Source organism: Schistocerca gregaria, chromosome X, assembly GCF_023897955.1.
Source record: "Schistocerca gregaria isolate iqSchGreg1 chromosome X, iqSchGreg1.2, whole genome shotgun sequence".
In the NCBI taxonomy this organism is placed as follows: domain Eukaryota; kingdom Metazoa; phylum Arthropoda; class Insecta; order Orthoptera; family Acrididae; genus Schistocerca; species Schistocerca gregaria.
Genome location: NC_064931.1, coordinates 643,582,721 through 643,704,616, shown reverse-complemented (window position 1 = coordinate 643,704,616; position 121,896 = coordinate 643,582,721). Strand labels below are relative to the sequence as shown.

The 121,896-nt window shown below is 39.7% G+C and overlaps 2 protein-coding genes and 1 long non-coding RNA gene across 10 annotated transcripts; 2 read left to right on the top strand and 1 right to left on the bottom strand.

The window, feature by feature from the left end:
- The first annotated feature begins 11,239 nt into the window (after positions 1–11,239).
- LOC126299068 (uncharacterized) lies at positions 11,240–12,633 on the top strand. Its single transcript, XR_007552717.1, has 3 exons — positions 11,240–11,458; positions 11,616–11,726; positions 11,905–12,633. It is a non-coding gene; the product is annotated as an uncharacterized LOC126299068 (long non-coding RNA).
- A 6,955-nt stretch (positions 12,634–19,588) lies between these two features.
- On the bottom strand, positions 19,589–28,702 carry LOC126299376 (uncharacterized). 8 transcript variants are annotated; one of them, XR_007552791.1, is made up of 7 exons: positions 28,615–28,702; positions 25,941–26,127; positions 25,435–25,544; positions 25,249–25,347; positions 25,042–25,135; positions 24,826–24,925; positions 19,589–20,115 (listed from the first exon to the last, which is right to left on the bottom strand). XR_007552791.1 is itself a non-coding variant. In XM_049991238.1 (5 exons), the coding sequence occupies exons 1-5, from the start codon at positions 28,074–28,076 to the stop codon at positions 19,996–19,998; spliced, it is 534 nt and encodes a 177-aa protein (XP_049847195.1). In that variant the 5' UTR covers positions 28,077–28,432; the 3' UTR covers positions 19,589–19,995. The 8 variants fall into 8 exon arrangements, 3 of the variants coding, with proteins under 3 accessions (XP_049847195.1, XP_049847196.1, XP_049847197.1); XR_007552792.1 differs by lacking the exon at positions 28,615–28,702 and adding an exon at positions 27,997–28,444 and having other exon boundaries at positions 19,593–23,931; positions 25,249–25,544; XR_007552790.1 differs by lacking the exon at positions 28,615–28,702 and having other exon boundaries at positions 19,593–23,931; positions 25,941–28,436.
- Positions 28,703–28,988: 286 nt separating this feature from the next.
- Positions 28,989–84,526, top strand: LOC126299377 (tRNA-dihydrouridine(20a/20b) synthase [NAD(P)+]-like). The gene is made up of 6 exons (XM_049991241.1): positions 28,989–29,072; positions 29,703–29,824; positions 29,899–29,974; positions 30,343–30,522; positions 32,815–33,023; positions 67,635–84,526. Exons 1-6 carry the CDS (start codon positions 28,996–28,998, stop codon positions 68,036–68,038), a joined length of 1,068 nt encoding a protein of 355 aa, XP_049847198.1. The 5' UTR covers positions 28,989–28,995; the 3' UTR covers positions 68,039–84,526.
- The last annotated feature ends 37,370 nt before the right edge of the window (positions 84,527–121,896 follow it).

Here is a 121,896-nt window from a genome sequence, read left to right as displayed (position 1 = left end):
AAAAGAAAGAGGTGGTGTTTCTTATTGGCATAAATGTAGAAGACATCACAACATATGCAAACTGGAAGAGTTTGCAGCATTGTGTGATGTTTCCAAACAGCTGTCCAAAAGTGATGACCTACATATCTAATCTCATCTTCTACACTGATGGGGTATCAGATACCTCATTCCACTTCCAAAGTGATCATGAGTATTAATTCCTCATACTGGCAGTGCATATTGCATCCACATATGTAATCACTGTTTCAGTGAATCTAGATGGTGGTCAGCCTGACCTCCAAATCTACAGACACTACGACTTGTCATTTTTATGGGTTACAATGCATAACCACATATGGAACCAGGGGGTATTCTGCAGGACTTCAATTCTTAGAGCACAAGTACTATGAACCAACAGTTGTCAATCCCACCGGTTTTCATACACTCAGCCGAGCATTTAAGTACACTCATTCCTCCATATTTTTGTCATATTTTCATCATTTGTAAGTATTTTTCATCAATTTTCGCAAGTTTGCCAGGTTTTCCGTATTTCAACGCATTTTACCCTATTAATCAAGTTCCAAACCACATATTTCGACGACCTGTCACGTCAACAAAACGTTTCATTGCGCCGATCTCTTGATGCCAGTGACATGCTAACACAGTTCTCAATTTCCGTATCATTGCTAAACCACCCACTCCGTTACTTTCTGAGTGCAGTATACATGTGGACATATCATGAACTGCCTACATCACGACACAAATATTGTTTTGTAGTGTAGGAAATAACCAGCAGCAGAGAGCAGGCGTAAAAACTAGGTGAAATACTTTATAAATTCCGTAAGAAGGATTGACCTTCTCTCCCTATATGGATGGGAGTCATGTAGTATTCTCACATTCATAGGATAAAGTTGGGGATTGAAAGATCTCATCAAAACCAATGAACATATTAGTGTATAGTAGATACGAACATGATACATTTGAGGGTATTGCAGTGATATAACAGAATGTTAAGAAAAAGAAGAAGCATATGGTTTATGCATGATGCAGCTCCAGATGGAACATATGGAAGGAGTTTGAAACACTTTACATAGAACACTTGTGCTATCAATTATGCAGAATTGTTGTGGTGTTTGGATTCCATACCAAGAAGGTATTGCAAAGAGAGAAATGATCATAGAACATAAACACACATTCCTCAGGCTACACAGTTCTGCACTTAGATATGCTATAACATTAAAGTAGTGCCGTTTCCGATATATTAGTTGCATGAAATATAACACTGTTAATACTCCAATTCGGAAACTATCTCCAACACCTGTCATGCATTCACCCTTACAAGGTTTCTATCCCATTCACTACAGTGAGAAACTTTAAGAAGATAAAACTGCTACCTACTAAACCAAAGAAAAAAAACATAAATTCTTTGTGATACATTCACTATATAACTTTTCAGAGGTTTAGAGCGCCCACTGTTCATGTCTGATTCTGGTTCAGAAATTATGCTTGCTGACATCAGTTCTATAAGATGATCGACAGCAACGGAAAGTGCATGAAACTACGACATATTATGAGGAAACAGACAAAGGTATAGCAGCGGTGTATGACATGTGAAATAACACGCCATGCAGCACTAATTTCATAAACAGAATACAGTCTCTTCCACACACAACAAGCCTCAAGCAAACGTATACACAGGGATTGCAGTTTCTCTCATCTAGAGGAGGATGCTGAAATAGGTTTTCCATCAGTTTGGTGGACATGACTCATCACACATGCATTGGAAATCCTCTCTTGATTGTGGAATAGGGAGGTTTTTTGTTCTTCTCCAGAGTTTTCCAAGATTTTCGACAACGTTTTTAGGGTGTTTTATCCAACTCTGCTCCAAGTTCCGTTCTTGCAAAAGTGCTTCGTTACTGTGACTCAGAAGCAGTTCTTGAAGCAGCAATTTTGGATCCTGTATTTTATGAACTATAAGATGCTGCAGATTGTAAGATGCACCATAATTTTTAGCAGTTTTTAAAAATAATAACATTTTTATAATTTTTATTACTATATTGCAAAGCCAGACTAAAAAAAGTTCTTAGTTTGCAAAACAGAACTGACCTTTAAAATCCCTGAAAATCATCATCTGAACTTTCTTCTTCTCCTTCTTCCTCTTTGTCGTCATCATTGCCTTTTCATATATGAGGTAGTCTTCACTGTGATCGATAGCATTACTTACGTCACACTTCTTGAAAGATTTAACAATAATGTCTTCTCTCAGTCCAGACCATGACCGTTTTATTGAGTGACACACTTGTTTGATTATAGGTCGTTTGAAAGTTTCCTCCGGCCTAAATTGATTTGGGTTTCATCCATCACCCATTTGTTCCATTCCTCTCTCATGCACACATTAAATAGTTCATTTATCGAGACATAGATGGGTTGCAGTTATGAAGTAAGTCCTCCCAGATTAACAGCAAGCTCTGTATTTCCCTGTCTTAGTTTTTCTTTCACAGAATTTTTCAAATGGTTACTAAACTGATCTAGCGCAAGAAGAGAACTCTTCTACAATGAAGCACCTTTCTTTCTCTCCCACATTCTGTTAATCCACAATTCCATACCAGCCTCGTCCAGCCAGCCCTTGTCTTGTACATGAGCGACAACATTTGGCGGTATTTCAAAAGGCTTTGGCATTGTTTAGAGCTTGAAAATGATAATTAGATTAAGTTTAGTACCGTCACAACAAAATGAAAGGATAACAGTGTAGTGCATTTTTTCATGTACATTTGTCTTTATAATTACAGTTTTAGCACCTTCCATGACAACAGTTCTGTTACTCGGCAGATGAAATATCAGTGGAGTTTCGTCCATATTCGCTATTTGGTTTAGCTCCACATTGGCTTTCTTCCGATGTTGTTGAATAATAAAGCGATGGAAAGATAATGTTTTCTCTTCATACTCTTGTGGCATTTTCTGAGATGTTTTTCTGTTGGTGGAGGCCCACAATGCGGCTCAGCTGCTCTGTTTCCATGTTCGTCTGCAAATGCTATTGCCTTAAATTTGTAGCCCACATTACATGAATACCTTCTTTTATGATCATACTGACCAGCTAGCATCACCTTAACAACTTTAGTTTCTCTTCTCCCTTTGTTGTTGTTTCCTATTTTTCCAGTATTCCTTCATTTTCTCCTGATTAAGTCTCTTCCTTTCTTCTGATCTTTTTTATTTCTTCTTCCTTGAAAGCATTCAAAATTTAGCACTTTATTTTTAAAACGGTTATTTCTTCTTCCTTGAAAGCATTCAAAATTTAGCACTTTATTTTTAAAACGGTTTCTTTCTGTTATTTCTGATTCTTTGACGTTGTTTCTTTCTAGTTCTTCCCTTGCTTCTGTAATCCATGCTATAGTCGATTTCTTCTTACAGAAATATGGGAGCAATTGTTTTGTTAGCCTATTTCCATCCATTCGGTAGAGTGGTCTGGGAAAGGCTAATCTTCATTTGGCCATTACTTCAGATATTTGCTCTATATTTTTGTAGATCTCCACAATAATTCTTATTTTCCAACCATCTGCAGTTTTTATTGCACCCATTATTTTTCTAATACTCCTTCTTTCCAGTACCTCTAGTTTGTCCATCTTATAGTTCATTGTTAGGCATTCAGATCCACATGAACATGCTGGTTGTACCACTGTGGTGTAGTGTTTTAGTTTTGTTTTTCTAGATATACTTTTCTTGTTGTAAATGTTTTTGGTCAAACCATTTGCTCTTTCCATTTTGTTAATTCTTACATCCATTGCAGACTTTTCTAGTCCATTTTGTTGTATAGTATCTCCAATATATTTAAATTTATTTACTCACTCTATTTTACCTATTTGTGCTTCTATGAATTTTGTTGCATTTTTAACATTTGTCACGAATTTCATTTTTTCAGCTGAAATTTTGAGACCAATTCTGTTTGCTATTCTTTCCAGAAGGTTTATTTGTATAACTGCTTCCGTCAGGTTTTCTGAAAGTATTGCAAAATCATCCACAAAAGTCAAGCAGTTTACCTTAATTCCATTTGTTTTCCTTCCCAGAGTTATTGTTTCAATTTTGTAATTTCTTGCTGTGAATTCCAGGTCCTTACAATTTCTTCTAGAACACAATTAAACAGTAAAGGTGATAAACCATCGCCTTGTCTAACGGCAGTTTTTATTTCAATTGGCTGAGATACTTCTTCCATCAATTTGACTTTAGATATTGTACCTGTTAGTGTTTCACAAATTATATATGCTAATTTTGATTTAACACCAAATTCTCTAATGACCTTATCTATTGTTTCTCTGTCTATACAATCAAATACTTTCTTGAAATCAATATACGACACTATTGTTGGTTTGCTGGTTAACATTTTGTGGCGAATTATTTCTTTTAAGTTAAAATTTCTTCTGCACAGGATCTTCCCTTTCGAAAACCACCCTGATATTCTCCCTGTTGTTGGTCTAAAGTATCTACCACTCTGTTCAGGAGAGATTTTGTTAATATTTTGTATGCCACTGGAAGAAGTGACAGTTCTCTCTAGTTATTAACACTTTTGTTTGTCTCCCTTTTTGTGTAGTGGGTGGATTAATATCTTTTATTTTTTCCAGTATTAAATTAGTTACTAACAAAAATATTGTACTGTTACCAATAACACAAATCACTTTCAGTTCAAGTTCATTGATACTGTAGTCTGCAATGGCGCGTTGTAGGCTAGAGAGTGTTCAGGGTTTGTGATGGTGGGGTGGGAGGGAGACAGCATTAGGGAGCTTGTTAATCCCTTCGACTCACGTTTGTTGCTTCAGTCCACCATTGGTGCCAATTGAATCCAATGTTGCCAGATAGAGATACGTTTCTGCAGCATCGAATATACGCCCTTTCTTAAGACTGATGGGAATTTTAAATCAAATGCTGGATATTTTTATATTAATTTCAAGTATAAGAGACATTTGAATTTTTAGGCAATTTTTCGAAGAAAAACGTACATCTTCTAATCTGTAAAACATTGTAATGGTATTCAAAGGTGATACTACCTCGTTGGTAGATGGTTTGAAGTAGACTTGTAAAGTTGGTTGTACTCCAATATGCATGGTTCTAATGTATGTGTAGATATTTGTGTATTGTATTTGCAGTCTGCTATACTATTATCTTAAATAATTAAACAAAATCCTTTGAAGCTCCGACTGGAAGTAGAATGAGAAAAACTTTGAATATTGCAATAAGAAGTGCAGTAAACGATGTACTATCTAATTAAAGCCAAATGAAATTAGATGCCAACAGAATGAAACAGAATGGTGTGCGACAACACTGTACAAAATTCTCGTGTTACCAAAAGATAGTATATCAATGCAATGTCACTTTGCTTAGTTCAATACCAAAAGAGAAGTTAGAGGTTCTAGTTATGAAACAAAAAGTCAGAATATAGAATAGCAGTGATAAAGCTCGTTAATGGTCAAAGCAAACTTCGTAATGGACGTTCTTGACAAACTTTATATGATACATTTTTGGGAAGTTGAACAATAGGAAAGTTGTCATCCAAACATTTAAAAACATTGTCAATTATTTGCAAAAGAAAATATATAGATACAAACACATTAAACAATATTTAGAAAGCAATATTTTTTTACCTTTTCCATTGTGTTGCTATCTTTCTTAGTACTAAATGGAGTGAAAAACAATTCTATTTTGATTCTGCAATAGTGAGACTTTTTCACTGTTAAGGAAAGTTATTTAATGGCTATTGTTTCGTCATTTTATGTTCTTATTTGTCCACAGAGTAGGCTTTTTTTATTTTGGTATTGCAAAATTTGAATCAGTTTTCTTACAGATATTAGGCCTCTTTCAAGGAAGAGCACTCATGGAGGAAAACGAATTAAAATATCACAGAAAGACTAATAAGACACAAAATCATGAAATCCAGCAAGGAATAATAACGTGAGAAAGTGTGGCAAGAAGAGCTTAACTTCTGACATTAGCAATCGATGCCACCATCCCTCGCCAGCTCAAGGGAGGTGTTCATTTTTCGGGAACACACCTTTTCAATAACTTGCTGGCAGGCATAGAATGTCTGATGACTAATAAAGTTCAGTTTAAGAGAAGCTTTTTCAACAGTGTCTAAAGTGATTGGACACAGTAGTATTTCTTCATCTCTTATATGTGCCCTTATTGTGAACAATTTTCTTTATATGTCATATGAAAAATTCTAAACAGCTCATTCATATATACATAATTTTGATGCAGTCTGTCCAGTTACGGCTGACAAATGACACAGGGCTACTAATAAAGTGATGTGTTACAATAATATCAAACATTTTAGTATTATTGCAATTCTGTTCTGAACAAATTCAGTGCATTTATGTGATCATTCTAAATACATATTATAAAATGACCTTTCTATTTAACGATGTGTGACTACCTATGACCTTAGAATTATCATATGCACCTCAGGGTAGTGAACGTTTATAATGTTGGTAATCCTTACCAGCCACTAGTGGGCATTCCAAGTTTCATAGTAAGTGGTGTTTTAAAAACATTTTCATTAGGTATTCATAAAATGCTGATATAAAGTATTTTGCAACTAATTACTATTATGTACTTAAACTTGCTGTAACTCTGCTTTATAAATTTACTTCCCTTCTTTCAGCATTACTCTAGAACTGGTGGGCAGTTAGAAAATTTGAAAACTGACAGAGATACAAAAGCAGTCAGTAGGTAAAAAGTTTGACTACCACTTATTTCCATGTTTTGTGACAAAACATTTATTACTTTTTAAATGAAAATAACATATGCCATGTCAATGAGAACCACTTCACTTGAGATTTGTGGAAAATGCATATATTTGTTTTTCTTTGTAAATATTAAATGTTTATTGTATATTCATGCCTTTCTTACACATTCTACAGCCTAGAGGGTCTACTCGCTATGGACAAATCTAATCTAATCTAATTAATGTCGATGTCAGTACTTTCTTCCTGAGAACCCTTGATCTTGAGCCCTCGTTCTGTTTTTATGACAGACTGTATAAATGCTGAAGTTTCAATGGCATTTTCCTGTGTTCTTTTCTGACACATTCCTTTCTACCAAGTCTGAATCAATCTTAATCAATGATCTTTATAGAGATCACTGACATTAAATCCAGCTTATGGCTTTCTGTAGTGGCACCATGAGCTACCATTCACACATGGCACTGCAAATTCTATGTAGTTGCTCAACTTTCAACATGGCATCAACTGAAATCGAATGGGATGGTGTCAGTGTCATAGTATGGGTTAGCACTGTAACAAGGAGCACAAAACCCAAATGTGGGATCCGAAAATAGTTTTTGTCCAGGGTTAAAAAGCTACAAAGACATTTATTAGAAAAATAATACTTGGAGGCGAAAATGCTGTCTGCTTTGACAAACTAGCCGACATCTGGCATGTAGAAATCATCTGTAGATATACTAGTCTCCTAAAGAGTTTAAAATCTTATTGTATTCGTTGATGCAGGCATTATGAATCACTAATTTTTAAAAAACTTCCTGGCAGATTAAAACTGTGTGCTGGACGGAGACTCGAACTTGGGACCTTTGCCTTTCGCGGGCAAGTGCTCTACCAACTGAGCTACCCAAGCACGACTCACGCCCCCTCCTCACAGCTCCACTTCTGCCAGTACCTCGAGTCCTGCCTTCCAAATTTTACAGAAGCTCTCCTTAGAACCTTGCAGAACTAGCACTTCTGAAAGCAAGGATATTGCGGAGACATAGCAGATCCTGGCAGATTAAAACTGTGTGCCGGACCGAGACTCGAACTCGGGTCATTTGCCTTTCGCGGGCAAGTGCTCTACCAACTGCAGGAAGTTTCATATCAGCGCACACTCCGCAGCAGAGTGAAAATCCCATTCTGGAAACATGCCCCAGGCTGTGACTAAGCCATGTCTCCGCAATATCCTTAGGTCCCGAGTTCGAGTCTTGGTCCGGCACACAGTTTTAATCTGCCAGGAAGTTTCATATCAGCGCACACTCTGCTGCAGAGTGAAAATCTCATTCTGGCACTAATTTTTAGTTTAACAGCTGTCACATCACACTCGCAAGCTATTTCCTGCATATAATCCACAGTTTATACAATGCTTGGTCTCACAAATCATGTCGTTTCTACGACTCATTTTTTTGTACTTATAAAATTTGTTTATTTATCACTGATTTGCAAATATTGCTCGAACACACACACACACACACACACACACACACACACACACACACACACACACACACACAGTGCGATAGATATTCAAACTTAGTTCGTTGTTCTTGTAGTTCCAAATGCTTTCTTCAGTAATAAAATGAAAACACACTAAAATGGGACGGAGTACAGCAGCAGTTACTCCACAATGAATGTGACAGAATGCTTGTGTTTTGAGATACAGCCACCAGAGATCAGTGGCGGAGTGAAAGTGGCCTTCGAAGTACAACCAGATCGAACTTTTTGTGGCATGACATATCTAGAGTTATGCCACAAAAAAATGGGAGTTCACACATGCAGTTGCAGTATGCCACTAGCTGTAACGACCCTTTTGTTGCGTGTGTGAACCCGGCTTTTTAACCATGAAGGTAGAATACCTCCATTTTTTAGCTCACAGCGCACAGATATAAAATCTTCGATGAAACTCCTGAATCCCCTTTATGTGTAATGCATATCGATTTGCGTGTGTCTAGGGACAGCAAATCTTGGTGCCGATCGGGTGTGCTGATTGGTTGTGCTTTGCTGGCCTGGCCTCAAGTCTGCAGCTCTTAGCGCTTCCTGAGCAGACAGTGAATGCCTACATTCGCCTTTAGCTCGGCCTATAGGACAAGGAGGTGTTTCATTCACTCCGCGCGAAATTCAAAATTCTACATTCATTGTCTAGGATGTTACATTAGATTAGTACTTGTTCCATAGATCATGAATGCTACATTTCGTAATGATTTGGAACATGTCAGGTTAATAAAAGGTGTCTAGACAAGATATTACATTAGACAAAATATTACATGACACTCAATATTTTTAATTTTTTTATGCAGCTTATAGCCCCTACAGTTTACGGTAATGACAGTCTTTACAAAACTTCCTCCAAAATATATCCCACAACTAAAAACATATTTAACTTCTCCCTAAACTACGAGTAATTTTTCATGACAAAAGTGTTCTGGTTCTTATTACGGTAGCTTGACTTATATATACTATACGTTTCTGACTGCAGATGACTCAATCCTGTGTTTACTACTGGAGACTGCACAAATGTCATGGTCACAGGTTTCCTTCATTAATCTGTACCTGATTTTGATCTTTAAGTAGCGGAGCTTTATGTACTTTCCTCAAGAAGTTTATATCCAATACGGAAGTTTACAAGTAGATTTGTGGTTTTATGTAACATTTCTTTGAGTAGACTGAATCTGCCAATAACATGAAGGCTGCTGTAATTATATTTCACAATCCTGGAGATGCAGAAGCATTTAGTAATGTATTGCACGTGAGTGGAGAATCAGAAACAGGCTTTGTGATATATACTAGTTAGTTTAATGAGTCTGTTATTACAGCAAGAGCTATATTATATTAGTTTTTATGTAGTTTCTGTCTCCGTATGGTATGTTTTGAAAAAAAAATAGGGCAAGATGTTTCTATAGTGCATAGTCTCAGTAGCAGTGAGACAGGAAATTTTCTCACTAAACATGGTTTGGATGGAGAAATCGCCAGTAAGGTGCGAACTATGTTAGAAAGAATCAGGATAGTTGACTATTAAGACTTCTTTAGCACCATACAACAGTGTGGGTTTAAAATGAAAACTGTCTGTGCTGTCTGGTTGCCATTTGTGTTTTTGCTGATAAATAAAAAGAAAATGGAAATTACCACTGCTAATGAGTTAAGAAAGTAAAGGAAATTGTCGAAGAACTTTTTTTGTGGTGAGATCCATAACAAATTAGATGACAGTATGTTTCTTTGACTTGTAAACTTGTAAATGTCTCAGAAATGAGATATTTAAATTGCACATCCAGCAAATATATATATATATATATATATATATATATATATATATATATATATATATATATATATATAATTTAATCAATTTCGATTTTGATGAAATTTGCTGTACATTCCAGATATGAAAATCCTGATATTTGGCATGAGAATAGAAGAACTTTGTGGCAACATTGTTCTTTCCAGTAGTTTCTGGGGTAGTAAAGTTTGAGGCATTCAAGATTAGAAGTCAGGGAGACTGATTTTGATATGTAATCTGAAGTAAGGATTTGCGGGTTAAATAGAAAGCTGTATTCTTTGCCTTCTCGACTGATTTTAATCCTCCTAAAGAAAAGAAAGAAAGTTACTGCCATTTGTAAATAATGTTAATTTTTACGCAAATTCTGATTATCATACCTGTGTATTGGCTAATTTGGCGTTTTTATTATTACCATATGTTGCAGTGCAGAAATTGCAATCATGTTTTTCCATTTGCAAAGGAGAGCTGTATTAACATAAGCAAACTTGTAATAATCAAATGCAAATATTCAAAATTCCCGAAATTTGGGAAGAAAAATTTTCTGATTTCCCGCATAATATGCCATTTTTTTATACTCGTATTCAATAAATTATTGATTATGTCATTTCATGCTCATAATGTGCTGTTAATCTTGATAAATTTAAATATTTACTGGGAGAAACAGAAATTCAGATAACTCGAAAGGCCACAGAAATGTTTCTTGTTTGGCGTGATGCTTTGCTCTACTTGCCGTTGGGGACAGCTCGGCTCGAAACGAGACCACGCAATAGAATTTCAAGGTAGCTAGAGCCAGTTGGATTGCTTCGCTTTGGATGAACCTGGCGTGGACAACTTTATCTTTGTGATGTTTAAAACTTTCCCAGCGTACTGATTGTTCCATAATAACACGGGAGAACTGCCGTAAGTCAGTAACGTCCTGCCACGATATTTCGGCACAAAGTCTTTTGGCCATCTTCAGGTGAGCACCGCTGTAGTAGTACTGGCGAGTTCAGCACGTACTCGCCAGTACTACTACAGCGGTGCTCACCTGAAGATGGCCAAAAGACTTTGTGCCGAAATATCGTGGCAGGACGTTACTGACTTACGGCAGTTCTCCAGTGTTATTATGGAACAACTTTATCTTTGGTGTTTAAATGTCAATAGTGATTAGCTAAACTGCGATTTTCCGATATCAGTGATTTCTGTAAATGCTACTTTTCAGTATCTGTTATTCTTAACTGTGATTTGTCGTAGTTAAGGAAAGTTAGTCGTGTATCCTTCCGCCACTGCTATTTCTGCGATTTCTGCTACTTCCGCGATTTCTGTGACCTGCTACTTCTGCGATTTCTGTGACTTCTGCTACTTCTGCGATTTCTGCTACTTCTGCGATTTCTGTGACTCCTGCGATTTCTGCGACTTACCACCGTATGAAAAAGTTACATCTGCCCACACAGAAAATTGCATCTCAACAAACTTGTCATTGGTAAGTAAGTTTTACGTTTGTTCTTCCGTTGGCTTTAATTATGTTTTAAAGAAACAACTGTGAAAATATTAATAGTGTAATTATATGTAAGTAGCCAAACAGTAGCGTAATAGTTCGTGTTTAGAAAATGAATTCTAACATATTGTTATGTTCACAGGTACCTGAACTACATTTCAGTCACTCAGTAAATTGATAACTCAAAATATCATTGTCAACAGATCTGGAGAAATTGCCACTCCGTCTTTAGACCGTTTTCGTCAGACGAGAGGTTACTTTCTAAGTGTTTCGATGGACTTTATTATTTCAGTGAGATCGTTCTTTCAAATGTGAAATATGTCCCATTGAGTGGCTTTCATTACAGCAAATATTAGCAATCTACTCTGTCAATTATATTGCTTGTAATTAGTGACAGCAAAAATTGTTTAATAATCCTTGTGATTTTGCAGACACACTTCTCACTCTTGATTACTGGTTGCTGTACGTACCTATCCACATCAAGGCTGTTGAGAGAGACTCGTGAAGATTCAAGACAGCTCTTAGAGGATTTGCAGTTTAAAAGTGACATAATTGTGAAATAAGTGTGCAGATGAGTGATTAAACTGTGTTTTATTGAAGTTGTTATGCGATTTTAAAGGAATGATAAATGTTGAATACAGTGAGTGAATAATGAAAATCTCATTTTCCTCATGTTTAAGCCGTCCTATACCTGTAATTTTCCGCCATTTATTTACTGATAAGCACTAGTTGGAGAGTGACACGCCGCCGCCGCCCCTCCCCCTTCTTCACAATCTTGGTGTGACACTGACCTTTAACACAGCCCAAAGTCTACAATATGCATTTTGAGGTTGTTGATATGAAAGTGGGAAGTACAGATCTTCCAGTTAAATCAGGAATAGCTTAAGTGCAGTACTTGAAAGTAACACAGGAAAAGCTTACTTATGTAGGTGGTAGTAGTGTCGGCAAAAAGTTCGTGTGTGTGAAGTTGCCATGTAGAACACCAGGTGTAAAACTTTTACCGCGAGCCTTGAACTGTGTCGGAATAAAAGTGAGGCATTCATATGACCCAATAATGCTGTTTTCATTTCACTGCACTTATACAGATGTCTGAGTTCTGCTGTGTTAACATTGCAAAGTTCTGTAGGCATGTGAAGTATTAACCAAAACTGTCATATTGGAAGCAGAATCACATTTGTTACGTTACTTGATATTTTCAGGAGAAAAAGGCAATGTTGCTTCTTATTAATATAATACACTCCTGGAAATTGAAATAAGAACACCGTGAATTCATTGTCCCACGAAGGGGAAACTTTATTGACACATTCCTGGGGTCAGATACATCACATGATCACACTGACAGAACCACAGGCACATAGACACAGGCAACAGAGCATGCACAATGTCGCCACTAGTACAGTGTATATCCACCTTTCGCAGCAATGCAGGCTGCTATTCTCCCATGGAGATGATCGTAGAGATGATGGATGTAGTCCTGTGGAACGGCTTGCCATGCCATTTCCACCTGGCGCCTCAGTTGGACCAGCGTTCGTGCTGACCGCATGAGACGACGCTTCATCCAGTCCCAAACATGCTCAATGGGGGACAGATCCAGAGATCTTGCTGGCCAGGGTAGTTGACTTACACCTTCTAGAGCACGTTGGGTGGCATGGGATACATGCGGATGTGCATTGTCCTGTTGGAACAGCAAGTTCCCTTGCCAGTCTAGGAATGGTAGAACGATGGGTTCGATGACGGTTTGGACGTACCGTGCACTATTCAGTGTCCCCTCGACGATCACCAGAGGTGTACGGCCAGTGTAGGAGATCGCTCCCCACACCATGATGCCGGGTGTCGGCCCTGTGTGCCTCGGTCGTATGCAGTCCTGATTGTGGCGCTCACCTGCACGGCGCCAAACACGTATACGACCATCATTGGCACCAAGGCGGAAGCGACTCTCATCGCTGAAGACGACACGTCTCCATTCGTCCTTCCATTCACGCCTGTCGCGACACTACTGGAGGCGGGCTGCACGATGTTGGGGCGTGAGCGGAAGACGGCCTAACGGTGTGCGGGACCGTAGCCCAGCTTCATGGAGACGGTTGCGAATGGTCCTCGCCGATACCCCAGGAGAAACAGTGTCCCTAATTTGCTGGGAAGTGGCGGTGAGGCCCCCTACGGCACTGCGTAGGATCCTACGGTCTTGGCGTGCATCCGTGCGTCGCTGCGGTCCGGTCCCAGGTCGACGGGCACGTGCACCTTCCGCCGGCCACTGGCGACAACATCGATGTACTGTGGAGACCTCACGCCCCACGTGTTGAGCAATTCGGCGGTACGTCCATCCGGCCTCCCGCATGCCCACTATACGCCCTCGCTCAAAGTCCGTCAACTGCACATACGGTTCACGTCGACGCTGTCGCGGCATGCTAACAGTGTTAAAGACTGCGATGGAACTCCGTATGCCACGGCAAACTGGCTGACACTGACGGCGGCGGTGCACAAATGCTGCGCAGCTAGCGCCATTCGACAGCCAACGCCGCGGTTCCTGGTGTGTCCGCTGTGCCGTGCGTGTGATCATTGCTTGTACAGCCCTCTCGCAGTGTCCGGAGCAAGTATGGTGGGTCTGACACACCGGTGTCAATGTGTTCTTTTTTCCATTTCCAGGAGTGTACATTCAGAGTCACAGCTGTGTTTGACCAACGATGCTGAATGTGCATGTCGTCATATAATGTGAAGGCCTTATTTCAATAGTGGTACAAGTCCATTACCGCCACTCTTCTGTCGATAATGCTTCTGAAATTAATGATCCAAACAAACATTAATAAAGGTTCATTTCTAGCAAGAAGCCATATGCTTGAATATTTCTGGTATCTCAACTGCTGATTTTTCAGCCCTCATTTAACTTTACGACTCCGTATCTCAAAATGAACAAAAATGGACTTGTACCACTAATGAAATAAGTCCTTCATATGCACACACAGCACACCGATCTCGTGAGGCACAAGGCTCCCATAACGAAGTACGTACGTCGTTCAACCAATGGCACTAGGAAAAGAATGTTAACTGCGCTTTTTAGTTGCTACTTGCGACTCTTAATTGCGATTTGTAACGGAAATCGCAGTTTGACTCAGTAGCGAATAGCATAGTATGAGCTTTGCTCAACAGATGGCACTGCTAACTGCGCATTTTAGTTGCTACTTGCGACTCTTAGTTGCGACTTGTCACGGAAATCGCAGTTAGACTCAATAGCATGTCGCAGAGATAAGCGTAGTACGAACTTTGGCCATTCTTGGTATCAAGTTAATTATACCCTTGTTAATTAATAATCTTCGTCTACCTAAACGTTCATCAATAATATTAGATAAACAAAATAACCCAGTACAACATAAACCATGACCAACCATTAAAGAAAGAGAACCTACACAACCTCATCAATTTATAGTTATCAATCCACCAATCACCATTCTTATATGAGCAACAGAAGAATATGCAATTAAAGACTTTAAATCAACCTGACGAAAACAAATAAATCTTACAATAACCCCACCAGACAAGCCTAAAGATAATCAAAAATAATTAAACTTGCGACTTCTAGCCGCGACTTGTCACTGAAATCGCAGAAACCAGTACGGAATTCGGCCAACAGATGGCTGACGCCGTTGAATGTGAAATGCTATTTGCGACTGCTAACTGTGACTGAAATCGCAGTTAGATTTTGTAAAGTTGTTATTGTGATATCTGTGACTTCTCAATCACTGTGATTTCTAACAGATACGCGATTTCCTGCCCACCACTACATGTCATCTTCAATAACGTGTACTGCATACGCGCCAATCTTTTGAGATAGTTATTGTTTTTCTCATTTATAACTGAAATTAGGCATTAATTTTAACAATAAATAGTCTTGTCATGTTGCCTTTTCACATGTAGATATACAGTTAACGTAGTTACTGCGAAATCCTTATGTTAGTACGATAGTTATCGTTTTTACATGCGGCCATGTGAAACGTGTTGACAACTCTTTTCCACGACCAACAAAATTACGCATCGTCAGTAAATACCTGTTTTCCTTGCACCGACAGTCTTTTCGTGGTACGATTACTCAGTAGAGGAAGATAAAATACCTGTTTGGCAACAGCTTTTTGACGGTTTCTCAACTATGCTAGTGAAATGTTTCGTTACTTTTTTATAAGAAGTGCTATGGTGTATTTTGTCACTGCTGTTATTTTTGTGAAAAAAAAGGAGGTAAACATAACGTGGTTCATATTGTCAATACGCGTGTGCTTATTGTGCTGGAACATCCACGTATTGTTTAGATCCACTGATATTTTTGTAATCTGTAGCACTTAGTTTAATGAATATCTGTCTTGACGAACTTTGTTGCTTGCTACAATTATGTGTTTATTTTGTCGTTAAATGATCATTCATCTCATAACAAAAAAATGGCAGTGTATATGCCGCGAAAAAATCACGTAAAGCTGGTAGAAAAATAATTTGTAGCATTGCAATGTAAAATTCCTTTGAACGTTTCAGTTTAGTTTCTTGTGTATATATTCAAAGCCATTCACTTCTGTAACTTTTTCGATATCCCTCCAGATTGGTAATAGAGTTATTCCTGTGACAAACTTAACCCATTATGTTGTATGCAGTGTCAGTACTATCACAAGAAACAATGTTGTACACAACAGAGACTGGACTTTGAGATTAATGTATTCGACTCTGGTTTGTTCCGTAATTTTCGCACTTAATACATGTTTTAATTCTCATTATATTTGGGCCTAGTGAAAGTGGTTAAGATTTTACACATAAAGGGTGTAAAGCAAAGTTGTCACGTTCCCTAACTGTAGCTTCACACACGTCCTTCATGTAATATTTAGTGGCTTTTGTTCTGTAAGTGTTACAAATAGTGCAGCAAACTGACTGGGATATGGCATGTCCATGGTACCATAACATAAGTAGGGTCGAGGCACCACTGACGGCCCAATCAAGGCAATTGCTATACAAAATTAGTTTACAGATTACTTCAATAATTCTATAGTTTCAAATTCTGTGGGGAGCAAGTGTTTTAAATTATATAACACAAGCAAATGAAAATATTGAAAATGAAATGGCACATTTCCCCGATTTTTTCCATGTTAAACCTCACTATGGCTAGACATTTCCTTGCTTTTGGCTGCTACCTATTACAATGAAACTGAAGCTTTACATAATTTCAGAATCTATTTGCAGAAAAGCAATTTATTCTTTGTACAAACATCAGGGTGCCTACCAAATTTGAATTTTCAAATTCATTGTTGTCATGTATTATATTTACTGTATGGGGTTAGGCACACATACTACACTGGAAAGAACAAATTGCTTGTTTTAAAAATATATGATGTCCGATATGAACCATGTCAACATGTACACCACATACAGCATGACTGACCAAGTGGAGTGATCATCTGAAGGGTAGTGCACATCAAAATGTCACATGGTTGCATTTATGCAACACTGTTTGTTTAAGCCAGACATATTGGGGTCAACTGGAGGGTTAAATGGCCAGCACATGAAAAAAAGTGACACAGAACAGACAGATTAAAATCCAGTCTTATCTCATGGGTTAATGATGGTAGAATGTTACAGTTAATCTTGAAAGAAAACTTGAAGTTTCTCGTTGAATTTTGTTAAGGTATTCATAATCTTACATTGATTTGTTTACAAAAAAATTCCTTTTGCAGCAAATTGTCATTATGCCTACACTATGCAATATGAAGTTACAGAACTGTGTATTAGCTATATTTGAATAAACTGTGGTGACTCGTCAGTGATTACTTGGTGATGTGACAGTTTGAATGTTTTTCAAGAAAGCTGATTTTTCATCCCATCCAAGTCTGTGGAGACAAGTGATCAAGTGTGTGTAACAGGTACAACATACACCCTGCATATCCCTGCCCATCTGCATTAGCTACCCTGCATGTTTAACTTTGACCGACCATTCTGTAAAACACTTACCAATGTATACTTTCTCAAACATCAATTTCTGACATAATTTCAGGTGCTTCAGCTGACTATTTTGTTTTCAGGGATTGTAACACATTAATTTCAGAATTCATCCCTTTTCTGGATAATTTTTGTTCTTGTTGTTTTCAAGTTTCACTTAGTTGCCTTTTTTGTCATCTATGTACAAGCAACTTGGCATTACACATAGAATTTAACTTCTGTTGATTTTAAAATTTTCAACACTATGCAAGCATTATGATCAAGAATACTTTTCACTCTAACTCTCAACAATAGGCTCGAACTTGGGCAGGTGCTCTGTTATCTGAACTACCTGTGTACAACTCAAATCCCAACCTCATATCTTTCAGTATGTCACCGCCTACTCAAGTTTGAGTCTAGCTCTGGCACACATTCTCAATCTGACAGGAAGTTTTATATCAGCACACATGCTGCTACAGAGTGAGCATAAATTCTGGAAATACATTCAGAGTTTGTTGAAAAACCTCTTTCTACAACAGCATTTCCAGGCAAAAGTACTGACATTTCAAGAAAATCTACAAAATTACAACATTCTTTTGTGGCAATGTAATGAGGTTCATCCAAACAAGTTTCACTTATTTTGAAAAATGCCAATTTTTTCTTTTTCAATATGAGCATCGTTACAAATATTGACAAATTGTTGTTTGACACAAACAACACAAATTTTCACCAGAAAGAGAATTTAAAGTCATAATGTCAATCTTTATACAGATGTTTCTTGATTTAATGCTGCTGATGGGTCCAAACATGAAATGGCATGTGTAGGTTTACATTTCTGTGGTTCACCTTCAAGTAGCTTTTGTATTATGTCAATAATACAAGAATGCATTTCTTCTTTTAGCCTCAAAATGTCACTCAGTCAAGTCCTTAACTTTCTTCTGGTACCTTTGCAGTGAAATCCAAAATACACGAAGCATTGCGCAGTGATCAGATTCTTAATATTCTTCATGTCAGCCTACACGAGGGATTTTCCGATTATGCAAAATGTCTGAACTGACAACTTTCTGCATTAATGAGGTGGTAAAAGTGAACAACTCACTACACAAAAATAAGCCATAGGTACATCACTTAGAAATTCACATCAAATTTTCTGAAAGGATGTGCTGTCTGAAAAAAGCCAATTTTTGACCTAAGAATTTGTTTCCAACTGTTAAGATAGAGTTTTCAAACACTGAATCAGGTAAGAGTTTAATTTTAAGCCAATTGAGAAACATAAGTTCTTAGATGTGGGAGAATTTTAAAGGTAGTTTGGCCACATTTTCAATCCATTTTATGCCACAGAATTGCAAAGGAAACCCTGAAGACACTATATACTCTATATTGACACCTTCTTGTAGGCAAATCGTGAAAACACAATACAAGGCTCTGAAAATGGTGGTCTTTCCCAATTTGTTTGTGACACTAGTTAGCAAAAGCACACATCTGCAGGGAACCAGCAACTGTTTGATATTGAAATTGTAGACCAGCCACAAGTTACATGTGATTTTTCTTTATTTTGAGTAGTTTCACTCAACAATCTAATATGCAGGTTACAACCACCTAACTGCAGGTTTCGTGTTACCAGAAATTTATTTTACTTCATTATTCAAAAATTTTAGGAACATTCTGCAAATTAAAAGGTCCTTTCAAAGCATAGGCTCTTCAGCATTGAATAAAGGCAGAACAAAGTGTCAGGTCGAGATCTGTGACTTATTTCAAGTCCCAAAAACTAACATGGATGTCCATTCCTTCATTGTATTCTTTTATTTTTGTACGACGTCGGTGCTGTATACAGTCTGACATAAGTAATGTGTGGCCGTTGGCCACATAATTTTATGAAGCTGCTCACATTTGTTGAGTGAAACTACTCAACATAAAGAAAAATTACATGTAACTTGTGGCTGGTCTACAATTTCAATGTCCAACAGTCGCTGGTTCGCTGCAAATGATGTGTGCTTTTGCTAACATGAAATTGCGTTCATAACTTACACTGCCAATGCAGAGTCACTCTTACGAATTGTCTCATTATTACCTGTTACTTGGCACACTTAAACATTGCAACATGTAAGATACACCTGGGTCATCAGGACACATTTACATTTTGAGTATGTTATAGGAAAAAATTTAACAGTTGATTGGAATTTAAATATTAAATTTTTAATTAGGATTTATTACTACAATTTTAAGACTATATTCATAATTTGTCATATCTTATAGACTTTATGAAGTAATACAGTGACATACAAAACATACAGAATGTGAAAAAACAGTTTTCAAAAATTCTACACATCAGCTACAAATATTAAGATATACAATTGAAACTTCATATTTAAACAGAAAATATGATTTTACATCAAAATTATAAACCAAAAGAAAAGATTAAATTCAGTACGAAAGTTTCTGCAGGCATAACTTACAAGAAAATTTTACTTTAACTTTTAGCTGAATGTACAGCAATTATAAAAATATTTCACAGTATCATGAATTGCAATAAAATCTTAATTTTTGATAATTAAGTTTCTTTCCAGTCAGTTTCAGAAACTTTATTCATCTAAACTTCCAAAACCGTTTGCACACAGAACAATGGAACTTCCAAACACAATGGTGCTCAACATCTGGCACATGATATAGTTTATTTGTGAGTTTCCTGGCATCACAGGTTGCTGAAACATCAAATCGAAGGCAAAATAATAGACATTGCAAGGGTATAGTTGCTCCAAAATTCAGTCTTCCAGTGCTGTTTATAGCATACAACCAATCCAGTTCTTCACACTCTTATCAAAGCCCCCCAAAGAATAACAAAAACCAACAATTATCTTGATTTACGTATTGTTAGTTACTTTTGAGACAATTTTGCTTTACTCATCTGGCAATTATGTAGTCTTTCAATGGTTCTGAGTACTATCTCTGAAATAATTTCATTGTTGAAAAGCAGTTCCCAAATGAAAGCATCCTTTTGTTTAGCTCTACGCAATGTCAGAAGGCTACATAGTGTTAAGAACTTGAACAAGGTGAAACAGGTCAATATAGAGAATCTGCCCTCTTAGCATTTTGTAGTACAAAAATAGTATCTAGAAATAACTGTGTGCAAATATTTTATCTGTTGCTAATTTGACATGTCCTGACCTCTTCTATATAGCTTTTAAGTATACCAACATTTCCATTCAGACAATGGATCCAAATCACACCATATCTATTCTGCCACATATTATTTCCAATCCACAGCAGCACAAAGAGGTAAAATAAAGATTAGCATAGTGCAGAATACATTGTTTGTGTCGTTCTATTTCTTTCTCAGTGAATACAAACAAACTGTGCTTAATTTTGAATGATACATCCTTAAATAATATGCTTGAACATGTTGCTGAATGTAATTTATTTAGTATGTGCTTAACATTACTACTATTAATTATTGTACTTCTATGGGACACAGCAGGTGACAATTTTTGTCAAGTCATACAATGTAGGCTTTCATGGCCAGCATTTTCTTGAGTCAAAATTTCCAGGTTAAAAGGCCATGGTTGATGTATAAAATTACTTTTTCCTGACGTTTCATGTCTAACTTCCGAGGTAGAATGAAAGTTACCATTGTACCTCTGAAGATGTCTCCTGCACTTGGAGTAGTAGTTTTATGCAGTGACCACAGCCTTTCAACCCATAAATTACAGCCCAAGAATTCTTTGTAAGGTTAGTATTATCTGATGAAAACTATAAATAAGTTGTGTTACCACGAACAGTGCAGTGAACTTTTTCAGTTTCAATAAGTTACCTGTCTACGAGAAATCAGCATAAGACATCAACAAGGCATGGAAAATGAGAGTCATTGCACCTCAAATGTACAGAAAACGAGAATTTAAATACTGATTATCCTGATCTGGAAATGTAACACTGTCAAGTGAAACCTTTGGCTGTTTGTTACTTTGCAGGTGAGACTAACACAGGGGATGGGTTGTTTTACACTATATGTTGTGAAGGAAAAAGACGCCATTTTATCCAACTGTCAACATCCCACAGCAATCAGTCAAGCAATGGAAGTTTGTCAGTTACAGATGGGTTAACCTCAGTTTTTACTTTGGCGATTTATTTGTATTTACAGATCACATTTATTGACATATTTTTGGCAGTAAATAAAATACTTAAAAGTCACTGCCCAGTTTGGTGCTCTCCTGACATGCACTGGGATCAGACAATGGTAGCACTAGTACGTTATGTGTATTGAAAGTGTAATCAAGTATATTTCACAAGCCAGTGGTGAAAACTGCAAACAGTTTGGAAGTAGTAAAGGAATGTTGGCCTAAGACTTTATTAATTTTAGACAATTAATGATTAGTGAAGATTATTGTGGCACAATGTAACGTCACACTGCAGTTACAAGCCAAATTTAAGTAAGCCTATTATAAAACAGTAGTTATGCTTCAATACGGAACAGTCAGTGGGCAGTGGATAATGTGTGTTCAAAACAATGAAAAATCCGAGTTCCTTCTCAAGTACTGGAAATACCATAAGAAATTGTGTGAAAGATAATCCAAGACTACAGGATTCAAGAACAACCACATTAATGGAACTTTGGATTAGAACTTTAGGTAATACAGTTGCTCTGAAAATCACGGTAGAGATGATATGCACAGCAGCCTCAACATAACCAATACTAAGAACAAAAAGTTAGGCCCAAATAGAATCAAGTGTGCACACTATCAAATGATTATTTGTACGACGTACTGAGAATCTGTCAACTTGACACATTCATCCTCACAAATACTACAGTGTCTATTGGTGGCCACTGTCATACCAGGAAGCTTGGTGCAATCTTATGACACTTTAATTCTCCAACTCGTCACAGGACAAGTAACTTATTAACTTATTGCTGCGCATTAGCTGGCACACTCATGCTCCTTGTGACATGACAATGAGGAAACAAGAAATCACATTTATATGGGTTAAACTTTACTTACAGCTTAGGTGCCCTCGTGTGGTGATGTTGGCAACAACTGTGTAGTGCTCGAAATTATTCTCTAATATTTCATTTCTTGTAAGCACTTTTTCTAAATGTTCACTTTACTAGGTAAAATTAATTTACTGAGCAGATGCGGGTACATGCAAGAACATGTCAACCATAGAGTAGGAACAGGATTAATTATTTCAAGGTTGGTCACTGATGACATCAGCACAGCATGCCACTTGAACCGCAAGTTAAATTTTACCATTATATGGTAACTGACAGGGTGAAACGGCTAACAATGAAACAGGCATCCAAAGTTAGGAAGAAAAAACCCTAAATTCTCAAAAGAAGCATTCTGGCTATTAGTCTGGAGGGAGCTTCAAAAATAATGAAAAAACCAATCTGTGTTGTTAGATTAGGAATTGACTGTCACAACAACAAATGGAAGTCTAGTATGTTAAGAACTGCACAACACTCATTGGAAAACTTTTAGTCTCATCACACACAGTACAAGCCTGTTACACTCCTGAACACAGAACAAAGAGATAATCAATGCATAAGGTAACTACCATATCCCCAACAATCAATCCTCGTGTACAGTCTACTAATAGCATTTAAAAAGTTCACTGCATACCATTGCAGCTAGCAGAATTAAACTGATTATTTTGGCTAAAAATATCTTGGCTAACTGTGTTGAAATAAAATTTTTTAAAACCTTTCCAAACAGCAAAAATGTTGCATGCACATATCAGGTGCTGAAAAGTGGTGTGAAGGGGGTAATAAAAAACTAGTGTTTATAATTTGTGAGGACAGTAGGAAGCCATTAAACTAGCATTATCTCATTTAGCTACTCACAAGATTCAAATATTAGCAATTAACACTTTCGCTGTTGGCTTATGCATGTGCTATTAACTTGTAATAAGTGTCAATTGCAGAATATGTTAAGCATTGAATCAAGAGTAAACAGAATATTGTGTTGCTGGTCACTGCTTCGACTTACAGAGACAGTCTTCACAAAGAACACATTTTTTAGACATCTGAGCAGCAGGGGAGATAATTAAGGAGAAAAACAATCATACAAAGTGAGTTCACAATCTTGCCTATATACTGTATGGCACATTCTGAGAAAATAAAAGGAACAATGTTGTTCCAAGCTGAAAATAATTCAAAGATCTTAGCACACAGCCTAACTAAAAAAGTGGTCTGCACTTGACCAGAGTTGACCAACATGTCAAGTTCACTCACACTGACTGACAGCAAATTACTAATCTACTGAAGCACGATCTGTCCAATATGAAGTGCAGCACCTTCAACCTTCACTCTGAGAATCTTTCCCTGCAGCTGCACTTTATGTTGGTATTGTGAACACTAGGAAGTAAATCTCCACACAGCTGAACTCTGTACCTAGCAGTTTGGCTAGGTGTCATGGTCAATGATACATGCTTCATCCTGTACCATCTCCACATTCTGCTTGTGCTTCTCAGAGGCATAGGCGATGCTGTCGTTCCATCTATCACATCCATGCTGTCACAGAACCAACCTGTGTTTTAAAAATCTATTTATAGTGAGGCATAACTTGAATGAAAATTTATAAAAATGTTGGGTATTTTCTATGTTGACAACTTCATTTTCTTCAAGCTAAAAAGATTGTTCAACTAATCAAACTTTTGAAATTATGCACTAAAGGCTGAAGATGTCAGTATCTAGTGGTGGTTATATCATACTGAGAGCTGACTACCACATTGCGTTGTCTTATTTAGCCTTTTCATTTGGTGTTTACTGCATCTGACACTTTCCCCTCAGGGAACAAGGTAAGATTCCCTGAATTCAAGTTTAGTGAGGAGTAAAATAAAAAGGTGTATGACATTAGTATAAGGAAGACTATGGGGTAAAATTTAGCCTTATTTAAAAACTATTGCTAAATATAATTCTTGGTGTAACTTGCATGTAATGTCCATTAAGGATGTAAACTGTAGTGTTTCTTATGGATTAGGGCAAAAGAGTTTATGTCCTATCTGCAGTGATTCAAAAGTTACAGCATTTTTTAATTTTCATAGTGAAGTGTACTTAATGTGCGAGGTTTATCTGGAAACGTGAACAAATCGCCAGTGCAGACATGTTTCACAACAAGGATGTATGTGATCCTGATACAGTTTAATTTGTAACCAAGACAATTGCCTGTACCTGTAATGTGAAATATTGGCCATAATATCATCAACACAGAAAGAATGTATCACACTATCATATAGCTATATTTGTACTAATATATTTTGAACAAAAACCAGTCTGACAAGTGGTAAAAAAATTTCAATTAAACAAAAGGACACTCTTCTTTGGTATAAATGAGAAATGAGATTTCATAAGGAAGGTTTTAGCTGACAAGCAAAATTTCAGATCAGAAAGAATTCACAAATACTGCCTGAATTTATAGTACCATTCCATAGCCGTGTTGCAGCACATGCACTGTAGTAAGGGAAGGCACTGATGCCATCTTATCCTGGCCTGGCACTGGTTTAAATGTGGGAGAACAGCACCTGCAATCAGCATTTAAAACCAGATTGCTATAAATAACTTATGAGAGACTATGGCATAAAGCTGGAACATTTTATAATAAATAGACGCACTAATGCCTTGATTAATAGAAAATCACCATTTGTTGTGTAGCAACACACGCACTGTACCGATGGATGAATGTGGTACCACTGCAGCCTGTTTTGGTATGGGTTGAATTGTGGAAGTTGAGTCTGCAGGCAGAAATGCAAACTAAGTTACAGTAAGTAATTTGTAAGGAGCTGTGACAAAAATAAACAATGGCATAACACAGAGGTGCACTAATATCTTGATTCATAGTACTCACTATTACTCGGGCTGTGTTTCAGCACATACAATGTAGCGAGAGATGGACCAGATACCACCTCAGCCCGTTTTGCTATTGGCTGAATCATGGGAGTTGAGCCTGCAAGCAGAATTGCAAACCGGATTGCTGTAACTTACAAGGAACTATGGCATAAAACTAGAATGATATTTTATAACAAAAATGTACATTAACGCCTGGATTTATAATACAATTCGTCGGGCTGTGCTGTAGGGCACATGCTGTAATGGGGGATGGACCTGCTACACCCTCTGTTGGTTGCTTTTGGACAGCTGAACCTGCAAACAGTATATTAGACTGCCGACATTAACAGATAATAGAGCACTGGTTAAATTTTACTTATAGCCCAGGCGGCGTGGTGCTGTGATGCTGGCAATGACCGTTTATTCTGTATATTTCATTTCTTGTAATTACTTGTTCTCAATGTTTGCTTTACAAGGATAATTAAATAATTAAATTAGTGAGCAAACAAGGGTACATACGAGAACTTGACAACTAGAGAACAGGAACAGCAATAATTATTTACTTCATGGTTGATCATTGCCATCAGCAGCACACTATGCCACTTGAGTCACATGTAGAATTTTACCAGACTGATTAATTACAAGCATTTTTTGCTGCAGGGATGTATGTTGTTGGGAGGGGAGGGGGGGGGGGGGGCACTAGTAACATACCTTTTTCCACAAGTGCATCTTCTTTGTCTGCCAGTAGAGAGAATTTGATCAAACTGGATTCTTCTGAATTTAGTAGAACCAGGGATGCACTATTATTCCTTTTGTTTTTCTTTGTAGAGTACAGTCAACATTGAGGTAAAATCTTTTGTGCTCGTTTCCTTTCTATTTGCAGCGGTGCCTGTTTTTGCTGCAACATTCCGACAGCTACAGTTGCCTTTAGTGATAACATTTTTTTTTTTTTAGCAGTATCCCAGCCATTTGAGGTCAGTTCAGATACAATACCAGAAAACTCTGCGATAAGTTCCCTTCTTTGGACTGACAAAGGTACAGAATAATTAACCCTTTTTGTGTTACCTCCGCTAGTATCTGTTTTCTCATTTACAACAGAAATATCTTCACTCTAAATAAGTGTAACTTCACTATTTCCTGGGTGTTCAGAAGGTTGCTGCTTCAACTTAATCTGGCAAACACTATGTATGTACTTGCACATATTCCATTTGATGGTGTAGTCAATACATGTACAAGAATACCTATGAATACAAGCCCTACATTTGATGCACATCAATCTGCAGTTGCACTGAAAGTCATTATCATACAAAATAATCTGTTGACCTTCTTGAAGAAGAAGGTACTTTCCAACCAGAAACCTCCATAGTAATGAAGTCCTTAATATTATTCCCCGATTTATGCCGAAGGCGAATGTCCTTAAGTTTACTCGTCAGTTTACCCTTATTTAGCACATTAAACCTGTCAAACAGCTTGTGCTACACAAATGACATCAATGGAAAAATAGCTTTGTCTAAACGCTTGACACATTTACTACATACTGACACGTTCCACATCATTACGAAGTGTCTTATTCATGATCTGTGGAACAAGTATTAATCTAAACATTGATGGTCTGCTGAAACGTCCGAGTTCGGCTAAGTACGCTATTAGGGTTATTGCAAATTTTGGTGATAAGAATCTCAGTAAATTAGCTTACTATGCCTACTTTCATTCACTGCTTTCGTGTGGTATCATATTCTGGGGTAATTTATCGTTGAGGAGAAAAGTATTCATTGCTCAAAAACGTGTAATCAGAATAATTGCTAGAGTCCACCTACGGTTATTCTGCAGACATCTATTTAAGGATCTAGGGATCCTCACAGTATATATATTCACTTATGAAATTTGTTGCTAATAATCCAGCCCAGTTCAAGAGTAATAACAGTGTGCATAGCTATTGCACCAGGAGAAAGGATGATCTTTACTATGCAGGATTAAATCTGACTGGCACAGAAGGGGGTACATTTTTCTGCCGCAAAAGTCTTTGGTCACCTACCAAACAGCATCAAAAGCCTGACAAATAGTCAACCAACATTTAAAAATAAATTAAAAGAATTTCTAGATGACAACTTCTACTCATTGGCTGAATTTTTGATATAAATTAAGGGAGGAAAAAGAAACTAACTTAAGCATTAGTGTCATGCAATATTTTGTGTAATGTAATATCTTGTACAGACATCTTTCTTTAACCTGACACGTTCCACATCATTACGAAGTGTCGTTTTCATGATCTATGGAACAAGTATTAATCTAATCTATAGAAAAGCACACAAGGACTGTCTCCACCATTTACTTCATTTACCCATGCTTCAACATTTATTGCATCATTATGGTGTCTTTATGACTTTAAGGACAAATTATAAGACTGATCTGTATTATGTAGATCCTGTCTCGTAACCAAATATATCGTTTCCAAGTTCGAATCTACAACTGCATCTCGAAGTTTGGCTAATATGACAGAATGGTATGCCACTTGCTATATCTGCAGCAATACTTTCCCATTCTCTTTTTGTTAGTTGCAAATGACATAACTCGGATTTGTGGCCAACATGGGTTGAAACATATTTCACACAGCAGGTTCCATTCTTTTATATATCTACTCATCTTAGCAGGGCACAGTGCATCAATCTTACTACTACCTTGCAATTTAAGACATCACACGTTTTTTCGTCTAGACACAAACTTACCAGACAGGTGACAAATATAAGAAACAACTTCTGAATCAAACCTTAGCATGGGAAACACGACGTTTGACGAACTTTGAGAGCGTTGTCTGCTCAGTTTGCTCCTTCCACTTCTGAAATTCATCAGCGGTACTAAAATGTAATATTTCACATCTACTTCATGTTCAGACTGTAAATGTTCAAACAGGCACTTTTCAGAAGTACTTCTTTCATTACCCAGGGCGCACACAATTTTTTCTGCTCTATTTGCAGTCCATGAACCTCTAACAGATGTCTATTCAAATTTCCTTTTTTAGGATAGACCTTATTGCACACATGACACTGAAAAATCATGTTGGACACAACAAAAATTTCACTGCTTACACGGAAAACTCCGCAACACAGAGTAACAGTAAGGGCAAAATACACTCATTCCACATGTATCTACTGACAAAACCGCACGTGTGTCTAACTTTCGAATTCGAAAGATAAAAAATATCTGCGCCACCCGCCACGGCGCCGAAACGAAGCAATCCTATTGGATATCGCTAGCCTGAAATGCTATTGGTTATTTTCGTTTCGAGCCGAGCTCTCCCTTTCTCTTTGTTCTACGCATGCCCTCAGCCATTGTTATGTTCAGTCTCGCTTAAGTAATATCTGTATATTAAATAGTATTTATCTACCCTTTTAAAATTATAGTGAATGAAATATTCTCCATGAAACTCATTCTGGCAATGCTGACTGTAAGTTTTCGCTGTCAGCCTCAAGAGTGCGCAACGAGCTGCAGACCCGAGCGCGTTCGATTGAGATTTGCTGTTCCTGGGTGTGAGTTATTGATTTTACGCGAAGTGTGTCGTTGTTGCGTAGGACGCTGCTGTAGGAGTAGGGAGTGCCGTTTCGTGTAACGTCTCTTCAAAATATTTTAAAATTTGAATGTTGTAGGACACTGAAATGCTGTTATAGTGAACGTAACGCATGTGGTTATTTTAAGTGAAACCTGTGTTACATTTTGAGTGCGCGCGTGAGACTAATTCTGTTTTGTTGATACCGGCGATGTTCATAGGATGCCTGTTGATATATGCGAGTTGTTTGAGCGGAGAGAGTTGGTGAAGGTCTGTGCGCCGATGGTGAGATACAGCAAGTAAGTATAAAATGCAAACTTGAATTAAGAACAGCTATATTTATGAAAAAGTACCACCTTAAGGGTATATAATTTCGGTGTCAGGGATGGGGTTGACATTCGGTGGAGATCTCGTGATGGATGTATGTGTAAGGATGAAATATAGTCATTAATGAAAACCGTGCACGTTGCTGTACTACTGGAAATTTCTATTCGAATTAGTTCGTGATATGGTTGTGCTGTATTAAAGTTGACTGATTTGTGTGTCCGGCTTTAACTTGTGGTAGTACTTTCGAAGAAGATTCTGCAGGAGAACGAGTCATGCACTGGAGATGACGGCTCTTTTTTGTTGAATGTGATAGTAACTTGATTTCAGAAATTTGTGGCGTAACCCAGCAGTTAATAATTTGAAATACTTTAAAGTTTTCCATCTTAAAATTATATGTAGACTATAGTGAATAAATACTTGTATGAAAACACTTCTTGCGTGCCTCATTACTTGTAAAACTTAGGCCTATATACAGTTTAAGAATTGCGTTCGGCTTCTTCTAATTGGAAATCTCATTTTGGCGTGAATTGGTGTAGTTTGAGGCTCATTTTATGTTTCTTTTCTACGTCTTAATACTGTTTTCGTAACTTAAAAATTTTCAGGCTGGCATTCCGCACATTGGTTAGACTTTACAACTGTGACGTGTGTTTCACGCCAATGATACTAGCAGATTCATTTATTAAATCAGAAGAAGCAAGAAACAGCGAATTTACAACGTTTACAGGTTTGGCATTTTTCCATTCATGAGTAACGATGGTTTTATTGTCTTCTTTGGTATTCACAATTTTTTCTTTCCAGGTGATCAGCCATTGATTGTACAATTTGCAGCAAACAATACGTATGATTTTGCAACTGCTGCTGAAATGGTTGCCAGGCAAGTAAACATTTGTGTAATGGGTCACGCTATAAAAGCATCTGTTCTGGAAGGTTTAAATGTGATGGCGCTCTGGTACATTGTCACTTCAAACGAGGATGCATTTTGCAACACTCAGTTTAGTGATAGTTTCAGCAAAAGTGACAATTATAGTGATAAGAGGTTGTGCTGACTTGTTCGTTGTATTTAGCTGTTTACTGGAGAGCTGAGAGGGTAGTATTTTACAATGATTTTTTTGTTATGTCAGAGTATAAAATAACCACTCTCATGCCTGTATTTGTTTTCCATTTGCAGCTGCGCAATTTTAACACTATTACTTCAGGTATTGCATACATTCCCTCTCACAGTACTCTTAATTTTCTTCGTAGGTACAGCAATGGTGTAGATTTGAATTGTGGCTGCCCCCAGCGCTGGGCAATCAGTGAATGTGTGGGTGCCTATCTACTTGACAAACCACAGCTTGTGAAAGACATGGTGCTGCAGGTGCGCAACAGGATTCCGCACCCATATTCAGTGTCTGCAAAAATACGCATCAAACATGATATTAGGTAACATGGTTTTTATAGTACTATATCCCCACCCTTTCTGATTCTCTAGAATATAACGAATATTTAGAAATGTTGATTTGCGTGTAATTGAGAGAATATATGAAGAGCTGTATGCAAGAGACTGAACGGATTGTGAAACTCCTCGCCCATATCTTCCCTTAACACTATTATTAGTTAATGACTCTCAGGTTGTCATACACATTGAATGAGACAACTTATCAATTTCAAGTGGTAATTATTATTTTCTTAAACATGCACATAAGTTTGCCTGTAATAGGAAATACTTTATTTGAACAGTGTACTGTCTAGTTAAAGCTGACATTTAGACACTGTACATGTATGATTGTACCAGTAATTCAGATTAGGTTACTTGCTCCTGTAATTGTTTATTATGGCACAGGGGCATTATGGTTTGAAGTAGTTGATGTACTGGAGTGTAACTGGAAATAAAGGGATCAGTTATGAATATCAATTTGCCCTTTCATCATTTTTAGTATAATTAATGAAAAAGAGTAAGATGGTAACTTGGTGTCATGTAAATTGTAATACATGCATATTATTTTAACATCTGTGTAGGTGCAGTGATAAACAATCAGTAGTAAACATGGCATTTTTAGTGCCTGTTGTGTTTAAGCCTAAGCAGAGAATTAGCATAGTAGTCTGCTAGTTTGACTGAAAATAATAATCTGGTTCAGTGTATTGGAGAGCTGTATTGGACACCATATTGATTCAAAAGTGAGAAAATGTAAATGACAGTAATATAGCATACAACTGTTCTGGCTGCGAAAACATTAAATAAGTGTAATACAAAAATAATTTCTGTCCAAAAAGGAAGCGGTAGTGGCATTGTTTCTAATATACAGAGCTTGCTAAGAGACAAATTTTGATTTCTAACAATAATACTAATGAAAGCAATATCTTCTGAAAAAAGCCAGAGATATCTGAAGCATTGTTTCATTGTACTGTGACATTATTTTACACTAGTGAACCCAACAACACTTCGCAACTCTTAGATATATATGGGAATTGGATGTATGTCAATTTCCTCCTGTGTGTGCATTACATCCCTTCTGTCTGACCAGCTACTCCTACTGCCCTTTGACCTTCACCCTTGTTGGTTGTTACTACAGATTCAGATTCCTGAGTAGTATTCTGATCATAAGCTGATAAGCCATGAATACAACTCTTGTTTTCTCTGAAAATAAATTGCAAGGAAGAAAACACTAAAGCATATTGTTGTGTAAACAATTTTTGTTTAAAAATATTTAAGAGATGTGTGTGGGAAAAACAATTTTTCTAATGGTGTAAGTGCCATACTGTAATTTACCTGCCATTGACTGCAAGACAAAATGAAACTGCATGTATTCATTGCAGAGCAAAGTACGGCATTTTCTTTCTAGCAGTCAGTTGTAACAGAACACTTCTACATTTTTGTTTGAAAATGCAGTATATTGCTTATGACCATCTGAATGTTCATTAGAGTATCGTGTAAAAATATGAAATAAATTGGTCAAATACTTTTAAAGGTTTTTGGTAACAACTTTTCTCCTTTCTGTACTAAATGTGTATATATTATAGGGTGGTGTTCCGTAGATATATAAAAATGCGTGTATTCGAATGAAACATTGTGAGAATTTTAGAGAATCAGATTTAAGATTTTGAGCAGTTGAACATTTACATTTTTATTTGTATAGTTTAATCCACTGTTTTCTTTCTTACATTGCTTCTATCTAATATAAAGTATTTAAGTCCTATTCACTAAACGTAACATTCGTAGTGAGTTTAATAGGGAAGTAAGTGACAAATTTTTTTTACATAAATATCTTACCTAATTTCTGATACTATAATGCATTTTTGACATATACAGTGTTATCAAACATCCATATGTCAAAAATAGAATGTTTTGTGTGTGCAGGATAGGAAGGGAATTAAAATGTAAAGGGGTTTATTAGTGTCCCTTGTCATTAGTTGATTTGTTGTATATTCTCCTCGATTCCTAGATTTGTGATTCAGTTTATTTTTGTTATTGCAGTTTCACTTTTTGTCATTCATCTTGCAGTAGTTTTGATTGTGGAAAGTTTTAAACTTTCTCGGGTGGTGATCAAAAAGGAAGGTATTGAGCACATATTATCTAATTCTTATGAAGTGCAGAGGCCATAAATTTCTACTTGAAAAAGTATCACGATCTTGGAAAGAGTTTTTGGTAATTATCTCGACAGTAGATACGGAACTTACTTAATATCAATATTTTATGTTGGGTTAATTACTGAAACATATGTTTAAATTTGGCAGGTTGACAGTTGAACTCTGTAGAACTTTGGAAGCTGCTGGATTGTCATTTATAACAGTTCATGCTCGAACTGTGGAACAAAGAAACCAGCCAATCAATCGAGAAAGCTTGAAACTGATTTCACATTCCATTAGAATGCCAGTAGTGGCAAATGGCGATGTCAGGACATTGGCTGACGCTGAGGAACTGCGAGAAACTACAAGGTGCAAAGGTATGTAAAAATAAAAATTCACACGGCTTGGGATTGGGTTAAGCACTTGTCAGAAACTCGTACCTAAGTTAAAAGAAAAGTGAAGGTGAGATACGAGGTACCGGCGGAAGTAAAGCTGAGGACGGAGCAAGAGTTGTGCTTAGGTAGCTCAGATAGTAGAGAACTTGCCTGCGAAATGCAAAGGTCTCAAGTTCGAGTCTCGGTCTGACACACAGTTTTAATCTGCCAGGAAGTTTCAAGAAAACAAAAGCTGCAATGTTGAAAAGTTTATATACAAATGCTTTGTCCAGATAGTCTGTTTGGTGTAATGTGTAATTTCCAATGAATATACCATTGCTGGTAAAATTATGGGAAGTTGTCAATTAGGATGCTCCAGATGGCAAATTAAAGTTCCTGCTCTACATCAGAGATAATAGAAATGTAGTTTATGCCACAGCATTGTTAATGTCTATTTCCCACTCATCTGTATGACTGGTAATTTGTTTTTCACGATGTCATGTAATCTGTTACACAAGAGTAAAAAATCTCAACACACTTACAGGATAGAAACTGTCACACAAGACTCGGCATAAAGTGAAAGGATTGGGGAACTGCTTGCTTGCTATGTTAGCTCAGAAACACATGTAATACTGTATGTCAAGAAAAGAACCCAGAAAACAATGGCAGAACAGCCTCACAAGAAAACTTGATGCATCATTGTTCTTTGTATAGGATTTGACACCAGATGTTTAGTATGTTAATACTAGCTGGATGTACCAAAGTTAAAGTATTTAAGATGGATTAAATATAGATGGCAAGGTTGTTGCATGTACGACTAAGGAATTGTCAATGGCGGCACTTACAGAACAGTGAGAGAATAAATTCCAAAAATGGCTACTCAGGAGCTTGCAGGTATGAACAAAATGTTAGTATCATTCTCCAGATGAATGTTTGAAAGCTGCCTGTTCCACCTAATTAATCTGGAGCAAAAATTGCCTTGCATTGTGATTTCAATCTACACAGAGAACATGTGCTAAATAGTTTCTTCATGAACCTAAGAGCTGTATACTATATGGGACAAATTGTTTAACTGGAGACAATGCTTGTCTCAACACAACTTCAGATTTTAGTACTTAAGAATACAATGTAAAAGAGATTGCACAAATACTGAGACCACAGTGCATTATTAATCACACAAAAACAGTGAGTAAGACATATTCCTACCTGGAATTCTGTAGTAGGATCATTAAGAAGGAAAGTCGTGCAATTCATTCTTTCAATACTGAATGGTTGGGTCAGCACAGATATTTAAACTAAAATGGCTTTATTTTTCGTTAACATCTACAGGAATGAGGTAGAACAAGCAGAGGAGAAAAACTTAGATTCAGTGAAGAGGCTCAGAACTATTGCAAGGTAGAATGGGACTGGTAGATGAAATACCTAACATGCAGAATAGATTCTGCAGTTGCTATGAAAACTCATTCACTGCAGCATGCAGAAATGGAAGAGAGTGGATTGAAATAATTTGGTTAAAACTGTAAAAAATGTGTGAATCTTCAGTGAGTCCCAATATTTATAGTATCCTTTCCTGTGCTGTACCGAAAAAGCTGTAATTGCTCAGCCACTGATTGAATTCCCAGATTCCTGAAAAGAGGTGCCCATAGAACCAGTTTAAAGACAAATGTGACCCATTGAAGTGTCAAATTGCAGGCCTCTCTCTGCAATGTGACTTCTGGCTAAGCAGTGCAATGAATGATGAAATGCTAGGTATAATGTTATTTTGAAGATGGTTACCTCTCCATTGATGTAGTGTCATGTTCCATGCTTACGGTTCCCAATGGCTTAAGTGACTTGGGTCTCCAAAAAAGATTCAGCTGGTCGACGCATGTGACACGGAGATTTTGGTTTGGCTGGGAGGAATCTTTGAGGTAATCATGGCCAGAGAGGAAGATGGCTAGAAAATTCACAAACTTAAAAGCATATAGGTTACTAAGAGTGTAGTAGAAACAAAATGTTGGTGGGAACACTCCATAACAACTTGGAATGTTTCCACAGTGAAGTATTAAGTCTAAGCATAGACATTGGCAGTCTCATTGTTCCATACAATTAAAGAGCAACAAAAAATCTAACAAGGAGATGCTATGGTAAGTTTCTGCAAATGCTACTAAGAATGTGTAAAAACTGACTGATTTGCATCTTGTTTCCTGTTACTTTAATCCCATATCCTGTGCCTGTCATGTACAGGAGGAAGGGAAGGATTTCTTTGATAGGCAGTTGTCTGTGATATATGAAGTATATTAAATTGAACTTTCGGTTTGCAGCAATAAATGTATTAATTTGGAGGTACAAAGTAGTCTCCTAGGTAATGCGCACAGTTCTGCCAGCAGTCCTGCCATTGTTGTAAAAACTTAAGGACCGTATCTTTTGGAGTGGCGATTAACATTCTGCATGAAACTTCCTGGCAGATTAAAACTGTGTGCCCGACCGCGACTCGAACTTGGGACATTTGCCTTTCACGGGCAAGTGCTCTACCATCTGAGCTACCGAAGCACGACTCACAGCTTTACTTCTGCCAGTATCTCGTCTCCTACCTTCCAAACTTTACAGAAGCTCTTCTGCGAACCTTGCAGAACTAGCACTCCTGAAAGAAAGGATATAGCGGAGACATGGCTTAGCCACAGCCTGGGGGATGTTTCCAGAATGAGATTTTCACTCTGCAGCGGAGTGTGCGCTGATATGAAACTTCCTGGCAGATTAAAACTGTGGGCCTGACCGAGACTCGAACTCGGGACCTTTGCCTTAGTGAATATTCTTGAGAGAATGTGAAAAGGGATAAATGGGATAAATTGTTAAGAAAACAAGAACTTGGGATGGTAGAGCACTTGCCCGCGAAAGGCAAAGGTCCCGAGTTCGAGTTTGTCGGTTACACAGTTTTAATCTGCCAGGAAGTTTCATATCAGCGCACACTCTGCTGCAGAGTGAAAATCTCATTCTGGAAACATTCTGCATGATATCTTCTTTACTCAAACTATATTCTTTCATGGGCATTTTCTGCTTGAACCAACCAAAATTCACGTTCAGCCTGTCTGTGGAGTAGGGAGCATGGCTAACTTCTGTTTGGCGAGGAAAGTCTGCTCCATTGTCAGCAGTTTAGGTACAAATTTTGTGGACATTTTAGTGGTGCAGAAATTGTTGGTCAGAATTGAATTTACTCATTTGCAAGTTCTCTGTGTGGTAAGTGTTCCATGACGGTTCACACATGCTCAGTGACATAATTTTGACTTGAGTGTCTTTCTGTTTGTGGTTCCTTTTCCATTGCTGTGTGGCCATCTGTGAAGCATTTGTGCTACCCTTTTATATGTGAATCATCCCACGACGTATCTTGAGAATGGTTTCCTCTTGGGTATTGCCAAGCTTTTGGTAACCTTAGATGCAGTATTGTCTTCATTTTGAGTGAGCATTTCACAACGTACTGGAATCCAGTGGGTGCTCCTTACATGTGCTCATTCACAGGCTGGCTACCAGCAACTGACACTTCTTGCTAGCAAGAAAAAATTCAAAACTGCACACGTATGTCACCTATCACATCTCTGCTGAAGGTAGTATCCTGGGTTTCTTTGTTTTGACAGCAGGATTGATACTCCTTGAACACACCTCATTTGCCTACTGTTCTCTCATCTTTCTTCTCACACCTTCAGTACATTATTCTAAAAACTGGTAGTTAAGCACTTTTCAAAAACTAGTTGTTTGTGTGATTTTACTGCTGCTTTTGTGCTCTGGCTTGCAGCAAGTGTAATGCTACAACCACACAAGTGTTCATCACCCAGTGACTCTGCCTTGTTTCAATCAACATGTGCAGCTCTGTCAGTGCTAGCCACATGGTCTTTTTTCCTCACACATAGTGAAGTCCAGAGAGATCCAGTCACAAGAGTCAGAGCTGTGTGCAGTATGAACTATGAATATTTCATTAAATAAGTGCTCCTTGTACTGTGTGCTGTAATAGTTGTTTATGGGTGTTAGCAATGACAGCATGAGAAAAATACTGAATTCATCTGATATTGAGACGTCAAAGACAGAAGTGCATGCTGCTACACAGCAAGTTGAAGGCAAATCTGTACCAGTGTAATCATGACCAGTTTGTTTATAAGATGAATTCTGTATGCAGGTCTGGTGCTTGGTACCATTCTCTGGACATCGTGCATGCAATATTGCGAACTGAGAATACTTCAGAGCTGAAATTGCTTTTAAGAATTTATTTTGAATATGACTGGCTTCAACAACACTTTGCTGCCATTTTCAGATCTGCAATAGGAGACATGCATGCACACACCATTTGTAAACATATTTTCTGTGTCAGTAGTAACGAATACATTAATATAATATTATAAATGTAGGTAACATAATTCATTTTTCAAAATTATGGCATATATTTTGACAGTGTTGAAAATTTAAATAGTTCGGAAATGCAAGCTTTCCCTGCTGATCGATGACAACCAGTCAGCATGTCATTGATAAAAGTTCTAGTTACAAACATGTTGGCATGCAACTTTTGCTGATTACATGCAGCCACATGCATGCTCGTTTGAAGCTGTACTGGATTGTGTGCTGTGACAGTCAACCTACATCTTATGTCCACTAGATGGCAGTGTGGTAACAGATGTTACTGTTTCCATTTACATAGTTATGATTCACCCATAAAAAATTTGTGTATTAATTAAAATAGTCCAGACTTAAAGTTCAAAAAAATTGCAGACATTTTATAAAGATTATACAGTAGCAATACTTTTCAATATACAAACTTTAATAAAGCAGTATTGTTAATTAATAGATTGCTAAAAATTATTCTGCAGTGCATGTCATTAATAGGATGTAATAAAATTTTAATTTTGTGTCTGCATATCGTGAGAACTGTAAGATTTTTAATCAATGAACAGTATAGTATTGGGTTAGTGTAAAAGTTTATAGCATTTTTGTTTTGCTTGTTGGTCTCCGGTTGCCACGGATTAAATTTATTGATTGGTGTGTTTTATTTGTAATTCACTGTTGCTATAATGGAGAGTGACAAGTGGAGAAATCTGAACATTTGACGCCATCTTCTGTTTGAGTCTAATAGAGGGATGACAGTAGCAGAGGCAGACATACATTTGTGCTGTGCATGGGGATAATTAAATAGACAGAGCACAGCAAGAAAATGTTCTCATTTTGGACAGGATTGTTTTGACATTAGTGACTCTTCATGTTCAGGAAGACCTTTGGGTTTGCTGAAGGTTACTTAAATGCATTAATGCAGTGATCCACATCAGTGTACTCAAGAACTGACAAATATGCCACTGATAATTCCACCATTGTGCAACATTTGCATGCAATGGGGAAGGTTCAAAAATCAGGCATGTGAGTACCACATGCTTAAAGCCAAAATTACAAAAATCAGCAGGTGGCCACATGTGCATATCTGATTGTCCACCATCCATTGGCTCACGAACACTGACCATTCCTATCCTGTATTGTTACTGGTGATGCAAAATTGTCTTCATGCTAAAATAACAAAGAAAAGAATGGAAGAGTCCAAACAAAGAAGCAACTTCATGTACAGAGACCTGCATGCTCCGACAAAAGGCAGTGTTATGCATTTGGAGGAAAAGTGGAAGTGTGGTGTACTAAAAATTGTTCCCCCGAGGTATAACCATCACTGCTGACAATTTGTCAACAACTGGGTGTCTTGCAGACCCAATCAAAGGACAATGACCAGGAAGACTGCATGAAGTGGTGCTACTTGATGATTATGCCCGCCTGTATTCTGCTAGACTGACAAACACAATACTGGAATTGGGTTGGGAAGTCATTCCACACCCACTGTATTCACACAATCATGCACCCTCAGATTTCACCTTTTCCACTCTGTTGAACAACCCTCAAGGAACTTCTTTTCTGTATAAAAATGCACTTGGAACATAGCTTGTTGAGTTCTTTGCCTCAAAACCGTGATTTTTTTGTCATTATACACACCTGGAAATTGAAATAAGAACGCCGTGAATTCATTGTCCCAGGAAGGGTCAACTTTATTGACACATTCCTGGGGTTAGATACATCACATGATCACACTGACAGAACCACAGGCACATACACAGGCAACAGAGCATGCACAATGTCGGCACTAGTACAGTGTATATCCACCTTTCGCAGCAATGCAGGCTGCTATTCTCCCATGGAGATGATCGTAGAGATGCTGGATGTAGTCCTGTGGAACGGCTTGCCATGCCATTTCCACCTGGCGCCTCAGTTGGACCAGCGTTAGTGCTGGATGTGCAGACCGCATGAGACGACGCTTCATCCAGTCCCAAACATGCTCAATGGGGGACAGATCCGGAGATCTTGCTGGCCAGGGTAGTTGACTTACACCTTCTAGAGCACGTTGGGTGGCACGGGATACATGCGGACGTGCATTGTCCTGTTGGAACAGCAAGTTCCCTTGCCGGTCTAGGAATGGTAGAACGATGGGTTCGATGACGGTTTGGATGTTCCGTGCACTATTCAGTGTCGCCTCGACGATCACCAGAGGTGTACGGCCAGTGTAGGAGATCGCTCCCCACACCATGATGCCGGGTGTTGGCCCTGTGTGCCTGGGTCGTATGCAGTCCTGATTGTGGCGCTCACCTGCACGGCGCCAAACACGCATACGACCATCATTGGCACCAAGACAGAAGCGACTCTCATCGCTGAAGACGACACGTCTCCATTCGTCCCTCCATTCACGCCTGTCGCGACACCACTGGAGGCGGGGTGCACGATGTTGGGGCGTGAGCGGAAGACGGCCTAACGGTGTGCGGGACCGTAGCCCAGCTTCATGGAGACGGTTGCGAATGGTCCTCGCCGATACCCCAGGAGCAACAGTGTCTCTAATTTGCTGGGAAGTGGCGGTGCGGTCCCCTACGACACTGCGTAGGATCCTACGGTCTTGGCGTGCATCCGCATCCGTGCGTCGCTGCGGTCCGGTCCCAGGTCGACGGGCACGTGCACCTTCCGCCAACCACTGGTGACAACATCGATGTACTGTGGAGACCTCACGCCCCACGTGTTTTGCAATTCGGCGGTACGTCCACCCGGCCTCCCGCATGCCCACTACACGCCCTCGCTCAAAGTCCGTCAACTGCACATACGGTTCACGTCCACACTGTCGCGGCATTCTACCAGTGTTAAAGACTGCGATGGAGCTCCGTATGCCACGGCAAACTGGCTGACACTGACGGCGGCGGTGCACAAATGCTGCGCAGCTAGTGCCATTTGACGGCAAACACCGCGGTTCCTGGTGTGTCCGCTGTGCTGTGCGTGTGATCATTGCTTGTACAGCCCTCTCGCAGTGTCCGGAGCAAGTATGGTGGGTCTGACACACCGGTGTCAATATCTTCTTTTTTTCCATTTCCTATATATATATATAGTGTGTGTGTGTGTGTGTGTGTGTGTGTGTGTGTGTGTGTGTGTGTGTGTGTGTGTGTGTGTGTTAAAGTCTCTGTATCAGTTAAACTTATGGAAAAATGCTATGTACTTGTGCACCAACTTAAGGGAGGTAGCATTGATTCTCAAGATTTGTCAGTTTTATTTCCAAAGCAATCTTAACTTGACAGTAACAGCTCTCAGTAGAGTGGAATAATTAAAACATATACATCGAGCCCCATTTCGTGTTAGTCAAACAATGATGTATAAAACATTGTTTTCAGTATCTAACCTTGTTGGCTCGCAGTAAGGTAACTGGCATTTCTTGCGGTGAATATTGCTCGTAGTGCGATGGATGATACCCTAAGATAGTACAATTTTCACGTAGGCATGGAACAGTGGATATTATTTTACTTTATACTGTACGCCAGCAGTTTCTCTCTTATCCCATGTGAACATTGAATCATGACCACAGTAAGTAAATAAACTATAAATAACCTTGAGTGGCATAAAAAACAGGAAATTACATTGGCTTCTTGTGATGAACATATTTTTACTGCAATGCTATGTTGCTGTAAGAGGCTATTTTCGTGAAGATTTCGAGCACTGGATATTATATTACTATGTGCCAGTAAACTGTTTCCCTTATTTAGCTGAACATGAAATTGTTTAGATAAATAGATACTATACTGATGTTATATTTAGTTGGATACCTTGAAACTAAATATCATCATTTGTATGAGTATACTATGTGATTGTACTCCATAAGAAATCTATATGTTGATTGCAGGATAAAACGTGTAGACAGTGAGAAGGAATGAGGTGTTTTATGTTAATCTTTGTTGTATGTTGTTACAAAAATTGGTTCATGGTTAATCTTCTCTCACCTAGACATCTGAGAAAAATTCTCATGCTCATTAAAATGGCACTTGTTTTGTAAAGTGTTGATGGCCCATTAACTTATCACACTGTATACGGCTTATACACCAGTACAAGAAACATTGTGACTGCCACTAGGAAAATATATAATTAATTAAACTGTGGCTATCCCTGCTAGGCAAAATGTAAAAAGATGGTTATTTGCTGTGGTGTAGCTTACAAATTTTAGCCTTGCCAGCATCATAGCAAACTTATATCATTAGTCTTAGAAGCCTTGCTACCTATTGCCTTAAGTGATTTCACCTACAGCTATTTGTCATGTTGCAAATTTGCAAATTTCCCCTAGAACTTGGATGACAATGTTTTAGATGAATTACTCACAGGAATTCTTACACTACATAAATAAAATGTCATATTAGTTAAAGCTAGTTACTATGTCCCCTTAAGCTTTGACAGTAGTTAGTTAAAAGGAAAATTGTTTAATGTTTGGACTGCCTCATGTTTAAATGTTTTTCCACGAAGTTCAGAAATTATTAAAAACTAAACATACACATAAATGAGAAAAAGATACATGTTATATCTTATGGCAAGGTCATATTAAGAAAAATTAAGATTGTATAATTGTTCTTAAGGTAATTGTAAAAGCTAAAATGTTAGGCTAGGATGTTTAGTTTGCACAATGTTACTAATTTTGTGATTTGTAACTTTGTGATGTGAGACAGCATAATGAAAATGTCACACTAAAATACCTTACACGCTAATGGGTGAACTGTCCAAAGATTATTATTTAGAAACAAAACTAAGGAATCATGAGAATGTTACCTGCCTTGGTCATTTATTTTTAAAAGAAATTTTCATAAGAACTTGCAATATGCAGAGACAATAAAATTTAAAAAAAATTAAGAAACTTCTATTGGATTACTTTTAAATACTGTAAATGGTGTGTACATTGTAGATTTTTTTAAAGTAGTATATTACTTAAATGACAGTGCTGCTCCCTTATGGAGGCTTGTCTATTGAAAGCTATTACTACTGTATAATTTGGTGAACTGTATAAATGTTTATGTAAATTCAAACAATAAAATTTGTTACTACACTGCCACCTAGTGAATGTAAGAGGTAGGTTGCCTGTCACAGCACCTGGCTCATTGTCTCCAGATGAGCATGTGTGGGATTGCATGTAATTAGTGAAAGTTGCATGACAACATATTTGTAAATAACATTTTTATCAATGACATTTTTGGTTGTGATCTACCTGCTGGTAGAGCTCACATTTCCAAACTATTTAAATATTAGACTATCAAAGTATAGGGCATAATTTTGAAAAAGATAGTGCTATGCATAGGTAACATATTTTGGTAGTCATTAACACTACCATAGAAAGTGTTTACAAATGCAATGTGTGTACACAGTATTGCAGATCTGAAGATAACCAGTTTCAACAGTAATTCACTGTTATCAGTTTAAAATAAGTATTAAATGTGATCCTGACTCTGAAGTATTTCTTCAAATATTACAAACTGTGATAGGCTTCTCTCAACAGTCAAAAATATATTCTGTCTCATGTCTTGAAACTTGGAGTATAACTGAGGAAGTAAGAATAATTTTCATCTAATCGTTCTGTTGTGTAAGGAGTAACTTCAACAACGATATGCAGTATACCCAAACTACAAGATGTGTGGCATGATGTATTTTTGTGGATGTTGAGAGAAGCCTGTCAGTTTGTTCTGTTGCACGTATGATGCTACAGAGGACAGTGCCAAACATCAGATGTGCATTCAGAAGTGATCTTGTAGATAAACTGTTGTGGTAAATGGATACAGATATAATTTCTAAAACTGCTGTACCTAATGTTATGTAGTCTTGACATCAAGCTAAAATGTCCTTGGTGTCGTTAATGAAGAGTAACATACTCTCAAAGGAACTGCACTGCTAAACAGGTAACAGATTTGTAGTTGTCCTGTAGCGCTGTTCTAAGAAGGCAACATCCCCCTGCACTGCTTGCTCCTCAGTTTAGACAAATCACAGAAACACCGTAATGTTTCCTGCATTTGTGGTCAGTGTCAGTTGGCTTGCAGCATGGGAAAAAATGCAGGACAGGTGCATCCCAATACATTCACACTGGTTGTACACAGCAGTCTGTGGGAGTCTAGTATGTGAAAAAGCTGCAATCAGCAAGGCATACGGCTTAGTAAGATAAAATCTTATAAAACTGGGGCACTGCCGTTGGCATTTCTTTGAAGAATTTGTTAACCAGGTGGCAAGTTACATCGGAGCAAGAATCTCTCATGTGAAGAATGTGTGCAACATGGATGCCCCAAGGATGCTGCTCTTGATCATAATTGACCTTCACACACTCAAACTTCATACTTCGCATATTATACATGTTTAGTCTTAAGTGAGATGGCAATTATGCAGGTAGTACAAGAAACAGATGTCTGGGTTGAAGTGGCAGAGATGTGGTTTATGTAAGATGAAAATAAAGTAAAACACAATGGATGACTTACATCTTAAGTGGATGGTGATTCACTGATTGGTACGAGAGCTGCTAAACCTTTGTGTTTCGTAGAAAGTAAATGAACTAAAACTCAACACCCTGTATATACCAAATTTTCACAGGTGTGTGTATAAAGCTTTTGCAGATTGCAGAAGTGTGCAGTTGCTGCAGAGCAGTAGTGAGGATAATTTCTTCTAGCAGTAAAAGTGCCACTGCATGCCCATGTTTACAAAACTGGAGTTCATGTCATTGCCACTATTTGTCTGCCTCAATCATTTGAAGCTGCTCTGTGATGCCTACAGCAAGACACCATCACTATGCTCGAAATAAGGATAGTGGAGACAGCCCAAGACAATGATTAACCAAAAAGCAAGTTAGATTGCTGATAGGTGCAATAAAGATATATAGTTTAATACCAAACAGTATTCATTCCTTATCAGTGTAGCCAATTTAGTTTAGATAATTCCCATTTTGCTAGACGTGTGACCATAGGTAGGAATTCTACAACATGTGAATACACACTCCTATCTAAAACATTATTTCATAGTGATTTGTATCCAGATAAACTATTTTGTCAGAGATGGTTTGAAATAATTTTATTTTCTGCATGTACATATTGAAAATGTAACCAGTGTTCGTTATTGCACATCATATGACAAAGCCCAATTTGGAAAGATAATGTGCATAACATGTTTGCAAAATAAAAAGTGCAATGATGTATTACTGATCAGTGCTCTGGTGCTACACTAATTTCGGGTGGTTGAATGGTCTGAAGGTGCACTCTGCTTGATGCATTGTAGTATTTCACATCATAGAATAGTGTCTCCCTTTAGTCTACTAGCTAACATCTTAGAACAAGGGGACTCTTACTTTCATCTACTAGCTAAAGCTAAAAAAAATGTTATGATGTGGAGACACTGAACATGGTACTCTAGGTAGTGGCCATTTTGAACTGTGTGGAAACCATTAGAGGTCTGGCCTGCACCACTGTTTGATACTGTCAACCTGAGACTGTAGCCATTAACAAATACTTGGTGTTCTGTATTGCTCATTGCTTAATATTCTTATTTGGACGGAGGGAAGAGACTTATCCAGGTCTATCAAGCAGTTCACTTACAACCCACGTAACACCAAAAGTGATGATCCCTATGACCATGTCAGTTCTGCTTTCACAGAAATGGTGCTGCCCTAAGAGGGATGTGAGGCTTGTTTCCTCTCCCATCTGGCATTTTAATTCTAGTTTGTTTATGCTCATGGCCAGTTGCCAGTTTGGAGAATGTGCACTTGGCAATGGAAAACTAAACATGTCAAAGTATTTTGACTGCTCTGAAATTCTTTCCCTAGCATGCTGGGAATGGTTATTTTTGGTTCTAATGAGACACTGCCTTGTCAGTTCTGTATATAGCATTGTCAGGTATATGTTGCACAGTTATGAATGCCCACTAAAGGTTGAACTTAATATACTGCAGGCTTTGTGATTATCTGATAGGGTAGGGGAAGAAAAATGTTGAATTGCCTTAAATCTGAGAATCACCCACTTCACTGCCAGAGGGCTTCTTCTTAACAGGAACAATTTTTTGTTGAAAGCATAAACAGAACCAAAATAAGAAAACAAGGAAATATCCTTTCAGAAAAACACTTAAGGTTTTGCAAAAGCATACATGCTAGTCAAATAGCACCCCACTTTGTGTTTCCAGCCAATTTCAAAGCACGTAAGGCTTTGACTTCAGTCACATAGCATGACAATCTTTTGAATTTGTATGTCTTATAATATTCAAACAACTAAAATGTAGATGTGAATTTTGACAGAAATAGATAAATCTTCAGGTCCCTATCTATTAGTGATGGTCTTTTAGTGAGGAGTCCCTGAAATATCAACTTAGTGTTAATGTGTTAGCAGCAATTCTGATACTGTTCTTTAAATGCACTTTTAGTATAAATCACAAGTCTGGCAACAAAACTTTGCACACTTAATTTTTTATAATGTCTGAGTGAAACTGACAGAATTTATCAGCTTAGAGAAGATATTATGCAGCAAAATTTCCAGTCAAGGGAACCCTACAGTAGATTTGAAGGGTAAACCTTTGACACTGTCTGTGCCCTAACCTTGGAATGTGTGTGTGTAACTTCCGTTGTGACTGGTCTTGGATAGTTATGATGGCATAACAAGCAATTTGAATAGCCAAAGATGAAATGTTTGTTTCAACTGTGAGAAACATTAAACAATTTCATGTAACTAGTTCAATATACTAGGTGTTAGTGTTGTCAAACTGAATGTTCAGAGAAAATACTTCATTTGTGGGGGCAGATACAAGAAAAGTGTTACAAATACACTCCTGGAAATTGAAATAAGAACACCATGAATTCATTGTCCCAGGAAGGGGAAACTTTGACACATTCCTGGGGTCAGATACATCACATGATCACACTGACAGAACCACAGGCACATAGACACAGGCAACAGAGCATGCACAATGTCGGCACTAGTACAGTGTATATCCACCTTTCGCAGCAATGCAGGCTGCTATTCTCCCATGGAGACGATCGTAGAGATGCTGGATGTAGTCCTGTGGAACGGCTTGCCATGCCATTTCCACCTGGCGCCTCAGTTGGACCAGCGTTCATGCTGGACGTGCAGACCGCGTGAGACGACGCTTCATCCGGGGAGATCTTGCTGGCCAGGGTAGTTGACTTACACCTTCTAGAGCACGTTGGGTGGCACGGGATACATGCGGACGTGCATTGTCCTGTTGGAACAGCAAGTTCCCTTTGCCGGTCTAGGAATGGTAGAACGATGGGTTCGATGACGGTTTGGATGTACCGTGCACTATTCAGTGTCCCCTCGACGATCACCAGAGGTGTACGGCCAGTGTAGGAATCGCTCCCCACACCATGATGCCGGGTGTTGGCCCTGTGTGCCTCGGTTGTATGCAGTCCTGATTGTGGCGCTCACCTGCACGGCGCCAAACACGCATACGACCATCATTGGCACCAACGCAGAAGCGCCTCTCATCGCTGAAGACGACACGTCTCCATTCGTCCTTCCATTCACGCCTGTCGCGACACCACTGGAGGCGGGCTGCACGATGTTGGGGCGTGAGCGGAAGACGGCCTAACGGTGCTCGGGACCGTAGCCCAGCTTCATGGAGACGGTTGCGAATGGTCCTCGCCGATACCCCAGGAGCAACAGTGTCCCTAATTTTCTGGGAAGTGACGGCGCGGTCCCCTACGACACTGCGTAGGATCCTACGGTCTTGGCGTGCATCCGTGCGTCGCTGCGGTCCGGTCCCAGGTCGACGCGCACGTGCACCTTCCGCCGACCACTGGCGACAACATCGATGTACTGTGGAGACCTCACGCCCCACGTGTTGCGCAATTCGGCGGTACGTCCACCGGGCCTCCCGCATGCCCACTATACACCCTCGCTCAAAGTCCGTCAACTGCACATACGGTTCACGTCCACGCTGTCGCGGCATGCTACCAGTGTTAAAGACTGCGATGGAGCTCCGTATGCCACGGCAAACTGGCTGACAGTGACGGCGGCGTTGCGCAAATGCTGCGCAGCTAGCGCCATTCGACGGCCAACACTGCGGTTCCTGGTGTGTCTGCTGTGCCGTGCGTGTGATCATTGCTTGTACAGCCCACTCGCAGTGTCCGGAGCAAGTATGGTGGGTCTGACACACCGGTGTCAATGTGTTCTTTTTTCCATTTCCAGGAGTGTAATTTAACAGTGGTATTTTTCATTTTCTGGTTTTTCGAACTTTGGCATTACTATTGTTGATACATATACTGCAGACTCTGAACCCAGATACACTTAAAATGATAAATGAAACAGGAAAAAAATGGCGTCCAAGTGAACATATACCATTTATAAATTAGTTACCGCAACCAAGAATTCACATTCATTGACTTTGTGAGCTTGTGGTCAAATTGTCATCTACCAACCTTACAATGACCTCAGCTATGCTAAGGACCAACCTGTCATCCCAACAGATTCTGCTGTGGAGACAAGTTTTTATTATTTCTTTCCTTTCTCAGACATTATTATTATTATTATTATTATTATTATTATTATTATTATTATTATTATTATTATTATTTCCACATAAATGATGCAGATAACTATACAGGATGATCGGAAGCAGTTGGGGAAAGTGTGTGAGGATATGGCAGGAGAGGCTGTGCTGAGAAATACTTGTTAACCAAGTTTGATCCACTCCACTGTTTGTGGGTTATTTATTGTTGAAGTTAGCCAATCATGTCATTGCTACACACACACACACACACACACACACACACACACACACACACACACCCAGCCAGAAACACTGAGGAAACCAAAGAGCAAGTTGGCAACAAACTAAACAGATGTAGCTTTGGCTCATTAGTTTAAATTTCACTTCTGAGAAAGGCACATTTTTAACTGAGCAAGTAGTAACTCTCATACCCTCAAATGTCTGTGCTCTGTGCATTACTGCATTTTAGCCTGTGCAAATGCTCGAATTTGTGCACACAAGTCTGATAGGCTGACTTCAGTGCTAGTCAGTGTGCAGTAAAAGCAGAATATGAAGTAAAGGCTGTCCACAAAATTCTATGAATTCGGATGTTAGTGCCATGAAGACATAAAATTAGCAGCTGTTGATTGGCTAAGACACACAGTCCTGTTGCCTGCCTCCAACAGTTTGACATAGAGCAGCAGTGCCAATATCTGCTCTAAAACACAATAAATGCATGAGTACTGCCCTTCGTAGTTTCGCTGACTGAAGCTCTGAGCTAATTCCACATTGTGCTGGAAATTTAGATATGTTCTCGTGCAAAACAGAACCTTTTTTTTTTTTCCCCCTTGTTTGATGCATGGTTCTATACATAATACTGTTGTCTTGTTTTCCTACATATCCACCTCTTGTCTTGCTGTCATGACTTAGAGGAAAGGGATGCAGTGGTTGTGGAACTAGATTCCCATTTGATAAAGATGGGCTTCAAATCATGTCCTGCCATTTGTGTTTAAGTTTGATATTTTTTTTATCAGAATCACTTAAAGCAAATGGCAATATGAATCCTATGACAAGTACACAGCTGATTGCCATCCATTTCTTTGTCCAGTTAAAGATTTAAGGCCAACTGAAATGACTTTTTCCCTGGAGTGTTGGAAATTAGTTTCTGCAGTAGCTCCTGCCTGTGGTAAGGTGTCTTAAAGAGATCTATCTTTACATCAACCTTCATATTGGCTATACAGCTTTTATCATGGCAACCCCTAAAATTTGCTCTGCTCATGAAATTGCCCTTAAAAGAAACTGATAACACTTCTGATTCCCTTTATAAATATCATATTATTGATATTTTTATAAACAAACTTACAGGTGTCTTGATAGCATAAGTTTTTTAATGCGGTGATTGGTTTCGATCTTACAAGATAATCTTCAGGCATACAATAAACAGGAATCCTTATAAACATACAAAGCATGAAATTGTATATTGACAAAACAGTAAATAATGTTACACCATAATTGTCTGCTGGAGGCGGTGGTGTACTGCAATGTGGATGCCAGTTGCTAATTAAATACTTGAATCGCCACCACTGTCTCCAGCATAACATCATGGATAGCCAATCACATAAGTTCATTTCTGGTCCTTAAGAAAGTAACGTGGTAGTTACTATTAAGCAATTAATACCACCTACAGTCCGCAGCTCGTGGTCTCGCGGTAGCGTTCTCGCTTCCCGAGCACGGGGTCCCGGGTTCGATTCCCGGTGGGGTCAGGGATTTTTCACCTGCCTCGTGATGACTGGGTGTTTGTGTCGTCTTCATCATCATCATCATCAATCATCCCCATTACGGTCGGAGGAAGGCAATGGCAAACCACCTCCACTAGGACCTTGCCTAGTATGGCGGCGCGGGTCTCCCGCGTCGCTCCCCTACGCTCGGTAAACGGAGTATGGGACTCATCATCATCATCATAGAACATACAAAACAATCTATCTTACAAAATATAGTGTATACAGGTAATTGTGGCCTAAGCAATGTGGCCATCCATCACATACTGTTATCAACCAAAGCAAAGATATTAGCAAGGATACCACTGTAGTAATCATGGCTACCTACCCATCTTGCTAGGGCCAAAGATGATAGCAAGGACACCACTATAGTAACCATGGCTACTTACATGTCTTACTAGGGCCAAAGAGACTCTCTGTAAGGAAAGCATCCTGGTTGCTCTAAGGTTCCCAGGGAGACTCAACAAAGGCTGATAGTACATCGTATGGGTGATAAACGCATGAGTTACTGTTACCATTAAAATTTAAATTGAACTACATCTCGTCAAAATAACCTCTATATTAGTGCACTTGTCGATGGTTTGCATAGGATGCAACATGATAGTTATCGTGAGTGTAAAATTAATGACATTATGCCAATACAAGCACTGTCTGGATGGTCATGTGATGTGCAGACGAAATAATGTCTGTGCTAACCATAATGTTATATTGAAATATAGCAATAACTGCTGGCGTAGCAGGGTAGGGTAAAAGCATCCCATGGTAAAGTGAAACACAGATGGGTGACACACAGCGTATACATGAGGAAAGAAAATTGATTTGTGCACATATGCACTGAATCCAGTGTGAAATGTTGTGTAATAACGATGATCACATGTAAATAAATACACAAAAAATATAAAGCATAATAATGTGACACTGAACATATTGAAGAACAAAGGCACATTCATCTGATCTTATGTCTGAATATGGTATAATAAAATACAACAGTTATAACAAAATGTGGTAAGCAGTAGCGTAAAAAATGCAGTCGAGTATGATTGTGTAGAAAAACTAATTAAAACGAATTGTAACAGTAGAGATATGATGCTTGACATCTATACTCATCCAGGCAAACAGAACAATCTGAAGTGTGAAATATTTTAGAATAATTCCTCAAACAGATAAAAAAAATTTTTCTCTGAAATCCAGTTGTTACTTAGTTTCTGGATCTTTTCTCTTATGTATATAAATTTAAAGTTCTTCTAGAGTACTAAGTAAAACCTCTTTAGGGACAGTATGCAAAGATACTTCTTGTTACTGATCATCCATTCAGAATGCTTATTTTGGTTAATGTGATGCCTGAAAATAGATTTACTATGTTCGTATCATATTAATTTCTACAGCTTTGGCCAACATAATGACTATCACAATTATTACATGTGATTTTATACACCCTGTAATTTAAAGATTTATTACTCTTATTGTTCATATTGTCTCTCAATCTATGTTGAAGTAAATTGTTCGTAGTAAAGGCGATTGTATATTTTGTATCCCTAAACATTTTATCTGAAATATTGCCAAAATAGGTTGTTTTGGTGAACTTCTACTTACTCTTCACTTGGCTTTGTGTTGGATTATGAACAGAGTTGCTAATTTTCTCGTAAAGGGTATGAATGAACTCAGATTCATAGTTGTTGGCTGGTGTGTGTTACCTGCCGCCATTGGATAAGCAGCTGCCAGCAGCAAGTCGTATACCCCTAGCTTGCTTATTTGTTACATAGTTTCTTAATTTCTTTGTGTGTTTTTGGGTACTTGCATTGTTCAATTCATAAATTTCAGGTGTATTTAGTATTTGTGAGTTGTAGCATCGCGCTTTAGTGTTTACTTCATATATTCTTACTTAAATTGCGTGTGAGTTTCGTATAGGTGTAATTTAGTTTGTTACTGTAATCGTAATTTCAGGCAGTTTGTAGCGCAGTCGTAGTGCATTTGCACAGGTTATTTAATACATTCTTTGCGTGTTTCGCTTGCCTTATCTAGGCACGGACTCGTGTTTCGGTAACTGTTGTTCAACATCGATTAGAATGGACAGGGACTGCAATTGCTGCGTTCGGATGAGGGCTGAGTTGGCATCCCTTCGCTCACAGCTGCAAGCGGCGCTGACTTTGGTCGCGCAGGTTGAGGCTGTTGCCAATGGGCACCACTGTGGGGAGCCGGACTCGCGTATTGTGGGGATGTCAACCTCGTCCCGTCTGTTCCCAGATTGGTCTGCCACTGTGGTTGCCCCGGTTGCTGCCCGCAGTGGGGCTGATCCCTCGCCTGTGGTTGATTGGGAGGTCATTCCAAGGCGTGGCAGGCAGCGAAAGATGTCCCCGGAGGCTGATCAGAAAGCCTCCCTGGTGCGTCTGACAAACAGGGGTCAGGCACTGTTTCTGGCTGAGCCAGATGCATCTGCCTGCCCTGTTTCAGAGGATCATTCTCAGCCTTAAAGGTCCGGGCAGTCGCAGAGGGTCGGCTTATTGGTAGTTGGGGCTCAAATGTTAGGCGCGTGATGGGCCCCCTTAGGGATATGGCGGCTAAGGAGGGGAAGAAATCCAGTGTGCACTCCGTGTGCATTCCGGGTGGAGTCATTCCTGATGTGGAAAGGGTCCTTCCGGATGTCATGAAGAGCACAGGGTGCAGCCAGCGGCACATGGTGGCACATGTCGGCATTAATGACGTGTGTCGCTTTGGATCTGAGAAAATTCTCTCTGGATTCCAGCGGCTATCTGCTTTGGTGAAGGCTGCCGGTCTTGCTTACAGGATGAAGGCAGAGCTCACCATCTGCAGCATCATTGACAGAACCGACTGCGGACCTTTGGTGCATAGCTGGGTGGAGGGTCTGAATCAGAGGCTCAGACGGTTTTGCGACCGTGTTGGCTGCAGATTCCTTGACTTGCGCCATAGGGTGGTGGGGTTTTGGGTTCCGCTGAATAGGTCAGGAGTTCACTACTCAGCTGGCGGCTACACAGGTAGCGGAGGCTGTGTGGCGTGGGCTGGGTGGTTTTTTAGGTTAGAAGGCCTCGGGAAAGTGCGGGGTGGGCTGCAATCTCAAAGGGTGCATGGCAAATACAGGACGTGCTTGGATCAAGGAACAGTCGGAATTGTAGTTGTAAATTGTTGTACTTGTGCTGGGAAAGTCCCTGAGCTTAAAGCGCTAATAGAAAGCACAGAAGCTGAAATCGTTATAGGCACAGAAAGCTGGCTAAAGCCTGAAATAAGTTCTGCAGAAATTTTTACGAAGTCTCAGACGGTGTTCAGGAAAGATAGATTAGGCAGAATTGGTGGTGGAGTGTTTGTGTCTGTCAGTAGTGGTTTATCTTGCAGTGAAGTCGAAGTAGATACTCCGTGCTAATTGGTATGGGTGGAGGTTATACTTAACAGCCGAACTAAGTTAATAATTGGCTCCTTCTACCGACCCCCAGACTCCGATGATACAGTTGCTGAACAGTTCAGAGAAAATTTGGGTCTCGTAACAAATAAATACCCCACTCCTCATATGGTTATAGTTGGTGGGGACTTCAACCTTCCCTAGATATTTTGGCAAAAATACTTGTTCAAAACTGGTGGTAGGCAGAAAACATGTTCAGAGATTGTCCTAAATGCTTTCTCTGAAAATTATTTCGAGCAGTTACTCCACTTACCCACACGAATTGTAAATGGTTACGAAAACACACTTGACCTCTTAGCCACAAACAATCCAGAGCTGATAGAGAGCATCATGGCTGATACAGGGATTAGTGATCACAAGGTCGTTGTTGTTGTTGTTGTTGTTGTTGTTGTTGTTGTTGTTGTCTTTGTTGTCTTCAGTCCTGAGACTGGTTTGATGCAGCTCTCCATGCTACTCTATCCTGTGCAAGCTTCATCTCCGAGAACCCACTGCAACCCACATCCTTCTGAATCTGCTTAGTGTATTCATCTCTTGCTCTCCCTCTACGATTTTTACCCTCCACGCTGCCCTCCAATACTAAATTGGTGATCCCTTGATGCCTCAGAACATGTCCTACCAACCGATCCCTTCTACTCGTCAATTTGTGCCACAAACTTCTCTTCCCCCCAATCCTATTCAATACATCCTCATTAGTTATGTGATCTACCCATCTAATCTTCAGCATTCTTCTGTAGCACCACATTTCGAAAGATTTTATTATATTCTATTCTTGTCCAAATTATTTATCGTCCATGTTTCACTTCCATACATGGCTAGACTCCTTACAAATACTTTCAGAAACGACTTCCTGACACTTAAATCTATACTCGATGTTAACAAATTTCTCTTCTTCAGAAACGCTTTCCTTGCCATTGCCAGTCTACATTTTATATCCTCTCTACTTCGACCATCATCAGTTACTTTGCTCCCCAAATAGCAAAACTCCTTTACTACTTTAAGTGTCTCATTTCCTAATCTAATTCCCTCAGCATCACCTGACTTAATTCGACTACATTCCAATTTCCTTGTTTTGCTTTTATTGATGTTCATCTTATATCCTCCTTTCAAGACACTGTCCATTTCATTCAACTGCTCTTCCAAGTCCTTTGCTGTCTCTGACAGTATTACGATGTCATCGGCGAACCTAAAAGTTTTTATTTCTTCTCCCTTGATTTTAATACCTACTCCAAACTTTTCTTTTGTTTCCTTTACTGCTTGCTCAATATGGAGATTGAATAACATCGGGGAGAGACTACAACCCTGTCTCACTCCCTTCCCAACCACTGCTTTCTTTCATGCCCCCTCGACTCTAATAACTGCCATCTGGTTCCTGTACAAATTGTAAATAGTTTTTGGCTCCCTGTATTTTACCCTTGCCACCTTCAGAATTTGAAAGAGAATATTCCAGTCAACATTGTCAAAAGCTTTCTCCAAGTCTGAAAATGCTAGAAACGTAGGTTTGCCCTTCCTTAATCTATCTTCTAAGATAAGTTGTAGGGTCAGTATTACCTCACGTGTTCCAACATTTCTACGGAATCCAAACTGATCTTCCCCGAGGTCGGCTTCTAATAGTTTTTCCGTTCGTCTGTAAAGAATTCGTTTGCAGCTGTGGCTTATTAAACTGATTGTTCGGTAATTTTCACATCTGTCAACACCTGCTTTCTTTGGGGTTGGAATTATTATATTCTTCTTGAAGTCTGAGGGTATTTCACCTGTTTCATACATCTTGCTCACCATATGGTAGAGTTTCGTCAGGACTGGCTCTCCCAAGGCCATCAGTAGTTCCAATGGAATGTTGTCTACTCCGGGGGCCTTGTTTCGACTCAGGTCTTTCAGTGCTCTGTCAAACTCTTCACTCAGTATCGTATCTCCCATTTCATCTTCATCTACATCCTCTTCCATTTCCATAATATTGTCCTCAAGTACATCGCCCTTGTATAGACCCTCTATACACTCCTTCCACCTTTCTGCTTTCCCTTCTTTGCTTAGAACTGGGTTTCCATCTGAGCTCTTGATGTTCATACAAGTGGTTCTCTTATCTCCAAAGGTCTCTTTAATTTTCCTATAGGCAGTATCTATCTTACCCCTAGTGAGATAAACCTCTACATCCTTACATTTGTCCTCTAGCCATCCCTGCTTAGCCATTTTGCACTTCCTGTCGATCTCATTTTTGAGACGTTTGTATTCCTTTTTGCCTGCTTCATTTATTACATTTTTATATTTTTCTCCTTTCATCAATTAAATTCAATATTTCTTCTGTTACCCAAAGATTTCTACTAGCCCTTGTCTTTTTACCTACTTGATCCTCTGCTGCCTTCACTACTTCATCCCTCAGAGCTACCCATTCTTCTACTGTATTTCTTTCCCCCATTCCTGTCAATTGCTCCCTTATGCTCTATTTGAAACTCTGTTGAACCTCTGGTTCTTTTAGTTTATCCATGTCCCATCTCCTTAAATTCCCACCTTTTTGCAGTTTCTTCAGTTTCAATCTACAGGTCATAACCAGTAGATTGTGGTCAGTCCACATCTGCCCCCTGAAATGTCTTACATTTTAAAACCTGGTTCCTAAATCTGTCTTACCATTATATAATCTATCTGATACTTTTAGTATCTCCAGGCTTCTTCCATGTATACAGCCTTCTTTTATGATTCTTGAACCAAAATCTACCAGGCGGCTTCCTCTTTCATTTCTTTGCCCCAGTCCATATTCACCTACTACGTTTCCTTCTCTTCCTTTTCCTACTAACGAATTCTAGTCACCCATGACTATTAAATTTTCGTCTCCCTTCACTATCTGAATAGTTTCTTTTAATTGATCATACAAGGTCGTTGTAGCTAGGCTCAATACCGTTTCTTCCAAATCCGCCAGAAACAAACGCAAAATAATTTTATTTAAAAAAGCGGATAAAGTGCCACTAGAAGCCTTCCTAAAAGACAATTTCCATTCCTTCCGAACTGACTATGTGAATGTAGACGAGATGTGGCACAAATTCAAAGATATAGTAGCAACAGCAATTGAGATATTCATACCTCATAAATTGGTAAGAGATGGAACGGATCCCCCGTGGTACACAAAAAAGGTCCGAACGCTGTTGCAGAGGCAACGGAAAATGCATGCAAAGTTCAGAAGAACGCGAAATCCCGAAGATGGGCTAAAATTTACAGACGCGCGAAATTTGCCACGTACTTCGATGCGAGATGCCTTTAATAGGTTCCACAACGAAACATTGTCTCGAAATTTGGTAGAAAATCCGAAGAAATTCTGGTCGTATGTAAAGTACACAAGCGGCAAGACGCAGTCAATACCTTCGCTGCGCAGTGCCGATGGTACTGTTATCGACGACTGTGCCACTAAAGCGGAGTTATTGAATGCAGTTTTCCGAAATTCCTTCACCAGGGAAGACAAATGGAATATCCAGAATTTGAAACACGAACATCTGCTAGCATGAGTCTCTTAGAAGTAGATACCTTAGGGGTTGCGAAGCAACTCAAATTGCTTGATACGGGCAAGTCTTCAGGTCCAGATTGTATACCGATTAGGTTCCTTTCAGATTACACTGATACTATAGCTCCCTACTTAGCACTCATATTACAACCGCTCGCTCACCGATAGATCTGTACCTACAGATTGGAAAATTGCGCAGGTCGCACCAGTGTTCAAGAAGGGTAGTAGGAGTAATCCATTTAACTACAGACCTATATCATTGACGTCGGTTTGCAGTAGGGTTTTGGAGCATATACTGTATTCAAACATTATGAATCACCTCGAAGGGAACGATCTATTGACACGTAATCAGCATGGCTTCAGAAAACATCGCTCTTGTGCAACGCAGCTAGCTCTTTATTGTACGAAGTAATGGCTGCTATCGACAGGGGATCTCAAGTTGATTCCGTATTTCTAGATTTCCGGAAAGCTTTTGACACCATTCCTCACAAGCGACTTCTAATCAAGCTGCGGAGCTATGGGGTATCGTCTCAGTTGTGCGACTGGATTCGTGATTTCCTGTCAGGAAGGTCGCAGTTCATAGTAATAGACGGCAAATCATCGAGTAAAACTGAAGTGATATCAGGTGTTCCCCAGGGAAGCGTCCTGGGACCTCTACTGTTCCTGATCTATATAAATGACCTGGGTGACAATCTGAGCAGTTCTCTTGGACTATTCGCAGATGATGCTGTAATTTACCGTCTAGTAAGGTCATCCGAAGACTAGTATCAGTTGCAAAGCGATTTAGAAAAGATTGCTGTATGGTGTGTCAGGTGGCAGTTGACGCTAAATAACGAAAAGTGTGAGATGATCCACATGAGTTCCAAAAGAAATCCGTTGGAATTCGATTACTCGATAAATAGTACAATTCTCAAGGCTGTCAATTCAACTAAGTACCTGGGTGTTAAAATTACGAACAACTTCAGTTGGAAGGACCACGGGAAGGCGAGCCAAAGGTTGCGTTTCATTGGCAGGACACTTAGAAGATGCAACAAGTCCACTAAATAGACAGCTTACACTACACTCGTTCGTCCTCTGTTACAATATTGCTGCGCGGTGTGGGATCCTTACCAGGTGGGATTGACGGAGGATATCGAAAGGGTGCAAAAAAGGGCAGCTCGTTTTGTATTATCACGTTATAGGGGAGAGAGAGTGGCAGATATGATACACGAGTTGGGATGGAAGTCATTACAGCATAGACGATTTTCGTCGCGGCGAGACCTTTTTACGAAATTTCAGTCACCAACTTTCTCTTCCGAATGCGAAAATATTTTGTTGAGCCCAACCTACATAGGTAGGAATGATCATCAAAATAAAATAAGAGAAATCAGAGCTCGAACAGAAAGGTTTAGGTGTTCGTTTTTCCCACTCGCTGTTCAGGAGTGGAATAGTAGAGAGATAGTATGATTTTGGTTCGATGAACCCTCTGCCAAGCACTTAAATGTGAATTGCAGAGTAGTCATGTAGATGTAGAACTTGAAATTTATATTCATAAGAGAACAACTGGATTTCAGAGAAAAATATTTTTTAATCTGTTTGAGGAATTATTCTAAAATACTTAACCCTTCACATTGTTCAGTTTGCCTGGATGAGTATAAATGTCAAGATAACCATATTTCCCCTCTAACAATTAGTTTTTCTACACAATTATTGTAGACTGCATTTGTTACGCTACTGCTTACCACAATTTGTTATAACTGTTGTATTTTAATATACCATATTCAGACATTGTCAAATGTGCTTCTGTTCCTCAATATGTTAAGTATGACATTATGCTTTATATTTTTGTGTATTTATTTACATGTGGCCCTGCAGTCTAAGCGCTTCAGTCTGGAACCGCGTGACCGCTCTGGTCGCAGGTTCGAATCCTGCCTCGGGCATGGATGTGTGTGATGTCTCTAGGTTAGTTAGGTTTAAGTAGTTCTAAGTTCTAGGGGACTGATGACGACAGATGTTAAGTCCCGTAGTGCTCAGAGCCATTTGAACCATTTTTAATTTACATGTGATCGTAATTATTACACAGCATTTCACACTGGATTAAGTGCATATGTGCACAAATTAATTTTCTTTCCTTATGTATATGCTATATGTCACCCATCTGTCATTAACTGTTTGACAAGGGATGCTTTTCACCCTACCCTGCTATGCCAGCGGTTATTGCTATACTTCAATATAACATTATGTTTAGCGCAGACATTTTCATCTGCTCATCACGTGACTGCCCAGACAGTGATTGTATTGGCATAATGTCATTAATTTTACACTCATGATAGCCATCATGTTGCATCATATGCAGAAGATTGATCGGAATGGTAATATAAGTGTTACTTTATAAAATTTTCTTTAACATTCCACTACTGAAATCACATTTCAGGCGTACATTGTTTGAAGTTATTTTGGCAAGATGTCGTTCAGTTTTAATTTTAATGGTTAAAGTAACTCATGCGCATATCATTTACCCATATCGTGTACTATCAACCTTTGTTGAGTCTCCCTGGCAACCTTAGAGCGACCAGGGCACTTTCCCCACAGATAGCCTCTTTGGCCCTAGTAATATTAAGTTGCAAAAGTAAAGGATAAAATAAGAGAGAAACAATAAATGGCATACTATGATGATTTGTAGATTTCAACTCACGAAAACACATTTTAAAGTACAAATTATCAAGCTGTGTTCTTGCATTATCAAATCGTCAGTGTTTCAATCTCATTATAGCTCATCCACTAACATTCCATATAATCATATGTGAAGTATGGGACTAACAAAATTTTTGGGGAAGTTATAAACAATGTAGTTTTGAGAAACATTTTAATCTCTTAGGATACAGTACAATATTAATATTGACATTTGAGTTACAACAAAGCAATTACATATGTTCAATGTCCTCAGGTTACACAATATATTTTGTGCCAATAACAAGACAATTATATCTGGACAGTGTTAAAGAAACTTCCACATGGGAAAAATACATTAAAAACAAAGATTCCAAGACTTACCAAGTGGGAAAGCGCCGGTAGATAGGCACAATAAATAAAGCGCGCGCGCACACACACACACACACACACACACACGCCCACACACACACACACACACACACACACACACACACACACACACACACACAGAGAGAGAATTTCGAGCTTTCGCAACTGGTGGCTGCTTCGTATGGATGGATGTGCGAGTATATACCTACCTTTTTTTCCCCCTAAGGTAAGTCTTTCCACTCCCGAGATTGGAATGACTCCTTACCCTCTCCCTTAAAACCCACATCCTTTCATCTTTCCTTTTCCTTCCCTCTTTGCTGACGAAGCAGCCGCCGGTTGCGTAAGCTCGAAATTCTCTCTCTCTCTCTCTCTCTCTCTCTCTCTCTCTCTCTCTCTCTCTCTCTCTGTGTGTGTGTGTGTGTGTGTGTGTGTGTGTGTGTGTGTGTGTGTGTGTGTGTGTGTGTGTGTTTTATTTATATATGGATGTGTGCGCGAGCGCGAGTATATATCTATCCTTTTTTCCCTCCCTAAGGTAAGTCTTTCTGCTCCCGGCATTGGAATGACTCCTTACCCTCTCCCTTAAAACCCACATCCTTCCGTCTTTCCCTCTCCTTCCCTCTTTCCTGAAGAAGCAACTGTTGGTTGCGAAAGCTAGAAATTTTGAGTGTGTGTGTGTGTGTGTTTTATTTTATTGTGCCTGTCTACCGGTGCTTTCCTGCTTGGTAAGTCTTGAAATGTAAAAATAAGTATGAAATGGGCTTTTTGGTATTATGTATCTATCAGAACAAGTAGTAGTATGGCTAGAATTGGTGATAAAACATCCCACAGAACAATGTGAGGAGAAAAAAAAAAACACTTTCATATCACAGCTGTGTATCATAGGAGTGGTCCAATTTCCTGGATCAATTTACAAATGAGCCGTTGAAAGCCTTAGTGGTGTAAGACAAGAAACACAATTTTCGTTCTGAAACCACTAAACTCTCATTATAATGAACTCGTTACTAAATGCAGACTCATTAAACTACATGTAGCTACAAATTAAGATAATCATTTCATCATCAAAATACATGTCGCAAATAAAAATTGACCAGCCATTGACAAAATTCACAATGGCTATATACACCCTGGAGAAGAAACTGTTTAATGCACTGTCACCAGAAGTGCACACAATCTCATTAAAATACTTCAGAAAGGTTCTCTAAAAGGGGGTAAAGCTTTCATATGTACCCTCAAACACAGCTATAAAAGGGAAAATTAAATAACAGAGAGGATAGAAGTGTGTAAAGCAAAGTTCACAAATTCATTGACCTTTAAAAAGAACTAATTTCGTGTATGCTGTTCTCAATTATTTTTTTATGGAGTGAATCGGTTGCACATTTTGCAGCATGTTTCTGACATGTCAGCAGGTACCTTTTCGCAATAGCTTTGATCAGCAGTACCAAGTGATTATCTAATGGGTGCTTATCCTTCATGTGCTCTCCAGATTCCTCACACAGGCTGGAACAGAAAAGTGCCAAGTACCTCTGACACACATTTAGTATTAAGATCTTTCACAGGAACCCTCCTATTTCCTGCACTGTATTTTCGAAATACTTTTTCAGAACACATACAAATGTCCACAACATCGTCAGATGGTGCAATCAAACCACCTCTACTCTTTCTGTGTATAAGAGAATAGGCAGTATGACTCCCTTCCCCTCGCAACACTGACAAGCATGTTTCACACTGTAAAGTTCTCTCTAAGTGACAAACCACAAATCCTGAAATATAAACAATAATATGGGTTGCCACTTCAGAGAGAATCATTTCAGCTTCAACGTAATCATGATCATGGCTCACCAAATGGGTTTCCATATCTAATAATTGGCTACGTTCATTGGTGAAATTGATTTGCTGTTACATAGTCTGACCACTGTATGTCAAAATAGGGATATCTTCCTGGGCTATACAATTACCTCTGTCTGATTCACGGATTTCATTGTGAATCAGGAGTCTTATAGGCAGATATGAACTGTCGAGCTGTTGGATTGTTATTCCACCCACCACGACTACGGATTGCACTAAAAAACATCTCCAAATGATCCTGGGAGCACTTATAAATGGGGAGGAACTTCAACATAGGTGCAGAGGATTGTGGTCCAAGCTTTGTATAGAGGTGCAAGACACTAGAAATACACACTAGGAAGCCAATGAAACCTGTTTTTCTGTTACTGTCCACAACTCTTTGTCCCTGACACACAGTAAGTGTTTTGATGTATGCCAGAGCCCCCATTAAAAATTCTTCACAACCTTGAAATTATGAACATTCAAAGGCTGCTTCCACTCATTCTGCAGAACGCTTCTGGAATTTAATATATCAAACAGGCAGTTGAATATCCTTATAAATTTTATTGTAGCAGAAGCATCTTCAAAGCCTGGTATCTTCATATCACAGCAGTACTGTATTGCGTCTGCCACGGAAGTGCTGAGCAGCTGGGCTGCTAACCTAACTTTCATTTTGTTATTCACAAAATTGATGTGGCTACTTGTAATGCTGTTGCCTAAGTGGAGACCTTCTTTCACTTTTAACTTATGCAGTAGTTCAAATAGGTACCATGAAATTACATTACTTTGCCCATCCCAAAAATGTTTTCTCTCCCCTAATGCATTTCTTACAAGTTTTAGCATATGGGGTGGATCTAACAGAAATGCAACTTCAAAATTGTTACCCTGATAAAAAAAGGTGGTCTTTATCCATCAACGTCAGTATTGCACCCTAAGCATTTGGCCATAGACATATTGGAGGCACAACTGTCACACGAGAGACACTACTTGAATGCCACTGGCACGGCTAATGCAAATGAGCTTTCTCCTCCCCAGTCAATCCACATGTCAAAAAAGTACCCTACTGGTAGCTTCCATGACCCATTAATTGCGACTAACATTAATACAAAGGCCTCTTTAGCTACAGGTAAACTTTCCATAGCAACAGAGGACCCCATATCTATGTACCCATAATACTGTGTTCCATCAAATTCTATTTGTTGCCTGATTGCAATTTCATCCATTAACAAACTGCATAGAATTTTATTAGTCTGGCCCTGATGAGAAGCTTTTGCTTTAATAATGGCAAGTGCCTCCGTGGTAAAGCCAGGAGCACCATCCACACCCTGGTACAACCTTGCTAATGTTCTTGGATGTGGCAGACACGTGTCATAGCAGCATCTAACATATTTATACGCTTGTGGGGAATAAAAGTTTAATGTAAGAGCAAACGAACGTAGCTCAGGGCTGTAAGTTCTAGGTGCACTCTTAGAGTTTGCCTTTGCTGCCTGTTGTTGCAACAGCTGCTTGTGCATTCCAGGTATGCTTGCAATAACACTTACTGTTTTCATTCACGAAATGTTTTCTTCTCAGTTCTTCCATTACTGCGCTAAAACATGCCACTTTTTTTATTAAACAGTGCTTGGATCGCTGAAGAACTTTGACTTTCTTCCTATAATTTTCATTTTTTTGTCAGCAGCACACCCACATCCCTCTTAAGGTTCCTCACTATTGGTGTTTCTTCAGGATTTACATCCAATGGTGTGGTGGGATTAGCAGGGTGAGAAGCTTCAGCCTGAAAGCCACTGGCAGTGGCTTCATCTTGAGTTCTGCATGTAGCAGTTAAATTAACTGGACATTTTGATGTCTGCTGCCTTTGTGTTGGTGGTTGTCTATTCTTCTGTTCCTACAGAAAACAAAGATTGAAAACAAATAAAAACTGTTCAATTACACCTTACAGCCTACTTTTAATTATTTGCATTCCATAATGCATTTATATATTTGTAGATTCTAGTTGGATTTGTTACTATTTATTTGCACTACTAAGACAGTACAGAAACACCTGTGGATGTGGGGGGATAAGAAACCTGCCTTTATGAAAAGCTGCAATTTGGGGGGGAGTAATCGATGTACTCTCAGTGCAGTAAGAAAGTGTCAATTTGGTGGTTTTGGATCCACTGTATGTTTTGAAATTGTAGCAATGTACACTTGAACCTATGATATATTATACAAACTATCTTACACAATTAAGCACTTTTCCAATATGATTATTTGTCAATGCCCATAACAAGAGTAAATGCAATGTTGTTACTGGGACATTTAAGTAGTGTTTTTTCATTAGACACAAATGCTTACATGTGTGAAACTATTATCAAAGAATACTGATTCAACTTTTTGAATTTTCCAAAATGGATGATTAAGTAATTAATGACTGAAAGAAGTAAAATTAAATATGACAAAGAGGAAGAGCAGATTGACAGTTATAACTTGACTTAATGTCTGAAGTCTTGTTACACAGAAATAAAATTACACAAAACACACAAACACTCATGAAAAAAAAATGGAAATTTACACCTGAAACTGTGATAAAACTATGAAAATACTGTTACATGGATTAACTCCACTGTAACCTGCACATTATTGGTTATAGACAAAAACACAACTGAAATTAAAGGCCTAATTAAAACATTCATACTTTCTGGCATTATGTTTATTTCCTAGTTTTACAGGAATACAGAATCAGTATGCTGATTTCACGTAGACTACCTTTTGTAAGTGAGATGGAAATGTAGCACTTTCCCTGATCCGAACACTCGAAACTGAATTTCGGTCAATATCTTCTTCTCAAAACTGCTGGGAACATATTTTGCTCCATTTGTTAGGTATCCAGTCTTTCCTTCTTACCATATGAACCCACAGAGCTCTACGAGCTTCATTGATCAGAAATCTGAAATAAAATAAGAAGAAAACAGTTTCACAAAATGTAAACAAGGCCGCACATCTCACGAATATAAACGGCAATATTTTACGAATGCTGCCACTTACGCATGGAACGTGATTCCTTTTAACTTGGTAGCGCTATTCCAACGGTTAGTACACTCGTAAACAACGCAATCTGGTAACACACTAGCACAATCAGAAATGAGTCTTCTGACCCAACTGCAGTGGCAGAGCTCGGTTTGTCGGCTTAAAGTTTGTGACGTCGTGGCATCTCCCCTCCTTACACCTCCATGGTTACTACAGTAGCGTCCTTGCTATTATTTTTGCTTTGGTCGATAACAGTACATGATAGAGGGCCAAACTGTTTAGGCCACAGTAATTACTTGTTTATACTATATTTTGTAAGCTATAAGATTGTTTTAAATGTTGGTATATATTGGTTTAATGGCTTAATAGTAACTACTATGTTACTTTAAGTGGCAGAAATGCAGCTTAAGTGATCGGCTATCCATGATGTTATGCCGGAGACGGTGTCGTGGTTTCAAGTATTTAATTAGTAGCTGACATCCTTCACATTGCAGTACACCACCAGCCACAAGCAAGAGGGTTATCAATATACGATTTTGTCCTTTATATGTTTATAGAGATTCCTGTTTATTGTATGTCTGAAGATGATCTTGTAATAAGATCAAAACCGATCACCACATTAAAAAATTTATGGAATCAAGACTGCTTTCAGTTTATTTATAATACTTATTGATAGCTGTTTCTTATAACAACTAGGTTCTTTAAAATGTTTTGATATTTTTAGTTACAATGTGTGTTACATTTCTCCTCCTGTTTTAGAGAGAATAAATGTCTGTGTTGTTCATGTTGGGTTTGTCTGTAAGACAGGTGCAGAGGATGGATTCTGGCAAGAGATCATGTGATGATCTTCAGTTGGGGTGAATTCCACACTGGCAGTACCACCCTTCCATATTTTAAATATCTTAAAACTGCTGTTCTTTTCCCTTGCTTTAACTTGTTTCATTGCTTGAACACAATTCAGATAGCTGTGATGACAAGATTAAGGATCCTGGACTAGACTGTTAAATTATTTATATACTACATTACTATTACTATTTTAGTTGAATTTCCTCTGGAAGGAAGAAAGGACAGATAACGATACTGTTTAATCCTTTAAGAATCCTATTAAACATAATATGTAAATGAACTTCTTTTTTTATGATTTCATATGTGCACAGCTGCTATTGTTGTGTAACATCCCCCCCCCCCCCCCCCCCCCCCCTCTTTCTTGTCAGTGAAGTACGGGAATAATGTACTGATACATTTAACAATCATTTTCTGTGGTAGTTGTAGTACATCAAGGATGATGAATATGGGCTGCTGCAACGTTTCTTTTTGTGTTTTTATTGAACACTCAAAGCAATTAAGAATGTACCATATGTACCAGCCTTACAGTTTACTAATGCCAATAAATTTACATGAAGAATGTGACTGAAACGAAATTCGTACTACCATTGATTTGGTGCATTACAATTAGGTTTAGAGAACTGTACATGCTCTGTTTTAGAGGACTCCTTATGATTTTTAGCCCTTACATGCTAGAATCAAAACCTTTAATTTGTGTGGTCTGGAACCAGAGTGCATGTATATGTCCCCGAGGTAAGGAAGCAGTGGTATCCATTGTTTTGTAAAGATGTCTAGTATATTTCAGAAAGCACTCGTGCCTCAGACTAAAACGGGCATGTGTATGCCATCATTGGTGTTATGACTGGCAATGTAAGTTTCCAGATTAGACACATTAGAGCCTATTATATAGTGAGGGCAGCACATGGGTTACATAGTAGCTAAGTGACAGCACTCGGGGAACTTGTGCAGTTGAGAGACATGGTGGAAAATTGATGAAGTGATATGATGGATTTTTACCATCACAATCAGCATGTCATCTTACCACTTACTTATTGAGTGTAGTGTGAATGATTTAGTCCTGTTGAAATGATATTTGGAGGTTCTTCAAAAATGGTCAGTGCTGAGAGTTCTAAAACTTCCAGGGTGGTGGTGCCATTCAGATTACACTCAGTGAGTTGAAATAAAAGTTGTATCCAGTGGTGAACACTGATTCCACGTAATTCTGTCACACAACATGTTTCTGGCAAGCTGAAATGGTGACAAACCAATTTCCCGGTCCCCCTCCCCCCTCCCCCATCTGAACCCACATTCTGATGTTGATGCTGTGTCCTCATATGTCATTAAGACACAGTGTTACTTGCTTTGACATTTTTACTTTGTTCACTGTGTGCACTTAGCAGAACGCTGACCTTTGCAGTCATTAGAGAGGTCACGGCTAGGCGACTGAAGTTTAGATCGGGGCCAGTGGTAGTCACAGTGGAGCTTATCTATTGCTCATAGATTGGCAATGTGTCAGTTTCACATAGCTGGTGGAATGATCCTTTAACATAGCCGGTGGGAGGTGAGGAGAAACGGAATGTTTCTATTGCCAAAATAGCAACCTTTGTCTTGTTCACTGTTTTCAGTGTATGAGTTTAGAGAGAAATATTTTGTGATTATGGCAGTGAGTTCTATGAAGGGGGCTGATGTTGGTCCATGTCTTGTGGAATAGTAAGAGACGAAAATGTAGCAAATGTGGTGGCAAAATGAATTCGCATTCAATCAGTGTAAGCACACTTACTGGGTCAGTGTTTATAAATTAAATCTTGAGAGAAGGCAGTTTATTCATAATAGTAGTGTGTGTGATAAACATTGATCCACCTACCTCCTCCCATTATTTAATTACAAAAAACATTGATCCACTTGCTCAGCGTGCTTGCGCAGATTACGTGGAAACGCAGAGCAGAGAAATATTTCACTGCTTTCTTGACTATATCAAGCATTGTGATGCTGTCCTTGGTTTGCAGATACTAGCACAGTTTAAACAGTTGTGCCACAGACAAGGAGCAATTAAATTAATCCTTGCTTACTGCTCTCTTTCACCCTTCTTCCAAATATATTACTTGGAACACAGTCTGCCTGCTGTTCATTTTATTGACTGTGTAACATACAGCTGACACTTCATATGCTCCCATCATACCTCATGGCAAGTGATAACTACATTCCTGCATGAAACATGTAAGTATGCTACTGACCCTAGGCTAAACTTTTACCCTGTTGACCATGTGGGTCCACCATCAAACATTGCTGATATACTGTTCTACAATCCTCTAAGTAGAGATTCACTTTTTCTGTATTTAAATATATATTACTGCAGAACATTTACATTTAGCTCTGATATCTTGTACTGGTCCAAAACATGTAAAACTTTTAAAGTTAAACTATTCTTGGACCACATACTTTAGAAGACTTTTAGTTGTTCAGGTATTAATTTGTTTCAGGTGTAATGTCGGCCCGGGGAATACTTACCAACCCAGCAATGTTTGCTGGATACCATCAGACTCCAGTGGAATGCATCCAGGAATGGATAACACTAGCCAAGGCAATGAAGGTTCCCTTCAAATGTTTTCACCACCATCTTGTGTTTATGCTGGAAAAAGTACTTGCCAAACAAGATCGTCTGATTTTTAACTGTCTGAAAGATGAAGAATCTGTTCTAAAGTATCTCAAAGATTATTTTGATATTTTCCCAAAAGAAAAATCACAGAATTTCGATCCAGCTAATTTTACGGTCTGTGATTATTCATGTGTGTTAGATAGAAATTTGTCAGAGACCAAAAGTAAATTCTCTGAAGATACAAGTTCAGAAGCTATTTTAGAACATTGCTGTATTTTTAATGTGTAGCAGCTAAGAATCAAAAGCTAATATGTCGTCTTTAAATAGAAAACTTAATTATTTGCGGATATTTAACCAAAACTGTATTAGATGTTTTGTATTTATATCATGGCAAATCCCAATAGGGGGAAGTGTACTGCCATCTACAGTACTTCAGTAACCCTGCCTTTACAATTTCTGTGTTAGATTTCCGTAAGAACACTCTAGTAACTTCTTCACATGTTGCTGACCAACTTACGTACTTCATCAGTCATCTATTTGACTTGTCAGTTACGTCGTTTTATCTTAGTTTACCACTGAAATAGTACTCTTAATCCTTGATTTGCATGAATTGACAAATTTAATTTTGGTCCTCCTGATATCCTATAAGTGTTGTGCCTTTTCAGGTTCAGGTGATGGTTGTCTTTCCCTAAATTTATCTCGCAGCATTCTCTAAATTCAGTACTGTATGTCTAGAGTCTCTGTTCAGATGTGGTGTAGGTGCTGTCTGTTACTCTTTCAGAACATTGTCTGCCTGCTTAGCTGGGTAATAATGTGCTTGCCTGCCTTGCACTGGGCCCGGGTTCGATTCCTGGCTGGATTGGAGATTTTCTCCGCTCGGGGACTGGGTGGTGTTCTCATCATTTCATCTTAATCACCGGCTGCAAGTTGCCCAATGTGGTGCCAACTAAAGTAAGACTTGCACTTGGCAGCTGAACTCGCCTGGGACATCCTGGCCAACAATGCCACATGATTATTTCATTTTTCCAGAACATTATTAGGTATTCATCCTGGATATTGCCTGAACTACCACACACGGATTGACTCTACATCTATACTCAACAAGCCATGTTACAGTATGTGATGGAGGGTATACTGCTTAAAGATAATGAGAAACTATTGAGATGTGAATTTAGATTCTTTAGCTGGAACAATGTACTTTGCATCTGTTCCTCTAATTTGATCTGTTTGAACCCCATAGTGTAGATACTGGATGGCTATGATTAAAGTTCAGCTATTCATGGAGGTCCCTTGTGGGCTGTAATTGCATGGCAGCAGTAGATATGCTAATGCATTAATGTAGAACTGATTTACACTGGAAAAAATTAGATCTAAATTTGGCCCCAGGTGCAAATCTGGTGCCATACACTGTATAATGGTGTGACATCCATTTTCTCACTTAACAGTGCGTAATTTGAATGAACAGTATGGCAACAGAGAAGAGACTGTAAGCTGTTAGTGAAACTGTTTTATGTGAATGGCAGCAATTACAGTGCTGCATTAAGACTGAAAGGTTTTAGGAGAAGCCCAATGTCACTAAATGTTTTTAAGATTTTTGGAATGGGTGAACTTGGTGTGATACCTGGAAGAGGAAGGTGTCCTATCCCAGTGGAAGTTATTGATGAGGTTGCTGTTGCTGTAACTGATCATGCAGTATGGGCCCCTCAGTAGTGCTAGTGTTCGTGCATTGTCATGTGAATTGTCCATCCCATGGTCAACAGTGTGGAAAGTTTTGGAGCCTATTTTACACTTGCACCCATAAAATATCCAGAAGGTGCAGCAACATTCTGAATTTGCTCTTCGGTTTCTATTATGGATCATAGCTGATGAAATGTGGCTGGGCAATATTTTACTGAGTCACGAGGTACATTTTACACTATAGGATACAGTTAATGCACAGAACTGCCATATTTCGGGCACTGTTAAACTGTGTGGTGTGCATGAAGAGCCACTGATTTTACAGTATGTGGTTGTAGGTGTGGATTCACAGGCTGCTTTATTCTCAGTCCATTCTTCTTTGAAGAGAATCCACCCAGAGGACCTGTTAGAACATGCGATCTCTGCTTTGCAAGAGTGGAATTGCGTTGAAACAAGTTTCCGCACAGGGTGGGGCAACACTTCATGTTGCTCGTCCATTGAAAAGGTGTGCTTAAAGCAGTCTTTAACAAATGAGTTATCTCCAGAGGTTTTTGAGATGGATGGCCTGCAAGATCACCTGATCTGAACCAGTGTGACTTTTGTCTCTGAAGATATCTAAAAGAATGTGTTTGCCAGGCACGCTTGGTCTCTACCTGATCTGAAGGCTGGTAGACAGGAACATGTTGCTCATATTCCTCGAAAATACTGTGAGCAACAGTTAATTACCCCTTATGGATACAGCATCTTGTCGATGCCTCTGGAGCTCATATTGAACAAACTGTGTACGAAGTGGTTGATGATAAAATCAACATTGCGCTTTTTTCACTTGTTCTACCTTTTATGTCTGTGTCCCGTTCCTAAACCATTACATATGGAAACGTGCCTATATATCTATCTTGTATTACAGCACCAGATTTGCACCGGTTGGCCAAAATTGGAATTAATTTTTTCCAGTGCAGATTAGCCTGCATTAATGCATTAGAATATCTACCAAGTTTTGTTGTGCACAATTACAGCCCATATGGGACATCTGTGGGTAGCTGTACTTAAATTACAACCATCTGGTATGTAGGGGCTAAGAATATTTGTTGTTTCTGCTTTAAGAAACAGTTCCTGAATTTATCCAAGCAGGTGCTCGAATTGTGAGGTGTATTCCAGTGTATCTGGCAATTATGACATTCCAGCATTTCTGGCACTCTTTCACCAGTCAGATGAGACTGTGACCAGTTATGCTGAGCTTTTGTGTGTTCCATGTCCTCTGCTAGTATAACATGGTGCTGTGGATCCCATACAATTGATAACATCAACTGTGGGTTACTTTACACATATTTTTGTATTTTCTTGATTTTATGAAATGTGGTGAGTTATATAATTGACAGAAACAGGTTTGTGTATATAAGGGATCTCCAAATTTTTAGGCCATGAGAGCTACATTCCAGTTTGACTCTGTGGGGGCTGAATAAAACAGTATTTTGAAATTGAAGAACAACATTATAATGAAATTTGTGTGTGTTTAATGCAAAAACAATTTAGTGCAAATGTCAGGTACACTTTATTACTCTGCACTATACTTAGTGAGAGGTAACAAAGCTTCCTTCTTTAGACTTGTATTTCATGTCAGCTTGCAGTTCAGTGAATTCCACTTGCGGTGCTGCCTGAACATATTTCACAAGAAAGAGTTCTGGAAAATTTCGATCTCCTTGGAATGAGGCATCTAAATCTGAGAGCTTGAATGAGCTATCTTCCTTCAGATCAACAGAAATTCAGTTGCAAACAGAGTGGAAAACTTGAACCGTTTTCCCCCTTTGATGATGGGGAAATAGTGAAGCATGAGAAAATTTTCCATCTCACGTTTTGTGCGAAATGTAACAGTGTCAGCTCTAATATTTGTGCAAAGGTCACAAATAATACTCTCTGCCAATTTTAATATTTTAATCCGTTCATTCAAGTGGAGAGCAACATCAGCCAAAAATCTAATTTCCATAGTTATTTGTCATCTAACAGGACTTACAAAGGATTGCTTTTCTTATTAAAAAATATTTGTCTTTATCAAAGAAAAGAAACTTGACAAAATGTTACTGCATATTCAGAAAAAGAAAACGTGAAATAACAACACAGCAAATGAGTATGACGAGTAAGAAGTAAAGTCACCTGCTGGCAGAGTGCTGCTGGTGGCAGCTCTGTTCCTTCTGAGAAAGTGAAAGATACTCAAAGCAGCCAGCCTTAGTTAATAACGTACTACAGCTCAAAAGATCTGCAGTAAATTGTGAAGAAGACTGGTGTAAATGCACTTCCAAATTCTGTTCAGGATGTGACAGAGAACCCGTCAGATCTTGGAGTCTTACTGTTACGTACCAATTTGAGCTGCTGTTCAATGTCACTAGCCCTGATTACTCTCACTAATTTGAGCAGCGGTGTTAAGTCGTCCATAGTTCATGCTGCTTATCCCCAAGTGAGAGGCCATTTGGCTGTGTGTGTGTGTGTGTGTGTGTGTGTGTGTGTGTGTGTGTGTGTGTGTGTGTGTGTGTGCGTGTGCATTAAGATTTCTTGAAGTTGACAAAGCCTGGGAATTAGCAATGTTCATGTCGGATGCAATTCAGAGGGTCCAGTCCCATAGATCTTGATCAGTAATGGTGGGTGCGTAGACTCTCATGAGCAGTTCTAAATCTTCTATTTGTACAGTTCACATTATGATTTAAGAAAACAAAAACACCATTGCAGACTGTGTCAAGTGTTTTTCCCTCCTTCGTTTAATATTTAACCAATATTTCACTGCCTTTTCTTTGTCGCTGAAAAAAAAAAAACCCTTGGAAGGTATTGTTCTTTGGAACTGTAACTGCTACAACTGACATCACCCGAACCACAATTAATGGAATTGTCGCAGTTATTTCCTATTTCTTCTGACATAGCCAAAATTTCAAACGAAATGTCGATACCATTCAAATGAATGCCAAGATAATCAACAAACAAATGACAGACATGTACGTCATCAGGTAATTTCAGCGTGAAACCACACTCTTCATATTTCATCATTGCTAAATTAAGAATGTTAATTGGATTCCACATTACTGTGAAACTGGAAGAAAAACAGGTACTATTAGCAGGCACGTCTTACAAAATGACAATAAATATTAATTCAGCTTTATCTGTATTGTCAATACTTACCAATACTGCGAAAAGCAACTGATTATTTGTAGTAGATGTTACTTGAGTGGCTAATTCGAGGGAATAGTTCCTTTGTACTGTATTTTCAGAAAAAACTATCAATGAACGGTAACCTGAAACGCCCTTTACTAATTACAATCGGATTGCCGTGTTTTCTGTTTACATATGTACTGCCGACATTGTGTGTGTGTGTGTGTGTGTGTGTGTGTGTGTGTGTGTGTGTGTGTGTGTGTGTGCGCACGCGTGCATAGTTGTGCATACGCAGTTGCTACAGTGCTAGTAGGGGTGTACATTTCTAGTGCCACCTGGTGCGCTTCAACTTCGGTAATTATCAACTATTTTTAATACCTGCAGTGCCTCGTCGCAGCTAAAATTTTGACAGTGAATTTCTTTCATTGTCTTCTTCATGTCTAAAAAATTTCACGGTAGGTTTAGACATGTCTTATTGGACCATTCCCTTGTAAGAGATGTTCCATGGTAGCACGACCACATTGAGTGGCGATCATCTGATCCAAAGAAGTGAGCATGTTCTCGTCAGAGGTATTGTTCAGAAACAAAAAGTGTTTGTGGGGCGAAACATAGGAAGATAAGGCCAGGAACATAAATTAAGAAATGGACCATACTGACAGCTATGGTTTCCATTATTGTAGCTGCTAAGTGGAAAGTAAATCCTAGTGTCACTCCCACATTCCTGCTCTAGGTCTTGGCATATACCGATGAGTTGCCATATTATCCTGTTTTCTTAACTCTGCTGTTTCACTTCCCTTCTCCTTATCTGCTGCTTCTCTCCCCCCCTCTTCCCTTCCCCTTTCTATGGAAACTGGGGCCACACACTGTAAATTATCAGTACCCCCCTTAAACCACCGAGTTTGGATTACATGGGGCTCCTGAAGGGCTCGTGGGAGCTGCAGTTTAACGTTAACAGGCGACATCATCTGTATTACTTGGTAAAGGCCATTGTACCGTGACACAAACTTCTTAGTTTTCCCCTAGAGCACATACTGATTTGTTAACATAACCCACTGACCCACATGGTACTTAGGTAACATTGCTTTAACATCCAGCTCCCTTCCCTGTTACTCTAAAACCTTCATATTTCTTTTTACTTCTCTCCACATAAGCTTTGCTCTCTAGTGAAATACTTCACTGATGAGATGTCTCCTTGCAGTGGGGCTAGCAAAACTCGAAGGGTGATGACAACTGGTGCCCAAAAATTACTTCAGACTGGGATAACCTAGTGCTCTAATGAACTTGAGTTGTATGCACTGACAACGTAGGCCAATATGACATCCCAATTGTTATGCTGGAAATTTATCTAAAAACTCAACATTTTTGCAATTGTCCTGTGAACTTGTTCCATGCAAGTGTTTGCTTGAGGATGCAGAGCACTCTCCCACAATTTCTTAATGCACAACAGCCTGCATTGGTGATGCATTCATTCCAACATAAAATTTGCACCCTGATGTGCGATTATCGTTCAGGTGTTCCAAACTGAAGTATCCACTGGCGGACCGCTGCCTGAGCCACCGTCGTGCTTTGCTCTGGTAAAGCTACCATGGAAACGTAATGAGAAATGTGGTCAATAATGGTTAATATGTTAACGATTCCTGCTTGGTGTTTGTGCTAGGGGTCCTAAGATGTCCAATACTACCATTTGGATGGGCTTATTAGCTTCCGGTATTCACTGTAGTTTAATTTTCTTGTGATTTAGTCCTATACTTTGTCCACCCGGAATACAGTTTTTCGTGTAATGTTCCATGTCCTGCCTGAACATCATCCACCAATAATTCTGCTCTACCCTTCTCTCCATTGCTCTTTGACCCAAATGTCCTACTAAAATTAAATTACGTGCTTGTCACATACTTTGTCGTGGAAGCTCTGCAGACCATTTCGCATTGTTTGGTACAATACTTCATCCCCTGTGCAGAACTGCTGTTTAGCAAACTACTGACAGTCCGGGTTTGCACTTTGTGCTACCCTCCATTCACTTTCATCAATGCCTGCGCATTCCATAGCATGTACCTTATGGCTGAGTTCGTTTGTGTTAGCGTGCGACCTTGCCGGCCGATGTACTATCTCGTAATCAAACTCCCTTAACTGCAAGGCCTATCTTGAGAATCTACTGATTGGATCTTTAAGTCCTAAAAGCCACTTAAATTGTCTACCATAGAGGTAACAACGAAAGTACCCAATTCCAAAAATGACTGTGAGCATTTCCTCTTCCATTGTGGAATAACTTCTTTCAGTATTATTGAACTGCCGTGAAGTGTACGCTGTAGTGTGCTGCTGTCCGTCTACTGCCTGACTCAATAACTCTCGTTTGCAAAATTGATAGAATCACAAGAAAGAATAAATGGTTTTTCAAAACCCGAATAGACAAGACGAGACTAGATTTCAACAGATCTTTTAACGTCTGGAACGCCCCCTCACACTCAGCTGTCCAATGAAACTTCACTCCTTTTTGCTACAATTGCGTGATAGGTCTTAGAATTGCTGAAATTTTTGGACATATGTATGGTAAAAATTTGTGAGTTTCAAATAAGATAGCAATTCCTTTACCTTGGTGGGTGTTGCAAAATTTTGAACCACGTCAACTAACTTTGGATCAGTAAGAATTTCATCCTGCCCTATAACGTGACTCAAATACTTAACTCCTCGCAATACAAAATGATATTTCTATACAATCAACATTAATCATGTTGCCCATGAACGATCAAACACTTCGTGCAACCACTCCACATGTTTTGAAATATTCTGTGAATATATGATTGTCATCTGGGTATACCATGCACTGTTGTAGTTTTAATCTGCACAACACTCTGTCCAACAAATGCCGAAAGGTTGCTGGTGTGTTTTAAGTCCAAAAGGCATGTGGCAAAACTGAAATTGCCCAGTTACGGTTGAGAATTCAGCTTTTGGTTGGTCCTGTGGCATTACTTCCAAGTGGTGGTAACTACTACGGAAATCCAGTTTTGTGATGCACCAGCACTGACCAAAGTTGTCCATTTTCCGGTATGTTCGGCATATGATATGCATCAGACACCATTTTCTGGTTGAGGAAATGGTAGTCACAACAGAAACAATATGCTTTGCCACCATCTAGTGGTTTTTCATTGTAATTTTAATGGGAGCAGACCAGACTGCTGCTAGGTTCTGTGATGCCATCTCTAAGTTTCTGATAATTAGCTGTAAATTTATTGAAACTCGATACTGTACTTTGTAAACAGGTGCTTAACTTCTGTTAGGAATTTGGTGCTGAACAAACAGTGGCACAGGTAATGAACCTGATGGATTAAATAATTCCATGTACTTACGTGAAAGTTTTTCCATTAATACTCTGTTCTGTGCTTCCAGATGTGCTACCTCACTCCTTAGTGCTCACCAGTTGACAGGCCCTCCCAGCATTCTGTAATTTGCTGTAAAATCACGGTTTAGTACAGCCTCACTAACATTTCTAAATTCACAACCAGAGTACCCTGAAGCAACTTTACTTTCTCAGACAGGCACTACCCTTGTGCTGTCTACCTCCCAAACTTACGACACACTGTTGTGTGAAACAGCTAACTGCAGCTAGTACTTTATCTGCCAAAGGTTCAATGATACTCAGTGAGTTCTCTGGCAGTACCAACATCAATCCAGACTACCTTTTCTGTTAATTGGTTTCCCCTTGCTATGGGACAGACCTTGAGACAGTGAAGGTATTCTGGTTGCAGAGTCTAGCTGAAACAAAGTTCCATCCAGTTCTACCATATGCCGTTCCAGGTCAATTATGGCATGATGTGCAACCAAGAAATCAAGTCAATCACATTGTATATTCTGCTAATCATGGAAAGAACTTTTGCATCCACTTGGAAGTTAACCTCCCCACTCAGAACTTATACACTCCATTGTTGAGTGAATTTACATGCCCTCCACCTAGGCCACTTAACGTCCAGTGTGGTGTACTTAATCTATTTGCTCCAAGTACTCGCTTAATTGCAACCAATACCGGAGAACTGGTACGCAACAATATTTTACATAATTTGTCCCACATATAGCTGGTCAGAAAAAGAGAGGGCATGGTGTGGCTGTGGGACAGGGGAGTGCCCTGTCTGTGACTATCCCCAGCTGTAGGGTCCCCAGCTCTCGCCCCAGTCACGGCGTTTGTGGAGGAAGCATCCCAGGACAGTGGCGACAGTGCATAACCACTATGCACCCCTAGCAGTCACTCTCATCACAGGCAGCTGCCTGTTGATGGTGTCTGATGTTAGTTTCAAACATGGCATCACTCTGGTGCCTCGTAGGCAACGACCTGCATTACGATGGTGACTATAATTATGGCTATGAGGTGATACAGGTTCTGCATAACTCCAGTGCCTAATGACAGACAAGTGACGAGGTGGCTGTCAGTTCTTAAATACAGCTTTGTTGCTGATGTCTGCAGTTCTTCTTCCCGAGTAGGTCGGTGGAGTATTTTGGTGTTGATTGGCTGGTATAACTGATTACTCCCGTTGATGTTGACCCCCTGGTTTGTGGTGAGGAGCTGCTTGTCAAATCCTCAGCTGGCCAGTAACGCAGTGTTTGCCTTCACTTTGTGTAATTCGGGACTCCACTGACCCACTTATGTAACAGTATCATACCACTGAACTGCACAACAGAATGTCGCACACATACAACTTCTGGCTCCCAATATTCCATCACATTTTAACTAACTTCATTACTGTAAAATGCCTACATTTAACTAACTTAATCGCTGTAGTCATTCAAACCTCTACACGAAGATTCCACCCGACTGACATCGGGCATTTATTGGGATGATTCTATATGTTGAAAGGAAGCTGGTCAGGGCTTCTCTCTTCTGTGCCGTGAAGAATCTGACAAACCAGTCCACCTCTACATCTTGAGCAAGAGGGATGATTTTTCAGGTTTTTGATGCTGTTTTGTTGGGAGCACAGATGAAACGTAGACGAGATGAGCTGGGGATAGTTGTCTGAAACAGTGATTTGGGGAGTGCCTTCAATTGCAAAGATAGTCTCAGAAGACACTGATGGTAATGTCTGCTGTTGCAGACATCTGTCATAAAAGGAAAAATTGGGAGTGCGTGCACCACCAGCAACCTCCTAGTGCTCTGAAATGGTCCAGAGAAGTCAACATGCACATGCTACCATGAGCGATGGTGGAGGTCACACAGAGAACTGGTTTGGAGCTGTCTGATTTTGCAGTCAAGAATGGCCTGCTCAGACTGCATGTTCAAAATCTTTGTATTGTCACAACCAGTAAACATAATGTGAAGTGTGGGACTTCACATGCAGTATCACACAATGCAATCTGTGAAGCATGTATCTGGGAGCTTGTTGTGAGATCGGTGGCTTATGGTCCACTGTCAGGTGGTGTTTTGTGCCATACGGAAATACTCCCTTTGTCAAAAAAGTTCCAGGCTAGATTTTCTTAAAAACAAAATTGCATCCTTGCTCCTATCAGAGTTGTTGCCTTGGCTGTCTATATACAGTTGCAAATGTTTGTAAAGGTATTGGAAGCAAGTAAGGAAATTTTAAACTGAGATGCCTGTAAGCTCATTTGCCTCATCCTGTAGGTGGTCTGCAATATCATGGTGAAGTTTTCCTTTGTCATTTTTTCAATTGCGGAACAAGATTAAAATCGCAAGATGACAGGTTTGGTCAATATTACAATGTGGGATGGCAGTAGCAGAATGTCTGGGCAGATACTTCATTACAGATAAAGCAGTTTGTTATCTTGCATTGCCATGGAGTAAGAACCAGTCCTGAGGATACAGGTCAGGGCTGTGGTGTACAATTGCTTGTCACAAATGTTTCAAGACTTTGATGCAAATAGTTTGGTTCACTGTTTGTCCTGGAGGAACATACTCGTGGTGAACTAATCACTTATCAGAGAATACAATCCACATTGTCTTTGTTCTCGAAAGTTATTAGATTTTTTCAAAACTGGTGATCCAAGATTCTGGCATTTGGCACTTTGACACTTCATGTGAGGGCTAAACTGGTAGCACCAACTTTCATCCCCCAGCAATAGTCTTGGAAGAAAATGTGGGATCACATCTTATGTTTCTCGCAATACAGCTACAGAAATCCATTATTTATCGTAAACTAACATTTGAAAGAGCATCCCCAAACCTTTGGAATGCATTATCGTCCACAATTACGAATTGTTGCAGTGTGGAAATAATGAAATGTCAAGGCATTGTCTATTTTTTTCCCCCTGAACAATTTCCTTTCCATACATTACGAATTTAATGTTTAGCTCTTCATTACTATAAACGTCTTTATGAAATCTTTTTGAACGGTAGGGAAGATTAGATGTTCCTCCGACTGTTGCATACAGTCGTCTACACAGGCTACTCGTAGCCTTCTGGCACCGTTCATCCCCTGTCTCAAAGAACCGCCACACATCCGATCTACGTTTTGACATACCTAGGATCGAATTATTTTACGATTAAAAATATAATGGTTACTCAGATAAAGTCTAGTCACATTTACAAGTAAATTTGTGAATGTTCATTAACTTCAAAATACCTACTTCCATGTGGTATACAAATACACGTGCCTGCCAGTTCAAAGCAATCACCTCATTAGTTATGCCTCCTGCGCTAGTACCAGGAACACTTCAGTGGAGCGCACTTGTCAGAAGCTCCGTTTGACCAGCGATATTCCACCGCGCCCTCCGTTTCCTCAGATTAGTTTGGTGCCTCCAACGATAATACCCGTGATCACCGGATGTGGCGCACTTGTTGCATCTTCGATTTACCCACCAGTTAACAGCATGCGCAGACCAGCACTGCTTTCCCAAGTCGTGGCCATTTCCTCTGTGTCTCATCAAGTTATCGTGGCCAAACAGGACATACTGTTCTGGGATTACAGATACTGAAAAATGTGGGATATGGTCTTACTAATACATCTGCGGAGTTTCCGTACATAATATTCCTCTATATTAATTCCGTGTCTCCTTACAATGAGAAATACATAACTTTACAATATTTTTAACAACATTATCCTTTTAACAAAATAAATCAAACAATATACATTTGCAAATTTCGCAGATATGGTTTATGAACGTCTACAGCATCATTAGTTACACTTCGACCTCGAGATGGCAGCACATGTCACTTCACAACATTATTTCTCGCTACATCCGCTAGATGGCATATGCATGTAGTTAGGCACACACTATGAAGCGCTTGTTTACTCATGAGGGCAGGCAGGTAGCGTTGAGTGTTGCTGACCTTTGCAATGTAATGTTGTTATGGGAAAAAATTATGATGATTCGGAACTTACTGTCAATGATCGTAATGATTCTTCCATTATTACAATATCCACTGGTAATGGTTAGACATACAACCACTTTATAATGGAGCCACACAACCCTCCCCATGAAAGGTTCACGTGCCAGATTAAATCACCGATATATACTTCCGGTACACAAATACACCACAAGTCCATGTTGACATCCTTCCGGTAATATAATACACCATTTTGCACAGTATAAACCAGCCACAGTGGCCGAGTGGTTCTAGGCGCTTCAGTCTGGAACCAGGCAACCGCTATGGTCGCAGGTTCGAATCCTGCCTCGGGCATGGATGTGTGTGATGTCCTTAGGTTGTTAGGTTTAAGTAGTTCTAAGTTCTAGGGGATTTATGACCTCAGATGTTAAGCCCCATACTGCTCAGAGCCATTTTGAAATTACAAAGAAACTGAACAGTTAAATTGCTGCCTGATAAAGACTGACTGATTCTGCATCTTCCAGTGCAACTGGAGAACTGAACCCAAAGCCAATTAAACAAAGTGTGAAGTCCCTCTATGCCTACACTGTCATGGTGACCATCACAAAAATTCTACTGTCATCTCTGTGTTGTTAGTTTGAATTGATGAGACCGTGGGATGTGGGGCTGTGATGTCTGTACATCTGGATAGGCCCACCTACTAAAATGGGCCCATCTAGGAAGTAGAAATGGTCGAAAAGTGAACATGCCATGGTTCTCATACAAGTGGCCAATTGGTCATAAATCGATTGCACATTGTGTTGGGTTTTGTTTGCTTTTGATGTGCAGTGCTGCTTCCCTGCATTGCCGGATGGTTGGCTGGGTACATTCAGACGGCATTGCCAGTCTAATCACTGCCATGTACATGGAGTCCGAGAGTCGCCTCTTCCATGTGGTTCACCTGTTGAGCATTGGGTAAAGCTGTTTGAGCCTCGCATTAGCTCAGTTGTTTACATATTGTTAGTGGTCCCCTGATGTTAGTTTCTGGTCCAACCAGACTCCGAGGTACCTAACTTTTGCACAGAAATGTACTGTGTGTGAGTTTGTAGTGTTATGTTATTTGTATGCTGTGTTGAAGTATGTGCAGTTTTTTTTCAGTTTTCGAGTGGACAGAATTGCTTCATACTTGTCATTGTTTACTTTAACGTGCCATCGTTCCAACCCAGGCTCAGCAATTTTTAGTGCAGTCTGCAATCATGGATTGGTCTTTGATGGCTTCCAACCTTGTGCTACAATGATAGTGTCATCCGTGTAGATGGCTACCATCGTTTTTTGTGTGGTTGGAAAGTTGCTAATACGGAGGTTGAACAAGAAGCCCCCAGGACACTGCCTTGGGGTAATCCTGATTGTGCACTGTGTTGTGTTGACTATTTTGCCCTGAACATCAGAGCTGTATGAGTATACGAGCCATAAGAGTCCATTGGAAAAACCAGTGTCACTGAGTTTGCAAATGAAGCAGTTGTGCCATAGACTATGGAAAGCCTTCTTGATGTCCAGGAACACAGACTCTGTGGCTTTGTTGGTCTTGTTGTGGTGTATAATACCTTCTACTGTGTGGAGGAGTTGTGTTGTGGAGTGGTAATGCCTTAATCTGAATTGCTCCAGTCTCAGAGTGTTGTTCATTGATGCAGTGCCTTGTGAGACATTTGAGAATAACCATCTTAGCAATTTCATACAATGAGGACAATGATTATTTCTTACTAATGGTGTCTCAAGCATTTACTATATACAGACAAGGGCCACCTAAATCTTGTAGGAAATGACCTTCACATACATTGGAGCTGCATATGTCACCAAATGTCTAATCAGTGTCATGTACTTGGACCTCAACACCCTCCTATTTGGTGTGCCTTGCCTGTTGTACATTGGGTAAAGTTGTTAGAGCGTCAAATTTATTCTATTGATTGTGTTTGCTTGTTGTCCCCCAATGGTAGTTTCTGGTCCAACCAGACACTGAGGTACCTAACTTTCGCACAGGACTGTACTGGGCTGTGTGTGGTTTAATTAGTGTGTAGTTTTGATGTTCGCACAGTTGTTTCAGTTTGCAGTTGTTGACAATTACCCACACAGCCCCTGTGGCTTAATTGGTGTTGTAGCCCTGTGTAACATGTTATACTGCATGGAGGAGTTGATGTCTTTTTAGCAGTGGTGATACCTGAATCCGAATTGCTCCAATCTAAGGCTGTTTGTGTTGATGCAGTGCCTCGTGAGTCACTTGAGAATAAGCTTCTGAAAACTGTAGCTGCGAGAGCACGGCAGACTAATGGGTCGGTAATTTTATGAGAAAAGACAAGGTGGCGGCCTGCTTTTATGATGGGTAAGTTTGGTGCATGCATTAAACGATATCAAAAGTCAATACACAGCTTGTGTTATCTTTGATACACTGTGTGCATTTCATAATATAATGCCTGTCTTCACCTGTGTGCAAACAGACTCACCCATACTATAATGGTAGTTTGGATGTCCAATCATTTATCTAAAGCAGCTAGGAGCAAATTTCTTCATTCTCAACTACAAGTTTTCATTCTTCATGGTATCTTAGAACAAGAAGTGAGAGAGATGCATGCTGAAATGCTACTTAAAATGATACATAACAATAAATTTTGGATAAATTATCCACTCACTAGCTTACATTGCTAGTAAATTTCATACTGTGGGAACAGTGATTTTTTTTTTTTTTTTTTTGTTACTGGTGCCTCAAACATTTACAGTATATGTACAACTAATTAAACTAATTGTTCTAAAACATAATAGGTATATAAGACATTAATAAACTGAAGTGTGTACTGACTGGAAAGAAATGCAGTACTTACAAGTCACATTCTAAAAAAAAATCTAAGCCGGAAAGGCGACGTCATGAAAAGTTGTAAAAATTATAAGATGGTGAGCTGCTAAGGGCTGCTCGTACCTGAGTGAACACGGGTTGCAACAAAACTGATGTGCTCATGTTAGAAAGTGTGGGCAAGTAAACATGGTGTTGTTACAAGCGCCATCTAGTACCGCAGAAACAACTAGGCTACTGTACATTCAAAATTAGACACATGAAATTGTCATGAAGCTGATTCAGGCATAACGTAAGCACTAATAGTAATAAGATAAAGTTACATATTTATCTGCTTTAAACTGAGATACATTTTGTAATGTAAAAAAACGTCAGTTATGACATACAAGAAAACAGCAAAGACATAACAGGAAAATAACATTTCGGCAAACTGCATAAGGAAATCTGAATCAAAGATCAAGCAATGGCTTTATACAGTCAAAAAAAGTTTTTATTTCGCAGCTGCAGCTGTTCATTGAGAATGTGGCCATCATGACGAGATAGATGTTTGAAAATCTCCAATTCCTCTAAAACATCTAACCTACGCCCCTTCTTTTCGGTATGCAGAATATTGCTATCGCCAATGGCTTTAGATGATCGGCAAAGGATGCATTTCTACTGTCATCTTCAGTACGGTGTGGACTCGTCATAATGTCCTGCGTGTCTTACATGTGTGCAGCTAGACTTGCTCCTTCGATAGCATTCCGTGTTTCCCATGTATTATCCCATGCAGATAGTAGGAAATTTCATCATTCCAAATTACAACTTTTCATTGTTACACTGTGTCTTAAAACAAGAAGTATATGTGATGAATGTTGATATGCCGGTTCAAATGCTATATAAAAATAAATATTTGGATAGTGAATCTTTCAACAATCTCTCAGAAATAGCAAATTCATAAAGTAGGATAGTGATTATTTTTTATAACGGTGCCTCAAGCGTGTGTACAATATATAGAGCGGGCACAAAAATCTTGTATTAAATACCTCATCTCATCACTGGAGCTGCTCCATCATCAGAGGTTTAATGAATGCCATCTAAATTTTTTTCAGTTATTTCTGTTCAGTATGATTAGCCTGTAAGATATTTGACAATCACCTTCTCAACAACGTTGCTTAGTGAGCATGGAAACTGAAATACCACAATTTTGGCATGGTTATACAATTCTTCAGTTGGGTAACATGCACTGTACAATCTCAAAAGTTGATGCACTTCTACTATTAAATTCGATAAGGTGTGAACTTGTAATAATGTCCTACCTGTCTTTACCTGTGTGCAACTAGAATTGCCAATCGTGGAAGTCTGTATTACCCATGAATTACCCAAAGCAGCTATTAGGAAATTTCATCATTCTGAACTTCAACTCTTCATTCTTACACTGTATCTTAAAACAAGAAATCCGTGAGATGCATGTTAAAATACCAGGTAAAGTGCCATGTAGAGTCGGTTTGACAGCTGCTTGTTCAGTAAGCTTAACATATGGGGCACTTAAGAATCACCTTCCCAAACAGCCTTAATGAATAAGCACAGCAGACTCAGGGCCAAGGGGAAAGCATGTTTTTATAACGGATAATTTCAGCTGCATGAATTGCATGATCCCAATACCAAAAGTTCAAGGATTTCTACTGTCATGTTTGATACCATGTAAACTTGTCATAATGTCATGCCCTCCTTACCTCTGTGCAATTGGGCTCTCCACATTAATTGCGGGATCTCTGTTTCATATGATAACCTCAAGCAACTATTAAGAAATTTCATCTTTCTGAACTACAACTTCACATTCTTACATGGTACCTTGAAACAACAAGTGTGTGTGATGCACATTGAAATGCCATTTAAATGATGAATAATATTAAATTTTTCGAATAGTGACTCCACCTATAATCTTACTGCAATGTACAGTCGGGTTGACAGTTGCACTTTTAGTATGTTTAGGTTGCGACGTATTAGAGAATCACCATGCGAACAATGTTGATGAGAAAGCACAGCAGACTGAGGGGTCGCTCATTTTCCCATATGAGCCTTGATGATAAAGTGCTGTTACAATGGTTGACTTCGCTTGCTTGCATTGAATGATCCCAAAAGTTGATGCATTTCTACTGTCTTCTTCAATACAGTCGTAACTGATCGTAATATCATGTTGTCTGTTCTCGCCTGCCACTCGACTTAATAGGGGGGTTTGGCTTTGACATTAATTATCCCAATCGCTTGATAGAAAATGTTATCTTTCTTAACTACAACTCTTTATTCTTACACAGTATCTTAGAACAAAAGTCTGGGAGATGCATATAAAAATACTAGGTAATGTGATACATACCTATAAATTTTTGGATAGTTAATCCACCCACAATCTTATTGCCATAGCAAATTTCATACAGTGATAACACTGATTATATTTTGTTAATGGTGCCTCAAGCATTTACAATATATATTCTGGGGGCTCATAAATCTTATACAAAATGACCTGTTCTTTCCACAGGAGCTGTTACATCAACAGAGGTTAATCAGTGTCCTGTACAATCAGGTTGACAGTTGCAGTTTTGGTATGCTTAGGCTGAGAGAAATTAGGGAATCACTATCCTGCTGAGCAAGAACAGCAGACTGAGGTGTCAGGAGTTTTCCCACGTGGGCCATAATGGTGGCATGCTGTTACTGTTGTTGAGTTCAGTTACATGTATAGATAGAATGATTGCAGAAGTTGATGAATTTCTGCTGTCGTCTTCGGCATGGTGTGGATTCATCAAAATGTTCTGCATGTCTTTATACACTTGCAACTGGACTTGTCCCTTTAATTGATTTTGTCTCTCTCATGAACTATCCCAAGCGGCTATTAGGAGTTTTCATCATTCCTTAAAGAAAATCATTCTTACACTGTGCCGGAAACAAGAAGTGTATGTGATGAACGTTGATATGGCAGTTGATATGTATTATTTAATTTTTGAATAGTTAATCCACTGATATTCTTACTGGTTAATGGCGCCTCAAGCATTTACAGTATACAATCAGGAGACCCAGAGGCCATGATGGAAGTATGATTTTACAGTGGTTAAGTTAGATTGCATGCATTGAATGACTGCAAAAGTTGATGCAATTCTACTGTTATCTGTAATACCGTGTGAACTCGTCTTGATATACTGCCTGTCTTTACCTACATGCAAACAGTGGCGGTCTCGACTTCCCATGAATTATCTTAAGCATCTATTAGAAAATTTCATTATTCTGAACAACAACTCTTTATTCTTACATAATATATTAAAACAAAACATCTGGAATAAAGTGATACATAATTAAAAATAGTTTCGTAGTTAATCCTTCACAATCTTACTAATGTAGTCAATTTCATACAATGAGAATCGTGTTTATTTTGTATCGGTGCGTCAAGCATTTATGGGGTACATTGTGTGGCTACATCCATCTTTTATTAATTAATGTGTTCCTTCCACTAGAGCTATTACATTTCCAGAGGATTGATTAGTGACACGTACAACCTAAAGAGCTCTTTATAACTGTGCTTATCCCACGACGCATTGGAAATCACGTTCCCAACAGTCTTAATGACCGAACGCGTCAGACCCAGAGGCCATGATGGAAGTATGATTTTACAATGCTTAAGTTTGATTGCATGTATTCAATGACCACAAAAGTTGATGAATTTCTGCTGTCATCTTTGGTATGGTGGAATCATCATAATGTCCTCCCTGTCATTAGCTGCGTACAGGTTGACTTGCGACTTTAATGGAGTACTAGGTTTCCCATGAATTATTCCAAACAGCTATTCCATACAATAACATTTCATTCTTACACTGTGGCTAAAACAAGGAGAGTATGTGGTGAGTGTTGGCATCTCAGTTGGAATGATACGTAATATTAAATTTTAGGATAGTTAATCCACCAACACACTCAATGGTTTACAGCACCTCAAACATTTACAATATACAATCTGGAGTCACATCAGTCTTGTAATAAACTACGTCTTCTATCCATTTGAGCTGCCACATCATCAGAAGTTTAATCAGTGCCATGTAAACTCGTTTCATATTTGGCTGTTCTGTATGCTTAGGCTGTGGGACATTTGAGAATGACCATTCTAACGATCTTTCTGAGCAAGCAAACAAGCCATGGGGTTGGTAATTTTCTCATATGGGCAAATATGATGTCATCCTCTTACAGGTATTGATTACAGTTACATGCATTGAACGATCGCAAAAGTTGATGCAATTCAACTGTTCTCTTTAATACGGTGTGAACTCGTCCTGATGTACTGCCTGTCTTTACCGGCATAGATACAGTGGAGGTCTCGACTTCCCATGAATTATCTCGAGCATCTATTACGAAATTTCATTATTCTGAACTACAACTCTTTATTCTTACATGATATCTTAAAACAAGAGATCTGTGAGGTAAAGTGATACATAATTATAGATTGTTCTGTAGTTAATCCTTCACAATCTTACTGATACAGTAAATGTCGTACAATGAGAACCATAATTATTTTGTATCAGTGCGTCAAGCATTTATGAGATACATTCTGTGGCCACATCAGTCTTTTATTAAATGATGTGTTCCTTCCACTGGAGCTATTACATTTCCAGAGGATTGATCAGTGCCATGTACAACCTAAAGAGCTCTTTGTAATTGTACTTATCCCATGATGCATTGGAAATCACCTTCCCAACAGTCTTAGTGAATGTGCACTGCAGACCCAGAGGCCATGATGGAAGTATGATGACGCATTGGGAATTACCTTCCCAACAGTCTTTTTTTTTTTTTTTTTAACTTACATGACCCACTGTCTAGGTTACAAAAGTGGGTAGTTTAATCTAAACAATTCTACTTTTTATTTACTTGTTAGTAGTGTTTCACAATGCTTTACAATTTATTTATGCAATACAATGTTTGCAATTCGGCCTCTAACCGCTCCGGATGACCAGGAGCGTTGCCCGTCCCTAACCGCGAGGAGGTGGGCCGTCTACTAACTAAGGAAACCACTACCGTAGTTACAATTTACATTTGACATCCCTCCACCACCCATTGTTTACACAAAATCTCTAAATACAATTCTACTACTACAATCCAAAGTTACAATTCTACATACTACTGCGCCAAACAAAACAAATAGTATATACAAGAAAGCAAATGATACATCACTGTTACAAAGTTACAGCTTGCGCTTCAGCGCCAAAAAACAAATCAAAACAAAAATGTAATATTTTAATTTTATGATTTCATGAAAGCACGAAAAGCATCTTTACATAAGTTATTGATTTAGTTATATATTTCATGTGTATGTCCAGTCAAGTTTTATATGTTATCGGATTATTGGTTTGGATCTGCTGGAAGGCAGTTCTGCCATTGGATCCACCCCTGTTGCATCTCACGCGTCTATGTCTCCATAGACCGTAGAGCCCCCCCATCTTCTTCCCTTCTTGCCCTCGTTGCAGTTCCCAGATCTTTGTGTTTCGTTGGTGGGGCGGACAGGCACCGCGCAAGCGGACATCCAGAAAGCGCGGCTACCCTCCTTTGCACCATCGACAATGCTAGTGTTTGCGTAATGCAACTTTTTTACCGCACAATACTCCTCATCCCTGTTGAGGAGTACGCCTTTTCTCTTGTTTAACTTTAATGTATTTCCTCAAATATTAATCTAGCGAATTGGGATATTTGATCGACTAGACTTTGTAGTGTCTGGTATGTATCAGTTGGAATGATATGTGTTATTAAATTTTGGGATAGTTAATCCACCAGCACACTCAACGGTTTACAGCACCTCAAACATTTACAATATACAATCTTGAGGCACATCAGTCTTGTAATAAACTACGTCTTCTATCCATTTGCTCTGCCACATCATCAGAAGATTAATCACTGTCATGTAAACTCGTTTCATATTTGGCTGTTCGGTATGCTTAGGCTGTGGGACATTTAAGGTTGACCATCTTGCATTTACTATCTTTCCGAGCAAGCAAACAGTCCATGGGGTCGATAATTTTCTCATATGGGCAAATATGATGTCTTCCTTTTACAGGTATTGAGTACAGTTGCATGCATTGAACAATTGCAAAAGTTGACACAATTTCACTGTTATCTTTAATACGGTGTGAACTTTTCTTGAAGTACTGCCTGTCCTTACCTGCATGCAAACAGTGCCGGTCTTGACTTCCCATGAATTATCTCGACCAGCTATTAGGAAATTCCATTATTGTGTACTACAACTCTTTTTGTAACATGATACCTTAAAACAAGACATCTGTCAGATGTGATACACAGTAATAAATTTTTGGGTAGTTAATCATTCAGAATCTTACTGATAAAGAAAATTCCATACAATGATAACCTTGATTATTTTGTATTCGTACGTCAAGCATTTATGGGATACATTCTGTGGCCACATCAGTCCATTATTAAATGATGTGTTCCTTCCATGGGAGCTGTTACATTTCCAGAGGATTGTTTAGTGCCATGTACAACCTAAAGAGCTCTTTATAACTGTGCTTATCCCATGACACATTGGGAATTACCATCCCAACAGTCTTAATGTACGTTCACTGCAGACCCAGAGGCCATGATGGAAGTATGATTTTACAGTGCTTAAGTTCGATTGCATGTATTGAATGACTGCAAAAGTTGATGCAGTTCTACTGTTATCTGTAATACTGTGTGAACTCGTCTTGATATACTGCCTGTCTTTACCTTCATGCTAACAGTGGCAGTCTCGACCTCCCATGAATTACATCGACCATCAATTAGGAAATTTCATTATGCTGAACTACAACTCATTAATCTTAGATGATATCTTAAAACAAGACACCTTGGATAAAGTGATACGTAATTCAAAATGGTTTGATAGTTAATCCTTCACAATCTTACTGATGTAGTAAATTTCATACAATGAGAACTGTGATTATTTTGTATCGGTGCATCAAGCATTTATGGGATACATTGTATGGCCACATCCATCTTTTATTAATTAATGTGTTCCTTCCACTGGAGCTATTACATTTCCAGAGGATTGATCAGTGCCATGTACAACCTAAAGAGCTCTTTGTAATTGTGCTCATCCCATGACGCGTTGGAAATCACGTTCCCAACAGTCTAAATGACCGAATGCGGCAGACCCAGAGGCCATGATGGAAGTATGATTTTACAATGCTTAAGTTTGATTGCATGTATTGAATGACCACAAAAGTTGATGCATTTCTGCTGTCATCTTTGGTATGGTGGAATCATCATAATGTCCTCCCTGTCATTAGCTGCGTACAGGTTGACTTGCGACTTTAATGGAGTACTAGGTTTCCCATGAATTATTCCAAACAGCTATTAGGAAAATTCGTAATTCCATACAATAACATTTCATTCTTACACTGTGCCTAAAACAAGGAGAGTATGTGATGAGTGTTGGCATCTCAGTTGGAATGATACGTAATATTAAATTTTAGGATAGTTAATCCACCAACACACTCAATGGTTTACAGCACCTCAAACATTTACAATATACAATCTGGAGTCACATCAGTCTTGTAATAAACTACGTCTTCTATCCATTTGAGCTGCCACATCATCAGAAGTGTAATCAGTGCCATGTGAACTCGTTTCATATTTGGCTGTTCTGTATGCTTAGGCTGTGGGACATTTGAGAATGACCATTCTAACGATCTTTCTGAGCAAGCAAACAAGCCATGGGGTTGGTAATTTTCTCATATGGGCAAATATGATGTCATCCTCTTACAGGTATCGATTACAGTTACATGCATTGAACGATCGCAAAAGTTGATGCAATTCAACTGTTCTCTTTAATACTGTGTGAACTCGTCTTGATGTACTGCCTGTCTTTACCTGCATAGATACAGTGGAGGTCTCGACTTCCCATGAATTATCTCGAGCATCTATTACGAAATTTCATTATTCTGAACTACAACTCTTTATTCTTACATGATATCTTAAAACAAGAGATCTGTGAGGTAAAGTGATACATAATTATAAATTGTTGTGTAGTTAATCCTTCACAATCTTACTGATACAGTAAATGTCGTACAATGAGAACCATAATTATTTTGTATCAGTGCGTCCAGCATTTATGGGATACATTCTGTGGCCACATCAGTCTTTTATAAAATGTGTTCCTTCCACTGGAGCTATTACATTTCCAGAGGATTGATCAGTGCCATGTACAACCTAAAGAGCTCTTTGTAATTGTGCTTATCCCATGATGCATTGGAAATCACCTTCCCAACAGTCTTAGTGAATGTGCACTGCAGACCCAGAGGCCATGATGGAAGTATGATGACGCATTGGGAATTACCTTCCCAACAGTCTTAACAAATGTTCACTGCAGACCCAGAGGCCATGATGGAAGTATGATTTTACAATGATTAAGTTACATTGCATGCATTGAATGACTGCAAAAGTTGATGCAATTCATCTGTTATCTGTAATGCTGTGTGAACTCGTCTTCATATACTGCCTGTCTTTACCTACATGCAAACAGTGGCGGTCTCGACTTCCCATGAATTATCTTAATCATCTATTAGAAAATTTCATTATTCTGAACAACAACTCTTTATTCTTACATAATATCTTAAAACAAAACATCTGGAATAAAGTGATACATAATTAAAAATAGTTTCGTAGTTAATCCTGCACAATCTTACTAATGTAGTCAATTTCATACAACGAGAATCGTGTTTATTTTGTATCGGTGCGTCAAGCATTTATGGGGTACATTGTGTGGCCACATCCATCTTTTATTAATTAATGTGTTCCTTCCACTAGAGCTATTACATTTCCAGAGGATTGATTAGTGACACGTACAACCTAAAGAGCTCTTTATAACTGTGCTTATCCCATGACGCATTGGGAATTACCTTCCCAACAGTCTTAATGTACGTTCACTGCAGACCCAGAGGACATGATGGAAGTATGATTTTACAATGGTTAAGTTAGATTGCATGCATTGAATGACTGCAAAAGTTGATGCAATTCTACTGTTATCTGTAATACTGTGTGAACTCGTCTTGATATACTGCCTGCCTTTACCTTCATGCTAACAGTGGCAGTCTCGACCTCCCATGAATTACATCGACCATCAATTAGGAAATTTCATTATGCTGAACTACAACTCATTAATCTTACATGATATCTTAAAACAAGACACCTGGGATAAAGTGATAGGTAATTCAAAATGGTTTGATAGTTAATCCTTCACAATCTTACTGATGTAGTAAATTTCATACAATGAGAACTGTGATTACATTCCTGGAAATTGAAATAAGAACACCGTGAATTCATTGTCCCAGGAGGGGGAAACTTTATTGACACATTCCTGGGGTCAGATACATCACATGATCACACTGACAGAACCACAGGCATATAGACACAGGCAACAGAGCATGGACAATGTCGGCACTAGTACAGTGTATATCCACCTTTCGCAGCAATGCATGCTGCTATTCTCCCATGGAGACGCTCGTAGAGATGCTGGATGAAGTCCTGTGGAACGGCTTGCCATGCCATTTCCACCTGGCGCCTCAGTTGGAGCAGCGTTCGTGCTGGACGTGCAGACCGCGTGAGACGACGCTTCATCCAGTCCCAAACATGCTCAATGGGGGACAGATCCGGAGATCTTGCTGGCCAGGGTAGTTGACTTACATCTTCTAGAGCACGTTGGGTGGCACGGGATACATGCGGACGTGCATTGTCCTGTTGGAACAGCAAGTTCCCTTGCCGGTCTAGGAATGGTAGAACGATGGGTTCGATGACGGTTTGGATGTTCCGTGCACTATTCAGTGTCCCCTCGACGATCACCAGAGGTGTACGGCCAGTGTAGGAGATCGCTCCCCACACCATGATGCCGGGTGTTGGCCCTGTGTGCCTGGGTCGTATGCAGTCCTGATTGTGGCGCTCACCTGCACAGCGCCAAACACGCATACGACCATCATTGGCACCAAGGCAGAAGCGACTCTCATTGCTGAAGACGACACGTCTCCATTCGTCCCTCCATTCACGCCTGTCGCGACACCACTGGAGGCGGGGTGCACGATGTTGGGGCGTGAGCGGAAGACGACCTAACGGTGTGCGGGACCGTAGCCCAGCTTCATGGAGACGGTTGTGAATGGTCCTCGCCTATACCCCAGGAATAACAGTGTCCCTAATTTGCTGGGAAGTGGCGGTGCGGTCACCTACGGCACTGCGTAGGATCCTACGGTCTTGGCGTGCATCCGCATCCGTGCGTCGCTGCGGTCCGATCCCAGGTCGACGGGCACGTGCACCTTCCGTCGACCACTGGCGACAACATTGATGTACTGTGGAGACCTCACGCCCCACGTGTTGAGCAATTCGGCGGTACGTCCACCCGGCCTCCCGCATGCCCACTATACTCCCTCTCTCAAAGTCCGTCAACTGCACATACGGTTCAGGTCCGCACTGTCGCGGCATGCTACCAGTGTTAAAGACTGCGATGGAGCTCCGTATGCCACGGCAAACTGGCTGACACTGACGGCCGCGGTGCACAAATGCTGCGCTGCTAGTGCCATTCGACGGCCAACACCACGGTTCCTGGTGTGTCCGCTGTGCCGTGCGTGTGATCATTGCTTGTGCAGCCCTCTCGCAGTGTCCGGAGCAAGTATGGTGGGTCTGAAACGCCGGTGTCAATGTGTTCTTTTTTCCATTTCCAGGAGTGTATTTTGTATCGGTGCATCAGGCATTTATGGGATACATTGTGTAGCCACATCCATCTTTTATTAATTAATGTGTTCCTTCCACTGGAGCTATTACATTTCCAGAGGATTGATCAGTGCCATGTACAACCTAAAGAGCTCTTTGTAATTGTGCTCATCCCATGACGCGTTGGAAATCACGTTCCCAACAGTCTAAATGACCGAACGCGGCAGACCCAGAGGCCATGATGGAAGTATGATTTTACAATGCTTAAGTTTGATTGCATGTATTGAATGACCACAAAAGTTGATGCATTTCTGCTGTCATCTTTGGTATGGTGGAATCATCATAATGTCCTCCCTGTCATTAGCTGCGTACAGGTTGACTTGCGACTTTAATGGAGTACTAGGTTTCCCATGAATTATTCCAAACAGCTATTAGGAAAATTCGTCATTCCATACAATAACATTTCATTCTTACACTGTGCCTAAAACAAGGAGAGTATGTGATGAGTGTTGGCATCTCAGTTGGAATGATACGTAATATTAAATTTTAGGATAGTTAATCCACCAACACACTCAATGGTTTACAGCACCTCAAACATTTACAATATACAATCTGGAGTCACATCAGTCTTGTAATAAACTACGTCTTCTATCCATTTGAGCTGCCACATCATCAGAAGTGTAATCAGTGCCATGTGAACTCGTTTCATATTTGGCTGTTCTGTATGCTTAGGCTGTGGGACATTTGAGAATGACCATTCTAACGATCTTTCTGAGCAAGCAAACAAGCCATGGGGTTGGTAATTTTCTCATATGGGCAAATATGATGTCATCCTCTTACAGGTATTGATTACAGTTACATGCATTGAACGATCGCAAAAGTTGATGCAATTCAACTGTTCTCTTTAATACTGTGTGAACTCGTCTTGATGTACTGCCTGTCTTTACCTGTATAGATACAGTGGAGGTCTCGACTTCCCATGAATTATCTCGAGCATCTATTACGAAATTTCATTATTCTGAACTACAACTCTTTATTCTTACATGATATCTGAAAACAAGAGATCTGTGAGGTAAAGTGATACATAATTATAAATTGTTGTGTAGTTAATCCTTCACAATCTTACTGATACAATAAATGTCGTACAATGAGAACCATAATTATTTTGTATCAGTGCGTCAAGCATTTATGGGATACATTCTGTGGCCACATCAGCCTTTTATAAAATGATGTGTTCCTTCCACTGGAGCTATTACATTTCCACAGGATTGATCAGTGCCATGTACAACCTAAAGAGCTCTTTGTAATTGTGCTTATCCCATGATGCATTGGAAATCACCTTCCCAACAGTCTTAGTGAATGTGCACTGCAGACCCAGAGGCCATGATGGAAGTATGATGACGCATTGGGAATTACCTTCCCAACAGTCTTAATAAACGTTCACTGCAGACCCAGAGGCCATGATGGAAGTATGATTTTACAATGATTAAGTTAGATTGCATGCATTGAATGACTGCAAAAGTTGATGCAATTCATCTGTTATCTGTAATGCTGTGTGAACTCATCTTCATATACTGCCTGTCTTTACCTACATGCAAACAGTGGCGGTCTCGACTTCCCATGAATTATCTTAAGCAACTATTAGAAAATTTCATTATTCTGAACAACAACTCTTTATTCTTACAGAATATATTAAAACAAAACATCTGGAATAAAGTGATACATAATTAAAAATAGTTTCGTAGTTAATCCTGCACAATCTTACTAATGTAGTCAATTTCATACAACGAGAATCGTGTTTATTTTGTATCGGTGCATCAAGCATTTATGGGGTACATTGTGTGGCCACATCCATCTTTTATTAATTAATGTGTTCCTTCCACTAGAGCTATTACATTTCCAGAGGATTGATTAGTGACACGTACAACCTAAAGAGCTCTTTATAACTGTGCTTATCCCATGACGCATTGGGAATTACCTTCCCAACAGTCTTAATGTACGTTCACTGCAGACCCAGAGGACATGATGGAAGTATGATTTTACAATGGTTAAGTTAGATTGCATGCATTGAATGACTGCAAAAGTTGATGCAATTCAACTGTTCTCTTTAATACTGTGTGAACTCGTCTTGATATACTGCCTGCCTTTACCTTCATGCTAACAGTGGCAGTCTCGACCTCCCATGAATTACATCGACCATCAATTAGGAAATTTCATTATGCTGAACTACAACTCATTAATCTTACATGATATCTTAAAACAAGTCACCTTGGATAAAGTGATACGTAATTCAAAATGGTTTGATAGTTAATCCTTCACAATCTTACTGATGTAGTAAATTTCATACAATGAGAACTGTGATTATTTTGTATCGGTGCATCAAGCATTTATGGGATACATTGTATGGCCACATCCATCTTTTATTAATTAATGTGTTCCTTCCACTGGAGCTATTACATTTCCAGAGGATTGATCAGTGCCATGTACAACCTAAAGAGCTCTTTGTAATTGTGCTCATCCCATGACGCGTTGGAAATCACGTTCCCAACAGTCTAAATGACCGAACGCGGCAGACCCAGAGGCCATGATGGAAGTATGATTTTACAATGCTTAAGTTTGATTGCATGTATTGAATGACCACAAAAGTTGATGCATTTCTGCTGTCATCTTTGGTATGGTGGAATCATCATAATGTCCTCCCTGTCATTAGCTGCGTACAGGTTGACTTGCGACTTTAATGGAGTACTAGGTTTCCCATGAATTATTCCAAATAGCTATTAGGAAAATTCGTCATTCCATACAATAACATTTCATTCTTACACTGTGCCTAAAACAAGGAGAGTATGTGATGAGTGTTGGCATCTCAGTTGGAATGATACGTAATATTAAATTTTAGGATAGTTAATCCACCAACACACTCAATGGTTTACAGCACCTCAAACATTTACAATATACAATCTGGAGTCACATCAGTCTTGTAATAAACTACGTCTTCTATCCATTTGAGCTGCCACATCATCAGAAGTGTAATCAGTGCCATGTGAACTCGTTTCATATTTGGCTGTTCTGTATGCTTAGGCTGTGGGACATTTGAGAATGACCATTCTAACGATCTTTCTGAGCAAGCAAACAAGCCATGGGGTTGGTAATTTTCTCATATGGGCAAATATGATGTCATCCTCTTACAGGTATTGATTACAGTTACATGCATTGAACGATCGCAAAAGTTGATGCAATTCAACTGTTCTCTTTAATACTGTGTGAACTCGTCTTGATGTACTGCCTGTCTTTACCTGTATAGATACAGTGGAGGTCTCGACTTCCCATGAATTATCTCGAGCATCTATTACGAAATTTCATTATTCTGAACTACAACTCTTTATTCTTACATGATATCTTAAAACAAGAGATCTGTGAGGTAAATTGATACATAATTATAAATTGTTGTGTAGTTAATCCTTCACAATCTTACTGATACAATAAATGTCGTACAATGAGAACCATAATTATTTTGTATCAGTGCGTCAAGCATTTATGGGATACATTCTGTGGCCACATCAGCCTTTTATAAAATGATGTGTTCCTTCCACTGGAACTATTACATTTCCACTGGATTGATCAGTGCCATGTACAACCTAAAGAGCTCTTTGTAATTGTGCTTATCCCATGATGCATTGGAAATCACCTTCCCAACAGTCTTAGTGAATGTGCACTGCAGACCCAGAGGCCATGATGGAAATATGATGACGCATTGGGAATTACCTTCCCAACAGTCTTAATAAACGTTCACTGCAGACCCAGAGGCCATGATGGAAGTATGATTTTACAATGATTAAGTTAGATTGCATGCATTGAATGACTGCAAAAGTTGATGCAATTCATCTGTTATCTGTAATGCTGTGTGAACTCGTCTTCATATACTGCCTGTCTTTACCTACATGCAAACAGTGGCGGTCTCGACTTCCCATGAATTATCTTAAGCATCTATTAGAAAATTTCATTATTCTGAACAACAACTCTTTATTCTTACATAATATATTAAAACAAAACATCTGGAATAAAGTGATACATAATTAAAAATAGTTTCGTAGTTAATCCTTCACAATCTTACTAATGTAGTCAATTTCATACAACGAGAATCGTGTTTATTTTGTATCGGTGCGTCAAGCATTTATGGGGTACATTGTGTGGCCACATCCATCTTTTATTAATTAATGTGTTCCTTCCACTAGAGCTATTACATTTCCAGAGGATTGATTAGTGACACGTACAACCTAAAGAGCTCTTTATAACTGTGCTTATCCCATGACGCATTGGGAATTACCTTCCCAACAGTCTTAATGTACGTTCACTGCAGACCCAGAGGACATGATGGAAGTATGATTTTACAATGGTTAAGTTAGATTGCATGCATTGAATGACTGCAAAAGTTGATGCAATTCTACTGTTATCTGTAATACTGTGTGAACTCGTCTTGATATACTGCCTGCCTTTACCTTCATGCTAACAGTGGCAGTCTCGACCTCCCATGAATTACATCGACCATCAATTAGGAAATTTCATTATGCTGAACTACAACTCATTAATCTTACATGATATCTTAAAACAAGACACCTGGGATAAAGTGATAGGTAATTCAAAATGGTTTGATAGTTAATCCTTCACAATCTTACTGATGTAGTAAATTTCATACAATGAGAACTGTGATTACATTCCTGGAAATTGAAATAAGAACACCGTGAATTCATTGTCCCAGGAGGGGGAAACTTTATTGACACATTCCTGGGGTCAGATACATCACATGATCACACTGACAGAACCACAGGCATATAGACACAGGCAACAGAGCATGGACAATGTCGGCACTAGTACAGTGTATATCCACCTTTCGCAGCAATGCATGCTGCTATTCTCCCATGGAGACGATCGTAGAGATGCTGGATGTAGTCCTGTGGAACGGCTTGCCATGCCATTTCCACCTGGCGCCTCAGTTGGAGCAGCGTTCGTGCTGGACGTGCAGACCGCGTGAGACGACGCTTCATCCAGTCCCAAACATGCTCAGTGGGGGACAGATCCGGAGATCTTGCTGGCCAGGGTAGTTGACTTACACCTTCTAGAGCACGTTGGGTGGCACGGGATACATGCGGACGTGCATTGTCCTGATGGAACAGCAAGTTCCCTTGCCGGTCTAGGAATGGTAGAACGATGGGTTCGATGACGGTTTGGATGTTGCGTGCACTATTCAGTGTCCCCTCGACGATCACCAGAGGTGTACGGCCAGTGTAGGGGATCGCTCCCCACACCATGATGCCGGGTGTTGGCTCTGTGTGCCTGGGTCGTATGCAGTCCTGATTGTGGCGCTCACCTGCACAGCGCCAAACACGCATACGACCATCATTGGCACCAAGGCAGAAGCGACTCTCATCGCTGAAGACGACACGTCTCCATTCGTCCCTCCATTCACGCCTGTCGCGACACCACTGGAGGCGGGGTGCACGATGTTGGGGCGTGAGCGGAAGACGACCTAACGGTGTGCGGGACCGTAGCCCAGCTTCATGGAGACGGTTGTGAATGGTCCTCGCCTATACCCCAGGAATAACAGTGTCCCTAATTTGCTGGGAAGTGGCGGTGCGGTCACCTACGGCACTGCGTAGGATCCTACGGTCTTGGCGTGCATCCGCATCCGTGCGTCGCTGCGGTCCGATCCCAGGTCGACGGGCACGTGCACCTTCCGTCGACCACTGGCGACAACATCGATGTACTGTGGAGACCTCACGCCCCACGTGTTGAGCAATTCGGCGGTACGTCCACCCGGCCTCCCGCATGCCCACTATACTCCCTCGCTCAAAGTCCGTCAACTGCACATAAGGTTCAGGTCCGCACTGTCGCGGCATGCTACCAGTGTTAAAGACTGCGATGGAGCTCCGTATGCCACGGCAAACTGGCTGACACTGACGGCCGCGGTGCACAAATGCTGCGCTGCTTGTGCCATTCGACGGCCAATACCACGGTTCCTGGTGTGTCCGCTGTGCCGTGCGTGTGATCATTGCTTGTGCAGCCCTCTCGCAGTGTCCGGAGCAAGTATGGTGGGTCTGAAACGCCGGTGTCAATGTGTTCTTTTTTCCATTTCCAGGAGTGTATTTTGTATCGGTGCATCAAGCATTTATGGGATACATTGTGTAGCCACATCCATCTTTTATTAATTAATGTGTTCCTTCCACTGGAGCTATTACATTTCCAGAGGATTGATCAGTGCCATGTACAACCTAAAGAGCTCTTTGTAATTGTGCTCATCCCATGACGCGTTGGAAATCACGTTCCCAACAGTCTAAATGACCGAACGCGGCAGACCCAGAGGCCATGATGGAAGTATGATTTTACAATGCTTAAGTTTGATTGCATGTATTGAATGACCACAAAAGTTGATGCATTTCTGCTGTCATCTTTGGTATGGTGGAATCATCATAATGTCCTCCCTGTCATTAGCTGCGTACAGGTTGACTTGCGACTTTAATGGAGTACTAGGTTTCCCATGAATTATTCCAAACAGCTATTAGGAAAATTCGTCATTCCATACAATAACATTTCATTCTTACACTGTGCCTAAAACAAGGAGAGTATGTGATGAGTGTTGGCATCTCAGTTGGAATGATACGTAATATTAAATTTTAGGATAGTTAATCCACCAACACACTCAATGGTTTACAGCACCTCAAACATTTACAATATACAATCTGGAGTCACATCAGTCTTGTAATAAACTACGTCTTCTATCCATTTGAGCTGCCACATCATCAGAAGTGTAATCAGTGCCATGTGAACTCGTTTCATATTTGGCTGTTCTGTATGCTTAGGCTGTGGGACATTTGAGAATGACCATTCTAACGATCTTTCTGAGCAAGCAAACAAGCCATGGGGTTGGTAATTTTCTCATATGGGCAAATATGATGTCATCCTCTTACAGGTATTGATTACAGTTACATGCATTGAACGATCGCAAAAGTTGATGCAATTCAACTGTTCTCTTTAATACTGTGTGAACTCGTCTTGATGTACTGCCTGTCTTTACCTGTATAGATACAGTGGAGGTCTCGACTTCCCATGAATTATCTCGAGCATCTATTACGAAATTTCATTATTCTGAACTACAACTCTTTATTCTTACATGATATCTGAAAACAAGAGATCTGTGAGGTAAAGTGATACATAATTATAAATTGTTGTGTAGTTAATCCTTCACAATCTTACTGATACAATAAATGTCGTACAATGAGAACCATAATTATTTTGTATCAGTGCGTCAAGCATTTATGGGATACATTCTGTGGCCACATCAGCCTTTTATAAAATGATGTGTTCCTTCCACTGGAGCTATTACATTTCCACAGGTTTGATCAGTGCCATGTACAACCTAAAGAGCTCTTTGTAATTGTGCTTATCCCATGATGCATTGGAAATCACCTTCCCAACAGTCTTAGTGAATGTGCACTGCAGACCCAGAGGCCATGATGGAAGTATGATGACGCATTGGGAATTACCTTCCCAACAGTCTTAATAAACGTTCACTGCAGACCCAGAGGCCATGATGGAAGTATGATTTTACAATGATTAAGTTAGATTGCATGCATTGAATGACTGCAAAAGTTGATGCAATTCATCTGTTATCTGTAATGCTGTGTGAACTCATCTTCATATACTGCCTGTCTTTACCTACATGCAAACAGTGGCGGTCTCGACTTCCCATGAATTATCTTAAGCATCTATTAGAAAATTTCATTATTCTGAACAACAACTCTTTATTCTTACAGAATATATTAAAACAAAACATCTGGAATAAAGTGATACATAATTAAAAATAGTTTAGTAGTTAATCCTGCACAATCTTACTAATGTAGTCAATTTCATACAACGAGAATCGTGTTTATTTTGTATCGGTGCGTCAAGCATTTATGGGGTACATTGTGTGGCCACATCCATCTATTATTAATTAATGTGTTCCTTCCACTAGAGCTATTACATTTCCAGAGGATTGATTAGTGACACGTACAACCTAAAGAGCTCTTTATAACTGTGCTTATCCCATGACGCATTGGGAATTACCTTCCCAACAGTCTTAATGTACGTTCACTGCAGACCCAGAGGACATGATGGAAGTATGATTTTACAATGGTTAAGTTAGATTGCATGCATTGAATGACTGCAAAAGTTGATGCAATTCTACTGTTATCTGTAATACTGTGTGAACTCGTCTTGATATACTGCCTGTCTTTACCTTCATGCTAACAGTGGCAGTCTCGACCTCCCATGAATTACATCGACCATCAATTAGGAAATTTCATTATGCTGAACTACAACTCATTAATCTTACATGATATCTTAAAACAAGACACCTTGGATAAAGTGATAGGTAATTCAAAATGGTTTGATAGTTAATCCTTCACAATCTTACTGATGTAGTAAATTTCATACAATGAGAACTGTGATTACATTCCTGGAAATTGAAATAAGAACACCGTGAATTCATTGTCCCAGGAGGGGGAAACTTTATTGACACATTCCTGGGGTCAGATACATCACATGATCACACTGACAGAACCACAGGCATATAGACACAGGCAACAGAGCATGGACAATGTCGGCACTAGTACAGTGTATATCCACCTTTCGCAGCAATGCATGCTGCTATTCTCCCATGGAGACGCTCGTAGAGATGCTGGATGAAGTCCTGTGGAACGGCTTGCCATGCCATTTCCACCTGGCGCCTCAGTTGGAGCAGCGTTCGTGCTGGACGTGCAGACCGCGTGAGACGACGCTTCATCCAGTCCCAAACATGCTCAATGGGGGACAGATCCGGAGATCTTGCTGGCCAGGGTAGTTGACTTACATCTTCTAGAGCACGTTGGGTGGCACGGGATACATGCGGACGTGCATTGTCCTGTTGGAACAGCAAGTTCCCTTGCCGGTCTAGGAATGGTAGAACGATGGGTTCGATGACGGTTTGGATGTTCCGTGCACTATTCAGTGTCCCCTCGACGATCACCAGAGGTGTACGGCCAGTGTAGGAGATCGCTCCCCACACCATGATGCCGGGTGTTGGCCCTGTGTGCCTGGGTCGTATGCAGTCCTGATTGTGGCGCTCACCTGCACAGCGCCAAACACGCATACGACCATCATTGGCACCAAGGCAGAAGCGACTCTCATTGCTGAAGACGACACGTCTCCATTCGTCCCTCCATTCACGCCTGTCGCGACACCACTGGAGGCGGGGTGCACGATGTTGGGGCGTGAGCGGAAGACGACCTAACGGTGTGCGGGACCGTAGCCCAGCTTCATGGAGACGGTTGTGAATGGTCCTCGCCTATACCCCAGGAATAACAGTGTCCCTAATTTGCTGGGAAGTGGCGGTGCGGTCACCTACGGCACTGCGTAGGATCCTACGGTCTTGGCGTGCATCCGCATCCGTGCGTCGCTGCGGTCCGATCCCAGGTCGACGGGCACGTGCACCTTCCGTCGACCACTGGCGACAACATTGATGTACTGTGGAGACCTCACGCCCCACGTGTTGAGCAATTCGGCGGTACGTCCACCCGGCCTCCCGCATGCCCACTATACTCCCTCGCTCAAAGTCCGTCAACTGCACATACGGTTCAGGTCCGCACTGTCGCGGCATGCTACCAGTGTTAAAGACTGCGATGGAGCTCCGTATGCCACGGCAAACTGGCTGACACTGACGGCCGCGGTGCACAAATGCTGCGCTGCTAGTGCCATTCGACGGCCAACACCACGGTTCCTGGTGTGTCCGCTGTGCCGTGCGTGTGATCATTGCTTGTGCAGCCCTCTCGCAGTGTCCGGAGCAAGTATGGTGGGTCTGAAACGCCGGTGTCAATGTGTTCTTTTTTCCATTTCCAGGAGTGTATTTTGTATCGGTGCATCAGGCATTTATGGGATACATTGTGTAGCCACATCCATCTTTTATTAATTAATGTGTTCCTTCCACTGGAGCTATTACATTTCCAGAGGATTGATCAGTGCCATGTACAACCTAAAGAGCTCTTTGTAATTGTGCTCATCCCATGACGCGTTGGAAATCACGTTCCCAACAGTCTAAATGACCGAACGCGGCAGACCCAGAGGCCATGATGGAAGTATGATTTTACAATTCTTAAGTTTGATTGCATGTATTGAATGACCACAAAAGTTGATGCATTTCTGCTGTCATCTTTGGTATGGTGGAATCATCATAATGTCCTCCCTGTCATTAGCTGCGTACAGGTTGACTTGCGACTTTAATGGAGTACTAGGTTTCCCATGAATTATTCCAAACAGCTATTAGGAAAATTCGTCATTCCATACAATAACATTTCATTCTTACACTGTGCCTAAAACAAGGAGAGTATGTGATGAGTGTTGGCATCTCAGTTGGAATGATACGTAATATTAAATTTTAGGATAGTTAATCCACCAACACACTCAATGGTTTACAGCACCTCAAACATTTACAATATACAATCTGGAGTCACATCAGTCTTGTAATAAACTACGTCTTCTATCCATTTGAGCTGCCACATCATCAGAAGTGTAATCAGTGCCATGTGAACTCGTTTCATATTTGGCTGTTCTGTATGCTTAGGCTGTGGGACATTTGAGAATGACCATTCTAACGATCTTTCTGAGCAAGCAAACAAGCCATGGGGTTGGTAATTTTCTCATATGGGCAAATATGATGTCATCCTCTTACAGGTATTGATTACAGTTACATGCATTGAACGATCGCAAAAGTTGATGCAATTCAACTGTTCTCTTTAATACTGTGTGAACTCGTCTTGATGTACTGCCTGTCTTTACCTGTATAGATACAGTGGAGGTCTCGACTTCCCATGAATTATCTCGAGCATCTATTACGAAATTTCATTATTCTGAACTACAACTCTTTATTCTTACATGATATCTTAAAACAAGAGATCTGTGAGGTAAATTGATACATAATTATAAATTGTTGTGTAGTTAATCCTTCACAATCTTACTGATACAATAAATGTCGTACAATGAGAACCATAATTATTTTGTATCAGTGCGTCAAGCATTTATGGGATACATTCTGTGGCCACATCAGCCTTTTATAAAATGATGTGTTCCTTCCACTGGAGCTATTACATTTCCACAGGATTGATCAGTGCCATGTACAACCTAAAGAGCTCTTTGTAATTGTGCTTATCCCATGATGCATTGGAAATCACCTTCCCAACAGTCTTAGTGAATGTGCACTGCAGACCCAGAGGCCATGATGGAAGTATGATGACGCATTGGGAATTACCTTCCCAACAGTCTTAATAAACGTTCACTGCAGACCCAGAGGCCATGATGGAAGTATGATTTTACAATGATTAAGTTAGATTGCATGCATTGAATGACTGCAAAAGTTGATGCAATTCATCTGTTATCTGTAATGCTGTGTGAACTCATCTTCATATACTGCCTGTCTTTACCTACATGCAAACAGTGGCGGTCTCGACTTCCCATGAATTATCTTAAGCATCTATTAGAAAATTTCATTATTCTGAACAACAACTCTTTATTCTTACAGAATATATTAAAACAAAACATCTGGAATAAAGTGATACATAATTAAAAATAGTTTCGTAGTTAATCCTGCACAATCTTACTAATGTAGTCAATTTCATACAACGAGAATCGTGTTTATTTTGTATCGGTGCGTCAAGCATTTATGGGGTACATTGTGTGGCCACATCCATCTTTTATTAATTAATGTGTTCCTTCCACTAGAGCTATTACATTTCCAGAGGATTGATTAGTGACACGTACAACCTAAAGAGCTCTTTATAACTGTGCTTATCCCATGACGCATTGGGAATTACCTTCCCAACAGTCTTAATGTACGTTCACTGCAGACCCAGAGGACATGATGGAAGTATGATTTTACAATGGTTAAGTTAGATTGCATGCATTGAATGACTGCAAAAGTTGATGCAATTCTACTGTTATCTGTAATACTGTGTGAACTCGTCTTGATATACTGCCTGCCTTTACCTTCATGCTAACAGTGGCAGTCTCGACCTCCCATGAATTACATCGACCATCAATTAGGAAATTTCATTATGCTGAACTACAACTCATTAATCTTACATGATATCTTAAAACAAGACACCTTGGATAAAGTGATACGTAATTCAAAATGGTTTGATAGTTAATCCTTCACAATCTTACTGATGTAGTAAATTTCATACAATGAGAACTGTGATTATTTTGTATCGGTGCATCAAGCATTTATGGGATACATTGTATGGCCACATCCATCTTTTATTAATTAATGTGTTCCTTCCACTGGAGCTATTACATTTCCAGAGGATTGATCAGTGCCATGTACAACCTAAAGAGCTCTTTGTAATTGTGCTCATCCCATGACGCGTTGGAAATCACGTTCCCAACAGTCTAAATGACCGAACGCGGCAGACCCAGAGGCCATGATGGAAGTATGATTTTACAATTCTTAAGTTTGATTGCATGTATTGAATGACCACAAAAGTTGATGCATTTCTGCTGTCATCTTTGGTATGGTGGAATCATCATAATGTCCTCCCTGTCATTAGCTGCGTACAGGTTGACTTGCGACTTTAATGGAGTACTAGGTTTCCCATGAATTATTCCAAACAGCTATTAGGAAAATTCGTCATTCCATACAATAACATTTCATTCTTACACTGTGCCTAAAACAAGGAGAGTATGTGATGAGTGTTGGCATCTCAGTTGGAATGATACGTAATATTAAATTTTAGGATAGTTAATCCACCAACACACTCAATGGTTTACAGCACCTCAAACATTTACAATATACAATCTGGAGTCACATCAGTCTTGTAATAAACTACGTCTTCTATCCATTTGAGCTGCCACATCATCAGAAGTGTAATCAGTGCCATGTGAACTCGTTTCATATTTGGCTGTTCTGTATGCTTAGGCTGTGGGACATTTGAGAATGACCATTCTAACGATCTTTCTGAGCAAGCAAACAAGCCATGGGGTTGGTAATTTTCTCATATGGGCAAATATGATGTCATCCTCTTACAGGTATTGATTACAGTTACATGCATTGAACGATCGCAAAAGTTGATGCAATTCAACTGTTCTCTTTAATACTGTGTGAACTCGTCTTGATGTACTGCCTGTCTTTACCTGTATAGATACAGTGGAGGTCTCGACTTCCCATGAATTATCTCGAGCATCTATTACGAAATTTCATTATTCTGAACTACAACTCTTTATTCTTACATGATATCTTAAAACAAGAGATCTGTGAGGTAAAGTGATACATAATTATAAATTGTTGTGTAGTTAATCCTTCACAATCTTACTGATACAATAAATGTCGTACAATGAGAACCATAATTATTTTGTATCAGTGCGTCAAGCATTTATGGGATACATTCTGTGGCCACATCAGCCTTTTATAAAATGATGTGTTCCTTCCACTGGAGCTATTACATTTCCACAGGTTTGATCAGTGCCATGTACAACCTAAAGAGCTCTTTGTAATTGTGCTTATCCCATGATGCATTGGAAATCACCTTCCCAACAGTCTTAGTGAATGTGCACTGCAGACCCAGAGGCCATGATGGAAGTATGATGACGCATTGGGAATTACCTTCCCAACAGTCTTAATAAACGTTCACTGCAGACCCAGAGGCCATGATGGAAGTATGATTTTACAATGATTAAGTTAGATTGCATGCATTGAATGACTGCAAAAGTTGATGCAATTCATCTGTTATCTGTAATGCTGTGTGAACTCATCTTCATATACTGCCTGTCTTTACCTACATGCAAACAGTGGCGGTCTCGACTTCCCATGAATTATCTTAAGCATCTATTAGAAAATTTCATTATTCTGAACAACAACTCTTTATTCTTACAGAATATATTAAAACAAAACATCTGGAATAAAGTGATACATAATTAAAAATAGTTTCGTAGTTAATCCTGCACAATCTTACTAATGTAGTCAATTTCATACAACGAGAATCGTGTTTATTTTGTATCGGTGCGTCAAGCATTTATGGGGTACATTGTGTGGCCACATCCATCTTTTATTAATTAATGTGTTCCTTCCACTAGAGCTATTACATTTCCAGAGGATTGATTAGTGACACGTACAACCTAAAGAGCTCTTTATAACTGTGCTTATCCCATGACGCATTGGGAATTACCTTCCCAACAGTCTTAATGTACGTTCACTGCAGACCCAGAGGACATGATGGAAGTATGATTTTACAATGGTTAAGTTAGATTGCATGCATTGAATGACTGCAAAAGTTGATGCAATTCTACTGTTATCTGTAATACTGTGTGAACTCGTCTTGATATACTGCCTGTCTTTACCTTCATGCTAACAGTGGCAGTCTCGACCTCCCATGAATTACATCGACCATCAATTAGGAAATTTCATTATGCTGAACTACAACTCATTAATCTTACATGATATCTTAAAACAAGACACCTGGGATAAAGTGATAGGTAATTCAAAATGGTTTGATAGTTAATCCTTCACAATCTTACTGATGTAGTAAATTTCATACAATGAGAACTGTGATTACATTCCTGGAAATTGAAATAAGAACACCGTGAATTCATTGTCCCAGGAGGGGGAAACTTTATTGACACATTCCTGGGGTCAGATACATCACATGATCACACTGACAGAACCACAGGCATATAGACACAGGCAACAGAGCATGGACAATGTCGGCACTAGTACAGTGTATATCCACCTTTCGCAGCAATGCATGCTGCTATTCTCCCATGGAGACGCTCGTAGAGATGCTGGATGAAGTCCTGTGGAACGGCTTGCCATGCCATTTCCACCTGGCGCCTCAGTTGGAGCAGCGTTCGTGCTGGACGTGCAGACCGCGTGAGACGACGCTTCATCCAGTCCCAAACATGCTCAATGGGGGACAGATCCGGAGATCTTGCTGGCCAGGGTAGTTGACTTACATCTTCTAGAGCACGTTGGGTGGCACGGGATACATGCGGACGTGCATTGTCCTGTTGGAACAGCAAGTTCCCTTGCCGGTCTAGGAATGGTAGAACGATGGGTTCGATGACGGTTTGGATGTTCCGTGCACTATTCAGTGTCCCCTCGACGATCACCAGAGGTGTACGGCCAGTGTAGGAGATCGCTCCCCACACCATGATGCCGGGTGTTGGCCCTGTGTGCCTGGGTCGTATGCAGTCCTGATTGTGGCGCTCACCTGCACAGCGCCAAACACGCATACGACCATCATTGGCACCAAGGCAGAAACGACTCTCATTGCTGAAGACGACACGTCTCCATTCGTCCCTCCATTCACGCCTGTCGCGACACCACTGGAGGCGGGGTGCACGATGTTGGGGCGTGAGCGGAAGACGACCTAACGGTGTGCGGGACCGTAGCCCAGCTTCATGGAGACGGTTGTGAATGGTCCTCGCCTATACCCCAGGAATAACAGTGTCCCTAATTTGCCGGGAAGTGGCGGTGCGGTCACCTACGGCACTGCGTAGGATCCTACGGTCTTGGCGTGCATCCGCATCCGTGCGTCGCTGCGGTCCGATCCCAGGAGGACGGGCACGTGCACCTTCCGTCGACCACTGGCGACAACATTGATGTACTGTGGAGACCTCACGCCCCACGTGTTGAGCAATTCGGCGGTACGTCCACCCGGCCTCCCGCATGCCCACTATACTCCCTCGCTCAAAGTCCGTCAACTGCACATACGGTTCAGGTCCGCACTGTCGCGGCATGCTACAAGTGTTAAAGACTGCGATGGAGCTCCGTATGCCACGGCAAACTGGCTGACACTGACGGCCGCGGTGCACAAATGCTGCGCTGCTAGTGCCATTCGACGGCCAACACCACGGTTCCTGGTGTGTCCGCTGTGCCGTGCGTGTGATCATTGCTTGTGCAGCCCTCTCGCAGTGTCCGGAGCAAGTATGGTGGGTCTGAAACGCCGGTGTCAATGTGTTCTTTTTTCCATTTCCAGGAGTGTATTTTGTATCGGTGCATCAGGCATTTATGGGATACATTGTGTAGCCACATCCATCTTTTATTAATTAATGTGTTCCTTCCACTGGAGCTATTACATTTCCAGAGGATTGATCAGTGCCATGTACAACCTAAAGAGCTCTTTGTAATTGTGCTCATCCCATGACGCGTTGGAAATCACGTTCCCAACAGTCTAAATGACCGAACGCGGCAGACCCAGAGGCCATGATGGAAGTATGATTTTACAATGCTTAAGTTTGATTGCATGTATTGAATGACCACAAAAGTTGATGCATTTCTGCTGTCATCTTTGGTATGGTGGAATCATCATAATGTCCTCCCTGTCATTAGCTGCGTACAGGTTGACTTGCGACTTTAATGGAGTACTAGGTTTCCCATGAATTATTCCAAACAGCTATTAGGAAAATTCGTCATTCCATACAATAACATTTCATTCTTACACTGTGCCTAAAACAAGGAGAGTATGTGATGAGTGTTGGCATCTCAGTTGGAATGATACGTAATATTAAATTTTAGGATAGTTAATCCACCAACACACTCAATGGTTTACAGCACCTCAAACATTTACAATATACAATCTGGAGTCACATCAGTCTTGTAATAAACTACGTCTTCTATCCATTTGAGCTGCCACATCATCAGAAGTGTAATCAGTGCCATGTGAACTCGTTTCATATTTGGCTGTTCTGTATGCTTAGGCTGTGGGACATTTGAGAATGACCATTCTAACGATCTTTCTGAGCAAGCAAACAAGCCATGGGGTTGGTAATTTTCTCATATGGGCAAATATGATGTCATCCTCTTACAGGTATTGATTACAGTTACATGCATTGAACGATCGCAAAAGTTGATGCAATTCAACTGTTCTCTTTAATACTGTGTGAACTCGTCTTGATGTACTGCCTGTCTTTACCTGTATAGATACAGTGGAGGTCTCGACTTCCCATGAATTATCTCGAGCATCTATTACGAAATTTCATTATTCTGAACTACAACTCTTTATTCTTACATGATATCTTAAAACAAGAGATCTGTGAGGTAAATTGATACATAATTATAAATTGTTGTGTAGTTAATCCTTCACAATCTTACTGATACAATAAATGTCGTACAATGAGAACCATAATTATTTTGTATCAGTGCGTCAAGCATTTATGGGATACATTCTGTGGCCACATCAGCCTTTTATAAAATGATGTGTTCCTTCCACTGGAGCTATTACATTTCCACAGGATTGATCAGTGCCATGTACAACCTAAAGAGCTCTTTGTAATTGTGCTTATCCCATGATGCATTGGAAATCACCTTCCCAACAGTCTTAGTGAATGTGCACTGCAGACCCAGAGGCCATGATGGAAGTATGATGACGCATTGGGAATTACCTTCCCAACAGTCTTAATAAACGTTCACTGCAGACCCAGAGGCCATGATGGAAGTATGATTTTACAATGATTAAGTTAGATTGCATGCATTGAATGACTGCAAAAGTTGATGCAATTCATCTGTTATCTGTAATGCTGTGTGAACTCATCTTCATATACTGCCTGTCTTTACCTACATGCAAACAGTGGCGGTCTCGACTTCCCATGAATTATCTTAAGCATCTATTAGAAAATTTCATTATTCTGAACAACAACTCTTTATTCTTACAGAATATATTAAAACAAAACATCTGGAATAAAGTGATACATAATTAAAAATAGTTTCGTAGTTAATCCTGCACAATCTTACTAATGTAGTCAATTTCATACAACGAGAATCGTGTTTATTTTGTATCGGTGCGTCAAGCATTTATGGGGTACATTGTGTGGCCACATCCATCTTTTATTAATTAATGTGTTCCTTCCACTAGAGCTATTACATTTCCAGAGGATTGATTAGTGACACGTACAACCTAAAGAGCTCTTTATAACTGTGCTTATCCCATGACGCATTGGGAATTACCTTCCCAACAGTCTTAATGTACGTTCACTGCAGACCCAGAGGACATGATGGAAGTATGATTTTACAATGGTTAAGTTAGATTGCATGCATTGAATGACTGCAAAAGTTGATGCAATTCTACTGTTATCTGTAATACTGTGTGAACTCGTCTTGATATACTGCCTGCCTTTACCTTCATGCTAACAGTGGCAGTCTCGACCTCCCATGAATTACATCGACCATCAATTAGGAAATTTCATTATGCTGAACTACAACTCATTAATCTTACATGATATCTTAAAACAAGACACCTTGGATAAAGTGATACGTAATTCAAAATGGTTTGATAGTTAATCCTTCACAATCTTACTGATGTAGTAAATTTCATACAATGAGAACTGTGATTATTTTGTATCGGTGCATCAAGCATTTATGGGATACATTGTATGGCCACATCCATCTTTTATTAATTAATGTGTTCCTTCCACTGGAGCTATTACATTTCCAGAGGATTGATCAGTGCCATGTACAACCTAAAGAGCTCTTTGTAATTGTGCTCATCCCATGACGCGTTGGAAATCACGTTCCCAACAGTCTAAATGACCGAACGCGGCAGACCCAGAGGCCATGATGGAAGTATGATTTTACAATTCTTAAGTTTGATTGCATGTATTGAATGACCACAAAAGTTGATGCATTTCTGCTGTCATCTTTGGTATGGTGGAATCATCATAATGTCCTCCCTGTCATTAGCTGCGTACAGGTTGACTTGCGACTTTTAATGGAGTACTAGGTTTCCCATGAATTATTCCAAACAGCTATTAGGAAAATTCGTCATTCCATACAATAACATTTCATTCTTACACTGTGCCTAAAACAAGGAGAGTATGTGATGAGTGTTGGCATCTCAGTTGGAATGATACGTAATATTAAATTTTAGGATAGTTAATCCACCAACACACTCAATGGTTTACAGCACCTCAAACATTTACAATATACAATCTGGAGTCACATCAGTCTTGTAATAAACTACGTCTTCTATCCATTTGAGCTGCCACATCATCAGAAGTGTAATCAGTGCCATGTGAACTCGTTTCATATTTGGCTGTTCTGTATGCTTAGGCTGTGGGACATTTGAGAATGACCATTCTAACGATCTTTCTGAGCAAGCAAACAAGCCATGGGGTTGGTAATTTTCTCATATGGGCAAATATGATGTCATCCTCTTAAGGTATTGATTACAGTTACATGCATTGAACGATCGCAAAAGTTGATGCAATTCAACTGTTCTCTTTAATACTGTGTGAACTCGTCTTGATGTACTGCCTGTCTTTACCTGTATAGATACAGTGGAGGTCTCGACTTCCCATGAATTATCTCGAGCATCTATTACGAAATTTCATTATTCTGAACTACAACTCTTTATTCTTACATGATATCTTAAAACAAGAGATCTGTGAGGTAAATTGATACATAATTATAAATTGTTGTGTAGTTAATCCTTCACAATCTTACTGATACAATAAATGTCGTACAATGAGAACCATAATTATTTTGTATCAGTGCGTCAAGCATTTATGGGATACATTCTGTGGCCACATCAGCCTTTTATAAAATGATGTGTTCCTTCCACTGGAGCTATTACATTTCCACAGGATTGATCAGTGCCATGTACAACCTAAAGAGCTCTTTGTAATTGTGCTTATCCCATGATGCATTGGAAATCACCTTCCCAACAGTCTTAGTGAATGTGCACTGCAGACCCAGAGGCCATGATGGAAGTATGATGACGCATTGGGAATTACCTTCCCAACAGTCTTAATAAACGTTCACTGCAGACCCAGAGGCCATGATGGAAGTATGATTTTACAATGATTAAGTTAGATTGCATGCATTGAATGACTGCAAAAGTTGATGCAATTCATCTGTTATCTGTAATGCTGTGTGAACTCATCTTCATATACTGCCTGTCTTTACCTACATGCAAACAGTGGCGGTCTCGACTTCCCATGAATTATCTTAAGCATCTATTAGAAAATTTCATTATTCTGAACAACAACTCTTTATTCTTACAGAATATATTAAAACAAAACATCTGGAATAAAGTGATACATAATTAAAAATAGTTTCGTAGTTAATCCTGCACAATCTTACTAATGTAGTCAATTTCATACAACGAGAATCGTGTTTATTTTGTATCGGTGCGTCAAGCATTTATGGGGTACATTGTGTGGCCACATCCATCTTTTATTAATTAATGTGTTCCTTCCACTAGAGCTATTACATTTCCAGAGGATTGATTAGTGACACGTACAACCTAAAGAGCTCTTTATAACTGTGCTTATCCCATGACGCATTGGGAATTACCTTCCCAACAGTCTTAATGTACGTTCACTGCAGACCCAGAGGACATGATGGAAGTATGATTTTACAATGGTTAAGTTAGATTGCATGCATTGAATGACTGCAAAAGTTGATGCAATTCTACTGTTATCTGTAATACTGTGTGAACTCGTCTTGATATACTGCCTGCCTTTACCTTCATGCTAACAGTGGCAGTCTCGACCTCCCATGAATTACATCGACCATCAATTAGGAAATTTCATTATGCTGAACTACAACTCATTAATCTTACATGATATCTTAAAACAAGACACCTTGGATAAAGTGATACGTAATTCAAAATGGTTTGATAGTTAATCCTTCACAATCTTACTGATGTAGTAAATTTCATACAATGAGAACTGTGATTATTTTGTATCGGTGCATCAAGCATTTATGGGATACATTGTATGGCCACATCCATCTTTTATTAATTAATGTGTTCCTTCCACTGGAGCTATTACATTTCCAGAGGATTGATCAGTGCCATGTACAACCTAAAGAGCTCTTTGTAATTGTGCTCATCCCATGACGCGTTGGAAATCACGTTCCCAACAGTCTAAATGACCGAACGCGGCAGACCCAGAGGCCATGATGGAAGTATGATTTTACAATGCTTAAGTTTGATTGCATGTATTGAATGACCACAAAAGTTGATGCATTTCTGCTGTCATCTTTGGTATGGTGGAATCATCATAATGTCCTCCCTGTCATTAGCTGCGTACAGGTTGACTTGCGACTTTAATGGAGTACTAGGTTTCCCATGAATTATTCCAAACAGCTATTAGGAAAATTCGTCATTCCATACAATAACATTTCATTCTTACACTGTGCCTAAAACAAGGAGAGTATGTGATGAGTGTTGGCATCTCAGTTGGAATGATACGTAATATTAAATTTTAGGATAGTTAATCCACCAACACACTCAATGGTTTACAGCACCTCAAACATTTACCATATACAATCTGGAGTCACATCAGTCTTGTAATAAACTACGTCTTCTATCCATTTGAGCTGCCACATCATCAGAAGTGTAATCAGTGCCATGTGAACTCGTTTCATATTTGGCTGTTCTGTATGCTTAGGCTGTGGGACATTTGAGAATGACCATTCTAACGATCTTTCTGAGCAAGCAAACAAGCCATGGGGTTGGTAATTTTCTCATATGGGCAAATATGATGTCATCCTCTTACAGGTATTGATTACAGTTACATGCATTGAACGATCGCAAAAGTTGATGCAATTCAACTGTTCTCTTTAATACTGTGTGAACTCGTCTTGATGTACTGCCTGTCTTTACCTGTATAGATACAGTGGAGGTCTCGACTTCCCATGAATTATCTCGAGCATCTATTACGAAATTTCATTATTCTGAACTACAACTCTTTATTCTTACATGATATCTTAAAACAAGAGATCTGTGAGGTAAATTGATACATAATTATAAATTGTTGTGTAGTTAATCCTTCACAATCTTACTGATACAATAAATGTCGTACAATGAGAACCATAATTATTTTGTATCAGTGCGTCAAGCATTTATGGGATACATTCTGTGGCCACATCAGCCTTTTATAAAATGATGTGTTCCTTCCACTGGAGCTATTACATTTCCACAGGATTGATCAGTGCCATGTACAACCTAAAGAGCTCTTTGTAATTGTGCTTATCCCATGATGCATTGGAAATCACCTTCCCAACAGTCTTAGTGAATGTGCACTGCAGACCCAGAGGCCATGATGGAAGTATGATGACGCATTGGGAATTACCTTCCCAACAGTCTTAATAAACGTTCACTGCAGACCCAGAGGCCATGATGGAAGTATGATTTTACAATGATTAAGTTAGATTGCATGCATTGAATGACTGCAAAAGTTGATGCAATTCATCTGTTATCTGTAATGCTGTGTGAACTCATCTTCATATACTGCCTGTCTTTACCTACATGCAAACAGTGGCGGTCTCGACTTCCCATGAATTATCTTAAGCATCTATTAGAAAATTTCATTATTCTGAACAACAACTCTTTATTCTTACAGAATATATTAAAACAAAACATCTGGAATAAAGTGATACATAATTAAAAATAGTTTCGTAGTTAATCCTGCACAATCTTACTAATGTAGTCAATTTCATACAACGAGAATCGTGTTTATTTTGTATCGGTGCGTCAAGCATTTATGGGGTACATTGTGTGGCCACATCCATCTTTTATTAATTAATGTGTTCCTTCCACTAGAGCTATTACATTTCCAGAGGATTGATTAGTGACACGTACAACCTAAAGAGCTCTTTATAACTGTGCTTATCCCATGACGCATTGGGAATTACCTTCCCAACAGTCTTAATGTACGTTCACTGCAGACCCAGAGGACATGATGGAAGTATGATTACAATGGTTAAGTTAGATTGCATGCATTGAATGACTGCAAAAGTTGATGCAATTCTACTGTTATCTGTAATACTGTGTGAACTCGTCTTGATATACTGCCTGCCTTTACCTTCATGCTAACAGTGGCAGTCTCGACCTCCCATGAATTACATCGACCATCAATTAGGAAATTTCATTATGCTGAACTACAACTCATTAATCTTACATGATATCTTAAAACAAGACACCTTGGATAAAGTGATACGTAATTCAAAATGGTTTGATAGTTAATCCTTCACAATCTTACTGATGTAGTAAATTTCATACAATGAGAACTGTGATTATTTTGTATCGGTGCATCAAGCATTTATGGGATACATTGTATGGCCACATCCATCTTTTATTAATTAATGTGTTCCTTCCACTGGAGCTATTACATTTCCAGAGGATTGATCAGTGCCATGTACAACCTAAAGAGCTCTTTGTAATTGTGCTCATCCCATGACGCGTTGGAAATCACGTTCCCAACAGTCTAAATGACCGAACGCGGCAGACCCAGAGGCCATGATGGAAGTATGATTTTACAATGCTTAAGTTTGATTGCATGTATTGAATGACCACAAAAGTTGATGCATTTCTGCTGTCATCTTTGGTATGGTGGAATCATCATAATGTCCTCCCTGTCATTAGCTGCGTACAGGTTGACTTGCGACTTTAATGGAGTACTAGGTTTCCCATGAATTATTCCAAACAGCTATTAGGAAAATTCGTCATTCCATACAATAACATTTCATTCTTACACTGTGTCTTAAACAACTAGAGTATGTGATGAGTGTTGGCATCTCAGTTGGAATGATACGTAATATTAAATTTTAGGATAGTTAATCCACCAACACACTCAATGGTTTACAGCACCTCAAACATTTACAATATACAATCTGGAGTCACATCAGTCTTGTAATAAACTACGTCTTCTATCCATTTGAGCTGCCACATCATCAGAAGTGTAATCAGTGCCATGTAAACTCGTTTCATATTTGGCTGTTCTGTATGCTTAGGCTGTGGGACATTTGAGAATGACCATTCTAACGATCTTTCTGAGCAAGCAAACAAGCCATGGGGTTGGTAATTTTCTCATATGGGCAAATATGATGTCATCCTCTTACAGGTATTGATTACAGTTACATGCATTGAACGATCGCAAAAGTTGATGCAATTCAACTGTTCTCTTTAATACTGTGTGAATTCGTCTTGATGTACTGCCTGTCTTTACCTGTATAGATACAGTGGAGGTCTCGACTTCCCATGAATTATCTCGAGCATCTATTACGAAATTTCATTATTCTGAACTACAACTCTTTATTCTTACATGATATCTTAAAACAAGAGATCTGTGAGGTAAATTGATACATAATTATAAATTGTTGTGTAGTTAATCCTTCACAATCTTACTGATACAATAAATGTCGTACAATGAGAACCATAATTATTTTGTATCAGTGCGTCAAGCATTTATGGGATACATTCTGTGGCCACATCAGCCTTTTATAAAATGATGTGTTCCTTCCACTGGAACTATTACATTTCCACTGGATTGATCAGTGCCATGTACAACCTAAAGAGCTCTTTGTAATTGTGCTTATCCCATGATGCATTGGAAATCACCTTCCCAACAGTCTTAGTGAATGTGCACTGCAGACCCAGAGGCCATGATGGAAATATGATGACGCATTGGGAATTACCTTCCCAACAGTCTTAATAAACGTTCACTGCAGACCCAGAGGCCATGATGGAAGTATGATTTTACAATGATTAAGTTAGATTGCATGCATTGAATGACTGCTAAAGTTGATGCAATTCATCTGTTATCTGTAATGCTGTGTGAACTCGTCTTCATATACTGCCTGTCTTTACCTACATGCAAACAGTGGCGGTCTCGACTTCCCATGAATTATCTTAAGCATCTATTAGAAAATTTCATTATTCTGAACAACAACTCTTTATTCTTACATAATATATTAAAACAAAACATCTGGAATAAAGTGATACATAATTAAAAATAGTTTCGTAGTTAATCCTTCACAATCTTACTAATGTAGTCAATTTCATACAACGAGAATCGTGTTTATTTTGTATCGGTGCGTCAAGCATTTATGGGGTACATTGTGTGGCCACATCCATCTTTTATTAATTAATGTGTTCCTTCCACTAGAGCTATTACATTTCCAGAGGATTGATTAGTGACACGTACAACCTAAAGAGCTCTTTATAACTGTGCTTATCCCATGACGCATTGGGAATTACCTTCCCAACAGTCTTAATGTACGTTCACTGCAGACCCAGAGGACATGATGGAAGTATGATTTTACAATGGTTAAGTTAGATTGCATGCATTGAATGACTGCAAAAGTTGATGCAATTCTACTGTTATCTGTAATACTGTGTGAACTCGTCTTGATATACTGCCTGCCTTTACCTTCATGCTATCAGTGGCAGTCTCGACCTCCCATGAATTACATCGACCATCAATTAGGAAATTTCATTATGCTGAACTACAACTCATTAATCTTACATGATATCTTAAAACAAGACACCTGGGATAAAGTGATAGGTAATTCAAAATGGTTTGATAGTTAATCCTTCACAATCTTACTGATGTAGTAAATTTCATACAATGAGAACTGTGATTATATTCCTGGAAATTGAAATAAGAACACCGTGAATTCATTGTCCCAGGAGGGGGAAACTTTATTGACACATTCCTGGGGTCAGATACATCACATGATCACACTGACAGAACCACAGGCATATAGACACAGGCAACAGAGCATGGACAATGTCGGCACTAGTACAGTGTATATCCACCTTTCGCAGCAATGCATGCTGCTATTCTCCCATGGAGACGATCGTAGAGATGCTGGATGTAGTCCTGTGGAACGGCTTGCCATGCCATTTCCACCTGGCGCCTCAGTTGGAGCAGCGTTCGTGCTGGACGTGCAGACCGCGTGAGACGACGCTTCATCCAGTCCCAAACATGCTCAATGGGGGACAGATCCGGAGATCTTGCTGGCCAGGGTAGTTGACTTACACCTTCTAGAGCACGTTGGGTGGCACGGGATACATGCGGACGTGCATTGTCCTGATGGAACAGCAAGTTCCCTTGCCGGTCTAGGAATGGTAGAACGATGGGTTCGATGACGGTTTGGATGTTGCGTGCACTATTCAGTGTCCCCTCGACGATCACCAGAGGTGTACGGCCAGTGTAGGGGATCGCTCCCCACACCATGATGCCGGGTGTTGGCCCTGTGTGCCTGGGTCGTATGCAGTCCTGATTGTGGCGCTCACCTGCACAGCGCCAAACACGCATACGACCATCATTGGCACCAAGGCAGAAGCGACTCTCATCGCTGAAGACGACACGTCTCCATTCGTCCCTCCATTCACGCCTGTCGCGACACCACTGGAGGCGGGGTGCACGATGTTGGGGCGTGAGCGGAAGACGACCTAACGGTGTGCGGGACCGTAGCCCAGCTTCATGGAGACGGTTGTGAATGGTCCTCGCCTATACCCCAGGAATAACAGTGTCCCTAATTTGCTGGGAAGTGGCGGTGCGGTCACCTACGGCACTGCGTAGGATCCTACGGTCTTGGCGTGCATCCGCATCCGTGCGTCGCTGCGGTGCGATCCCAGGTCGACGGGCACGTGCACCTTCCGTCGACCACTGGCGACAACATCGATGTACTGTGGAGACCTCACGCCCCACGTGTTGAGCAATTCGGCGGTACGTCCACCCGGCCTCCCGCATGCCCACTATACTCCCTCGCTCAAAGTCCGTCAACTGCACATAAGGTTCAGGTCCGCACTGTCGCGGCATGCTACCAGTGTTAAAGACTGCGATGGAGCTCCGTATGCCACGGCAAACTGGCTGACACTGACGGCCGCGGTGCACAAATGCTGCGCTGCTTGTGCCATTCGACGGCCAATACCACGGTTCCTGGTGTGTCCGCTGTGCCGTGCGTGTGATCATTGCTTGTGCAGCCCTCTCGCAGTGTCCGGAGCAAGTATGGTGGGTCTGAAACGCCGGTGTCAATGTGTTCTTTTTTCCATTTCCAGGAGTGTATTTTGTATCGGTGCATCAAGCATTTATGGGATACATTGTGTAGCCACATCCATCTTTTATTAATTAATGTGTTCCTTCCACTGGAGCTATTACATTTCCAGAGGATTGATCAGTGCCATGTACAACCTAAAGAGCTCTTTGTAATTGTGCTCATCCCATGACGCGTTGGAAATCACGTTCCCAACAGTCTAAATGACCGAACGCGGCAGACCCAGAGGCCATGATGGAAGTATGATTTTACAATGCTTAAGTTTGATTGCATGTATTGAATGACCACAAAAGTTGATGCATTTCTGCTGTCATCTTTGGTATGGTGGAATCATCATAATGTCCTCGCTGTCATTAGCTGCGTACAGGTTGACTTGCGACTTTAATGGAGTACTAGGTTTCCCATGAATTATTCCAAACAGCTATTAGGAAAATTCGTCATTCCATACAATAACATTTCATTCTTACACTGTGCCTAAAACAAGGAGAGTATGTGATGAGTGTTGGCATCTCAGTTGGAATGATACGTAATATTAAATTTTAGGATAGTTAATCCACCAACACACTCAATGGTTTACAGCACCTCAAACATTTACAATATACAATCTGGAGTCACATCAGTCTTGTAATAAACTACGTCTTCTATCCATTTGAGCTGCCACATCATCAGAAGTGTAATCAGTGCCATGTGAACTCGTTTCATATTTGGCTGTTCTGTATGCTTAGGCTGTGGGACATTTGAGAATGACCATTCTAACGATCTTTCTGAGCAAGCAAACAAGCCATGGGGTTGGTAATTTTCTCATATGGGCAAATATGATGTCATCCTCTTACAGGTATTGATTACAGTTACATGCATTGAACGATCGCAAAAGTTGATGCAATTCAACTGTTCTCTTTAATACTGTGTGAACTCGTCTTGATGTACTGCCTGTCTTTACCTGTATAGATACAGTGGAGGTCTCGACTTCCCATGAATTATCTCGAGCATCTATTACGAAATTTCATTATTCTGAACTACAACTCTTTATTCTTACATGATATCTTAAAACAAGAGATCTGTGAGGTAAATTGATACATAATTATAAATTGTTGTGTAGTTAATCCTTCACAATCTTACTGATACAATAAATGTCGTACAATGAGAACCATAATTATTTTGTATCAGTGCGTCAAGCATTTATGGGATACATTCTGTGGCCACATCAGCCTTTTATAAAATGATGTGTTCCTTCCACTGGAACTATTACATTTCCACAGGATTGATCAGTGCCATGTACAACCTAAAGAGCTCTTTGTAATTGTGCTTATCCCATGATGCATTGGAAATCACCTTCCCAACAGTCTTAGTGAATGTGCACTGCAGACCCAGAGGCCATGATGGAAGTATGATGACGCATTGGGAATTACCTTCCCAACAGTCTTAATAAACGTTCACTGCAGACCCAGAGGCCATGATGGAAGTATGATTTTACAATGATTAAGTTAGATTGCATGCATTGAATGACTGCAAAAGTTGATGCAATTCATCTGTTATCTGTAATGCTGTGTGAACTCGTCTTCATATACTGCCTGTCTTTACCTACATGCAAACAGTGGCGGTCTCGACTTCCCATGAATTATCTTAAGCATCTATTAGAAAATTTCATTATTCTGAACAACAACTCTTTATTCTTACAGAATATATTAAAACAAAACATCTGGAATAAAGTG

Coding starts and splice junctions, on each gene's coding strand:
- LOC126299376 (XM_049991238.1), bottom strand. CDS start 28,076: ATGAATTTCAGAAGTGGAAGGAGCAAACTGAGCAGACAACGCTCTCAA. Junction 25,136..25,248: donor GAAACACAGCCCGAGTAATA/GTGAGTACTATG, acceptor TTCTGCCTGCAG/ACTCAACTTCCACAATTCAA. Junction 20,116..24,825: donor TGCAACACGGCTATGGAATG/GTACTATAAATT, acceptor TTGATGTTTCAG/CAACCTGTGATGCCAGGAAA.
- LOC126299377 (XM_049991241.1), top strand. CDS start 28,996: ATGCCTGTTGATATATGCGAGTTGTTTGAGCGGAGAGAGTTGGTGAAG. Junction 29,073..29,702: donor CCGATGGTGAGATACAGCAA/GTAAGTATAAAA, acceptor AAAAATTTTCAG/GCTGGCATTCCGCACATTGG. Junction 29,825..29,898: donor CGAATTTACAACGTTTACAG/GTTTGGCATTTT, acceptor TTTTCTTTCCAG/GTGATCAGCCATTGATTGTA.